The sequence below is a fragment of the Schistocerca gregaria genome, chromosome X (assembly GCF_023897955.1).
Source record: "Schistocerca gregaria isolate iqSchGreg1 chromosome X, iqSchGreg1.2, whole genome shotgun sequence".
NCBI classification, from domain to species: domain Eukaryota; kingdom Metazoa; phylum Arthropoda; class Insecta; order Orthoptera; family Acrididae; genus Schistocerca; species Schistocerca gregaria.
This window is the reverse complement of record NC_064931.1, coordinates 321,852,375-321,996,553: the sequence shown is the minus strand read 5'-3', so window position 1 is coordinate 321,996,553 and position 144,179 is coordinate 321,852,375. Positions and strand designations below refer to the sequence as shown.

General features: G+C 42.9%; 1 pseudogene; it reads right to left on the bottom strand.

Annotated features, from left to right (window-relative positions):
- Nucleotides 1–64,377: 64,377 nt before the first annotated feature.
- Nucleotides 64,378–64,495, bottom strand: LOC126300129 (5S ribosomal RNA; annotated as a pseudogene).
- Nucleotides 64,496–144,179: the final 79,684 nt, after the last annotated feature.

The window sequence follows — 144,179 nt, the reverse complement described above, 5'->3', positions numbered from 1 at the left end:
AGGGTTGATAGAAGAGATGGAGAAGATCCAATGGAGAGCAGCGCGCTTCGTTACAGGATCATTCAGTAATCGCAAAAGCGTTACGGAGATGATAGATAAACTCCAGTAGAAGACTCTGCAGGAGAGACGCTCAGTAGCTCGGTACGGGCTTTTGTTGAAGTTTCGAGAACATACCTTCGCCGAGGAGTCAAGCAGTATATTGCTCCCTCCTACGTATATCTCGCAAAGAGATCATGAGGATAAAATCACAGAAATTAGAGCCCACACAGAGGCATACCGACGATCTTTCTTTCCGCGAACAATACGAGACTGGAACAGAAGGGAGACCGATAAAGGTAGTCAAGGTACCATCGGCCACACACCGTCAGGTGGCTTGCGGAGTATGGACGTAGATGTAGATGTAGACAGACGTGCAGTGTACGAAAATGAGGGACCAGAATACAAAACTTAAAAGAAAAGTAAAAATTTAGTCCGGAAGGGAGAAGAAAACCGGAAAAAAGAAGCTGAAGCACAAGGTACAGCCGAAGGCTCAAGAAAAGGGGAAGGTGGAAAACCAGGTAAGCCAAAATTATGCAGGTGCAGAGCCAACATTTCATTTCAGTTACTGCATATTTAAAGACCTGCTACCTGATATTATAAAAAGCAAATCGTACATTACACAGTTTTGTATGTAACTGAAGATTGTTGCACATTATTAACAAAATTTGTTTTGAGAATAAAACAAGAGTAATAACAATGAGCTACATAGAAAATTAAACGAGATGTGGGAAATGGAATGTTAAAATATAAAGTACTGGTAACTTAGAAGGAAAAATAGATAGATAAGAAAAGGACGATTTGCAAATTTTCTCTTACTGTTAAAAGAATATATAATATAAAAATTTGGTTTATGTTGTTGCTAATCCAGGAGGAAGAGCCTCTAAAGAAACATCTAACCTGTCCCATTTGAAGTAGCACACAAAATTATATTTTCTTATATTACTAAATATAATATATCATGAGTGACTGTGTGTACTTTTTTCTGCTGTCTAAGAACTAGTACTACTAATTCCATCTTTCATGTGCTTATCTAGGACTTGCTCATTGCAATATTTCTTTTGATCTATCTATACGTAGTTCTACATGTTGTAAGTGTTCTGTTATGTTAGATGTTTGCATATATGATTCTCTATCCCTTAACCAGTGTCACAGACTGGAGAGAAACCTCACAACTTAAACTACGAGTCTTGTCCCCAGATATGGCGTATTCCTTAGAAGTAACGATTGTCTTGTTGCTTACATTAGCCATTTTCCATTACATTATTTAGTTATCAAATTTAAAGAGCAGTTTAGACACATAAACCAATCACGTGCTACGTTTACTTTCCTTCAAATGGTTCCAATGGCTCTGAGCACTATGGGACTTAACATCTGTGGTCATCAGTCCCCTAGAACTTAGAACTACTTAAACCTAACTAACCTAAGGACATCACACACATCCATGCCCGAGGCAGGATTCGAACCTGCGACCGTAGCAGTCGCGCGGCTCCGGACTGAGCGCCTAGAACCGCTAGACCACCTCGGCCGGCTTACTGTCCTTATAATTATCTTATTTATCTATTTTATCTGTCATGTTCCTTATTTAAATAGTCTGAGTCTGATGTTGTTGTTGCGTTTGTTTCATTCCCTGTGTCACCATCTACATCATTGTCTATGGATAGGTCTGAGTTTGTGTCCTCCAAAGAATTCTGTTGTCATATTTGGTGTGTGTCTGTTCAAAATCTACCGTATGGATTTTCTTGTGTATAGACATCAAACAGTGTTCATGAAACGTTACCAGCGATGTTGGTTAGAGCGCACCATTTGTCTGGGTCTCGTAACATTTCTTTGACGTCTTTATATACTGTTACAGGTCTTGTGATATGTGTGGGTGCTGCAATGTAATGACACGTGTTCAGGCGATCCATATGCCCCACATGTGCATGTACCACTCAGGTTAGGGCCCACGCGTTTCAGATGTACTGGCCGTGACCGATTAAAAAGTGAATCATGCGGCCGCTTGGATCCGCTCGCTTCAGTTTCAGGCGCTCTCGTGTATTGGAGAAGAAAGGGCCCAATTTACGGGCTTTGTCAGTCGTCTACTACTTCCGCCAGCATGTGTCAAGGCTCCAGCTGTTTAACTGATGCATGTCTTAAGTGTTCTCTCCCGTTACTTCTTGAACATTATCGTGTCTGCCCCTCTTTAGCCCGTATGCCGCTGCGCTGTGACGGCTAGTGATGTCAGTAGGGCAAGTCCCCAGTACCACACGCAAGGCTTATTTATACTGATTTGGCGCCAAAAGTAGCCAACATTGTGAGTAGTTCACACCTGTGTCCTCGCCTCAATGTTTTTATGTAGGTCACTAGACACAGGGTAGAGACAGGTGGTGCGCCCATGCTCTTGCTGCGTAGCGTCCTGTGGCTTCTAAGAGCAGTGTGATACGTGCGTAACGTCTTCAAAGATAGTTTGCGGTTTCTGGTATTTAAATTTGCACCTTGATGCATTACTTTTGTCGCTTTGCGAACTACCAGCCTGGTGTGCGCACTGAAAGTATGTCGTTCGTCACTATACATTCCTAAATAGTGTTTTCCTTGTTTCCTGTTTACGTTGATGTAATCCAGTTTAATATTAGCTTTGCGTTTCAGTGCCCCTTTGAGTAATAGATATACTGTTTTGTTTGCATCCATTTTGAGCGTGTTTTATCTACACCAGTTACTCATTCTTGTGAGAAGTCGTGTAGTTTTGTTTTCTAGATGGAATCGTGAGAGAGATGATACAAGAACTAATAAGTCATCTGTATAATCGACTAGCCCGTTTACACTGTCATCCGCATAAAAGTTGTTTAGGAGTGACTCGATAGAAATGTACCATAATGATGGTTGACAAATTGAGTCTTGCGGGCATTCTTTCGTTATTTTCCTACAATATTTTACTTGAATACTTTCCCTGAATACCTTCTCGTATCCTTCATTCCACTCTGCTGTCCTATTTTAGCACTAATCTAGCCAGTTGTTATACAGGGCAGTTGGTAGCTCATCTCTCTCTACCCAGAGAATAACACAGGACACCAAAAATTCTCAAAATCACCTGCGATGTTGATTAAAATTACAATTGCATATTCATCGTTTATTGAGTGTATTATTTCCAACCTGCTGTGGATCGCTTCATGTATTGATATTTTTGTCCTAAAACACTATTGGTGTGGAGTTAGGCCAAAGAGCTACCTGTCTCACTGTGGTCGATCACAAAGGAACCGGTCCTGTACATTAGCCAAAGGGTTTAGGAGGCGGATTGTCCTCTATGTTTTGTGGTCAGTTGGGTCCCTGTCCTGTGATTACTTAATAATGAGAACGTCGGCTGTGAGCCAAAGAACAGGTACATTTCCCTGTTATAAGGGTCGTTTAGTATATCTGGTAGAAACGGAATGATCCATGTGGAAGTATTTTTAAGACTTTCCGAAAATACCTCGTCTGGGCTGGGCACTTTTCTATTTTTTAGTCTAGCTATCGCTAGCGCTATCTCTTCACAGGCGAAAGGGATGGTAATACTGCCATTTTCGTAAATATTGTTCACCTGGTCACGTGTGTAAGTCCGTATGGTGTAGTTAGTCTTGAGTTTGTTCGCTATTGGGGGAGGAGCTTTCTCGAGCATAAACACTGCCGAGCGTCTCCAGACCTTTGTAGTCCTACCGCCTGCACGTTTTAATGTTGACAGGACTATTAGAGCCATAATTCTTTTCGCTTGTAATTCAAACAGTTTTCCAGATATGTTGTTCTATAGTTGTCTGTTAACTAAGTTTCCCTGTGGTTTTTGTCTCGTTTTATTTAGTTCTTTGGTGTATTTTTTTTCATACCACGTGAAGGTTTCAAATCTGAGTTCTCCTTGTTTTGTGTTGGGTACTTGTTGGTATCTTCTTTTGTCACGTTAGACATTCCGTAGTCTTGTCAACTTTGTAGATCATGGTGTTTATATTTCCGTCCAGCTTTCGCTCGTGGAATGGCTCCTGACTGCACCCTTAGGAGTAAGTTTGTTAAAACACGAATTCTGTAGTGTATGTTACCTTTGGTATCATATAGGGGAAAGTCTTCTACTATGTCTCTAATTTTCAGCAAATTTTTCCCCAAACATATGTGAGGTCTTGATGTATGCGTCCATTTACATGTTTGTGTGAATAATTATGGCATTGCGGTCACTGTGTGTTGCTTTGTTCAGTACTTCCCATTCATTTATGTGTGCTGGTTAGTTTTTGTTTGATGGTGGTATGTTAGCCTTTTCTTCCACTGTTTACTACAAACTCGTTGCACTCATTTATGATGTCGACTGTTATATGTCCTCTAGTATCTGTTGTATCAGCATACCAGAGCCCAGGGCAGCCGTTAACGTGTGTGGGTATAAATGGTCTTCTACCTATGGAAAATTGTGCAACTTCTCTTATTAGAATTGCACACGATTCAATGCCGTACGGGTACCGTGTGTAAATTCATGTGATTATCCATGGTGCGACCGTGAAATGTTTCAGATGTGGCTATGTGCTTCTATCAGAACTGAGTAATTTCATCACCCGAGTCAGCCTACATAGCTGAGTGGTCAGCGTGGCGGAATGCCATGTGAGGGGCTCGATTCCCAGTCGTGTCGAAGATTTCCTCGGTTCGGGGCTGGTTGTTGGGTTGTCTTCAGCATTATTTCATTCTCATCGACACGCAAGTCACAGAAGCGGCATCAACTAAAAACACTTGATCCCTGCATGTAGGGCTACTGGCCTAGTCAAACACATTATCATTTGTTATCGTCAAAGTCATGTTTGTTGCTACTGTTGAAGCGTTTGCGTATTTTGCACCTGTCATGTAATGTTTCGAAAGCCCTGAAATTTTTTCACCACGCATATATTGTTCCTGGAGACACAGTACATCCTCTTCTGCTTCGTCCAGAAGTCTACTAAGTTCGATGTCTACGAATGCACTCCTTATACAGTTTAATTGCATTATCTTCAGCATGGATATTTATTGTAAGTGAAACACTGTGGCGTAGTCCCCTTGGCGTTGAAGTAGATACGTCCATCTGCTCTAACGAAGACCGTGTATACTTTCTGTAAGTCCAAGCCCTGTTCCCTCCGTGTCAATGCTGCTCCCAAAGGATTACAGAGTTCACATTTGTCTATTGGGAGGTTCACATTTCCCCGGAGCATGTGGTTTGTGTGCTCAGTGGTCGGATACCATATTGTACGTTCGTTTGGATGATTGAGACGAGTAATAAATTGCAGTGCCGTTGGGAGTACATCTTTGTTTTCGAGCCTACTAATACGTAGGTTTTTCTCATGGTCATCCTAATGGAATACATTTTTCATATCACGTCTATGTTTCTGGTTTCAGTCTGGTGATTTGTCCCGATGGCTGTCGTTATTACTTACGAGTGGGCCTGTAGAATTTATAACTGTTTCTGGTATTTGCTTCTGATACTATGAGTCTGCTGTTAATACACGTAACTTAGATGGCTGCAGATTGTCCTTATTTGCAGTGTTTGGATTTTCATGTGTTTTATATGCCTGCATGGATCTCGTGTCCTTGTATGTGTTCGTGGCACCTACACTACTGTTGCCTGCCCTCCCTCTAACTGTTACTGTCGTTGTTTTAATCTTCGCTTCGTTTGTATTTCGCACACATGTTGTGGAGCTTCCGAATACTGGTAACTAAATGTGTTGACTTTGTGTAGATCCTCCATAATTAAAGAGCACTAGCCGTATGAAAGGTCCACTATTTGTTGTATCGTATTCTGGTTTTAATCTTGGTGTCTCTTCTATGGGCATGATAAGACTTGGTGATTTATTACTATTTTGTCAAGTGTTACTGTGAGTGAGAAGCCGATGTGTATCCAGGTAAATGTCTGTTTCATTTACTTCGGTGTTATGGTGGTGAATACTACAATTACCCCTTCGATGGTTCGGTTTGTCTACATGTGGGTTAATTATCAGCGCCTAGATGGAAGATTTCCGCTTCAAGCTCCTCCGTTCTGAGTGAAAGCCCAATTTGAAGATAGCACATTGATACTTGTAGAGTTTGATTTGGTGGTCTATGGCACCTTGCAAGAACCCCCAATCATACTAAACCACCAGAAAAATCTTAGTTTATCCGGTGAGTCCGTAGGTTGTGGTAAGATTACATGTTGACTATGCCACATATATAGCACCATTTATATCCATAGCAATCTATAAAAAGGGGAGGAAATCGGATGCACATAATTACCGGCCAATTTCACTGACATCGATTTGTTGTAGAATCATGGAACATATTTTGTGATCAGACATAATGACCTTTCTAGACTCTGAGAAGCTCATCTGCAGAAACCAGCACGGCTTTAGGAAACTGCGGTCATACGAGACACAGCTGCATCTCTTTGTGCATGACATAAAACAGTCTCTAGATATCGGCTCCCAGGTTGATGCAATATGTCTCGATTTTCGAAAGGCGTTCGACTCAGTTCCGCACTGTCGCTTGCTCCAAAAAGGGCGCGCTTACGGTCTATCCGATGACATATGCGCTTTGATAGAAAGTTTTCTATCAGACAGAGAGCAGTATGTCGCCCTGAATGGGGTGACTTCAACAGAAACAAACGTAACTTAAGGTGTATCCCAGGGCAGCGTAATAGGTCCGCTGCTTTTTACGATCTAGATAAAGATCTGGTTGATGGTATTGATAGCGGCATTAGACGGTTTGCCGATGATGCTGTAATCTACAGGAAGGTAGTATCACACGAAAGTTGCCAACAAATCAATGAGGATTTCCAGAAAAAAAATGAGTGTTGTAATGACTGGCAGTTATCTCTGAATATTATAACGAGGAGAAAATCCCCATTAATGTACGAGTACAAAATAAATGACCATTCTTTGGAAAATGTAACATCAGTCAAGTATCAGGGTGTGACTATTCGAAATGATCTCAAATGGAATGATCGGATTACACAAGTAACGGGTAAGGCGAAGTCTAAATTGCGGTTTATTGGTAGAATCGTGAAGCGATGCAGTCGTTCAACAAAGGAAAATGCTTACAATACGTTAGTTCGTCCAGCTGAAACAACCCCTCTGATAAATTATGAATTACTGTGATGATAAACCTCTACGTTATGTCATTTTCAAAGAACTGAGCAAAACTGAACGTACTCAGACAAAACTCTCTTTACGTATTCTGATCATCAATAAACTGACACACTATATATATATATATATATATATATATATATATATATATATATATATATATATATATATATATATATATAATGGAAAAAAGAACACATTGACACCGGTGTGTCAGACCCACCATACTTGCTCCCGACACTGCGAGAGGGCTGTACGAGCAATGATCACACGCACGGCACAGCGGACACACCAGGAACCGAGGTGTTGACCGTCGTCGAATGGCGCTAGCTGTGCAGCATTTGTGCACCGCCGCCGTCAGTGTCAGCCAGTTTGCCGTGGCATACGGAGCTCCATCGCAGTCTTTAACACTGGTAGCATGCCGCGACAGCGTGGACGTTAACCGTATGTGCAGTTGACGGACTTTGAGCGAGGGCGTATAGTGGGCACGCGGGAGGCCGGGTGGACGTACCGGCGAATTGCTCAACACGTGGGGTGTGAGGTCTCCACAGTACGTCGATGTTGTCGCCAGTGGTCGGCGGAAGGTGCACGTGCCCGTCGACCTGGAACTGGACCGCAGCGACCCACGGATGCACGCCAAGACCGTAGGATCCTACGCAGTGCCGTAGGGGACCGCACCGCCACTTCCCAGCAAATTAGGGACACTGTTGCTCCTGGGGTATCGGCGAGGACCATTCGCAAACGTCTCCATGAAGCTGGGCTACGGTCCCGTACACCGTTAGGCCGTCTTCCGCTCACGCCCCAACATCGTGCAGCCCGCCTCCAGTGGTGTCGCGACAGGCGTGAATGGAGGGACGAATGCAGACGTGTCGTCTTCAGCGATGAGAGTCGCTTCTGCCTTGGTGCCAATGATGGTCGTATGCGTGTTTGGCGCTGTGCAGGTGAGCGCCACAATCAGGACTGCATACGACCGAGGCACACAGGGTCAACACCCGGCATTATGGTGTGGGGAGCGATCTCCTACACTGGCCGTACACCTCTGGTGATCGTCGAGCGGACACTGAATAGTGCACGGTACATCCAAACTGTCATCGAACCCATCGTTCTACCATTCCTAGATCGGCAAGGGAACTTGCTGTTCCAACAGGACAATGCACGTCCACATGTATCCCGTGCCACCCAACGTGCTCTAGAAGGTGTAACTCAACTACCCTGGTCAGCAAGATGTCCGGATCTGTCCCCCATTCAGCAAGTTTGGGACTGGATGAAGCGTCGTCTCACGCGGTCTGCACGTCCAGGACGAACGCTGGTCCAGCTGAGGCCCCAGGTGGAAATGGCATGGCAAGCCGTTCCTCAGGACTACATCCAGCATCTCTACGATCGTCTCCATGGGAGAATAGCAGTCTGCATTGCTGCGAAAGGTGGATATACACTGTACTAGTGCCGACATTGTGCATGCTCTGTTGCCTGTGTCTATGTACCTGTGGTTCTGTCAGTGTGATCATGTGATGTATCTGACCCCAGGAATGTGTCAATAAAGTTTCCCCTTCCTGGGACAATGAATTCACGGTGTTCGTATTTCAATTTCCAGGAGTGTATATATATTTAGCGCAAAGCTACCCGACTTTCAAAAATCCCTATACCTTTCATGTTTTCACATACCTCACAAACATCTGCGTTACTCAAACTACTGCAATACAGCAAGCGCCAATACTACCAGCTAAATAAAAGATTCTAGCTACTGATGGCACTACCTACTGATAGGCATAGATAGCAAATGAAAGATTTTGATAGAGAACAAACAATGTATTTACCTTAATATTGTTCAAAAGTCATAATATATATATGAGTTCATGACATCCAGTGTTACAAATTTACTGTCTCTGATGGACACACGTCCAGATCATCCGCTCTCAAAATTCTGCATCTCTCTCCCCACCTCCACCACTGCTGGCGGCTCACCTCCAACTGCGCAACGCTACGCGCTGTTCACATCCAATTGCCCAACACTACAATAGCGAATTCCAACGACGCAAACCAGCCACAGACTGCACACAGCACAGTCAGTGATTTTCATACAGAGCGCTACGTGACGTTACCAACATAAAAACCTAAACAGTCTACTTACACAGTCTTAAAGTATTGTTCGTCTATATGGGACCCTTATCAGTTGGTCTGATTGAAGAGACTGAGAAGGTCCAAAAAAGAGCGGCAAGAGTCGTGACTCGTACATTTAGCCATCGTGAGATCGTTGCAAATCTCATAGAAAGTTTGAAGTCGGACATACTTGCACACAGACGACGCGCTAAACGGAAGGGGCTGCTACTAAATTCTGAAATACGACCTTCACCGATGATGTAGAGCAGGGGTCTCCAAACTACGGCCCGCGGGCCGAAACCGGCCCGTGAGGACCGGCAAACAGGACTACGTTAGTTGGCCGGATATTCCCGGTATCAGGCCCGCCAAATATTTGATGTGATACCTATACTGCCAAGTTTCCAGGCCTGTCGCGACCAATACACAGCGACAATGTCGAAGCTCTATCTTTACAAAGTGGAGGGTCATGGTTAAAGTTGTGGCTATCCACAATAAACGCCGGCCGCGCTGGTCTCGCGGTTCTAGGCACGCAGTCGTGAACCGTGCGACTGCTACGGTCGCAGGTTCGAATCCTGCCTCGGGCATGGATGTGTGTGATGTCCTTAGGTTAGTTAGGTTTAAGTAGTTCTAAGTTCTAGGGAACTAATGACCACAGCAGTTGAGTCACATAGTGCTCAGAGCCATTTGAACCATTTTTTTCCACAATAAACAGACTAGTTTGGCGAAAACATTTTAAGCAAAAAAAATTCTTTGCAGTTTATTCTACTCACGTGTCTGGTGCAAGTGTTTCAAATGGACGCCACTTCGGTGACTAGGCTTAGTAATCAATCATTATGAAAGATGCTTCTTCAGCGAGGTTTCACTTTCTTTTGATTACGTTGTAAAACACATAGCAAGTAAATCGTATAAAATATTTTTATTTAATGCAATTTAAAGTAAATACAATACCTGATGTACATAATGATATTGGATATTTTAGTTGTAACTGATGTATAAAAATAACTGTAATTAATTTATATCTTGAAACCTCACAGTGTTAGAGTATTCGCGTAAAGAAATTTAACATGTTAGTGATAATTAGTGACTTTTATGTAGCTGTAACTTTCCTTTCATAATTACCTCCAGTGTTGGATCAAGGTTACTGGCAGAGATAATCATCAGCGACTTTAAATGCTCATCACTAAATTTTGATCTGTAAATACTTTTTGCATGTTTCATTTTGGAGTAAAGGTACGTCCACCAAACAAAATTATGTAATTAAATAAAAATCGTACTTCGTTTCAGTGCTAGCTATTCCCACAACCTTAGATTTTTGCGATTTCATCTTTCCTTTAGGCTTACATTACGGTGATCATGGAGTGCTAGGGTGCTTTAATCCCACTAGGTAGATCTTGGCCCTTATGACTTCGTGGCGGAGTCAATGTGGCCCGCGGACTAAAAAGTTTGGAGACCCCTGACGTAGAGCATGTATTATTACCACCAACTTTCAAATCGAGCAATGATCACCATTCAAAGATAAGGGAAATTAGAGCTTGTACTGAGGTGTTCAGACAGACGTTCTTCCCACGCCCGATCCCGCGAGTGGAACAGATTTGGAGGGGGGGGGGGGTGAATATGACTTTGGCGCGAATCGTGCTCTCCGCCACACACCGCTTGGTGCCTAGCGGAGTATATATGTAGATATAAGGGACGTATAGTATAACTGGGCACCATTTACCACCAGAGTTTTGCGATAATTAAGGCAGTCCGTCCTTGAATTGACGTAGTGAGTGGCTGCGTAAGAATTCATCCTACTTGTTATATGGAGATGATCTCGTAGTTTTGTGCAAATAATGTCTGCATGCGATGCCATTATGGTTCGTTTATTTAAGAAACACAGGCAAATTAACTTGTTCACACGGATTGTAATCTAACTATTGACGAACGTCGGATCTACGATATTTCCGAACGGAGGCAAAAATTGCCCACCCGCCCCCTTGAGCGTTTGAGATAGAAAGTTAAAAATCGACATTTCAAGCATATGTTCATTTCGTTGCGCACGTATTTCTCAAAAATTTGATATATAAAACAAATACTGTATGTTAGATGAAATGTAAGAAATATTATTTGCTTTTAAATGTAACAATGTGAGTGCCACACCTTTTCACAAAGGAATGTCCTGTCGTATGTCACTGTATTTCGCTCTGTGAAATTCAAACGTATATATTTTGTAGTGGAAACCATCAAACCTATATTCAGGATAGTGGAAACTAAAATGTTTTGTGGTGCCTCTGCTGCTCCCAATCAGCCGGTTTGACATCCTACCCCCCTTAAAACTCACAATTAATACTCCTCATCTACATGGATACTCTGGAAATCACATTTATGTGCCTGGAAGAGGGTTCATGGAACCACCTTCACAGTTCTCTGTTATTCCAATCTAGAATAACGCGCTGAAAGAACGAGCACCTATATCTTTCCGTATGGGCTCTGATTTCCCTTATCTTATCGTGGTGATCGTTTCTTCATATGTAGGTCGGTGTCAACAAAATATTCTCGCATTCGGAGGAGAGAGCTGGTGATTGGAATTTCGTGAGAAGATTCCGTCGCAACGAAAAACGCCTTTCTTCTAATGATATCCAGCCCAAATCCTGTATCATTTCAGGGACACTCTCTCCCACATTTCGGGATAATACAATATGTGCTGCCCTTCTTTGAACTTTTTCGATGTTCTCCGTCAGTCCTATCCCACATCGCGCAGCAGTATTCAGAAAGAGGACGGACAAGCGTAGTGCAGGCAGTGTCCTTAGTAAATCTGTTATATTTTCTATGTGTCCTGCCAATAAAAGCATTCTATGGTTAGCCTACCCCACGGCCTTTTCTATATGTTCCTTCCAATTCAAGTTATTCGTGACTATAATTCCTACGTATTTAGTTGAATTTAAGGCTTTTAGATTACACTGATTTATCGCTTAACTGATGTTTAACGGATTCGTTTTAGCACTCATATGGATGACCTCCCACTTTTCGTTATTTAGGGTCAACTGCCAATTGTAGCACCATTCACATATCTTTTCTAAATCGTTTTGCAATTTTTTTTTAATCTTCTGATGCCTTTGTTTGTCGATAAACGACAGCGTCATCTGCAAACAAGCTAAGACGACTGCTCAAATTGTCTCCCAAATCGCTTATATGGATAAGGAACAGCAAATGGCCTATAACACTAACTTCGTGGTATTATTTGTGACCGGGAGAATAAAAACTCTTAAGAAAATCTGCACTCTTTATTGCCTATTTGCTACTAACTTTTTCCTTATTGTGACATAAAATTAAATGTAGGACACATAAAACCAATAAAGACAAGAGACAAGCAGGAAAGTACACATTTTTTCAATTCTTAGGGCCCAGCATTTTTTGCTCCAATCTGCTACAACTTTACACGGCCTTCTTTCCTTTCTGTAAATGAATCTATTACTTCATCACAGTTCGTCAGACGTTTTGCTACACGAAAAAATTGAAACGTCGTTGTCTAAAACTGAAAAATCTGTCAATACATTTAGTACCCAAGACTGGTGTGGTTTCTTGATTTGATTACCTCTATTTTCCCGCTGTCTGCTAGACAATTTTAATAGTCCTTTCTATTGCAGCAGTTGTAACACAGGCCAAATAAGCGAGACCGTTTTGGCGTAAACGGTCATTTTATGTACCTCTATTGCGTAAATAGACGACAGAGTGTAATTCACCGACGGCCAGTGTGGCCGAACGGTTCTAGGCGCTTCATTCTGGAACCGCGAGACCGCTAAGGTCACAGGTTCGAATCCTGCCTCGGGCATTGATGTGTGTGGTGTCCTTAGGTTAGTTAGGTTTAGGTAGTTCTAAGTTCTAGGGGACTGATGACCTCAGATGTTAAGTCCCATAGTGCTCAGAACCATCTTGTAATTCGCCTATTAGGCCTGCTACAAGCAAAAAGTTTCATATTAGGAAATAGTTTCACATATCATTCATATTTTCCAGTTTCTCAGGCATGAGAAGGAAAAGTAGTATTACAAAATATTTGTATTTATACACTCCTGGACATGGAAAAAAGAACACATTGACACCGGTGTGTCAGACCCACCATACTTGCTCCGGACACTGCGAGAGGGCTGCGCAAGCAATGATCACACGCACGGCACAGCGGACACACCAGGAACCGCGGTGTTGACAGTCGAATGGCGCTAGCTGCGCAGCATTTGATTTGTGCACCGCCGCCGTCAGTGTCAGCCAGTTTGCCGTGGCATACGGAGCTCCATCGCAGTCTTTAACACTGATAACATGCCACGACAGCGTGGACGTGAACCGTATGTGCAGTTGACGGACTTTGAGCGAGGGCGTACAGTGGGCATGCGGGAGGCCGGGTGGACGTACCGGCGAATTGCTCAACACGTGGGGCGTGAGGTCTCCACAGTACATCGATGTTGTCGCCAGTGGTCGGCGGAAGGTGCACGTGCCCGCCGACCTGGGACCGGACCGCAGCGACGCACGGATGCACGCCAAGACCGTAGGATCCTACGCAGTGCCGTAGGGGACCGCTCCGCCACTTCCCAGCAAATTAGGGACACTGTTGCTCCTGGGGCATCGGCGAGGACCAATCGCAACCGTCTCCATGAAGCTGGGCTACGGTCCCGCACACCGTTAGGCCGTCTTCCGCTCACGCCCCAACATCGTGCAGCCCGCCTCCAGTGGTGTCGCGACAGGCGTGAATGGAGGGACGAATGGAGACGTGTCGTCTTCAGCGATGAGAGTCGCTTCTGCCTTGGTGCTAATGATGGTAGTATGCGTGTTTGGCGCCGTGCAGGTGAGCGCCACAATCAGGACTGCATACGACCGAGGCACACAGGGCCTACACCCGGCATCTTGGTGTGGGGAGCGATCTCCTACACTGGCCGTACACCTCTGGTGATCGTCGAGGGGACACTGAATAGTGCACGGTACATCCAAACCGTCATCGAACCCATCGTTCTACCATTCCTAGACCGGCAAGGGAACTTGCTGTTCCAACACGACAATGCACGTCCGCATGTATACCGTGCCACCCAACGAGCTCTAGAAGGTGTAAGTCAACTACCCTGCCCAGCAAGATGTCCGGATCTGTCCCCCATTGAGCATGTTTGGGACTGGATGAAGCGTCGTCTCACGCGGTCTGCACGTCCAGCACGAACGCTGGTCCAACTGAGGCGCCAGGTGGAAATGGCATGGCAAGCCGTTCCACAGGACTACATCCAGCATCTCTACGATCGTCTCCATGGGAGAATAGCAGTCTGCATTGCTGCGAAAGTTGGATATACACTGTACTAGTGCCGACATTGTGCATGCTCTGTTGCCTGTGTCTATGTACCTGTGGTTCTGTCAGTGTGATCATGTGATGTATCTGACCCCAGGAATGTGTCAATAAAGTTTCCCCTTCCTGGGACAATGAATTCACGGTGTTCTTATTTCAATTTCCAGGAGTTATAAATTAGAAATCGTCATATTCTTCTATACATTTTGTGTGAGGTCACCGTTTCTTCTCCTCCGTCGTTCTAGCAAATAATCTTGCCATCACAAATTATGTTACCATTCCTGCCATTGTCCAAATTTATTCTCCGTATAATTTCAATAGCGCTGCCAGAATCACCGGTTCAGTTACCCCGTGTTAGTTCTCCTGTTAGGTGTTATTACGTGTTCGTACAACGCGTTCATCGCTTTCCGAGAATAGAACTTAAGCAACTGCTAACTGGGGACTGTACAACTGGTCTTCAGTAGTTTGTCGATGTGGTGAAAATTTTCTGTCTAAATTTCTTTTTCTTTGATACACCGAAAAGGTAATATGTAACATTTCTTACCTTTTATTCCTGTTAGTCGTTATTCCCAATCTGGCAGTTTGAGACTATGAATTTCTCTAATAATTATAGCAATGCTAATAATTCTCACACCTAATCAACCACATAAGCAAATAGTGATTAGCATCACTCATTCGGGTTGATTCGGCATAGTGCGTACAGCCCCGTCCCCTTTTGTCTAGGGAAAGTTTTTTATTTCTAGACGCGATAGAGATTCCCCTAGCAGACACATCATGTCAGTATGCACGCATTCAAACATCAATTTGTTAATCGTTCAGAAATCAAGTTAGAATGTGTTCAAAAATGGTCAAAAACCAGTAGGTATGCCTTTCAAAATCATATGTATAATCGAGAGACCAACGCGCACTGGATGCTAGGCGTTTTGCTAAACAAGGGTTTTTTTCCATCAAGAATATGAATTTGGGGTCCACTGAAATTGTTGCCCGGGGCAGATACCCCGGATTGCTCCCTCCTAGATCCAGGCCTGCTATTAACCTACTAGAGCGTGGTATACCGCATGACTGGGTCGAAAGGGATCCTATCGATGAATGCCGACTGTGGAGCACAGTCTGTAACTTGGGCGAACAGTCGATATAGTTCGTGTAAGGTCGTACATCTTGGATTATACCGAAGTTATTCATTTATCACTCATACACTGCTCCTAGTATCCGAGAGGGAAATGGCAACTTTTAATAGGAAATATTTATTAATAACAATTACTTAATTCACGCCTGAATAAATGTAGTTTCCCTAAGTATCTCTTTGCTGACTTCGCCAGACGGACAAGCGACCCTTTTTGCCAGTGTGCGAACCTACCGCTAACACCTAATTCCATATATACTGCAGCTATGATTCATTCACTTCACGTATGTGAAATAGCAAAATTGGAGATGAAGTAAAATGCACTCTTATTTGCGAATACGTGGTGCCTAACAATCTGGTGTACATACGTATGTGATTTGAAAGTATCACTGCTGAATTGCATCACACCAATGAAACAACGACAGTTTGCTTCTATCAAGGTCTGGGCTTGGTAGAAGTCCCGTGTGTTGCCTCCAGGTGACCGCACAACTTCAGGTTCTGGTCCTAGTCGATGGTGGCTTATTCTTATTCCTAGCTACAGTTTCTATTTAATAGTATTTCCCTAGCCCGCCAGGGAAGCCGTGTGGTGTAACGCATAGCTTTGTGGGTGGGAAGGCGAGCCGGTCCCTGGCACGAACCCGCCTGGCGGATTAGTGTCGAGGTCCTTTGTGCCAGCCACTCTGTGCATGGCTTTTAAGGCGGTTTCCCATCTGCCTCGGCGAATGCGGGCTGATTCCCCTCATTCCGCCCCAGTTACACCATGTCGGCGATTGCTGCGCAAACACATTCTCCACGTACGCGAAAGAACTTGTCCCCCTTCTAACAGCCGTGTACCGCAAGTCTCTAGAGTAAAGGAAGGTTCCAAATGATTAGAAAAGAGCACAGGTAGTCCCAGTCTTCAAGAAGGGTAGTAGAGCAGATGCGCAAAACTATAGACCTATATCTCTGACGTCGATCTGTTGTAGAATTTTAGAACATGTTCTTTGCTCGCGTATCATGACGTTTTTGGAAACCCAGAATCTACTCTGTAGGAATCAACATGGATTCCGGAAACAGACCCAACTCGCTTTATTTGTTCATGAGACGCAGAAAATATTAGATACAGGCTCCCAGGTAGATGCTATTTCCCTTGACTTCCGGAAGGCGTTCGATACAGTTCCGCACTGTCGCCTGACAAACAAAGTAAGAGCCTACGGAATATCAGACCAGCTGTATGGCTGGATTGAAGAGCTTTTAGCAAACAGAACACAGCATGTTGTTATTAATGGAGAGACGTCTACGGACGTTAAAGTATCGTCTGGCGTGCCACAGTGAAGTGTTATGCGACCATTGCTTTTCACAATATATATAAATGACCTAGTAGATAGTGTCGGAAGTTCCATGCGGCTTTTCGCGGATGATGCTGTAGTATACAGAGAAGATGCAACATTAGAAAACTGTAGCGAAAGGCAGGAAGATCTGCAGCGGATAGGCACTTGGTGCAGGGAGTGGCAACTAACCCTTAACGTAGACAAATGTAATGTATTGCAAATACATAGAAAGAAGGATTCTTTATTGTATGATTATATGATAGCGAAACAAACATTGGTAGCAGTTACTTCTTTAAAGTATTTGGGAGTGTGAGTGCGGAGAGATTTGAAGTGTAATGATAACAAAAAATTTATTGTTGGTAAGGCGGGTACCAGGTTGAGATTCATTGGGAGAGTCCTTAGAAAATGTAGTCCATCAACAAAGGAGGTGACATACAATACACTCGTTCGACCTATACTTGAATATTGCTCATCAGTGTGGGATCCGTACCAGATCGGGTTGACGGAGGAGATAGAGAAGACCCAAAGAAGCTTATTTGGTAACCGTGATAGCGTTACGGAGATGTTTAGGAAACTCAGTGGCAGACTCTGCAAGAAAGGCGCTCTGCAGCGCGGTGTAGCTTTCTCGCCAGCTTTCGAGAGGGTGCGTTTCTGGATGAGGGATCGAATATATTGCTTCCCCCTACTTATACCTCCCGTGGAGAGAGATTCGAGCGCGCATGGAGGCTTTCAGAGAGTCGTTCTTCCCGCCAACCATACGCAACTGGAACAGAAAAGGGAGGTAATGACAGTGGCACGTTAAGTGCCCTCCGCCACACGCCGTTGGATGGCTTGAGGAGTCTAAATGTAGATGTAGATGTAGATATATTACTCTACCACGCAAACATTGGGGTTACACTCGTCTGGCGTGATACTGTGTGACGTTCCCGGGGAGAGGGGGGGGCGGGGAGGGAGGAGGTGGAGTGGGGTCCACTGGGCGCCGAACCGCACAATAACCCTGAGTACGGTGTGGGGCGGCGGTAGGGTGAGTCGACTGCTGTAGCCTGTTATGTAGTTGTGTACCACTGCGGGCTACGGCGGGGACGAAGCCTCTCCGTCGTTTCTTGGTAGCCGGTTCCATACCATAAAGTGCAAGACAATGTACCTATGTTTGTGATGGGGGTTGTTGCACCGCCATTGTTACAGCAGAGCGGCTGGGCGAAGGCATCGGGCTTGCAAGCATCTGTCAGTACTACAAGTCGACACAGTAGCAGTTCGCGGCGCTGCAACTATTTGCAGCAATTACACTGCAGAGGCCGCAATCTCTGTTCATCGGATCGAACAGCTACCTTCGACAGCAGCAGCCGCCGTAGAACACGCTGCAGATTACTACAAGTCCAGGTGAGTTAGAAACGTTGCTGACACCTGGGTATACATGAGTGTTTGTGGTGGCTAAAGTGAGTTAGTGATATGGTATATAGAAACATTGTGATCTGTTTATTGTAATTGGACAGTAATTGTCATAGGAACTGAGATAAATCATTGTATATCGTAAAAGTTGTTTGTCATCATGTCAAATAATGAGCATACGACGAAACGTGTTCGCATTACGAAACAGCTGCAAGACACGCTCACAGTGTGTTTGAAAAGAAATGAATGATAATTTAATTATTAGTAGTACTAAGACGAATACTGGTTTGAAGGCAGTTTATGAAGGTTTAGCTATTAGTGATTAAGGAATAGAAACCATTCTTTGTGAAACCATATGCGATATTTATGGCATTAAATGAACCTGCTGGCAAGGAAATTAGTCAAATGCTAGTACAAGGTGTAATTGAATGATTGTACTTTCCACGCAACAATCCATTTCCTGTGGCGAAAGAATCGTGTGAAAATGCCAGATTTATTCTTGATGCCAGGACGCTTAACCAGCATACAGAAGTGGAAGGGACAGACCATTAAACATCGAAGATATGTTAGTCAGATTAAATAGGGTGAAATAAATTAACTGTATGGATTTGAACTGCAGCTACTGGCAATTCCAGCTTTACCCCACGTCTACGTCAGTTAGTGCGTTTCTTTTCGAAGGATGTTCATATCAATTTACTGTTTTACCATTCACTCTAATTGTTTTAATATTGGTCTTTATGCAGGCTCTGTATGAGTCTTTGGGTCCATTTTTATTGCAAAAACTTCTAGTATATGTGGACGACAAACTGATTATTGCGAGATCTTCGGCAGAGCACAGTGAAATCTTGGTGCATGAATAAGTTCTTGAAAAAATTAATACACTAAAACTAATTAAATCACTATTTGGAACCCGTGAAGTAAAATACTTACTTGATATTTTTAGAGGCATCGGTATAAAACTAGCCCCGAAAATGATTGAAGCAGCTACTAATTGTCCCATGTCTAAAAAGCAATTAATATCAATTATCGAAACGAGCAGTTTCTATAGACGCTACATATCCGGATTTGTTACAGGAAACCCAGACATATCAGTTATATTTATTAATACATATTCATAAATGGACGTTCGTTCTAAGAGAGAAGGAGTCTCTCGACACTGTTAAAAACGCATTATCACATGCTAAAGGCTTACACCACCCTTGAGTTAATGGAGTACTTAAGATTGCTTCTGATGCAGCTTACTTCGGGATTTCTTGCGAAATCCTTCACTGATTCCAAAAACAGCAGAAGCATTGCATTTGCAAGCAGAATCGTAAATAAACATTAACTGAATTATTCGGTAACTGAGAAGGAAAATGTAGCTATCATTTGGGGTTTTCCTCACTTCTGGTAGCTTCTAGTTGTAAATCGAACCATTATCTATACAGATCACAAAGCCATATCATTGTTAGTGAACAGCAAATTGCTGCAATGAAGGATGCAGCATTGGTTATTCTCTAGAGAATAGCCGGTGCAAACTGGAGAAGAAAATCCAATTTTTGGTGTTTCAGGAGGTTCTCTATTGAAGGACCGAAGTAGACAGCAATTGGTGGAAAATATGTTTCCACAGCATGTTACAGATAAACTGATTTCATTTATACACTTGGGATTTCGGCATTAAAAACGTATATCACACATAAATAAATATACCATCTTTGTAAAAGCTTCTGGAGATTACTAAAGAACAATATACGACAATGTATAACTAACCAGACTTAAAGCACTGCGAGAGTGTAAGGTTTTACCCAATTATCCCCAAAGGATTATGGGATCGCCGGCCGCGGTGGTCTCGCGGTTCTAGGCGCGCAGTCCGGAACCGTGCGACTGCTACGGTCGCAGGTTCGAATCCTGCCTCGGGCATGGATGTGTGTGATGTCCTTAGGTTAGTTAGGTTTAAGTAGTTCTAAGTTCTAGGGGACTAATGACGACAGCAGTTGAGTCCCATAGTGCTCTGAGCCATTTGAACCATTATTTTTGATTATGGGATCTATGTGCCACAGATTTTGTTTTGTCAATTACGAACAGGAATACATGACGTCAAATACATATTAGTCGTACTAGAACGTTGGATGGAAAGGTTACGCCCGCATATATTTAAAACAGCTACAGCACAGTGTGTGATCAAATGTTTTTAGAGCTGATTATTTCGTACACATCGAGTACCAGCTCGTTTGTTGTCAGTTGTTAGGGGAATATTTACGAGTTTTTTTTAGAAGAACAAGGCCTGAAACATCTAAGAATATATAAATATTTCCAAGGAGATCTCGGGGACAAGGTAATGGAACAACTTGGTCATTTGGGTGGAACTTATTGTACAAATAGACACAGTACCTGGGCACAGTGTGTTAAGGAGTTTGAAAATTAAATGTACGAATTGTCTCTTCGAAGCACAGGGTTGACACTCAGAAATCATAGGGAGTCAGATCCAGGGAGACCCATCAATCGACAACCCAGTGCACGAAAGAGTATACAGGCACATAATGAAGAATCGAATTTACCAAAGTTAAATATTCGTGAGTGGTTAATGATGTGGGCACAGGTAGATAGTTCAAAAGTTGAAAGAAAAATAATGAACTTTTACCCAAGGAATTACGTCCCTTTTGAGGTAGTCGATTTAGCTATCATAAGACGTTCGCACTAAAAGATCAAAGACCTGGAATTTATGAAGGTCTATATAACATTGAACACGTTCAAAGATGTATAGTTTTGCAGATAAAGAAGGCTTGGAAGGCGATACACCACACAACTTTTGTCAACATATCCTGTGGTAGGGCTATGCTCCAAGTATTAGTATGGTGATGTTAAATATATGGCAAGATATACCTCACAAAGTCTAAAACAGCGTAGCGCCAGTTAAAATTAAACAATGGCACGTAAGAAGATGACTAACTAGCGAACAGTTTCAAATGTATAAAGTCAACCAGACACAAATAGCGAGTAGTGATCAAGAGGATCAGATACAGAGATGCCAAAATGGTTTCAAGTATTTAATACAAGAAAAAAAAGGAAAACCGTTGTTGGACCTCTAAAACCTGTAAGGTTGAAAAATAACTTGCTCAGAGCGTTCAGAAATAGTGATACGTATTTGATAGAATTAAATAAGTCTCTATAGGATGTTAGGTACACGAGAAATAACTCAGATTGCTGCCCTAGTTCATCAATGGGAAATTAACGTGATATGATGATTTCAGTTCCAAGAAATTTACTCTAGAGACTTAATTAGTACACATTATGGATCGTGACAATAAAGAAATAACGTGATGACTTCAGGAAAATAGAATTTTAAATAAGAATATTGGGTTCATATCGTGACATTTATGAGTATTGTGCAGGCGTAGAGAAGGATTCTCTTCATATGTAAACTTTGTCCCTAAATAGGGGTTTTCTTTGTCTGTAGTACCTGTATTTTAGGCCAATTCAGACCATAACAAAAAATGCAGAGAGAAGTAGTTCTTACTTTAAAGGTAGATGAAGCGTGTTTTGTAATTATATTTACGAAAATAAATCGATATCTAACAATCTGACGATAATATACATAGAATCCACAAGAGTGAAACGAATTTAGACTTGAAATCGGAGGTAACCGAGAGCACAGTTTCGTCCAATAGAAACAAGGAACACGCGAACCATTGTTCGTCTTGGTTACGACATCCCGTGTTGCTAAAGTGTTGGTAAATAGACGAGCGTTGGCACTACTTCCGATAATAACAAAGGCGTGTTACGTATTAAAGAGTAAAAACGAAACAAAGTAATTGCTGTAAGTGATACAGTTTTCATTCATTTTACTTAAATAGAAGTACGTAGCAAAGAAATCCGTGTAGCTCATTGCAGAATAACGTGCGACAGTCACATTTCAGTAGGTATAGTTCGTTAACGGGTCATAGAAAGAATGAAAGCTATGTTGCTTGTGTTAGAAATGAGATCTCTCTTACGTCATTTAGTGATACCATAGAAAATTAAACGCCTACGTAAGAGTTCATAATGCCTCTATCATACGATCAAGTTAAATATGTTGAGAAAGTTGAAAGGAATGGGCTATGGATGTTAATTAGGAATAGAGGGGTGACGTAATCAGTACACAACATCAGTAATTACTTAATTACAATAAAATAAAGAGGTAAGATGTAGGACGTGGGTGAACCGTATTGGCGTCTTAGTACTTTACTGGTGTATTTTGTGTGATAGGCTACGGAAGTATATGCATACTATCAACTCATAGCCATGGAATATTTATCAGAACGTCTGTTGCAAATGTAAAGACTGAGTTCATATTGACGCAGGTGTTTTGGAATGAACTTAATGGAAGGGTATTATACAGTATCAAAATAAATTGCAACAAAAACCAACCACAGTCTAAGATGACGAGAAAAAAGAAAGAAACTAAGATACTCGTACACAAAGTCAATTATTTTTGCGGTTCACTGGTTCAAAAGATGGAGTTCTAACTCACTAGCACCGAACTTGTGACCCTTTAAATAAGAAAAGAATTGTATTGAACTGTGAGTGTAGAATCATTTCTTTAAAGTGTTAATAAACCCGTACATTGTTACGCTTGAAGGCGCCTATTATAGTGTGACAAAAGGGTTCATGAAGTCATCACCTGCCTGCCCAGAGACAACGATATACGGTTCGTCAAATTTACGACTATTGTAATTAATATTTCTCCTACCATGTAATGTATTAAGTAGGCATGTCATTCAGTTACAAACGATGTTTTTCTTCTGTTTCATGAGAGCCGCACAAATAAGTTGGCGGAGATGGCAGTCTTCGATCTCCCAGTAAGAAATTTCAGGCAATGGACATGTTCACTTGATAGCCGATGAACACATGGACAAAGAAAATAAGTCAGACTCTCACTGCAGTGATTTTTTAAAAACGAGAATGGAATAATGAGCTTTATATTTGCACTGTATAGAGCAGTCGGTATAACGAACTGGAAGTGTAAATATGAATTTTTGGTACTGTGTTCCATTAACAGCCACTATATTAGAATACGTTAAGATTTTACGTGGCATTTATTGACGTGTTTTTAAAACGTATCTGAAGGCATCGAACTGTTGGAAGTATGTGGAACTACGAATAACCTGAATTATCTGAAATGGTATAATTAACTACAAGTTTGAAAATTTCATTTAGATTTATGTTCAATTTACCCCAAGTGGGCAACCAATGTTCTCTCTGGTTTTATAAAATTACGCCCGAGGGAACTGACTTTTGGTGGAATAGTTTGTACTAATGAAAAATACTTAACCTTCAACTGCTCTTGCAAATTAATTTTGAACTGTTCAGTTCAATTGTACTATCAAGAGAATGGCCACATGTTGAGCCAGTTTTAAAATATTACGTGAAGGTAAAAAATTAGAACACAGACAGATAACACTATTCAGTTGCCCATCTATTATTGTAAATTATTGGGAGATCTTTTTACGCTAATATACTCGCAAACTGAGATGAAATTACTGCATAAAGAAATCAGCATTCAAATTATTGTCTACGACTAAACAGTGAAAGGAAGTGAGTAATTTTTCTGATTGTGCTCGAAGATAATCTGGGACTGATTCAAGACACGTAAAGACATTGATTTTTTACGAGAGCGTGGCATTTAAAGGTACGGGAATTAACAGTAATCTCGGGTAGCTGTGCCAGTGAGCATTAACAGCATAAACATAGTGGGCTGAATTGAATTGGAAAACTGCTTTATTCACACTGATGAGGCAAAACATTATAACCACCTGGTTAATAGCTTGTTTCCCCGTCTTTGGAACGAAATACATCAGTGATTCTGCGTTTCACGGATCCGTAGGTTTCTGGATGTAAACTATGTGATCCAAAGTATCCAGACACCTTCAAAAACATACGATATTTCAAATGAGGTATATTGTGCTGCCACCTACTGCCAGTTATTCTTTATCAGCGACCTCAGTAGTCATTAGACATCGTGAGAGAGCAGAACTTGTGTAATACGTCTGTACGCGAGATTTCCACACTCCTTAACATCCCTAGGTCCATTGTTTCCGATGTGACAGTGAAGTGGAAACGTGAAGCAACACGTACAGCACAAAAGCGTACAGGCCTACCTCGTCTGTTGACTGACAAACTGCCGACAGTTGAAGAGGGTCGTAATTTTTAATAGGAAGACATCTATCCAGACAATCACACAGGTATTCGAAACTGCATTAGGATCCTCTGCAAGTACTATGACAGTTACGTGGGAGGTGAGAAAATTGGCATTTCATGATCGAGCGCTTGCTCGTAAGCCACACATCGCGCCAGTAAATGCCAAACGACGCCTCGCTGGGAGTACGGGGCGTAAATATTGGACAATAGAACAGTGGAACATCGTTATATGGAGTGACGAATCAAGGTACACAATATGGCGATCCGATGGCTGGGTGTGGGTGTGGGATGGACGTCATCTTCCAGCGTCTGTAGTGCCAAAAGTAAAATTCGGAGGCGGTGGTGTTATGGTGTGGTCGTGTTTATCTCGGAGGAGCTTGCACCCCTTGTTGATTTGCGTGGCACTATGGTAGCACAGGCCTACATTGAGGTTTTAAGGACCTTCTTGCTTCCCACTGTTGAAGAGCAATTCGGGGATGGTGACTGCATCTTTCAACACGATCGTACATCAGTTCATAATGCACGGCCTGTGGCGAAGTGGTTACACGACAATAACATCCCTGTAATGGACTGGCCTGCACAAAGTCCTGACCTGAATCCTACAGGACACCTTGTGGACGTTTTGGAAGCCGACTTCACGCTAGGCGTTACCAACCGAAATCGATACCTCTCCTCAGTGCAGCACTCCGTGAAGAATGGTTTGCCATTCCCCAAGAAACCTACCAGCGCCTGATTGAACGTATGCCTGCGAGAGTGGAGGCTTACCTCTCATCAGTGCAGCACTCCGTGAAGAATGGGTTGCCATTCCTCAAGAAACCTACCAGCGCCTGATTGAACGTATGCCTGCGAGAGTGGAGGCTGTCATCAAGGCTAAGGGTGGGCCAACACCATATTAAGTTCCACCATTACCCATAGAGGGCGCAACGAATTTGTAAGTCATTTTCAGCAAGGTGTCCGGATATTTTTGGTCACGCAATGTATGTGGGAATAGATATCTTCACACATGTCAAGTAATTTGATAAATAATGGGCCCCCGATTTACTCGTGTTTTGATGGCACTCGATAGGGTCAGATGTGTGCTCCGTAGGATTTACATCAGACGAATCTGGAAGCCGAGACATTAACGTGAGTTCATTACAATGCTTTTCAAACCCCTGTAGCACGGTCCTAGCTCCGAGACACGGACAAGTGACGTCATCGTCAGGCATGAAGGGATGCAGGTGGTTTGCAGCTCCCAGCTTCTTTTCAGATACTACCACAGATCCAATGCCAGCGCAGGAGATTGTCTCCATAGCGTAATACGCCTCTCACCAGTCTGCGTCCGTTACACGCAACGCGTTTAGAGTCGCCGTTCACCTCGATGACGGAAATTGTGGAGAGAACCATGGACTTAATGTAGTAAAAATGTGGTTCACCCGAAGAGACGATGTGTTTCTACTGATCGACAGTCGAATCGCAATGTCCCGTGCAAACTGCAGTCGTAATTGACGACGTTGTTCGGTCGACATTTGAACAAGTAAGAGTAGTCAGCTGCTCAGGTCCATGTTCAACAATGTACGATGAGCGGTATGCAGCACAACACTTGTGTGTACACCACCGGCATTGTGCTCTTTCGGCAGAGATGCCACACATCACCATCTATCCTGTTTTACAGAGCAGACAAGCCTCCGAACCCCACGTTCTGTGAAGAGTCGTGGACGACTAATCATTTAGCGCCTAATGCTAGTTTGACTGTCCTTCTGCCTTTTTCCGTACATGCTCATACCAGTAGCACGTGAGCATTTGATCAGCTTCGCCGTTTGCAAAATACTCGTTCACAGGCTCTGCCCTTCGTCAAAGTCGCTTACCTCAATGGATTTTTCCATATTTTCTCTAGGGTGATTCCCCTTCCGTGTCTGCTCCGCTTACATACTTTTGTTACCGCGTCACGAGCCCGCACCGCCACCAGGCGGCATCGAACGTAACGGTGGGCAGTGGTCGTAATGTTTTAGCTCATCCGTGTATTTGGTCCCCATATACTTACTTCTTCCACGTGTAAAAGAACCTGATTACGTACATAAATATCTTCTGATGTAAGTGGCTTACGATATTCTTAGATTATGGAGCAATGTAATGAGAGGTAGTCACGCTGTATAAATGGGTGCTACTGATCTCACAACTTATTTGCCATTATTAGGAAGGTTGGACCGCTACACAATAAAACTGAAGCCGGCTTTCACATTAAAAAAAAAAAAAAAAGTAATGTGTGTGTGTGTGGCTAATGCTCCCGGTCAGATAGACCGGTCACCTAGTGCAAGTTTTTATAGTTGTCTCCACATCGGTGATTTGCCTGTTGATGAGAAAGAAACGTAGATCAAGAAACGACATCTAGCCTCGAAGCGGGAAATATCTCCAACCAGATCAGAAATCGAACCATAGCTTCTTACATGGCACTCGGTTGCGCTGACCTCTCAGGTATGGAGGCGGACCAATCTGGATGACTGTATATGTGGTAGTCGTCATCGATCAAAGATCGTTTTGAACTGTCCGTCTTTTTCTTCTAGATGCTGAACAGAGCAGATATAGGTGTTATGTAGTTTGATCCTACTTGAAAAATCACTAATGTATTAGATAGAACTGGTATTATCTCACTTTGGTTATACCAACATTTCTTTCCTAATAAATGGAACAAAAAAGGTGTATATTTGGCCGTTGAGACGGAGCTGGAGACGTTACGTTTGATAACTCTACGGTTATTTCCCTTCATCTCTCTGTCGTTAACTGTTTTATTGTTTAAATCGAACGATAATTTTGTAATGAAGTCCGATAACCTTGTTTGTAAAGTATTTTTAAATCTGTGTAGTAATGTTAGGTAACTTATCATAGAGCGCACTGACAGCAGACACTGTACTTTGGCCTGTACTATCTGGAATTTATAAAATTTGACAAAGGAAATAACTTCACAGAAAATATGGAAAGTAAAATCCTATATTTAGTGTTTCCTTTCGAAAATGATTTTAAATTGTATTATTATACTAAAAGCTAATCAAAACACGAAAGGAACGCTTCATCTGTTGCCGTGGGTTCCTCGACTTTGTTTTTGGCAACAGTTTTGATACTTCCTCCAGTGACCATTTTTGCCTCCTCACATTGCGAACGGCCCATGACGAGTGGACAGTTAGAAGTCACACAATGAGAGTGACAGATGTGAACATAGGGGGCATTCCGCAAACACACAGTTGGTAGGCTGACAGAGGCCTTCGACTCGTTTAAGAATGGACACACCGCGAAGAGCCTCTCACAAAACGCGAACCGTGCAGATAAGTGTCGACCCCTGCACGCACCAAGATAAAGAATAGACACAAAGGCGTTAAGAAAGTACACATGAAAGTTTGTGAAACACTTGGCTGGCAGCAGAGGTTTTCGCCTGTCTTGAAGAGCAAGGGACATATCAATAATTTGTGGACCTCTGCAGGCACGAGGACAGAGCATAAACACAAAGCGACAAGAATTCACACACAGAGGCATGTGAAATCACAGAAATGTGGGAGACATCATCCTGCTTTAATAAAATGGTTGCAGTAAAGCAAAAGGATTGCTTATAAATCACGAACGATTGCAGATCCATAGAAGAAGCACAAACATAAGACAGTACAGGTCTCACGCACATACAGCCTTAGCAGCTGGTTTCACAGCAACTAGGGAATGCGGAATATACATCGGAACAATGTGCGACAATCGCTGGAAACCACCTCGAAACATATGAGAAATACGCCAGTTCCGTGTCACCCACCAGACCATAAAGGTATAAAATCTCCACGCTGCACAGGGAGGCGTGGTTACGAAATGACGATCACTTATTGGGTGGTATTGGAAGTCTAGAGAGCCAGTGACAACATCGAGGAGACTGTGAGCCAAGGAGAGTAAGGAGAAGTACGGAAACGGTCGGCAAGAGAGAGCGATAGCAAGAGGATGTGGAGGCTCTGCCACACATGTCTTACTTAGTCTGCTGACCTTGATTTTTATCCTGACTCCCATACTAACGTTCGCCGTCATTTTCTGATTTATTCTTTTCTGTTCCATGTTCAATGTACAATTTATTAGGGTCCAGTGTTTAGGAATGAAGCACTCGACGGAGTATTACAGTATCCTTGCCGAACACCAGCCTTCCGACGCCATGATAACGCTGCTTCGACGACGAAACCCATGGAGATCGGTAAACGCGGATATCGTTCCGGGGCCTTAATGCAAAGCTGCGGGGCATCGGTGAGGGCTGCCGACTCGCGCCGCACAGCTCCGAGGCGACGCGCCTTACGACCCAGCGCCTGCCGCCGTCGTGTCTTACGACAAATGACTACAAAAAGTGGTGAACTGATTCATAACACCTCCTGCCCTGTAAAAGGCACTGCAAAATAAAGAAGTCGTGTTTTAAAATTTTGATTAATCTGTTCAATCTGTTTACCCATCCCTTAATCTCATAACCTTTTCTTGCTTGATTTGCCTTAATAATCGACGTCACTTAATTGTTGGCTGCCACGGCGGGTTGATTTCATTAGTAATCTGCATGTCATTTTGTGCCACAGATCACAGATGAGATTTTGGAGTTCACTACATTTGGCACCCATCGTTGGGCCATCTCATTGATAATTTGTGAGCTATGTGAGTCCACATAGTTTTGGACGATTATATATGAATACGTAATTTCTGTTATTGCGGAATGCCCGAAAGAAGCATCTCTATGGGCAATGATTTCATAATCTTCAGTCTGGAAGCAGAAGTACGTTCGAATTCTTGAGGGATTGTGAAAGTAGTGAGCATAAATAGATAGTCCGCGCAACTGCGGTAAACACTGTGTCTGGGGGACTCAGTTGTTAACACAACTGCCTAGTAAGCACAAGATCGCGGCTTAAAATCCGGTTCGGTCACACGTAGTTTACCTCGTCGCCGCTTCTGCCTAATTTCCCCGTGCTGTTGACATCAATAGGCCCTTCCCTTTCCCTTCTTCTCTGTCCCTTCATTACCAATGTGCATAATTTTGGAGGATTTAGAATAGTTTGGGGTCCAGCTTGCGACGATCTTATTGGTATTAAGACCACAGAGTTTTTACGTCTTCACTAAATTTTGGAGCCGAACGTGTGGCGATCTCTTTCGTAATTTGCGAGCTATGTCATACCATCGAGATCTGAATGATTCACTACATTTTCGGGGCCAACGTGAGGCTTCTATTTAATTTGGTTTTGACGTTTTCACTAATGTGAGAACATCTAAATGTTAAGACACGGATCAGGAAGAATTAACTTTCCCTACGTTTATTAGAACATCCTAACTTCTTTGTGTTTGTTGTCAGGCGCATAGATGATGTGCCTGTGTGTACCGAGTCTGTCGAAAATAAGCCATATGAAGTGAACAAAGCTGTATCTAAAGTATTTAGTCACTGTTATCACAGCATCCTCCGTGTTCTGTGAAGTACTTTCAGAACGTGTAGTTTGTTGTTGTGAGTATTCTGTTCCATGTTTCTCTTTTTCTGACTGTGGTTACCAGAGTTGTCATTAGCGTCGTTTTGTCTGCCTCAATTCGTTCTTTGGAGTACTTTTAGAAGAGGGCCACGTTCTTCTATGCATCTTAGGTCTGGGAAATAAAAAATATGACAGTTGGGTAGAGTTCGTGAGAGAGTGAAGAAAGCATCTGGGTGGAGAGCACAAATTCGGAGTCGTCTACAAACCGACAGGGCATTTGAGGAAAGTAGTGGGTGAATGAGGAAGCGGAAGGCAAATCTGTGGTTTATATACAGAGTCCACTAAATCGAATTACCACAATATTAGAAAAGCACATATCTCAGTTAACCGCTATGATAGAGGAATAAAACACAATTTGCAAGCTAAGACTTAGTAATTAAAAGATTGATGCACCAAATTATGAAGCTGACTAGAATTGTGGACCGAAACCAAAACGATACAGACGGAAGTCACCAATAGCGTGGAAGAGGTGAGACATGCATGTGAAACGAAGGTTCACAGCCTAGAAACGCGCGTGAACAAGAAGATGACTTACATCTCAGCACGCTGACGCTAGGTAAGGAAAACGTTCAACGAAACACGAACTAGAGTACCTGTCCTCGAGAAGTGTCTGAAGTACGAAAAGGTAATGTCGTTGGAACGTAGGTCGCACCCACGAATTTGCTAACTACTTTTCCGATGCACGGGGTGGGCATGCCAATTTCGGTCGAATGAACAGTATATACCAGAAGCCACACCTGAAGGATTAGGACACGTATCTACGTGCAGTGGGAATTGCGGACTGCAATGCTTTATCTCTTTGTTGCACGGCAGACACTCGACCAGGAGGGAGCTGCCTTGTATGACGTAACAATTTGTGAGAGTAGCAGTTACAAGGATATCTGCACCATATTTCTGGAAAGTTCTGGATACTTACAGCACAAGGAAGTGCGACGTTGAACATACGAGCTGGCACAGTAATGGGCAAAGGGGAGAAGATGGACACAGGCGTGAGCGGGATCGACACCCTGGTCCACACTAGGGAGAGCAAAGCAGAATCGAAGTGCTTCACCACGGTCGAGAGCGCGAGCGGGTAATAGAGGTTCACCACCACTGACCCCACAAGTGAATGATCAAAGACAATTAGATATCACAGTGGCCGGCCTGTGTGGCCGAGCGGTCCTAGGCGCTACAGTCTGGAACCGAGATACCGCTACGGTCGCAGGTTCGAATCCTGCCTCGGGCATGAATGTGTGTGACGTCTTTAGGTTAGTTAGGTTTAATTCGTTCTGAGTTCTAGAGGACTGATGACCACAGAAGTTAAGTCCCATAGTGCTCAGAGCCATTTGAACATTTCATTGACCTAAGGACTTCGTTTATCGGTACATACTAATGGCACTGTTAGTAATCAGTAGAATGTCCGATAGATGAGAATTAATACACTTTTATTGTAAACTACACCGCCTTAGTCATCTTGTATTGCAAGTATGAAATGTGTTACCACATTTTTTCATGGTTGATATTTACGTGTGTAGCATTGTGCCTCGACAGTAAGGCAGAGTACCATCAGCATTGTCGCGTGATTGATTCATAGCGACCACATTCACTCCTTTGCCCGACAGGGAAAACACATTTACGTATTTGTGTAGTACATCCAGACCTTCGGCTAGTGAATCTCGATCACTATTTGCGATAGATTCCATGACTGACATTTTTCCTCGTTTTACCATACCTTCATTGGTGGATAGTAATTTAGTACTTTCCAGTACAGTGGGCTTAGTACACAGACACGAAAATCATATTAACTCTTTACAAGAGTTTGAAAAAGATATGATCATTCTGCAAAAATAAACTAACGACATACAGCTCATGTAACACATGAAATCAAACATTTTCTAGTTATCATATCACTATCGAAAATAATTACTAATCACAATTATCATGTGGTTTTTAAAAATTACTGTGGGTCCTGAATCACCTATTATAGAGACATGAAATTACACCACGCAAAGATATGCACACAAACAATGATTTCCATACCATCGGTATTGTAACAAGATTTCATTCACAAATTATTACAAAATAATGTTGCAAAGATGCTCCCTTTTTCTTCCTCCTTGGAATTTTACTGTTGCATTGTCCTTTATTTTCGGTTTACCGTTCATACATAGCTTGTAGCAATAAATGGCCATAGAACATGAACAATGAAGACGTCACTTTTATTTACATTAAACGAAATTTATTTTAAATACATATAATGTAATAGCATAATGAATCCTTTAAAAGTCGCTGTTTCCACATAACATGCAAATTACCATTGCGATAGCACAATTCATACAGAAAAGCAAAAATGTTCAGGCCCGAATATTAAACAAAATTCTTCACTCACCAGTTCGGGGTGACCTAGAGTGTCAAGCTCAGTGGGGTGTTTACACAAATGGTTGCCTTTGATATATCGATAAAATACATACTCAGGTAAACAAAGATCAAATTAAGTAAGACATACATAAGGAACACAATTCATATCGAGCGTGGTGATAACGTCTCAGATGTACGTAAAATGAATGCAAAATAAACATGTGCACAAGACGTTCGACAATAAAAATAAACCATACACAATTATACTATTCGTCATGTAAATGTAAGTCACAAGTGAAATTACGATACATCTACATCTACATGACTACTCTGCAATTCACATTTAAGTGCTTGGCAGAGGGTTCATCGAACCACAATCATACTATCTCTCTACTATTCCACTCCCGAACAGCGAGCGGGAAAAACGAACATCTAAACCTTTCTGTTCGAGCTCTGATTTCTCTTATTTATTTTTATGATCATTCCTACCTATGTAGGTTGGGCTCAACAAAATATTTTCGCATTCGGAAGAGAAAGTTGGTGACTGAAATTTCGTAAAAAGGTCTCGCCGCGACGAAAAACGTCTTTGCTGTAATGACTTCCATCCCAACTCGTGTATCATATCTGCCACACTCTCTCCCCTATAAATTGATAATACAAAACGAGCTGCCCTTTTTTGCACCCTTTCGATGTCCTCCGTCAATCCCACCTGGTAAGGATCCCACACCGCACAGCAATATTCTAACAGAGGATGAACGAGTGTAGTGTAAGCTGTCTCTTTAGTGGACTTGTTGCATCTTCTAAGTGTCCTGCCAATGAAACGCAACCTTTGGCTCGCCTTCCCGACAGTATTATCTATGTGGTCCTTCCAACTGAAGTTGTTCGTAATTTTAACACCCAGGTACTTATTTGAATTGACAGCCTTGAGAATTGTACTATTTATCGAGTAATCGAATTCCAACGGATTTCTTTTGGAACTCATGTGGATCATCTCACACTTTTCGTTATTTAGCGTCAACTGCCACCTGACACACCATACAGCAATCTTTTCTAAAACGCTTTGCAACTGATACTGGTCTTCGGATGACCTTACTAGACGGTAAATTACAGCATCATCTACGAACAATCTAAGAGAACTGCTCAGATTGTCACCCAGGTCATTTATATACAGTAGATCAGGAACAGCAGAGGTCCCAGGACGCTTCCCTGGGGAACACCTGATATCACTTCAGTTTTACTCGATGATTTGCCGTCTATTACTACGAACTGCGACCTTCCTGACAGGAAATCACGAATCCAGTCGCACAACTGAGACGATACCCCATAGCTCCGCAGCTTGATTAGATGTCGCTTGTGAGGAACGGTGTCAAAAGCTTTCCGGAAATCTAGAAATACGGAATCAACTTGAGATCCCCTGTCGATAGCGGCCATTACTTCGTGCGAATAAAGAGTTAGTTGTGTTGCACAAGAGCGATGTTTTCTGAAGCCATGCTGATTACGTGTCAATAGATCGTTCCCTTCGAGGTGATTCATAATGTTTGAATACAGTATATGCTCCAAAACCCTACTGCAAACCGAAATCAATGATATAGGTCTGTAGTTAAATGGATTACTCCTACTACCCTTCTTGAACACTGGTGCGACCTGCGCAATTTTCCAATCTGTAGGTACAGATCTATCGGTGAGCGAGCGGTTGTATATGAGTGCTAAGTAGGGAGCTATAGTATCAGCGTAATCTGAGAGGAACCTAATCGGTATACAATCTGAACCGGAAGACTTGCCCGTATCAAGCGATTTGAGTTGCTTCGCAACCCCTAAGGTATCTACATCTAAGAAACTCATGCTAGCAGATGTTAGTGTTTCAAATTCTAGAATATTCCATTCGTCTTCCCTGGTGAAGGAATTTCGGAAAACTGCGTTCAATAACTCCGCTTTAGCGGCACAGTCGTGGATAACAGTACCATCGGCACTGCGCAGCGAAGGTATTGACTGCGTCTTGCCGCTTGTGTACTTTACATACGACCAGAATTTCTTCGGTTTTTCTACCAAATTTCGAGACGTACATAACGCAGAATGAGGACAACTGAAGCTAGGAATCCAATAAAGTTTATCAAAGAGTATCTGTCGCAAATGCCAATATGAGAAACATACAGTAAATTTAGAATGAAGATATGTGACACAAAATTTGACCTTAAAAATAATAATGTTATCAACGAGCTGTATAAAATGGATAAAAGGGGATGTCAGTTTGAACATTTAGCCACGCACAGTATTAAATAACGATGAAACACATTCTTGGACTGCCATGGTCAAACCCTGATAGGGTGGGATGGCTAACACATTAACGTTTTTACCAACTATGGGCTATATCTCTCCTCAGTGAGTTTGGTTCCCACCAAAATACATACGGTGGTGAGATTGATGCCTTATCTTCTACCACGAAAGTACATTCGTAATGTGTGCCGTAAGGAACACCTACCTCAGCCTCACACTTATTTAGTGGCTCACACAGTATCAGATGTGGGAGCCACGCAAACGGAACTAAAAAATATAGTGGGTTAATCTAAATTTTTATTCTTCAGCAGTCTTAGCCTACCCTTAACTCTTAATCTGCAACATCATCCTAATCCTCCTATTCATTAGTTTCATAGGGTGGGCTGTACTAGTCAACATTAAAAATTAGAAAAAATATGCGTATACCTAACTTTGCATGCTCAAATGATGTTAATCTACCCTTAACTCCTAGCATCCAAAATAATCATCACATACCTAAATGTACATTTCATGCGCTACTTTGCAAAGATAACATGTCTTGTTCGCCGACTGAAAGGTATTTGTGGTGTGTGTCTGCACGCTGTAACAGAAATTTCGATCAAGAATTGATGTTGATGCTGTTCTTATAGATATGATATGATAATATGATGAAACAATACGATGAAAAATGTACCTATTCTATCAAAATTAGAAGGGCGTGATGAAAACTAATGCCTTCGAAATTTTGTGAGAAAATACTTAAAGCTTTTTAACTGTGGCAAATTAAACTAACATTCTCCACATTTCTTCTTTAAGACTACATATTTACCTCTCACCATAGTCACCCTGGCAACGAACACGTCTCCCAATGAGAGACAAGTTTGTTGATACTCTCACTGTAGGATCTTTGACTTTGTAGATGGAGCCACATCCTCCTGGAGCCGCTTCATAACAAGCAAAGTGAAATCCTCTAAGGTGTTCTTTAAGTTTTAAAAAGAGATGAAATTGTGATGGGGCCAAGTCTGGAATGTATGGAGGATGATCGTTCATAGTGATCCCAAGGCGTCGGATTGTTGCACATATCACAGCGCACGTGTGTAATCTGCCAATGTCATGCAGAAGATGAGGTTGCTCCATGTGCGGGAGAACACTTCGAACTGGAAACTCGATTGTAGCAGCCTGTTTCTCACTCATCCACATATTTACGTTCCACACCACCATGTTACACTCTATAATTGAAAGGCCTCTAGCAACAGAGGGCTGCAAATATGTAAACACGCAGCATAATGATTTAGAATGTTAATAATGTTCGGATTATTTAAAAATCCTTAAAAGCTATCACATCACATATTCGAATCCATTACCTTTCAGCACTCTTTCGTGAGCTTACGCAACAAAACTTAACAGTGACATACATGGGAGTGGCAATGCGCTGTTGTAAGCTGCGTTGTGATCCCGTACGACGGGAAGTCTCATTCCATCTAATGCAGGCGGCTCCTCTCTGCCTTCCAAAGCGCGTTGCGTTGGTGCACTAAACCCATGCTCACACACATGGGATCATCATACCACTTCTCCATCTCCACATACAAAATAACCATATAAGCACAATAAATATGCAGTAATTACTACTACAGGAAATACATTCACAATATACGAACTGTTGTTAATTATTATCCACAATTGCATGTACGCCACTCTACTGAGACACCACTGCTCTCAGGCTGAGGATGTAAAATATCCCAACCTTGCACTCGTCGCCAAAACTGTATAAGTATTGGGTATTGTGTGCTGTATCCCCTGCTTCAGATTGAGACGTCATCAGTTTTTATCGCCACTTGGACGCGTGGAAACACCTGCGGTCCTCCGAAAATCGTCTCACTATTGGAATTTTTTCGACCGTGGACAGAAAAACATTATCTTTTACTGCTGGCGAGTGGGTGCATACTAATGGAAGTGGCCGCATACTATTCTTTCATGGAACATTGGACAAACTGCAATCTCTTTTGCATTTCCTGCACCACGTGAATTTCTCTGTGGCTGTGGGGAATTTATGTTAAACCTTTGTCATTTTCTCATTTTACCTATTGACACGGCAGTTAACTGTGATCTATCTCTGCACACTATTATGTTAGCTTTTAGAGCGTATCTTACGTATTCACATGGGCGATGAGGGGTGCCAAGAGAGCGTTCTCCTTAACGGTTTCTGGCCCTTTAAATCCTGAAAGCACAAGTACTAGAGTCTCTAGCCCATGAGCATCTGCATTATGTCCGTCACATTCCCCGTCCTCGGCTATGTGCACGAAATTATCATCACGACTTGCGGACGGGAAACGGACTTCATTTGAAACTCGTGCTCTCTCTAATAAATCACCTCTCAGCTCCCTTGGCCCATCTATGAAAATTTTCTTGTCCTCCTTACACGCTACAAAATCAATTATGTCATTAGTGCATAAGTGTATTCTGCACCTCATGCCATCAGATCTCTGAGCAAATTTACCACAGTTTTAGTTGTCCAGTTAATGATCACCGCTCTTCTAGAGAGAAATTCACTACCGATTATAAAATGTAGCAGCAACTCATGATAATTGTTTTATCCTGGAAGACACTTTCTTTCTCACTGAACGAAAACAAGACCTGTTTCTATACCTTCTTCCTTTTCGCCCTAGAAGTGCCAGTTAGTGAGATTCCTTTTACGGGTGTCTCAACTAATTTACTACCACTTTCCACAATTTTTGCGTAAAACAACTTCGGGAGTGTTCACTTAGACTCCAGATATGCTCTGGTCTTGATTCTTTTCAAGACTATTTCGGTGAGTTGACAGCGATTGTCCGCGTTTTCAGGCATCTCCGGGTCATTACCGCAATGGTCATTTTCGGCTTGTGCTTGCGAACGCCAGTAACAAACATTACGTATGTGAGATCCCTTCTTCACTGAGGCATCCCAACAGTAAAAACACATTTGTAAGTGTAAATAGATACATATATATTATGACGAAATTTTTTGTAAGAACGTACAAGAATGTTTAGGGAAATTCAGGAATACAGTAATACTACTCACTTAGAATTGAAATAAGTAGGGAATTCGGGGAATCAAAGAAGATATTAAATAAATAGGAAATTCGGGGAATTAAAGGCGAAACCGCTGCATGAAGTACGTCAAGAAATCGAAAGGGAAATGGTTGTCGGAAGGACTGACTCAGCATGTAGAAAAGTCCAGACAACCTTCCGTGAAATTAAAATCAAGAGTAGTAATATCAATAATGCAATGCAAATCCCTTTCTTAAATGCAGAAGAGAGAGAAGATAGGTGGAAAGAGTACGTTGAGGGCCTCTAGAAGGGGAAAGACTTGCCAGATGACGTAAAATAAAAGAAGAAACAGAAGTCAGCAGATAAGACATAGGGGATCCAGTACTGGATTCAGAATTTAAAATAGCCTTACGAAACTTAAAATCAATCAGGTATAAATGATAGGTAACATCAGAATTTTTAAAATCACGGGGGGGGGATTGGCAACAAAACGGCTATTACCGTTGGAGTGTAGAATGAATCAGACTGGTGATACGTTATGTGACTTTCGGAAAATCATCATCTACACAATTTCGACGATCGCAAGAGTTGAAAAGTGAGGGCCGAGCGGTTCTAGGCGCTACAGTCTGGAGCAGCGCAACCGCTACTGTCGCAGGTTCGAATCCTGCCTCGGGCATGGATGTGTGCGATGTCCTTAGGTTAGTTAGGTTTCAGTAGTTCTAAGTTGTGATGACCTCAGAAGTTAAGTCCCATAGTGCTCAGAGCCATTTTTTTAAAAGTGTGAGAGTTATCGCGTATTCTGCTTAACAGCTCAGAATCCAAGATGCTGACAAGAATAATATACAGAAGACTGGAAAACAAAACTGCTGACTTGTTTGATGACCATCAGTTCGCCTTTAGGAAAGTTTATGGTACCTTCGAAGCAGTTCTGACGTTGCGGTTGCAAACTAAAGCAAGACTAAAGGAAAATTAAGACACGTTATAGTATTTATGTATCTGGAAGAAGGGTTCGACAATGTTAAATGGTGCCAGATGCTCAAAATCGCGAGAAAAATGGAGGTAAATTTTGGGAAAAGACGGGAAATATATAGTACGTACAAGAGCCAAGAGGGAACAATAACAGTGAAAGACCAAGAACGAAGTGCTCAGATTAAAAAGGATGTAAGACGAGGAGGTATTCTTTGACCCCTACTGTTCAATCTATACATCGAAGAAACAATGACGGAAATGAAAGAAAAGTTCAAGAATGGAAATAAATCTCAGGTACAAGAATATCAGTGATAAGATTACCTGATAACGTTGCTATCGTCAATGAAAGTGAAGAAGAATTACAGGATCTGCTGAATGGAATGAACAGTCTGATGAGTGCAGAATGTGGACTGAGAGTAAATCAAAGAAAGACGAGGGTAATGAGGAGTAGGAGAAATAATAACAGGGAGAAACTTAACACCAGAATCGGAGTTCACGAAATAGACAAAGTTAAGGAATTCGGCTATGTAAGCAGCAAAATAATCCATGACGTACGGAGCAAGGAGGAGACAAAAAGAACACTAGCACTGGCGAAAACTGCGTTCGTGCCCAAGAGAAGTCTGCTACTATCGAAGAAAGACCTTAATTTGAGACAGAAATTTCTGAGAATGTAAGTTTGCAGCACAGCATTGTGTTGGTAGTGAAACACAGACATTGGGAATACCAGAAAAGAAGACAATGGAAGCATTTCCGATACGGAGCTACAAAAGACTGTTGAAAAGTACGTGAACTTATCAGGTAATCAATGAAGAGAATCTCGGGAGAATCGGCGATGAAAAAAATGTAAAGGAAACACTAACAACAAGAAGGGATAGGCTGGAAGTACATCTGTTATCTGTTAAGGCATCACAGACTAGCTTCCATGGTACTTGAGGGAGCTGTAGAGGTTAAAAACTAAGAGAGGGGCAGAGACTGGAATATGTTCAGCAAATAACTGAGGACGTAGGCTGCTAGTACTACACTGAGATAGAGAGGTTGGAACAGAAGAAGAATTCGTGATGTTCTGTATCAAACCAGTCAGAAGACTGAAGACTCAAAGAAAAAGATATGTACGAGGGGCGTTCAGTAAGCAATGCAGCACTCTTTTTTCTCAGCCAATTTTGGTTGAAAAACTGCGGAATGTTGTGGGACATCGCGGAATATTCTCGCTTCAGCCCCTATAGTTTCATGAAGTTCCGATAGATGGTGGCCCTATACGTAACCATAGCAATGGCGTCGGAAAGAGAAGCGCGTTCCCAGCAGAGAGCTGTCATGGAGATTCTATTGGTGGAAAACCAGAACACCACAGATATTCAGAGCCACTTGCAGAATGTCTACGGCTGGCTGTGAACAAAACCACAGAGAGTCGTTTGGCAAGGCGTCTATCATCGCAACAAGGCGCGCAAGTCTGTCCGTTCTCCTGCGTGCCGGGCGCCCACACACAGCTGTGAATCCCTCAATACTGGAAAATATGGATACTTTCATACGTGGCGATCGACACATCACAATATAACAATTTGTTCTACATCTACATCTACATTTACACACCTGAAGCCACCCAACGGTGTGTGGCGGAGGGCACTTTACGTGCCACTCTCATTACTTCCCTTTGCTGCTCCAGTAGTCTATGGTTCGCGGGAAGAACAACTGCCGGAAAGCCTCCGTGCGTGCTCGAATCTCTCTAATTTTACGTTCGTGATCTCCTCGCGAGGTATAATTAGGGGGAAGCCATATATTAGGTACTTCATCCAGAAACGCACCCTCTCGAAACCTGGACAGCAAGCTACACCACGATGCAGAGCGCCTCTCCAGCAGAGTCTGCCACTTGAGTTGGCTAAACATCTCCGTAACGCTATCACGCTTACCAAATAACCCTGTGACGAAACGCGCCGCCCTTCCCTGGATCTTCTCTATCTCCTCCGTCAACCCAACCTGGTACGGATCCACACTGATGAGCAATACTAAAGTATAGGTCGAACGAGTGTTTAGTAAGTCACCTCTTATGTTGATGGACTACATTTTCTAAGGACTCTCCCGGTTAATCTCAACCTGGCACCCTCCTTACCCACAATTAATTTTATATAGTCATTCCACTTCAAATCGTTCCGTACGCATACACCCAGATATTTTACAGAAGTAAGTGCTACCAGTGTTTTTTCTGCTATCATATAATCATACAATAAAGGATCCTTCTTTCTACACTCCTGGAGATGGAAAAAAGAACACATTAACACCGGTGTGTCAGACCCACCATACTCGCTCCGGACACTGCGAGAGGGCTGTACAAGCAATGATCACACGCACGGCACAGCGGACACACCAGGAACCGCGGTGTTGGCCGTCGAATGGCGCTAGCTGCGCAGAATTTGTGCACCGCCGCCGTCAGTGTCAGCCAGTTTGCCGTGGCATACGGAGCTCCATCGCAGTCTTTAACACTGGTAGCATGCCGCGATATCGTGGACGTGAACCGTATGTGCAGTTGACGGACTTTGAGCGAGGGCGTATAGTGGGCATGCGGGAGGCCGGGTGGACGTACCGCCGAATTGCTCAACACGTGGGGCGTGAGGTCTCCACAGTACATCGATGTTGTCGCCAGTGGTCGGCGGAAGGTGCACGTGCCCGTCGACCTGGGACCGGACCGCAGCGACGCTCGGATGCACGCCAAGACCGTAGGATCCTACGCAGAGCCGAAGGGGACCGCACCGCCACTTCCCAGCAAATTAGGGACACTGTTGCTCCTGGGGTATCGGCGAGGTCCATTCGCAACCGTCTCCATGAAGCTGGGCTACGGTCCCGCACACCGTTAGGCCGTCTTCCGCTCACGCCCCAACATCGCACAGCCCGCCTCCAGTGGTGTCGAGACAGGCGTGAATGGAGGGACGAATGGAGACGTGTCGTCTTCAGCGATGAGAGTCGCTTCTGCCTTGGTACCAATGATGGTCGTATGCGTGTTTGGCGCCGTGCAGGTGAGCGCCACAATCAGGACTGCATACGACCGAGGCACACAGGGCCAACACCCGGCATCATGGTGTGGGGAGCGATCTTCTACACTGGCCGTACACCTCTGGTTATCGTCGAGGGGACACTGAATAGTGCACGGTACATCCAAACCGTCATCGAACCCATCGTTCTACCATTCCTAGACCGGCAAGGGAACTTGCTGTTCCAACAGGACAATGCACGTCCGCATGTATCCCGTGCCACCCAACGTGCTCTAGAAGGTGTAAGTCAACTACCCTGGAAAGCAAGATCTCCGGATCTGTCCCCCATTGAGCATGTTTGGGACTGGATGAAGCGTCGTCTCACGCGGTCTGCACGTCCAGCACGAACGCTGGTCCAACTGTGGCGCCAGGTGGAAAAGGCATGGCAAGCCGTTCAACAGGACTACATCCAGCATCTCTACGATCGTCTCCATGGGAGAACAGCAGCCTGCATTGCTGCGAAAGGTAGATATACACTGTACTAGTGCCGACATTGTGCATGCTCTGTTGCCTGTGTCTATGTGCCTGTGGTTCTGTCAGTGTGATCATGTGATGTATCTGACCCCAGGAATGTGTCAATAAAGTTTCCCCTTCCTGGGACAATGAATTCACGGTGTTCTTATTTCAATTTCCAGGAGTGTATTTATTCGCAGTACATTACATTTGTCTATGTTAAGGGTCAGTTACCACTTCCTGCACCAAGTGTCTATCAGCTGCAGATCTTCCTGCATTTCGGTGCAATTTTTTTGTCAAAGATTGTCACAGATGACCACTTCGAACCCTAAGCAAAACCGCAGTCCATCGTATGGCGACATACGACCTCACCTTGGAAGAAAAAGTTCAAAGCAGCACCCTCAGCCGGAAAAGTCATGTTGAGGGTCGTCTGGGACTCTGAAGGAGCTATTATATTTCATGTTCACCCTCACAATGCAATGATTAACTCGAAAGTGTATTGTGCTGCTCTCAGGAAACTGAAACAACATCAGCATTTTCATTGCCACAAAAATGCAAACGAACTACTTCTTTTCCATGACAACTAAAGGCCTCACACAAGTATGAGCAACCAAGAGAAACTCTCAAAACTTCATTGGCCTGTTCTTCCTTATCCAACCTACAGCCCGGATCTTGTACTGTTGGACTTCCATCTGTTTGTTCTAATGAAGGATGCTCCCCATGGGAACCAGTACGTGGATGACGGGGTGCTTATTAATGCAGAAAGACGTTGGTTCCGGCGTCGCAGACTCTGGCAGATGGGCCTCCAAGCAAAATGGCATAAGACCGTTGAATTAAACGGAAATTATGTCGAAAAAATTGGGTTTTATAGCCAGAATATCGGGGAATCATATGGCGGATTGGGGTCATGAATAAAACCTATCTGCTTTCAGGAAAAAATCGGTTGCATCACTTACTGAACGACCCTCGTACTGACAAGATTCCACTCCAGAAAGCGTAATGTAGGTTTTGTATTATACAGTATTAGCATATGTGTACAACTGTTTCATGTATCTCTGTTTGGTGAACTGCATAACCATCGTGTCCTAAGCTTGGCACACTTGGAACAAACTACTGATCAGCTGAGCTTCTCATTCGAATTCACTCTTGTTTCCCAAGGTTCCGGGCATCCATCACCGAATGTTTCTTCCTGACTTGTTTCAGATTACTTCACCACAAGAGCAAAATCACATCCTCAGCCATGAGCCACCAGATCCTTATAAACCAACCAATGTGGATTATCAGAACATGACAAACAAAACGGTTGTTGTGCAACAAATGGTAACAACTTTTAATATATATGTAATAAACAAACTTCCTACTGTTCATATATGGAAGTGACAGTAGAACTGTAGAAAAAACTGTTATATTTCACTTTATATTCTATATTTAGAGCAAAAATTGTTCTCCTACAAACCGGTTTCAATCCTGATAACTGTGTAACAATGAGCTGTGTTTACGAAACGATAGTCACATGATGTTACAAAAATAACCGAATCTGTAAAAATTTGCCGGCCGGTGTGGCCAAGCAGTTCTAGGCACTTCAGTCTGGAACCGCGCCACCAACTACGGTCGCAGGATCGAGTCCTGCCTATGGCATGGGTGTGTGTAATGTCCTTAGCTTAGTTAGGTTTAGGTAGTTCTAAGTTCTAGGGGACTGATGACCTCAGATGTTAAGTCCCATAGTGCTCAGAGCCATTTGAACCATTCTGTCAAAATTTTATAGTAAAAGTGTTTCGCCAAGGTTACGTAATGCCAAAGTATCTTCATGAAACACTATTTAAATAAAATTACATGAAGTACAGCAACCTATTTGAATGGTTATGATGTACCGTCTGTTCCAACAGCTGTTGACAACAATTAAAAATAAACGTTTAAGTAAATTAAATGTTTTAACTGAGACATTGCAGTTTACACTAATTCTGAAATTCAAGGAAGCAATATAGCGTCATTTTATGTTTAATCCCCCTTACGCCGAACAAGATTGTGAATTCATAACTAATGTCGTATTTAACACACTCTTTGTGAACCACTCTGCATACCTTACGAAGTAATATGTACAAAATGTGATGTCTTACCATCTACACCAAGCGAGGAATGCTGAGATACAACAGAAACCAGCTTTACTGTAAATAGTGTGCCTGTGACAATCGTCGACACTCTGAGATTTTTTTGTAAACGTTCTTCTTCTCCTTCTGGACGCCGAAGAGAGTAGATTTAAGTGTTACACAGTTTGTCCTATTTGAAAAAATAGCCATTGACTGAGCTAAAACTGTTTTATTTCAGTCTGGGTAATACCAACAGATCTTTCCCGATAAACAGAAAACTAAAATATAATATTCGGCCGTTCAAACAGCTGGAGGCGGAACATTTGAAGACCCAAATTTCAGGTGGCTTTAGTGATTTATCATTAATTATTTTGTTGTCTAAGTTAGCCTTCATTATCTAACAAGTCCGATAACCTTATCTGCAAAGTATTTTTACACATATGTTATTTACCTTATGTGTCAGGTGTATTCAACCACACTGCCGACCTACAGTCCTCTTTGGCCCCTGCTACATGGAGCTGATAAAATTTAACATAGGAGAATAACTTAACAGGAAATTTTAAAATCAAAGCCCTATATTTAAATGATACCACTATTCTGTTATGCCGAGAATGTCAGGTCCATACAATTCTTAAAGTATTTCCTTTCGATAATTATTTTAAATTGCATGACTATATCAAAAGTAAATTAAGGAACGAAAGGAACGCTTTAATGCACCTCGTGCAGTGGCTTTCATTTTTAAACTTGTGTGCAGTTCTAGGTCTGCTGGTCGCTAAATTTCATGGCACGATAGTTCTTTATTGCAGAAGCGTAATGCCTCCGCTAATACTTCAAACTGCAGCACTGTCACCATCACCGAGAATTATCGGTGAACCCTGACATCAGTGTTGTTCTTTTATTTCAGGAATTCTATGAAGATCAGGTAACCAGGTAACAAAGTACGGTATCGTTCCTCTATTTTTGTTGTTTTTGTCTAACTGGATTGTTTTACTTCTTTACGCTGGTTCCATACGCTGGTTTTCTGGTGAGATATTGAATTTGCCTTTGGAGGAAATGCCTAGCTTCCTTTCGTAGAGTTTTGAAGGGCACAGCGAATAATTGCGTGACGCAGAAGATGGTTTTTGCATGTGACGTGAGGACGGTTAATAGATTTCGCCTTCTCCGTCAAATGACGCACTGATGTTACTGTGAGTGTTTCCGTCTATCAGGAACTGCCAAGAATGTCCCGCGGTACTTACAGACTGATTTAAGTATTCGTTAAATGCCAGTTTTGCCGGTACGGCACTGAGCCATCTCGACCATATTACTGTTAGGTAATGTGTATTCCTGGATGTTACTTCTTCAGTGCTTTAGCGGCCTAAGCGACTAGAAAATGTTGTTAACGTGAATTTATGCCACCCTCTCGGAACCTGATGCACGACACATCTTGCTCGGGAAACCACAGTGGGTGACGTATTGCCGTTCCGCAATAAGACTGTGTTAAATTTAAGGCTTTAGGGGCTAAAAGAGTTTAATGCAAATCTAGGTAATGAGACCGCCGGAATCAGAGTTTGCTTGAAACTTTCGCACTGAAACCATGTTTGATTTTCTTTGATTTAGGAGCAAGTGAATTAAAAATGAACATTAAGTCAAAGTAACTTCATATGAGAAGGTGTCACGGCTTCTTACTAACATTCATTGCTAAATTCTATTACTATAAAAAGTGGTGAAAGAATTATACTGTGCTGAAGCTGTATACAGTAGCCGTACTCCACTGATTGAATTTTCTAATGTTTTCAGAGGAATGCGAGATGTGAGGAGGTTTAACAACTGTGTCAGATAGTAGGTATAAAGGGGATCCTCTGACCTGAACGGGAGATTACCGGCCCCTGGGACCGACACGTGGAAGAAGCACAAAAGTAGGGCGACACGTGCCTTTGCACTCGGAGGACAGCGCGACGAACTAGAGATGTTGACGCGCGCCAGGGTCTGGGAAACCTTAGCTGCCCCCGGTGGCGACCCATTCACCAGGAGATGCTAAGCGTGACACCTTAAACATATTCAGTTTGAATGCACACGCTCAGCTCACGAAGAGAAAATGCATGTGTTTGATCTGACGTCGTAATTTACACAGTTTCTTTGTGTATTTGATAACCACAAGGAACGTTTACACACTCGCATTAAACTGAAAAAACGAGACTGGCGCCACAATTTATTAATGGAACCCACAACTCACTAAGTCAAGGACGCTAGATTTATTTAGAGTAATTCACTTAGTTCTAGTTCTAGGTTTGAGTCAAATTAGTAACTCAAAATTTTGTATTGTTATTGCTATAGGCAGAATGTCTTGATATGGGAGGCATTACTTTATAAATTCTGTTCAAAAACGGAGAAACTAAGCTAAATATTCTTGGAAGGATTTTATTACTGTAAGCACATGAAATCTTACCTAATGCCACACATTTTGTTTAATGTTTACAACTGCCAAGGCAACTGTATTTTATAGCAGGATGCACGGTAACGCAGTTCCAGGATTAATTTTATAATCATGCACATGGAAGAAAGGTTCCTACAATCGGTATTTTCATTTTTGGTTACCATTTCACAACTAAACCGCTGAACTGATATCGATTAAATATGGCATGGAGATGGCTTGTGACATGAGGAAGAACATAGGATACTATAGAGAGTGTGTAGTACAAGATACTTATTAATTTGAGAAATATTACGCGAGTTAGAGAAAAATATGTATACCGTTATAAAAATCGATTTACTTTTCGTGTACTGAACTTCATCACATTTGTGAAAATGTTTTTTCGCTGATATAATTTTATCAATACGATTCACCGTGATGAATGTGATGCTTGCACAGTCCACAACGTATATTATCTAAATTTCCGTGCTAATATTGTTAAATCCGAAATTAAATCAGTCTATTATGTTTTCACGAATAAGCCACTGAACTGGTTAAAATTAAATTCGTACAGAAATTTACTGAAGCCTTCGGAATAACCTGACTTCTTTTACAAAGTAAAAATAAAAATAAATCTCTCGTTAAGAGGGTGAAGCACGGAATGAAACATCTTCCATTTATATCAGTGACTATAAACGAATTTCAAAATCATTAAAAATGATGCTTAATGTGCACATAGCATAATGTATAGCTACTTTACCAAAACAATGCATGGATGTGTCCTCCTGCCATGCTTATCTCCCTGCACTGCTTAGCAGCGACACTGCGCTTGCTGACGCTCAGTACGTTTCGGTAGTGGTAGGGGCGAAGTGGGGAGGGGATGCACATCGGGTGCTATGCTTACCCAAAGGACAGACACTTGAGGACAGTTGATTTCATGGCACATATCATAATTTACCTACTTAGCAGCACTTACCATAGCAAAACTACTATTATATGATTCTTGCTGTGAGTAACTGTTAATAAATCATATACGAAATAGAGGTACAGTAACCACAGTCATGCCATCTTTTTTACTAAAAATCAGTCATCCAATACTGTGGCGTGTCTACCTACTTGCTCTACTCCAACAGTCTTTTTCAGTTTTTTTGAATTCGCGACCCCTTTCCAATTAAACACATTCTGGCGAACCAGCAGGAGGATAATAAAATTATATCACTGATTTCGACGGCAGCGTATTTCATTTTACTTTTGTTAATAGTATACTGATAGAGAAATTACGTGCACTGTGCAAGGCAGTCTCAGCACTCTGCGGCATGTATAAATATTTTCTTTGACGTGGTGGAAGTATGGGGTAAGGAGAGGTGCGCTGCCCTCGACGTCCGGTACAAGTGTCAGTGGCGGTAATAAAAAAGAATTTTAAAAAATAGACTTGATAAGGACATTTGTTTGAAGTATGGTTTCACTGTCATGAATAATAAACCTAAACGTTTAATTTCTGGCAAAGTATTGTCACATTAGGATATGCAACCATCAAAGCTTATGCCTCGCCTCAACATCTAAACTCCTGGAAATTGAAATAAGAACACCGTTAATTCATTGTCCCAGGAAGGGGAAACCTTATTGACACATTCCTGGGGTCAGATACATCACATGATCACACTGACAGAACCACAGGCACATAGACACAGGCAACAGAGCATGCACAATGTCGGCACTAGTACAGTGTACATCCACCTTTCGCAGCAATGCAGGCTGCTACTCTCCCATGGAGACGATCGTACAGATGCTGGATGTAGTCCTGTGGAACGGCTTGCCATGCCATTTCCACCTGGCGCCTCAGTTGGACCAGCGTTCGTGCTGGACGTGCAGACCGTGTAAGACGACGCTTCATCCAGTCCCAAACATGCTCAATGGGGGACAGATCCGGAGATCTTGCTGGCCAGGGTAGTTGACTTACACCTTCTAGAGCACGTTCGGTGGCACGGGATACATGCGGACGTGCATTGTCCTGTTGGAACAGCAAGTTCCCTTGCCGGTCTAGGAATGGTAGAACGATGGGTTCGATCACGGTTTGGATGTACCGTCCACTATTCAGTGTCCCCTCGACGATCACCAGAGGTGTACGGCCAGTGTAGCAGATCGCTCCCAACACCATGATGCCGGGTGTTGGCCCTGTGTGCCTCGGTCGTATGCAGTCCTGATTGTGGCGCTCACCTGCACGGCACCAAACACGCATACGACCATCATTGGCACCAAGGCAGAAGCGACTCTCAACTCTGAAGACGACACGTCTCCATTCGTCCCTCCATTCACGCCTGTCGCGACACCACTGGAGGCGGGCTGCACGATGTTGGGGCGTGAGCGGAAGACGGCCTAACGGTGTGCGGGACCGTAGCCCAGCTTCATGGAGACGGTTGCGAATGGTCCTCGCCGATACCCCAGGAGCAACAGTGTCCCTAATTAGCTGGGAAGTGGCGGTGCGGTCCCCTTCGGCACTGCGTAGGATCCTACGGTCTTGGCGTGCATCCGTGCGTCGCTGCGGTCCGGTCCCAGGTCGACGGGCACGTGCACCTTCCGCCGACCACTGCCGACAACATCGATGTACTGTGGAGACCTCACGCCCCACGTGTTGAGCAATTCGGCGCGACGTCCACCCGGCCTCCCGCATGCCCACTATACGCCCTCGCTCAGAGTCCGTCAACTGCACATACGGTTCACGTCCACGCTGTCGCAGCATGCTACCAGTGTTAAAGACTGCGATGGAGCTCCGTATGCCACGGCAAACTGGCTGACACTGACGGCGGCGGTGCACAAATACTGCGCAGCTACCGCCATTCGACGGCCAACACCGCGGTTCCTGGTGTGTCCGCTGTACCGTGCGTGTGATCATTGCTTGTACAGCCCTCTCGCAGTGTCCGGAGCAAGTATGGTGGGTCTGACACACCGGTGTCAATGTGTTCTTTTTTCCATTTCTAGGAGTGTACATCTACATCTCATGGATGCTCTGCAAATCACACTTAAATGCCTTGCAGAGGGTTCATCGAACCACCTTCACAATAATCCTCTATTATTCCAATCTCGAACAGCATGCTAAAAAAAACGAACACCTATGTCTCCCCGTGCGAGCTCCGATTGCCCTTATTTTATTATGATGACCGTTCCTGCCCAGGTAGGTCGGCGTCAACAAAATGTTTCCGCTTTCGGAGGAGAAAGTTAGTGATTGAAATAGATGAGAAGATACCACCGCAATTGGAAATGCCTTTGTTTTAAAAGTTCCCATCGCAAATCACGTATCATGTCAATGAAGGTCTCTCCCTTATTCCGTGAAAACACGACTTTGTGTCAATCCACCATTCTCTGTGAAGTGATTCATAATGTTCTAACAAATTACGTGTTCCAAAATCCTGCTGCATATCGACGTTAATGATATGTTGTTGTAATCTGGTGGATTACTCCTACGTTTCTTGAATATTGGTGTGACGTGTGCAACCTTTTAGTCGTTGAGTACGGATTTTTCGTCGAGCGAGCGGTTGTATATGATTGTTAAGGATGGAGCTATTGCATCAGAATATTCTGAAAGGATCCTAATTGGTATACAGTCATGACCAGAAGACTTGCTTGTATTAAGTGATTTAAGTTGCTTCTCTACTCCGAGGATATCTACTTCTAAGCTACTCATGTTGGCAGTTAATCTTGACTCTAATTCCGAAATATTTACTTAGTCTTCTTTGGTTAAGGAATTTCGAGAGGCTGTGTTTAGTAGCTCTGCTTTCGCAGCACTATCGTGGACAGCATTTCCATTGCTATCGCGCAAAGAAGGCATAGATTGTGTCTTCCTACCAGCAAATTTTACATACGACCATAATCTCCTTAGAATTTCTGCCAGGTTTCGACATAAAGTTTCGGTGTGAAAACTATTACAAGCATCTCTCATTGATTTTCACGCTAAATTTCTAGCTTCTGTAAAACATCGCCAATCATGGGGATTTTGAGTTCGTTTAAATTCATACTTTTTCTCTTTGTTTTTGCAACAGTGTTCTGACCCGTTTTGGGTACCAAGGGGGATGAGCTCCGTTGTTTGTTAATTTACTTGCTATATATCTCTCAGTTACCTCCATACTATTTCTTTGAATTCATGCCACATCTGGTCTACACTTACAATATCTACTCTTTATAAATATTACAATGAAGCTAATGAACCATTATATTTAATTCAAAGGAACTTAAAACCGTTAACCAGCTGCAAACGGCAATAGTTCAGCTAATAAAATGGTATATTTATTGCTTGAATAAAAATTAAATTACGTTATGGTTGTGTATTTATTTGTTTTTCGGGTTTTACAATATTTTTATGTGATTTGATACATCCAGAGTCAAAGAGAAAGCGTTATTAGTTAGCTGTCGACTCGGGTGCCGAATCCGCATTCAGATCCGGAGAATTTTGTTTTGCGCAGGGTATGATTGAAATTATGTTAGCCAAGCATGAGGAAATGTAGCTAGAAAGTATACTACTTTTTGATAATGCCATTGAGAGCAGAATATACGACATGGGCGGTGTCAAAAAATGTGTTCAAGTGTGTGTGAAATCTTATGGGACTTAACTGCTAAGGTCATCAGCTTAGACACTACTTAACCTAAATTATCCTAAGGATAAACACACACACCCATGTCCGAAGGAGACTCGAACCTCCGCCGGGACCAGCCGCACAGACCATGACTGCAGCGCCTTAGACCGCTCGGCTAATACCGCGCGGCGGGCGGTGTCACTCAAGAACGGTTAGTTCTAAAATTAAAGAGGAGCCCACATTTTTCTTTGCATTTTGATGAATCTACTGATGTATCAGAGTGTGCACGATTTATCGTATTTGTGCACTCTCAGTCAGATGAAAGTATCATGGAAGACATATTTTGCAAAGCGCTTCCTGCTAACACTACTAACGAGTGTTTGTACGACATGCTTTAGGAAAGCACTCGTAACAACGAGACTGGTTGGTGAAAATGTAACCCATCTGTAGCGTCGATGCTGAGGCTACAACTGCCAATCAAAGTATGCTCATTGTGAAATTAAAATCATTAATGCGAAATTTTTCATGGACACACTGGTTTCTGCATTACAAGCTGTGGCATCCGAAGTTTTACCTTCTCAGTTAAATGATGTGCTTAAAATTGTGATCAAAGTTGTTAACTCTATGAAAGCTAAAGCACTGCAAATTCAGCTCTTTTAGAATCATTTCTGAAGACATGGGATCGCTCCATTAAAATCTCTTTTAGGACATAGAGGTCAGATGGCCTTTCAGGAAAGGTAGTGACACGATTCCTGGAGTCAAGAGCTGCATATTAATCATCTTAAGAGAGTTTAAATCTGGATTATTTTTTCTTAGCCTGTTTGCCTATTAAATATAGCTTTTCTCGCTGATGCTTTTAAACACTTAAGTATTTTAAACAATAGCGCCCAATGTGGAGAAGGAAACATTATAACGACCAATGATAAAATCAAAATATTCCTCGAATAACTTCGTTTGTGAACAACATCTTTACAAAAATTATACCTGGATCTTTCCTTTGGGTTCAGAAGACTGGCGAAGAAACTGCCAGTAGACTCGTTGGTGGCAGCACGCACGAACGCAGGTTGGCGGGGCTGTGGCACCAAATCCCATGAGGAACAACCGATGGTTGGTAATGCCCAGTCGTCCCACTGCAAAATTGGAGTCGTAGTGTCGTGTTGGTGCTGCTAGACTACGGTCAATCGGTCTGCTTCAAAACACAGACATCCACTGACGGGAAAAAATCGCAACGCCAAGGCATTGTGCGATATAGATTAAAGCTGGTAGGTGTGTTTCTATATTGAAAGATGATGTCTGTTCATATTTCACGATAGTCGCATAAGAGTGGCGCTAGCTGCAGAACCATAAAGATAGAAATCGGCATTGCCTTAAATACGCACTGTAACAGTCGTGAACGTTAGTTACCTTTAACACTGGACGTGGTGATTTGATGTTAGTCAAGAATGCCTTTATGGCGACAAAGTCACCATTAACAAGACCTCACTGAGTTTGAACGAGGTCGTCTAATAGGACTACGAGAACCTGGATCTTCCCTCTGCGATGCTGCAGGAATGTAGCCACTTTACGTGATCGCTGATAGTGGCAGTCAAGGGGAGGTAAGGTCGCAAGAAGACTGGGTTCCAGACAGCCACGTGGCACTACGGAAAGGGAGGACCACAGTGTTCGGCGTATAGCTCTGGGAACGTACTACATGTACAGCAGAAATTTCAGCAGCACTTGATACCCCAAGAACACATCGTTTTGTCGCAAATCGATTGCCTCAAGGACAGCTACGAGACGAACGTCCTGTAATGTGCATTCCACTGACCCCAAACCACCACCGTGTGCATGTCAGGATGCGGCTGAGGTGGAAGTGGGGTCTAAAAACGAACAAGTGTTAATTTTTCGACTCCGGTCGGCAAACTGCCTACAATTTATTGAGAAAACATTTCTGATGACCTAATCGGAGTACATTATGTGAGTTTAGCGGCCCTAAGGCGCAAACAGATTGAGCCGGGGCTCGAAAAGTGCACGGAGGCAACCGGCCAATGCGTGTGATCTCGTCGGGGGCCTGTCAGTAAAAAAGGGCGATCCACACGCATCGTTCGCATAGCTCGGCGCGGTGGGCGCTCACACGTGATCTCCTGGACCTTTCTGATTGGCTGCTGTAGGAGCTCTGCCTAGGCAAGCGACGCTTCCCTAAGCGTCACCCCGTCAGCAGAATGGTTGTTTGCTCGTCGAGCACGTGAACAAGCCGTGGGATATCGGCTAATACTGGTAAAATCTGACGTGTCGCCAACCCATGGCCCGTGCACGGCTTTGTGAAGATCCATTGCCATCCACAGCTCACGCATTAAAAAAAAATTCCCTTTTCTTTTTTTGAAGATAAAGGACTCCCATACTCAATCTGTCAACACCTGTACATCCGTTTGCGACTTCAGTGGTGTCAAGCGAGAGTTCATGAGAGGACAGGGTGGAAGTCTGTTGAATTTTCTGATGACCCTGTGGTGGTTAGAAGAAGGCCAGTTGAGTGCCTGCCACCAACCTGCCCTCGTGCGAGATATACTGGACCTACACCTCGAGTTACGGTCGAGGGCGAGACTTTGTATGACAGCAGGAACACTCTCGTGATTATCGCAGGCACCTTGACTGCAAATTTGTACGTGAGTCTGGTTCTTAGAGCTGCTGCAGTGCCATTCATGGACAGCATTCCACGGGGTGTTTTCCAACACGACGACTCCCGCTCACATACCGCTGTTCTAATCAGCATGCAGTCGAGCACATACGGGACATCACTAGACGACAACACCAGCGGCATTCACAACCAACGTTAAGTGTCCCTGTGTTGTCCGGCCAAGTGCAACAGGCATGAACTCCATCCCACAAACTGACATCCGGCATGTGTACAACACAATGCATGCACGTTTGCATGCTGTCTTTCAAAGTTCAGGCGGTTACACCTGTTATTAGTATACCAGCATTTCACATTTACAATGGCTCATCTTGCGCTTACATTTGCCTGTGATCCTGCAATATTAATCACTTAAATGTGTTACCTAGACAAAAGTCTTACCGAAACTTCATTATTCTATTTTAATTATTTTAATTATAAGTTAATTATTTTTGTTGCTGTTATTTTTTTCCGTCAGTGTATTTATATCACGCCAAGGCGCGTTTGTTCACTGAAACCCGACATCTAGTCACGTTGCCAATAATGAGAGACTAGCCCTGGTGTGGTGTGGAGACACAGCCCCACCTGTTACCAGCCACTACCACTGTGCGGGACAGCTATCCTCTAAGCGCGGCTTGATTCGTCTTGTGATCCCCTTACAAGTAGGATATTCTGGCCAGTATGTCACCACACTTGTAGTCAAAAGCAATACTACACTACGGCTTTACTGCTACCCCTCATTTCTTTCTTCTGAAAGACTTATTATTTTTGCTAAAAGACTGGGTAGCGACACCACTCAGTCATGAGAGGTCATTTCATTATCTGATGGTGTACAGGGCTACTACTTTGAATAGAGGTCACAGGCTAAAAATGCAATTGTAATTAGGCCATGACACACACCATTCTTAGCGCACCACCCCCTGACCTACTCCATTAAACACGAATTACTGTGGTGATCGGAATGGAAAGGAAATGGGTCAGGAGAGGGATAGAAAGTAAATAATGCGAGGATTGTCGAGAAAGTAAGTTCCGATCGGTCGCTAAATGGAAACCACAGTGAAAATCAGAAATATTTTATTTGCAAGAGTTAGCCACACTTTCCGGATACTTCTCTACATGGTCGCCGCTCCGACTTAGACATTTGTCGGAGCGTTATACCAAATTTCGAACACCATCGTCATAGAAGGCAGCCGCCTGTGCTTTCCGATAATTCTCTACGCTGCTCTATAGTGTGGAGCCTGCGCCACACTGTTGTCTTCGTATCCAGCGTTCCATGTGAACAGAGATGATACTCAGGAAAAGCCAATTAGGGCTGTGTTGTGGGTGATCGAACACTTTGAACCGAAAAGGCTGCAGTAGCGTCTTCAGTGCCCCTGCAGAGTGCGCATGAGAATTGCCAAGAAGAAGGAAGTGTAGGGCAGTTGTGTTGGGTGGGCTGCGTTTACCAAGGGGAAGCCTCTCAGCGGGCCCTCCTACTTGGCGGGAGGCATCGTGGTTCTACTCACCTTTACTCACTCACAGTGCGCTCACCACTGAAAAGAGCGTCTGGATGCGATCGACGGTCATACTAGAGACACTACCCAACACACATGTGCAGAGCTTCGTCTTGTTTTCGCTGTGGTGTCCTTTTCGCGGGCAAGTGCTCTACCAAATGAGCTACCCAAGCACGACTCAGGCCCCGTTGTCACAGCTTTACTTCTGCCAGTATCTCGTCTCCTACCTTCCAAACTGTACAGAAGCTCTCCTGCGAACATCCATCAGGCTGTGGCTAAGCCATGTCTCCACAATATCCTTTCTTTCAGGAGTGCTAGTTCTTCAGGGTTCGCAGGAGAGCTTTTGGAAAGTTTGGAAAGTAGGAGACGAGATACTTGCAGAAGTAAATCTGTGAGAACGGGGCGTGAGTCGTGCTTGGGTAGCTCAGTTGGTAGAGCACTTACCCGCGAAAGGCAAAGGCCCTGAGTTCGAGTCTCGGTCCGGTACACACTTTTAATATGCCAGGAAGTTTCAAGTTTTATAGAGATTAGTGGTTTCCGACAGAACTGACACCAATTATTTCTACAACTTTATCGGCGAGAGGCTGTCTGATGAAAGCGTTTTGTCCTGGATGCACAACTAACGTCCGAACTCCTATGGGCATCAGAAATCAAAATGGCTCTGAGCACTACGGGACTTAACATCTGAGGTCATCAGTTCCCCAGAACTTAGAACTACTTAAACCTAACCAACCTAAGGACATCACACACATCCATGCCCGAGGCAGGATTCGAACCTGCGACCGTAGCAGCTGCGCGGTTAAAGACTGTAGCTCCCAGAACCGCTCGTCCACACCGGCCGGCCAGAAGTCTGCGAGTAGGGTGTTAGTGGGTGGTGGGGCTCGTTAATATGCGCCGAGCCGTAGGTTGCGAATTGGGGTCTAACGGAAAGTATGTCTGCATGGTCGCAATCTTTAAGGCCACTGTCTACAGATACAGCGCAAAGGCATGCAGCTCGATGAACGTGAATAAATCTGCAGCGGTGCCAATAGGACGCAGCCTCCCTGATGTCTATTTAGCACCCTTCCCACGTTTGCAGACCATCAGGTGCCTGGGCATAGTTTCTCTCCCAGTACATCCATTACGACAGCCGCTAATACTGTGTTCTTGCCGAGGTATAAAACAATCTGCTACTCCGTCTCCACTCTCTTCAGTGAGTCGCCACGTTGCTTCGAAACTGGTGGATGTTTCACAAGTCCTACCATCACCGCACACGATTGTACTTCGTGTGCAAGTGTCCTCCGGGTACCATCTGACGGCGGGAACAATCTTTAAGATCCGGCATGAAACGCTACCCACCGGCGACGTGAGGGACGACTTGGTCTACTCAACGTACAGCACAGGTCTGATGCTTTGTATATACGAACGATGCGGGAACAATAGATTCACAGTTTGGTGGACGCCCCTATGCCGTCCATTCTTCCACCAGTGTCGTCAGTTCAGATTCATACCTCCTTGTCACATGCTGCCACCTTTATTACGGCCTGTAGTTACGTGCATCCCGACAACTAGTTCTCATATGGTCAAATACATCTGTCTCAACCCACTACGTCGAGTGTCAAGCAACACTGTCGCACAGAAGTACCTGCTATCAGTAGGTAAAATGTACGGTGCCAAATCTAGCAAGTTTACCTTACCTCATATGTTTGAGCAACATGGTACTTGGTTACCAGTAACGAAACTGTGACACTACGGCAGTTACATGCAATTGGATTAGATGACACTCCGTTGTGTGCCGCCTACCAACCCCTCGATGGGGATATCCACCACCTCACCCGCCCATCAACCCTTGACGTCTGGGAGCTCAGCTTCAAGATGGTCACCTACTTTGTCCGAATTCCTCCTACCATGGTTGAACGTAACACATACATATTTCCTCACTATTTGGCTGCCATAACCAACTCTATACTCTGGATAAAACGTTGGACGCTCAACTACCTCTACGGCGACAAATCAGGCCTCAGCGGTTGGTGCAGGTTACAGAATGCCCACACCGACTTGGAACGATGACCCAATAACCGGACTCTGTTTGCCAACTACTTGCATAGAGTGTTCATGTGTCACTCGCGCAGCTGGGGCGTAATAGGAGGTGGGAACCTCCTCATGATCTCTCCTCCCGCTCTTCTCACTGCATCTGCATATTTTGTCCCCGCTTTCTGAGGGCGTCACAGAGGCGAGATCGTTTTACTCGTTGAACAAGGCAGCCTACGTCAGGTAGCACCATGACACTTTACCCTCTCCTCCACGTCACCCGAATTGGGTTTAAATATATAAAAGGAATTCTCTTCCACCCCACCTCAGCTGCCAAATGCCCTCTCCTCTTGTGTATCCGACTATGGAGAGGTCCGGGGGCATAGCGGCTATGCCTCAACTAAGACCCAGCCCTCCCACCTTCAGGCTCCGCCGATGGACGAATGTATAGACCCGATTGTTTCTCCTCTCCCTTTCCTTCCCTTATAATGTGCATTGTACTGTAAATACGTTTTTCTATTGTTCCTCTTTGGCTGTGCTACTGAAATTATATACAAATAAAAACTGAGAAGACTGAAAAAAAGAATAGAGAGAAAGAGAGAAGTGGAGCAGTCGGGTTCGAGTCCCGGTCTGGGAAATATTTTCAACTATCACCGTTGCATTTTCTCAATGCCCTGTGTGGCTGGAAGTCACAAGTCACAAATTCCTTTCTGTCCTTTTCCCATTCCGTGTCCTTTCCAATCGTTTCACCTCAATTATTCATGCATATGTCCCAGGTGCTTCACTGCGAGTGCTGTCTGTTCTATCGAGTATGTTCGACAGAACAGACATAACTCAAACCTATACTACTTAACTATCTCATATCGTGACGCATTTGTTTGCTTTAGCATTGAAATATGAAGAGTGTAAATGTTATGAAAATATTATCTTCAGGGAAAAAATATGAAGACGGAATTTCATAACCCTGCGGAATACTGTCTACATGTATCAAATTATGAAAAATAGTAGCATTGTGGCGAAATACCTCTGCTGACACCTGTCATCATCTGTCTGACAGTTCTATTATTCTCATTCAATGGAATACTTTTAACTCAGCCTCATACCGTTTCGTTGAAGAAAATGGAGTCATTACTGCTTTCATAGGCAAGGGTATCAATGCCTGGGTGTCAGTTCTCCGCAAATGATAAAGTGTCTTAGGTTTACTTCGATTGCGCACGGAAGGAGCGGTCTAGAGTGCAAGTATTCGTAAATGTGATAAGTAGTCTAGAACCCTGATGTGTGACCTAAAGCTCCACGCACAATGCGTTTTGTAATGATTGCACTGTATAAAAACTTTTCACGAGTAAGAAAATGATTTTTGTGTAGGGGCAACTCGTTTTGTAGCATTTCATAACTAGGCATTGCTATTGCATGAAGACCTGCAGAGGATCAGTGGTTGGTACAAGGACTGATGGTTTATACAAATTTAACGTAGTGCGCATAAATAGGCGACGAAATCCAGTGCAGTTCGATTGCATTATTAAGGAGTAATCACTAGAAATACGAGCAGTGGTAAAAAATATGGAAGTTATGATCCATAGCGACCTATATGTAAATGACCACGTAAGGCGGAATTTAGGGAAAAGCAGAAGCCAGGCGCAGAATCGTTTGAGGAATCAAATACAATTAAATTCATCCATGAAACAAGTGCCTTACAATGAACTTGCTCAGTGGTTTCTGAGTATTGCCCGTCAGTCTCACACACTTACCCGGTTACATTAATAAAAGTGGTAGACGAGATACATCAGAGGTCTAAGCAAACTCCACTGGTAGGCGCCACAAGAGAGGTGCTGTGCATCACGGAGAGGTTCACTATTCAAAATCTGAGACTATATTCCGGGAGAAGTTGGACAATCCTAGGAGTTTTGGTCTTATGCTAATTCAGTAAATACATCGAAGTCGTATTTCCGTGCACTCTGTGACCGTAATGGCATTAAAACGGATAATAACAGAGAAAAGGCAGATACTGTAAAATATTTTTTCCAAAACTGTTTAACAGATGAGGATCGTCGTGTACTTCATCCTTTACACCGGCGCACGAAGACAGATATCGAAATAAGTGGACCTTGAGATAGTAAATCAGCTGCAGCCGTTCGAGGAAAAGCCGCTGGACCTGATGGGATACTAGCTCTGATCTACACACGGAATGCTAAAGAACTTAGTCCTCTTCAGACACCAGTGTACTGTAGGTTCCCGGAGGAGCGAAGGACTCTTAACGATTGGGAGAAAGCGCTTCTTATTCCCGTTTTTAATAACGGGTCGTAGAAAAGACGCTTGCCTATAATGACATTTGCGGAGACCGAAAATCTCCTGTGTAGGAATCAGCATAGGATAAGAAATCAAAGACAGTGTGAACCACAGCTCACTCTGTTGTCCACGAGACTCAGAAAGAAATACATACAGGCCCACTGTCCGCGTTCTTTGACTTCCGTACAGCCGTCTAATGAACAAAATCCGATCGTACGAAATATCAGACGAACTGTGTTATTGGACTGAAGAGTTTCCTTAGTTTTCACAATGTACACTGCCGGGAAAAAATTAGTATACCCTTTCAGAGGTTTCCTATTCACTCAGGACTTATAGTTAAAACAATGCGTATAGAGAACATGAAATGATTACATTTACAGATCAATAGCACAAGCGGTGCCTATGATGAAATTAGTACGTGGTGTAGCCTTCACGGGGAGCATTGCAGGCGCTGACTCTGGTATCCAGTGAATCAAACAGATGGCAAATACTGTCCTCGGATACGTTATTCCACGTCTGCTTCCTCTGTTTACTTGGTTTTATAGGATACCTTGGTTGACGATTCACACGACTCACTTCTCGTCCCATCATATCCATACGTGCTCCACTGGAGACTAGCGTGGAGATCGTGCAGGCCAGGGTAGTTGCTGCACGTTTTGCACAGCAAGTTAAGTTTAACGGGCAGTGTGTGGGTGAGCATTATCCTGTTGAACCAATACATCACCATCCTGTTGCAAGAACGTCAGAATAACGGGACTAACAGCATTCTGCACGTACAGAGTGCTGGTTAGCGTCCCCTCTAGAAACACTACAGATGAACGAGAGTTGTCTGTTATCGCACTATAAGGCCTGGGGTGACGCCAATGCGTGTAAGACGAATGCACTTTCCGATCCAACACTCAACAGGTCTACGGCGGACGGGCAAACGACCATCACTTGCGTGCAGGCAGAATCTGCTATCATCGCTGAAGACCACGGCGCGCCATTCCACCTTCAAAGTGATCCACTGACGGCATCAGTCGACCCGTGCCGTCGATGCTGTAGCGTGAGTGAAAGGCGGGCGGGAGGCCTGGGTGCCAGTAGTCCCACTGGTAACTACCGGTTCGCAACACTTCGTGTTGACACGTCTGGGTTCACAAGCGCTCTTATGTGTGCTGTGGTAGCTGTACGATCTGCCACGGTTGTGCTTACAATACGAGAATCCTAGCTGGAGTCTGTGCTGCGTGTACGTCCAGAACCTCGTCTACGGGTGTAAGAATGTTCACGTGACCATTGATACCAGCATAGTTGCACAACTCACGTAGCACGTCCAACTTGTGGGGCAGTTCTCCGAAAGGACCATCCCGCCACTCGAAAGGTCGTGATTGGATCCCTTTCAAACTCGCTGATTTGGCTGTAAAAAGCATGAATGCGTCTCCGCAGCATGGCTGACTACTTACTTCACTTGTTTCCACCACACTACGCTGTGTGACTGTGAGTATTCGCTATTAGAAGGTAGACACAGGTGGCACTCTGGTAGCTATGCCACTACGCTATCTGTTGATGTATGCAGTGCATTTACTCTCCTCTAGGTGACATATGTAGTCATCGGATCGAAATGAAAGTCAGCTTCCCGGTGTACTAATTGTTTTCCGGCTGTGAATATAAAGGCCTAGTGACAGCGTCGCAATTCCCATGAAGTTTTCGTTAATGATGCTGTTGCATACTGAGAAGTCGTAACGCTGAAAGATGGTGGCGAAATGTAGGTGGACTTGTAGAGGATAGACGCTTCATTCTGGAAACAGCAAAATGATCCCAAACATAAACAAATTCTATCGTATACATTGACAGAAAGTCTCATTATTGCATGATTACACAATTACAGAGCTAACACTGGTAGCAGCTACTTCCATAAGATATCTATAAGTATGCGCACAAAGTGATTTGAAGTGAAATGATCACATAAAATTAATCGTGGGTAAGGCAGAGGCCACACAGATTTATTTGAAGAATGCTCTGGATGTGTATTCTACCAACGAAGACGATAACGTGCCAAACGCTCGTTTGACCATTACTTGAATATTGCTCTCCTGTTTAGGATCCATACCATCTAGAATTGATAGAGGAATTAGATCAGGTACGAATAAGAGCAGCACATTTCGTCCAGCTTCATTTCGTAAGGGCGGAAACTTCACACAAACTTTTAGGTAACTTCAGTGACAGACGCTGCAAGAGATGCCTTACGTACCATGAGGTGGTTTACTGTTACAGGTCTGAGAATGTACGTCCCTGGAAGAGCCAATCAATTAATTGTATCCACATATGTATTTCTTCTGGAAACGTCAAGAAGATAAAATCAGAGAGAATCTAGCCTTCATGCAGCCTCACCAGCAATCGTTCTTCGAAATGACTGTTTGCGACGGCAACAGGAAGAGTGAAAATAACTCAGGTACACAAAGTACCCTGCGCCACACATAGTGAGGTGCCTTGTGGAGTACAGATATCGATATAGGCGTAGATTTCCTCCTCTCAGATGCATCTCATGAAATGATCCGAATGAGGTAATATGGGGATATTTTGACGACCATGTTGTCATGTGCCACTCTCAAATGGAAGGGGACTGGAGTTAAATGACTGTGTTAGCAGAAGTTTCATCTTCGCAAGTAAATGAAAGTTTTGGATTTGTGCACAAAATGAATTTTTTCTACTATCGTTTGGCATTTTAGTTTTTAAATTCGGACTACATAACAGTGTGGCACACGCAGTATATTAAAAAAGAGAATACTCCTGTAGTACCCTCTTCGATTGAAGTGTGGCACGGTTGTAAAATAACATTTTTGGCGTGTGTTTCGACCGGTAGACACACCCTATATTAATGTCCGATTATAGGGTTTAGAAATTTCTGGTCATATACTGTATGAACAACGTGAATCATACAGCACACTATGAATAACTCAAAGGGGAGAAAGGTCACACATGAACATGTGCACTGGCTAAGCGGCTATCCCTAGCTGAAAACCGAAATCAAAAATTATGATACTTTTTACAGTTGAAAAATCTCTCTCTACATCGTTGCATAAAAAAGAGGAGAGCTAGATGCCCTGCGGCTAGTAGTTGTAGTTCCTAAGTTTGTACAGAAACTGCTGTGAACCGCAGTGTGTTTAAACGAAGTGTAAGCATAGCACCCGTCCTCTTTGTATGCACGCAGACAACAAAATGACTTGTGGAACAGCGTAGGGCGCTGTAGAATGGTCAGCCCATATGCTGCCTCAGAATGTGGGTACAACAGCTATAATACACTTACCTGCTCCTGGAGCACTTAACCTACTTATTCAGGTGCTCTGCCAGGAGCTGCCCACCTTGTGTGATGCGGAACTAACTCCACACTGGATCTCCAAGTCGGCCGTTTAAGATGGTGGCAGGTGTCTCCTGTAGGTGGCTGGAGACTACCTCACCCAAACAGTGTAGCACTTTCAAAGAATTGTTGGCTTAGGCTATTCTGATGGTGTTTGATCCTGTGTGGAGAGGATTGGCCAGTGGAATGGTAGGAGGTCAAGAGTGGCATTCTTTTTATAAATAAATGTTCCTGTCCCATTCTATCATACAACATGAATAAAGCGATAATTTCCTGAACATTATATAACTGGTATATATTATATGTGTCTTTGGATGACAGTCTTGAAAAGCAGGCTTCATAACGTTATATGGTGCAAGCACAAGCTCCTTAGAGCAGCTACGTTTTGTAAAAAGTTTCCGATTCATCAAAATGATGGAACAATGTTAACCTCTGTGGGCTGTCAGTTTTACTCCTTAAATGCACTATGCATATAAATTACATTACTGGCCGCTTTGGCCTTAGTCCGTTATCAGATGTATGATATTGATGATGATTGTCATGATGGTGTGTGTGTCACATTTAAAAATGTAAAAAATGTAATATTCTGATAGTGCCCTAATGCTAAAACTTGTCAGTTATGTAATTTATATGCATGGTGAATTAAATGAATGAAGCTGATAGCCGACAGTGGCTAAAATGTTTCCACCATCTACATGATACATTGAGGTTGTTGGTCCACACACGAAGAACACATTTCTGATTCATTTTTAACACTGCTAAATTTTATAATACACTAAAATATGTATTTTGGTGATTATTTTTAACTTAGAAACTGGCTTGCATTTAACCTACGTTTATACTTAGCACACATGGCTGGAGAAAGATTCTCACACAACCAGACCTTAGTATCTCACCTGCATTTTTTTTTCAGTTCCCGCTGTTTTTACGTTGGGCTATGTCCACTGTGATATCATGGTGTCTGACGTACCTCGGGTAAGGATGTTTGACATTAACATCACAGTGTGTCAGCTGTATTGAGTTTCAAAGAATGGTTCAAGTGGCTCTAATCACTATGGGACTTAACATCTGGGATCATCGGTCCCCTAGACTTAGACCTACTTAAACCGAACTAACCTAAGGCCATCACACACATCCATTCCCGAGGCAGGATTCGAACCTGCGACCATAGCAGCAGCGCCGTTCAGGACTGAAGCGCCGAGAACCGCTGGGTCACAGAGGCCTGCTACTGGGTCACAAATTACAGAAAATAAGATACGAGTATGTTGAAAAAGTCTAGCAGCCACATTAGGTCATAAATTATAGCGATAAAAGTAAGCAGCACTCCGTCTTCAGGCCACAAGTGGCCCACCGGCACCATCCGACCGCCGTGTCATCCTTACTGAGGATGCAGATAGGAGAGGCGTGTGGTCAGCACACCGCACTCCTGGTCGTTATGATGGTTTTCTTTGACTGGAGCCGCTACTATTCGGTCGAGTAGCTTCTCAGTTGGCATCACGAGGCTGAGTGCACCCCGAAAAATGGCAACCGCGCATGGCGGCCCGGATGTTCACCCATCCAAGTGCCGGCCACGCCCAACAGCGCTTAACTTTGGTGATCTGACGGGAACCGGTGTATCCACTGCGGCAAGGCCGTTGCCCTCCGATAAAAGTAAGGATGACCTAAATACAGAGGCACTCGTCTTGGGTAATAAACCGCAACAAGAGAGATAATAAATTATCTGATGAGAATCCTAGAAATCTGGCGACCATGCAGGCTAGAATAGTGTGTTTCAGTCAGCAGGAGAAAAGCTTGCCAATTATAAGTAAGGCAAAAGGCAATTTTCGTAGAAGGAAGAATAAGTGTTGGGGAAGAATGGAGGAGAGGGACAGATATCTGGCAACAATGCAGGCTTGGCCGTTTCTCCCACAGCTTCTTAACCAACAAATTGAGTTTCATTTTTAATGGTACAGAAACATATGCATTCGCTTCAAGTTACTTCACTGCCGTAGCAGACGGATGGAAATATAGATCTGTATAAGGGGCAGGAGCCTGCGGTGTGTCTGGACCTCTTTGACAAGAGGCAGTTAAACCCACCACATCATGGGTTACATGGAATGGGAGATAATGATGTAAAATCGCTAGATTCCATTATATTAAGTTTTCAGGTTCAAGAAAAATTTTTTTGATATTATGTGAATTATTTGTCCGTAGAGAATCAGGGTATTGCGCGATCCTATTATTAGATATGCTGAATAGGCATCATGTTAAAGATGACTTTGGGCAAAGCTTGGTGGAAATCGGGGGAACGTTGTTTCATTTGGGGGGGGGGGGGCGGGGGGGAATTTGTCAATAACTTACTCCTTCTAGTTTCATCTAACGTGAAAGATAACCAATTTAACCAGCGTGCAAAGACACTAAGGTTAAATACGCCTGATAAACTCCCACAAGGAAACGTGAAACTTCTTCGGTTCAATGTAGGAATGGAACTAATGGGTTATATAAAATGCAACCAGAATGGTGAATCGTGATTTAAATATAAAACAGACTCGATTACACCTACTAGACACCACTGTGGCAGTAGCGAGATTTTTACAAACACTCGACGACAATATAGAGGAAAGCCTCAGAGTAGGTAGCAGGATTACAGGAGGACTTATACCAAGTGGCACATGTGCTGTTAAACGATAAACTGCTGAAATCGGGGCAGTTTGTACCTGGCCTGTGCAAGGTGTAAGAGCAACTGCATGATACGCTTGAACTCAGTGCTACATCTGATAAGAGAACACTACCAATGTTCTGTCAGCTCTTGAAGGTAAAGATCGACATCGACTCTGCACTACTATGGGTGGTGGTTCGTTTTACGTTAGAAAGGATAACCTCCCACTAAAAAGGGTATAAATCGATCATTGCCGAGTAAAATGAATGGCTACGGAGAAGTTCTTATAGAACGAAGGCATTGTTACCCATGTCACTAGGAGTGAGAAACTGTGTGTGACAGCGGACAACTCCTACATTGTCAGCAGAAGCAAGTTACTATATGCCCGACCCAAGCGTTGCAGGCTTTCGCAGAAGCATGAGGGGTACAGTCATTCTTAGCAGAGACAAAAGCGGAAGGATGTCTGCGGGACATCTTGGCACCAAAACCCTATTTTCAGGTAGCGGGAATGTGCTGGATATAGGTTATGTACCAACAACCTGCAACGAGGAGCGTCGACTTAAAGGTGCCGAACGGCTGTACTTGCGAGGCAGCGGCGTTTTAATAAACAGCCTACTTGTGACATCTCAAGACCAACATTTCTTCTTTCAACCACCGTAACAGGAGAAACAATTGTATTAGAAAATAACCTTTTCTGTACTGGCCGTAGAAACCTTTAAATGTGTTCCCCATCCAAAACTTAACCCTCTTCAACAGAGTCTTACAACTTGATCTTTTTATCTCTCTGGACAAATTAAAAGCAACGCGGAAGTGGTGTATCAGTGCTCAACAAATTCATCAGCACATACAGCAATATTGTAACGATCACAACAACAGAGTTGTGGCAATAAGCATTTCAGTCTCAGGCCCTATGTTAGTTTTCACTCCATCTAAGACGGAGAACGGATCACCTTCTTGGAGTTTCTGTACACCAACTTCTGACCGAGTGAGCCACTATTAAAAACGAGTTCCTTATTAAGCATTTAGCCAAAGAATACTCTTAAAATTGAAGTGTTATAAGTAAAACAGAAATTACGTGTACACAGGAGTAATTATGTGAGTTGAATTTGCGAGTAATTGAAACTTCCTGGCAGATTAAAACTGTGTGCCGGACCGGGACTCCAAGCCGGGACATTTGCCTTTCGCGGGCAAGTGCTCTACCATCTGAGCTACCCAAGCACGACTCACGCCCCGTCCTCACAGCTTTACTTCCGCCAGTACCTCGTCTCCTACCTTCCAAACTTCACAGACTAATTTTTACATACACAGACACTCTGTGATCCGGTAGACCAGTTCTCTCACGTAGGGTGGCATGTTGCTCCACGGCTTCTGTCACTTGGTTGTCGTGAACTCGTGGCACCTTAAGCAGTAAAGTGTAACCACCGGCTAACGCAAGAAGGATTAGAAAAGGGAAGATAGCGGAAGCTAGCTGGAAGTAGTTCTGCTAGAAGTTACAAATGCACTCTGTCAGCACAACAGGCATCATTGCCGCAGGTGATAGTACTGCTGGCTTCGCAGAAGCACTGAAGCAAACTGTAACCGACAACGGACAGCTTGCTTGTTCTATGTGACGACGACACATGACTTGGCAAAATTGTAACTAGTTACGAGGGGTGGTGAACACCCGACGTCCATCTAAAACGGGTATCCTTCATTTACAACTAGACTCCACCTTTGCTAGTTGCGGAACCACAATCTGCACCTAGGCCTGGTGGTCTGATGCTACTGGCAGGCTAACTGTGTCACTTTAGTTGCATAGTTATGTGCTATCCAGGCCTATTTTGTACCTTCCGCCACCCCTGACTTGAAATATTACGTCACCAGGGATGTTGTCATTCTTTTGAGATACAGTGCAATCATGACACCATCTTCCTTATCTTCCTTTTCAGTGGGAATCTACGACCCCGCTCCATCTCATCTCCAGCAAATTATAGCGCAGTGTTAAATATCCAAGATGCCAGAAATAGTTAAATTGTGTTAACTGAAAATTGAGAACACTCTCCATCTACCTCTCCTTGTCCTAATCTTCAGAAAATCTCAGCGCAGTATTAAAAATCGAAACAGAACAATTATGCTTATACCCTCTCCTGTTTACAACCAATTAGAGCATAGTATTTGAATACAGCCCAGTTGTATAAAAGTGAAATACCCTCTTCACTCCTTATTCGCATGCAATCATAGCCCCTCTGAGTGGTCGCGGGGTTTGAGGCGCCATGGACGGATTCTGCGGCCCTTCCCGCCGGCGGTTCGACTCCTCTCTCGGGCGTGAGTGTGTGTGTCTAGGGAGCGATGACCTCAGCAATTTGGTCCCTTAGGAATTCTCACAAATTTGAACATTTTTTTGCAATCATAGAACAGTAGTAAAAATCCAAGATTTGGGAAATAGCTAATTGTGTTATTGGAATTTTGGAAATAGCTAATTGTATTTTTGGAAAATTGGAAACGCCTCCTCTTTGCAACCATACAGAGGGTAGTATTAAAATGATGCGAAAAAATGGTATCAGATTACATTATTTCTTACGTACACACCGACTCAAGCCTCTCCCCCCCTCCCCCCCCCCCCTCCCGCCTACCCCCGGCCATAATTCCAAGGAATCAAGATAAAACCCAAGATGATGGAAACAGCAATTTTAGCCCTTCTCTCTATTCTTTCCATCCAGTCAGACCATAGTATTAAAATATTATGCATAAAATGGTGTCAAATTACAGTAGTTTTGACGTAGAAATCAAGTCACGAACATTCTCAGCCTCGCTACCTCTCTTTTCCTCCACACAATAATATTCCAAAATGATGAAAACAGAGCAACTGTGTGCTTTACATCCCCTCTCTCTCTCCTCTTTCCAGCCTGTGAGTGCGTAGTATTAAGTTGATGCGACACATAAGCAGTAAAAAATTACGTTTCTGTTATTTTAATGACGAAGATATTCAGTACTTCCACGTAAGCCACTTACCCCCGATTTAATATTAAAGTGAATACATTATCAAAGTTAGCTGGCCGTTGTGGCAGTGCGGTTCTACACGCTTCAATCTGGAACTGCGTGACCGCTACGGTCGCAGGTTCGAATCCTGCCTCGGGCATGGATGTGTGTGATGACTTTAGGTTGGTTAGTTTTAAGTAGTTCTAAGTTCTAGGGGAATGATGGCCATCGATGTTAAGTCCCACAGTGCTCAGAGCCAGCCAGCCAAAGATGATCAAAGTTATGAATCATTTACCTACACATACATAACTGGGGCCTAAAATTATATAACTAAAAGATCAAAGATGTGCATTGCATACCTACACACCCATATGTCTGTATTTAATACCTCGAATGTTGTGAGCTGTACTAATCATTTCTCTCTCTGTCACTCTCCCAAACACACATACCGCTCAAAAGATTTAGATGGAGCTGAGCCATAGCCATGGAGTATTGCTGAAAAAATAAACGGTGATTTTAATGTATAGGTTCTTAGTCCCTTAACACGTCATATTTGGTATGGTCAATATTAATACGTGGGGAGGCGCCGGCGCCAGTTGGTTTCTCCGTTCGATTCACCCGGACAAACTGTTTTCCTCAGGCGTTGCTTATTTTTGCCTCGTTGGTCGGTGGTGGTACTGGTGGGCTGGCGGACAGTAGATATTCAAGCTTTCTACTTTTGCAATCGGGCCTACCCATGTTATCAATAGTTTCTACCTTTCCTCATGAGTGTCAGTATTGTATTGGAACTGCGACGTACTGGTGTAATAATACACTCCTGGAAATGGAAAAAAGAACACATTGACACTGGGGTGTCAGACCCACCATACTTGCTCCGGACACTGCGAGAGGGCTGTACAAGCAATGATCACACGCACGGCACAGCGGACACACCAGGAACCGCGGTGTTGGCCGTCGAATGGCGCTAGCTGCGCAGCATTTGTTCACCGCCGCCGTCAGTGTCAGCCAGTTTGCCGTGGCATACGGAGCTCCATCGCAGTCTGTAACACTGGTAGCATGCCGCGACAGCGTGGACGTGAACCGTATGTGCAGTTGACGGACTTTGAGCGAGGGCGTATAGTGGGCATGCGGGAGGCCGGGTGGACATCGCGCCGAATTGCTCAACACGTGGGGCGTGAGGTCTCCACAGTACATCGATGTTGTCGCCAGTGGTCGGCGGAAGGTGCACGTGCCCGTCGACCTGGGACCGGACCGCAGCGACGCACGGATGCACGCCAAGACTGTAGGATCCTACGCAGTGCCGAAGGGGACCGCACCGCCACTTCCCAGCAAATTAGGGACACTGTTGCTCCTGGGGTATCGGCGAGGACCATTCGCAACCGTCTTCATGAAGCTGGACTACGGTCCCGCACACCGTTAGGCCGTCTTCCGCTCACGCCCCAACATCGTGCAGCCCGCCTCCAGTGGTGTCGCGACAGGCGTGAATGGAGGGATGAATGGAGACGTGTCGTCTTCAGCGATGAGAGTCGCTTCTGCCTTGGTGCCAATGATGGTCGTATGCGTGTTTGGCGCCGTGCAGGTGAGCGCCACAATCAGGACTGCATACGACCGGGGCACACAGGGCCAACACCCGGCATCATGGTGTGGGGAGAGATCTCCGACACTGGCCGTACACCTCTGGTGATCGTCGATGGTACACTGATAGTGCACGGTACATCCAAAACGTCATCGAACCCATCGTTCTACCATTCCTAGACCGGCAAGGGAACTTGCTGTTTCAACAGGACAATGCACGTCCGCATATATCCCGTGTCACCCAACGTGCTCTGGAAGGTTTAAGTCAACTAACCTGGCCAGCAAGATCTCCGGATCTGTCCCCCATTGAGCATATTTGGGACTGGATGAAGAGTCGTCTCACGCGGTCTGCACGTCCAGCACGATCGCTGGTCCAAATGAGGTGCCAGGTGGAAATGGCATGGCAAGCCGTTCCACAGGACTACATCCAGCATCTGTACGATCGTCTCCATGGGAGAATAGCAGCCTGCATTGCTGCGAAAGGTGGATATACACTGTACTAGTGCCGACATTGTGCATGCTCTGTTGCCTGTGTCTATGTGCCTGTGGTTCTGTCAGTGTGATCATGTGATGTATCTGACCCCAGGAATGTGTCAATAAAGTTTCCCCTTCCTGGGACAATGAATTCACGGTGTTCTTATTTCAATTTCCAGGAGTGTATTATACTTTATATTATCGTCGCCCTTTTAAAACCAATCTGTTTGCTCTGGGCCAATTTTACACATTATGGAATTTTAAGTCTACAGTTAATGCTTTTAACTATTTTTAATTTGCCTTTCTCTTTATGTGATCCATCTTTTCAGAATTTTATCTTACCATATTCTGGGGCTGTTAACATTGTTTCTTTTGGCTTGGAGGGGGGAAGTTTGGGTTCAGAACTCGATGTCGGAGTCCAGAACAGGAATAGCCCAGCCACTCCTGTAGTGAATGTAACTGAGCAGTTTGCGCGGTTGCCGAACCCCTTGTTACTCCTAATAAAGGATATCAGGGAACTGTCTGTTGACACTGTATCACAAATTGAAGAGGTGCTATGGTTGTTAGTCCGTCTCCAAACCCATGCTGATGCCTTGCGGGTATCTCACCAGTATCTTTTGTCCCTTATGTATCCGATTACCAATGGCAGGTTAAGTGTAATTGTTTCCGAGGTTTTACGGGAACAGGGGTCTTTGGGGCAACTTCGTCAACGTTTGGTGAACGGGAAACTTTCGGTGCACATGCCGGTACTGTTGGAACAAGATTTTTATTGGCGTGTTTCGGGCCCTAATGAGCCATTGGTACAGAATTTTGATTGAGTGCTTATGGCCGTGTTAGCCTTGGATATGCAGATCTCTGAGAGGGACAATATTGAACATCTTATTGAGTGAATGTCTCCCCAGGATCGTTCACATTTCGCCTTTTTTAGTCGCCCAACATCATGGACTCAATTCCAAGAGCTTGTGGATTCCGCTGAGGCGCTTGCATTTGCTGACGGACTGCGCGGCATCGGGGGGCGAGACCACGGTTATGGTAGTGAGACCGGGAGGCAAGGTCGCGGGATTAATAAAAAGGGGCGCCGGTCTTTCCGGTGTGGGTCAGAGGAACATTTAATTAAGCAGTGTCCTATACAACGGGAGCCGTGTTCCAGCTCGTGACGCCAGGAAAGGAAGGGGCGTTCTCGCCGCAGAAATTGGCCTTTAAATTGTAATGCGATTCGCGCGGCTAGTCGGCTTTCCCTTCCTTGTGCTTGTATCCGTTTGGGGCAAGAACCCATTTGCTCTCTTTTGGATTCCGGGAGTTCTGTTTCTCTCGTTGACCAGCAAATGGTATTTCGAATATCTACACTTGTGTAGATTTTCGAAATACCATTTGCTGGTCAATGAGAGAAATAGAACTCCCGGAATCCAAAAGAGAGCAAATGGGTTCTTGCCCCAAACGGATACAAGCACAAGGGGTGGTTCTCGGTTCGGTTATGCTGGGGAACCTTCTATTTTAGATTCTCTCCTGACAATATATTTGAATTTTGCTCGTGTAATCACCAGTCTGGGGTTTATACTGTGTCTAGTGAAGGGAAGAGTGTTGATGTCAGTCATCTTAGTAACGGGCAAGCTGAGACTGTTAATAAAATCTTGGATCAGTATCCGGATGTGGTATCGGATAGGTTAGGGGTAATTTCGCGTATTCAGTACACCATCCATCTGACTGATACGATTCCTGTGCGCCATGCCCCCTACAGACTCCCTCCTCCTAAAATCAAAATACTGCGCGAGAAGATCGACTGCATGTTAGAAGAGGGGGTCATTAGGCAATCTTCGTCCCCGTATGTCTCCCCGGTGTTCCTCGTTCCTAAGAGGCAAGGGGAAGATTATCGGGCGGTCGTAGACTACCGCCTCTTGAATAAGAAGGTGGTTTTCGAATCTGTGCCTTTACCAGACCCGCATAATTGTGTTACATGGTTTTCTGGTGCGCGTTATTTCACCGTGCTTGACTTGTACCAGGCGTAGTATCAGATCCCCTTGGCGGAGGAGTCTAAGGCTGCTACGGCCTTCTGCACGGATTGGAATTTATATGAGTATAATCGTGCTCCCTTTGGTCTGGTCACATGAGCCGCCGTTTTGTCTCGTTTGTTAGATTATGTCTTGGATGACCTTAATTACTTATGTGTTTATAACTGTCTAGATGAGACCCACCTTCCACACCTTGATCAGGTTTTTACGAGGTTGCGTCGGGCCGGTCTTACTGTTAAGTCGAGTAAGATCGATGTGTCTCGCTCATGTATTTCCTTTTTGGGGCGTGTAGTATCGGCGGAATGGGTACCAAGGCTATTAGGCTGTTTCCTCCTCCCCGGGATAAAAGGGCTATTGCGAGGTTAATCGGTATGGCCAATGTTTTTCGTACGTTTGTTCCCAGGTTCGCTCAGTTTGCGGCAACTCTTAATGTCTTACGTAAGAAACATCAACCATTCGTACGGGGAGAAAAGCAGCAGCAGGCCTTTGAAGCTATTAAGACAACTATTGCCAATCCTCCTGTCTTGGCGGTACCAGATTTTAATGAGCAATTTATTGTGCAAACTGATTCTTCCCCTGCCGGGGTAACTGCTGTTCTTCTCCGAGAGCAAGGAGGGGAGAGACATCCTATTGCGTATGCTTTTCGTCGGCTTACTAAGGCTGAAAGCAATTACTCCATCTATGAATGTGGGACACTTGCTGTGTTATTTGCTCTCGACAAATTTAATTTCTACCTCGAGCATAAAGAATTTCTTCTTGAAACCGATAATCAAGCCCTGAGTTGGGTTTTAGATAGGCCTTGAAGGACCGGGCGCATAGAAAGACGGGCAGTGCGGATATCAGCCTTCTGTTTTCATGTTAAACATATCCGCGGGAATGAAAATGCTGTTGCGTACGCACTTAGCCGTATGTTTGCTGAAGAACTTCCTCAAGATGTAGATAGTATGAGCTCCGATCTGGTGGTTAACAATATCTTGTCCGAGATGCCACGTCTCGTTTGCGACCTGAAGACGAGGAAAAAGCAAGATCCTACATGGACTCCCATACGTCAGAAATTGGAATCAGGTCAAGTGGTTCCTGAGTTTAACCTTAGTGGAGGTCTTCTCTGTAAGGTGGGTGCTGAGCGCCAGTTAAAGGTCTGTGTCCCGGTTGATCTGGTGCCCATGATATTGAAATACTTTCATAATTATGCTGTGGATGGGAATCTTGGCATATACAAAACCTTCAATAGGGTTCGCGAAAAACTGTTTTAGCCGAACATGTATTGTCAAATCCGGTGTTTTGTGAATAATTGTGAAGAATGTAAGCTTACCAAACCTGATTCCGGACCACGGCGTGGGTTATTACAATTTCAGAGCGAAGCATATCCTTTAGATCGCTTGTTTATTGATTATATTGGTCCATTATCTCGCACCAAGACGGGAAATAGATATGTTTTGGTCGTTGTTGACGCATTTTCTCGTTTTTCGTTGTTGTTACCTACTCGTGGGGTGACTGCCGAGATTACCATTCAGCAGTTGTCTAGGGTCTTCTCTTGGTTTGGTCCTCCTAAGTCCCTGGTGAGTGATAATGCTCCGGCCTTCCTTTCTAGTAGTTTCAAGGGTTTCTGTTTCTACCAGGGAATCGAGCATATTACCACTACTTATTACCCTAAGGTTTCCTTCGCCAAACGGGTTAATAGAAATCTTAAGGCGGCTCTCAGTATTTATCATGCTAGGAGCCCAACACGTTGAGATACGGGTTATCCTTGGATCAATCAGGCATTTAACATGGCCCGGCATGAATCAACTGGGGTCCCTCCCGAGTCACTAATGTTCGCCTATCACATAAATTCTCCTTTGTCTAATTTGTGGAGTATTAATGATCTTCTCCCGACATCAACTACCCCGGCCACTCACGAGACGTAACATTAGGACAGCTCATCTGCGTCAAGCTGATAGATATAATCAAGAGAGGCGTCCCTATCAGGGCAAAATTGACGATATCGTCTTTATTAGGAATTTTGCTGCCCATCGTGGTCAGGACATCAAGGGGAAGTTAATGCCGCGTTACCGGGGGCCTTGTCGTATCATCAAGATACTGAACCAATCAATTTAGAGGTTAAAGAACTTTCCCCTGGTAAGAGTTTTCGTGCCCACAGAGGCCAAGTTAAGTGTGGGGCACGAGAGTGAGGGTTTTTGTTTCTTTTTGGGAGGCTATGTCCTCAATTGGGAGGCGGAGGTTGATACGTGGGGAGGCGCCGGCGCCAGTTGCTTTCTCCGTTCGATTCACCCGGATCAATTGTTTCCCTCTGGCGTTGCTTACCTTTGCCTCGTTGGCCAGTGGTGGTATTGGTGGGCTGGCGAGCAGACTGGGTTTTGGCTTCGGAACGGCCGGTAAGCGTCGCTGCTCAGAGGGTGAAACTTCTGTTTGCGTGGGTTTAGCTGGATTTGACCGGTGTATGCGGCTCGGAGTGCGGAAGCGGGCCTGTTATTGCAAGTTCTTGAGGCGTTACTGGGCAGTGGTCTTCTACTTAGGACGCTGAGCAATGTCTTATTCATTTTGGCTAGTGGAGTAGAACTATGTACCACGCAGCTGTCTACTGACGAAGTACACATTCAAGCTTTTTAGTTTTGCAATCGGGCCCATTCGTGTTATCACTAGCTCTACCTTTTCTTATGAGTGTCAGTATTGTATTGGAATTGCGACGTACTGGTGTAATAATATTATGCTTTGTATTATCGTTGCCCTCTTAAAACTAATCTGTTTGTGCTGGGGCAATTTTACATATTTTAAAATTTGAATTCTAGACTTAATGCTTTTCATTATTTTTAATTTGCCTTTGTCTTGATGTGATCTATCTTTTCAGTATTTTATCTTACTATATTCTGGGGCTGTTAACATTGTTTCTGCCGGCCGCGGTGGTCTAGCGGTTCTAGGCGCTCAGTCCGGAACCGCGCGACCGCTACGGTCGCAGGTTCGAATCCTGCCTCGGGCATGGATGTGTGTGATGTCCTTAGGTTGGTTAGGTTTAAGTAGTTCTAAGTTCTAGGGGACTGATGACCACAGATGTTAAGTCCCATAGTGCTCAGAGACATTTAACATTGTTTCTTTTGGCTGTGGCTGCGTGTTTGTGCTTTTCTGTTGCAGCACTGCAGCGGGCACCTAGTCCATGTCTAAATCGATGTGCGGAGTACGGTGCCTTGGCCGACCAATACCAGAGGGAACGGAGGTTCTATTGGCCGCGGGGGAAATGGCAATCAATACGGCGGCCACTGAGTTCTTCGGGTTGCAGTGAGTGGGGATCTTGCATTAAGTTAAGTTTCCTCTAAAATGGGACGCCAAGGCGTCGGTTCCGTTTGCTATACTGCTTATATATTTACCTTCAAAACCATAAAGGAAGGAGACTAGTGTTCTGAATTATACTTTACGTGCAGCGGGATTTGAACTTGAAATACTTCTTGGGTAGCGAAAATTGGAAATTATGTTGTGACGCTACAACGCAGTCCTTCCTATGAATTTTTTCGCTTATTTAACACATGAAACTGTTTGTATACGATGTATTGTTTAGTGTAAATATGTATTGTAAATACTATGTTTAAATTATGTAATATTTAACACTATCAAGTCAGGGCATAATTAGTTAACGTTGAAGTCAGAGAGATTGTTTTGTCGTGCCGCTCGGCGCGGGAGCGCGCCAGCGGGCAATAGTAGCAGTGACGCCGTGCTCGGAGTATGACGTACAGTAGAGTGTTGCTATTCCTAGCTGTGTTAAATCTAACGGCTAGTGTGTGGATCTAAGTACGACGGGAAAGTGATGGTCGGCATTTCTGGAAGTATGGCCAGGCAAGTTATTGTGGATTAATGGGCACAGTGCTGAAGAAAGAAGGGCTTACATGTGCAGCGCACTGTGGACCCAAGTCGCAACAGTTAAAGCCCACTACAACATTGTGTCGCCGCCGTGGACTTGTTTCTGCCGGCCGCGGTGGTCTAGCGGTTCTAGGCGACAACGAGGGAAGTAAGAGCTACGTAATTTTCGTAGGATAAAATTGTAGAAGGCTTGCCAGTGACTGTGCTTTACTCTGAAGTTGAACAATTAATAACAAGCCCTTTATAATCGAAGTGTTGCATTTACATTCCACCCGAGAATAAACTCAGGTAGGGTCCTTACGATCCTTATCTTATTGAACCGAGTGTCACGCCATTATCAAGAGAAAATATGTTGATTATCAAATTATTTGCATAGACGGTGAAGAGTAAATTTCAGACTGTTTTGAACGATTGGTTATCGTAGTTAATTGTAGCACTTATTATGCTTACGCCGACCGTAGTAACCTAATAATAGACTGAAGTAATAAATTTGATTATTAATATTTATTTTAATGCATATTCAGCTGCAGTTAGTTCATGGGTATTTCATGAAACTATAAAGCTTATTCCACCTCACAATCGCCCAATTAATGAATTATTATCATTCAAAACATTGTTAATCAATTATTGGCAATATATTTCATTGTCAGTAGATTAAATTGTGCAAAGTACGTAATTTTAAAGACAGAATGACAGTCCATTATTCAAAATCTCGATAGATAATTATCTGTGTTGTCAACATTGCACTTAGCTGACTAATAATTATCAATATACTTATTGAAAGTTAACCAATAATGTTTAAGTGTAGTTAGATTCTTATGACATTATTTTATATGACTACTGAGCCTGACAGAGCACTTACGTAAAAGTTTCCCTTCCACCTGCTGCACTACAAACAGGTAAACTTTATTTTTGACACAATTATTCACGTACATAACAGTACTGTCGCTCATCAGTTGAGCTGGCGACCGATTTTTTAATTGCTTTTACAACTTAATCATTTCTTTCGGCAAAATTTCCACTGGCAAAATTTATTTCCAAATGATTTCTATTATTTCATTTACCGATCGTTATTGAATGAAATTACTCATTCAATAACGATCAAATTATAACGTCTCCTGTTTTCCGCGGAATAATCATTATTTACTTCGGATTCGGATGCCTTATCCCAACATGGGTCAAAGTTCATAGTTGACGGTCATTGTTAACTTGTAATTTCGCAAATCCCGGGAGGCAGGGGGAGTTATAATGTGAATTGTCCTACTGCGCTTCCCCAGGTGACCTACTTAAAATAAACTTATTGCACGTTTATTATTCAAGTGCCCTTTGTTAAATGAAACTGATTTTATCTTTAATTATTGAAATGGTTACAGTTAGTATAGAAGTTATAAGAAGTTCTTGTTTGCAAGTAATTAAATGAGAAGGGTTTTGTGTAATGTATTTTTTTGAATTGTGTATCCTGTTCAAAAGAAACTTGTCACACCTTTATTACTCAAGTGCCCTTGTTAAATGAGACTGATTTTACCTTTTATTATTGATGCGCTTATAAGAAGTTCTTGTTTGCACCTAATTCAATTACAAAGATACTGTGTAATTCTTTTTCTGATCTGTGAATAAGAGACACTTGTACGAAATTTTTGGGTAAATACTGTGCCCTTTGGGATAAACTGTTGATCAGTAATAAATTAGTTGTATGTTGCAGTTCCTCTGTACTTATTATCTCACTTGTCACCGGTTTGCACGTAACCACCAAGGCAAATATAAAGCATGTAAGCAAGACAAGCACATACCTGTAAGATGTAACTACAAATTTTAGTAGTAACATCTTAAAGGCATGTTCTAGTTCTGTTTCCTGCTTTGGACTGACTTTACCATATATGGCGTGTTAATGGTCTAAGAACGTTTAGTATTGTACTCAATAAAGGCACAAAAGCAGAATCTAGATGCTACAGAAGAAAAATACAGAACTATACAGTCAAATGGCAGTTTATTCTTTATATATACATATGTGGTATCAACGTTCGATACCACACTTATCAGGGGTTGAGATATCGACCGCTGTCCGTAATACATATCGCTGGACCCGCGAGTCGCAAATAGGGCTGCTAGCGTCGCTTCGCGGCTTGTTATAAGTATCTAGAGAGCTCTGGTCCACTCTTGCTCGGGACGTCAACTAGGAAGGTATCACAGTCTTCAGCTGATAGGAAGCAACCTGTAACAAGGCGCTTACTCAAGTACGGCATAAGTAATGCCTCTCTAAATATCTGTTTGTAATTATATGTATGCAGCATAAGAAGAAGCCTGTAATACGAGTTAAGTACAATATGTATTATTTTTAGCAAAGACTACTAATTATTTCAGTCTTGGCAGGTACAGACTATGCAGCCAGCCCCTTACCGGCTTCACTGCCAAACCTGCAATATATGTTTCTATTTAGCATGGGCCACCTATCATCACAACAAATGACGACGAGAATAATAACAAATGGCGACGACAACATTTAAACTCTTCTCTCGGGAGAGTTAATTTGGAGTTGGAACGACTACTTGGGTCGGGTGCGGGATCACATACTCGTTTCGTTTCTCTTGATTCTCTCAGTAGCTGAGATTATACTAGACATGGCCTACACCTCAACAGGAAAGGGAAGGGTAAACTGCCTGGTCTAATAGCAGCAAATGTAAGGGGGGATGCATTGCCATGAGTGGTAATATACCAGTGGTCAGAGTTGTTGGAGCAGCACCTGTTTTAGGATAGGTAGGAAAGAACGAAGTCAAGTTCTGAAAGAGGTAAAGATTGAAACAAACCTTCAATTTGAGAAGTAAATCAAACTGATAATCCTGGCACATTGTCTCAGTGAACACAGCTGTGGTTAAAAATTTACAGCAATCAGCAAAAATTGTATTTCCATCCGATTTCATCTCAGTAAATGCGAAACGCCAACTATCTTTAATGCATCAAAGTATTCGAGGGATTAAAAGTGAAATTAATGAACTACTTATGTGCAGTGATGAATCAGAGTCATCGAACCCAGTTGATATAATCTGCCTCTCTAAACATCACGTGACCACTGGTATAGATATGTTAAACAATACAGAATTTTAAATTAGCCTCTTATTTCTGTAGACAAAATACGGAGAAAGGAGGAGTTGCCACATTTGTTAAAAACAATTTTAAATTTAACAATGTTGACATTAATAAATTTTGCTTAGAGCAGCACTTAAAAGCATGTTCCACAGAGATAGAATTTCATAATAGATCCTTTATAATAGTAGCAATATACAGAGCAGCTTCAGGAAATTTCAACCTGTCTACAAACGGTCTTGAAGATTTATTATCTCATCTAAAATTAAAAAAACAAAGAACTAGTGATTGCTGGTAGTTTTAATATAGATGTCCTGAAAACACTGTCAGTGAACAGTTACTGAAATCAGTTACATTGTCATTCAATTAATTAAACCTCTACTGTAAGTTTCACAGCTAGGTTATACAAATGTTCTAAGACTGCAATTGGTAACATCTTGATAGACAATGCCAGGCAACTAAGCCACATTACAAAACCAGTAGTAAATGGGCTATGTGACCATGACATGCAACACCTAACATTAAATTTTGAAAATTATCAGGGTAAAACATCTGTCAGAACTGAGTACAGAAGACCAATAAAACAGTCAAAAACTGAGAAATTTAGGAGATTACTCAAAGCAATTAATTGGATCCAAGTTTACAGCATCCAAGACACAAATGGAAAATACAAAACATTCATTAATAAAGCTAGCACCTAATTTAAAAGTTGTTTTCCTCTGAAGGTAACTAAAATTAAGCAGGAGTCTAATAAGAAACCATGTATCACACAAGAGATAAAGATATCATTTGAGACAAAAAGGAAACTCTGTCTGATATGTAGGGACACCTTTGATACTATCATTGTAGCTCATTACAAAAATTACTGCAAAATATTGAAGAAAGGTATCCAGAAATCGAAATACTTGCAATATGAGAGGAAGATCAATACATCCAGCAATAAAATAAAACAATATAGGATATAGTTAAGTCAGAGACAGGTAGGACCAGAGATGAGAAGGAACAAGTAGCTCTAAAAATAAATGACAGCCTGGTAACAAACGCATGTTGTGTTGTAAACCATTTAAACAAGTATTTTGTCTCTGTTACTGATAGCATGGGGTTGTCAGATTCAGTAAATAATGCAATGGAATATATGAGACCAGTGCACACAAGCAATCTCAGTAAAATGAAATAGACACCTACTTCACCCATAGAAATATAATCCATCATAAAGTCCTTGAAATCATAGCATACTAATGGTTATGATAACATATCAACAAAGTTAATAAAAGAGTGGTCATGTGAGCTTAGTCATATCTTAAGTTATTTGTGCAACCAATCAGTTATCACAGGAACATTCCTGGACTGGCTTACATATTCTGAAGTTATACCTCTCCACAAGAAAGGGGACAAAGAAATGATGTCAAATTACCGAACGATCTTTGAAAAGATTGTGTTCAAGCGTCTACTTAAGCACCTTAGTGATAATAACATACTGTCAAAGTCACATTTTGGGTTTATTAAGGGTTCTGATATTGAGAAAGCTATTTACACTTAGAGTGAAAATGTCCTTAATTCATTAGACAACAAATTAGAGGCAACTGGCATATTCTGTAACCTGTCAAAGGCTTAGACTATGCGAATCACAGCTTTCTTTTAAGTAAATTAAAATATTATGCGAACACTGGTAATGCTGCAAAGTGGTTTCAGTCATATCTTACTAATCGAAAACACAGTGTGTGATTACGAAACACTCGAGCAGTAGGCAATCACACATTATCTGACTGCGAAGAAATTACATGTGAGTTCCCCAAGTGTCCATACTAGGTCCACTACTTCTTCTTGTGTATATTAATGACCTGTCATCTGTTACATTACCAGATGCCAAGTTAGTCTTATTTGCACATGATACAAACATTGCAATAAATGATAAATTTAGAAAGGGTAGCAAATCAAATTTTTACTGATATTAATAAGTGGTTCATAACCAGTTCACTGTCATTAAACTTTGAAAAGTCCAACTACACTCCTGGAAATTGAAATAAGAACACCGTGAATTCATTGTCCCAGGAAGGGGAAACTTTATTGACACATTCCTGGGGTCAGATACATCACATGATCACATTGACAGAAGCACAGGCACAAAGACACAGGCAACAGAGCATGCACAATGTCGGCACTAGTACTGTGTATATCCAACTTTCGCAGCAATGCAGGCCGCTATTCTCCCATGGAGACGATCGTACAGATGCTGGATGTAGTCCTGTGGAACGGCTTGCCATGCCATTTCCACCTGGCGCCTCAGTTGGACCAGCGTTCGTGCTGGACGTGCAGACCGCGTGAGACGACGCTTCATCCAGTCCCAAACATGCTCAATGGGGGACAGATCCGGAGATCTTGCTGGCCAGGGTAGTTGACTTACACCTTCTAGAGCACGTTGGGTGGCACGGGATACATGCGGACGTGTATTGTCCTGTTGAAACAGCAAGTTCCCTTGCCGGTCTAGGAATGGTAGAACGATGGGTTCGATGAGGTTTTGGATGTACCGTGCACTATTCAGTGTCCCCTCGACGATCACCAGAGGTGTACGGCCAGTGTCGGAGATCTCTCCCCACACCATGATGCCGGGTGTTGGCCCTGTGTGCCCCGGTCGTATGCAGTCCTGATTGTGGCGCTCACCTGCACGGCGCCAAACACGCATACGACCATCATTGGCACCAAGGCAGATGCGACTCTCATCGCTGAAGACGACACGTCTCCACTCGTCCCTCCATTCACGCCTGTCGCGACACCACTGGAGGCGGGCTGCACGATGTTGGGGCGTGAGCGGAAGACGGCCTAACGGTGTGCGGGACCGTAGCCCAGCTTCATGGAGACGGTTGCGAATGGTCCTCGCCGATACCCCAGGAGCAACTGTGTCCATAATTTGCTGTGAAGTGACGGTGCGTTCCCCTACGGCACTGCGTAGGATCCTACGGTCTTGGCGTGCATCCGTGCGTCGTTGCGGTCCGGTCCCAGGTCGACGGGCACGTGCACCTTCCGCCGACCACTGGCGACAACATCGATGTACTGTGGAGACCTCACGCCCCACGTGTTGAGCAATTCGGCGGTACGTCCACCCGGCCTCCCGCATGCCCACTATACGCCCTCGCTCAAAGTCCGTCAACTGCACATACGGTTCACGTCCACGCTGTCGCGGCATGCTACCTGTGTTAAAGACTGCGATGGAGCTCCGTATGCCACGGCAAACTGGTTGACACTGACAGCGGCGGTGCACAAATGCTGCGCAGCTAGCGCCATTCGACGGCCAACACCGCGATTCTTGGTGTGCCCGCTGTGCCGTGCGTGTGATCATTGCTTGTACAGCCCTCTCGCAGTGTCCGGAGCAAGTATGGTGGGTATGACACACCGGTGTCAATGTTTTCTTTTTTGCATTTCCAGGAGTGTATATGCAGTTCAGAACTTCAAAGAGATTTCCTTCTAGTGTGTGTATAAAATGTGATGACATGGAAATAGGAGAAGTGGAGAGTGTAAAATTCTTGGGATTACAACTTGATAGTAAATTCAGATTGGGAGCGACATACTAACAAACAGCTAAGGCGCCTAAAGACGTCTGTGTTTGCAATGCGAGTGGTGACAGACATATGAGATATAAACATAAAAAAATTGGCATATTTTGCTTATTTTCACTCCATTATGTCATATGGTATCGTGTTTTGGGGTAACTCCGCAAACGGAGAAAAAATGTTTTAGTACAGAAGCGTATAACAACAGTAATGTGTAGTGTAAATCCAACATCATGTCGAAATCTATTCAAAGAATTGGGCATTCTGACCATAGATTCTCAGTATATTTATTCCTTAATGAAGTTTGTTGTAAATAATACATGTCTTTTCCCAACTAACTGCTTAGTACACAGAATCAATACTAGGAATAACAACTATATGCATAAAGATTTTAAATCACTTACTCTTGCCCAGTAAGGAGTCCAGCGTTCAGCAACGCATATTTTCAATAAGTTACGAGCAACCATTAAGAGTTTAGTTTCAAACAAGGCACAATTTAAACATAATTTAAAAGACTTTTTGGTGGACAACTCCTTCTATTCCGTCCATGAATTTGTCAATAAGTGCAGTAGACGATTTTAATGAAATTTATTATACTTTAATTTTTGACAATACTTGGTTGTAACAGTCAAGTAACTACCTACTGCGTGAATGATGGATGTATGGATTTAGAAAAGATTGCTGTATGGTGTGTCAGGTGGCAGTTGACGCTAAATAACGAAAAGTGTGAGATGATCCACATGAGTTCCAAAAGAAATCCGTTGGAATTCGATTACTCGATAAATAGTACAATTCTCAAGGCTGTCAATTCAACTAAGTACCTGGGTGTTAAAATTACGAACAACTTCAGTTGGAAGGACCACGTAGATAATATTGTCGGGAAGGAGAGCCAAAGGTTGCGTTTCATTGGCAGGACACTTACAAGATGCAACAAGTCCACTAAAGAGACAGCTTACACTACACTCGTTCGTCCTCTGTTAGAATATTGCTGCGCGGTGTGGGATCCTTACCAGGTGGGATTGACGGAGGACATCGAAAGGGTGCAAAAAAGGCAGCTTGTTTTGTATTATCACGTTATAGGGGAGAGAGTGTGGCAGATATGATACACAAGTTGGGATGGAAGTCATTAAAGCATAGACGTTTTTCGTCGCGGCGAGACGTTTTTACGAAATTTCAGTCACCAACTTTCTCTTCCGAATGTGAAAATATTTTGTTGAGCCCAACCTACATAGGTAGGAATGATCATCAAAATAAAATAAGAGAAATCAGAGCTCGAACAGAAAGGTTTAGGTGTTCGTTTTTCCCGCTCGCTGTTCGGGAGTGGAATAGTAGAGAGATAGTATGATTGTGGTTCGATGAACCCTCTGCCAAGCACTTAAATGTGAATTGCAGAGTAGTCATGTAGATGTAGATGGAAAGCAGATATAAGTCTTACGTCTGTAAATAGTGGAATTTTAAATCACATAGATATTTTGACTTTTCATAAGTGAGGATCATTGAAATGAATAATTTACTTTCATTTTTGACAGTACTTGATTGTAATAGTCAAGTAACTAGCTACTGTGTGAATGATGGATTTAATGAAAGCAGATGTAAGTATTAAACCTGTAAATATTACACGTTTAATTTAAATTTATGTACGGTACATAATTTTACTGTTTATTGACTGAGTATCATTAAAATTAATGAAACTCAACTTCTTCTAATTATATTTTTGTATTGTGTTTATGTGACATGTTCCACACCCAGGAGGATCGTCTCTTTTGTGGATCCATGGATTGAATAATTAATCTAATCTAATCTAATCTAGATGACGGTCCAGGTTTTTGGGAAAGCTGAGCAGTGACAGCAGACCTGATTCATCGATACATCGGAGAAGACGTTTATTTCATTTGTGTTCGCAATATTTCTAGACTATGTACCCGGCTGCGCCACCCATCCTATCCTGTCTTTATGAATAACGTGTGCAGGATATTTTTTTTACTCCCAATTGTGATTCTTTGATTTATTAGTGATGAAAAATCCGGAAGAACAAAATGTACTGGCAGAACTGTTACCATCGCAGAATCATCAGTCCAGCGCACTACTGCACGCCTTGGGACAGCTCGTCCAGGGACAGCAACAAGCTGTGCCACATGTACTTGCTCCACAGGAGCCGACCGTACAGCAGGCCACAGCACTGCCATTTCGTGCCTTCGACGCCAGTGTAGAGAAAAAAATGGCTCTGAGCACTATGGGACTTAACATCTGAGGTCATCAATCCCCTAGAACTTAGAACTACCTAAACCTAACTAACCTAAAGACATCACACACATCCATGCCCGAGGCAGGATTCGAACCTGCGATCGTAGCAGTCTCGGAGTACCGGACTGAAGCGCCTAGAACCGCTCGGCCACCGTGGCCGGCCCAGCGTAGAGAGCTGGCAAGAGTGACAGGCGTAGTTTTCACACCATCTGGTTGCATACAACGTTCAAGGTAAAACGAGGCTTCATGCGCTTTAATCTTGTATTAGCGTGGCCTCGTACTGCATTCCCCTCAAACTATTCGCGCGATGATCGCCAGAACAGCACACTTATGAAGAACTTGTTAAAGCATTGGCCGATTATTACAAGGAGAATATAAACATTGTGGCAAAAGGGTACGCAATTTTCTGCACAAAACGTGTCCCTCGGCAGAATTACTGTGAGTAGGTAGCAACCTTGCAAGTCCTCACTCGCTACTGTGAATTTTCATGTTCTTGAGGAATATCATATTCTGACATCATGGTACGGAATGCTATTGAGCAAAACGTGTCATACACGCATTAGAGACAACATTCTTAAATTATCCAACCACATTTTAGAACAAGTGTTGGATATTTTGGGCAGACAGGACACCTCGGATTTTGCTGCAAATTCTTTGGAATCGCCTCCCGCTGTCTGTCTGGTTAGCGAGCCAGCTGCGCGCGCATCACATTTACATGCCGCTGTGTCAGCTCGGCGCACGCCGGCCCAATTCACTTCCAGGAAATGGACACCTGTTAAAGCGCCGGCCGCAGCCGCCCGCGTGGCGATCGTGCCCACAGTGTCATTCAAAGCACTGCCACCAGAATTGCCCATCTCGCAAGGCCGTGTGTCATATTTGCAACAAAGCGGGACATGTCCTGGTAGTGTGCTTAGAAAGACAAAACTCTGAAAAACAGTATCACGTTTCCGGACAAAGTAGCTTCCGCCGGAACGGTTGCCACAATAAGACTTACTATCACAACGAGCTACATTCAATGGAAACAAATGTTGTAAATTGGCCTCCAGTACCAGTGGCTTTGTCCGATTGTGACAATTTTGCTTGTGATGCCAGTGCACGCCTACGAAATAAGTCCTGCCACACCCGATCTGCCCATCAACATTTGTCAGTGAACATTGCTTCTCAGAATAACATTTTTTGCCGACGCCAGAACAAAAATTTTGTCGTCTTACACATTCAGAATCAAACGACTCCTTTTCAGTTCGACATGGGAGCGTCTGTTTCACTAATGATTCCTAAAACTTACGAATTGCTGGGTTCACCTCCATTGCGTAACGCAAGTGTTACGTTAGCTACCTACAGCAGTCAAAGTATCCCTGTATTAGAACTGTGTAGTTTGTCAGGGACATACCGTCCAAACTCAGGTGGTTTCTATTCATGCACTGTTTTCACCATCATCTGTAAATATTTTTGGTCTTGCTTTATTTCATGTATTCTCCTTAACTGTGCGCGATGACGTACTAACCGTCACTAAAAGTGTTCCCACAGACAGTGTTACTGAACTACATCAACAGTTTGCTGACATTTTTTCGCCAGGTTTAGGTTGCGCGAACAATTTCAGGGGCATATTGAACTGAAGGACAATGCACAGCCTACATTTTTTCGCGCTCGCACATTGCCTCACGCGCTTCGAGACGAAGTTGCTAAAACATTGCATGAACTTGAGGATCAGGGGATGATTGAACCGGTGGCAGCATCACTTATGGGCATGGCCGTTGGTTATCTTAACGAAACCGTCAGGCAAATTGCGACTTTGTGTGGTTTTAAGGCCATTGTGAATCCTCAACTTGTTGTTAAAACATTTCCTTTGCCACGTCCAGAAGACTTGTCTGACAAATTGTATCCAGGCAAATATTTTTCTAAGTTAGATTTGCAAGATGCCTGTCTTCAGATTCATGTCGATGCAGAGTCCCAGAAGATTCTCGTCGTGAATACGCATTTAGATCTCTGCATCGGCAGTCCTTCAGCAGTCCTTACAGACTCTCTGTGCGTCGATTCCTTCTATGCGTAATTACCTAGATGACATCGTAGTTTCTGGTTCTATGCAGGAAGAACATTTGCAAAATTTGAGACCGTTGTTTGAAGTGCTCCGTGAAAATGGAGTTACACTCAATAAGGGCAAGTGCACATTTTTTTCAGAACAGTTATCCTTCTTGAGACATGTGATAAACTCTCAAGACACCCATCCAAGTCTGGATCATTTAAGAGCAATAGCAGAGCTACCAGCACCCAAGACCGCAAAATAATTGCAATCAGTTCTAGGATCACCTACCATAAGCCTTTGACGTCACTGTTTCACCCTTCAAAGCCCTTGCCTCCGCGTACGGATCAAAAATTTATTCGTTGGTCACTATTTTTGTCGCAGTATCGTTACGACATCTTCTATAGGCCTACGACCCAGCACGGTAACGCCGACGCGTTATCCCGATTGCCAAGTTATTGTCACCGACAATGGACCTCAATTTTTGTCTGCAGAGTTCGAAACCTTTCGTGAATCCAATGGTATTCAGCATTTAACTTCAGCACCGTTCTCTCCTCAATCGAACGGAGCCACTGAAAGATTCGATCGGACGTTTAAGTCGCAAATGTCTAAATTGCGCGACTCTCATTCTCACGAGGACAATCTTTTGTTGTTTTTAACTTCGTATCGATCTCAGCCCCTCAACGGTGCTTCGCCGGCTGAATTGTTGCACGGTCGTCCTTACCGAACTCTGATGAATTTGTTGCACCCTCCGCAACGCTTTTCTTTGCCACAAATTCTTGCCAGATGATACTGTCTATTTTCGTAGTTTCCACAGCAATCGCCGGTGGTTGAGAGGGTGCTTCTTCGCCATCTTTATCACGCTATGTTTGTCATATCAGGTCCATCTGCTGAGGTGCGCAGGCATCAGAATCAGATGTGCCTCTTTAGTCGTGGTGTCTCTGCCGGTTGCCCTATGTTTCCAGTGCCGTTGCCAACGGTACTGCCCCCTCCCCCCTCCCCCTCCCCGAGGACCTCTTCCTTACTCTCCTCGCACGTGGGTATCAGCCCCTGTAGCTTCGCCATTGCCAGCGACGACGCACCGACGCGAACGCCATGTCTTGCGCTGAGGTCGCCCGCAGTGCCAGCATCGCTGTGGCGACCTGGTGGCCATATGGACCAGGTGCCTTCAACTGTGATAGAGCATAGTAACGTTCCGGTTTCAACGTGGTCCACCGCCGTAGAACAGTCTGCACTTCCTGGTTTCCAGTTAATGTTGCCGGTCGGACGCCCCGCCCCTATGGAGGTCGACTCTTCGGCTCCTCCCATTGTTGTTGAAGCGCAGACACTTCATGTTGACGTGCACCCTGGAGCAGGGTTACAAGCGTTTCCTGTCTCCCCTCGGTCCGAATGGCACGGTGCTGGTGCGTCATGCCTCACCTGTAGTTAGGTTCCTCACCTCCTCAACTATGTCAGCATGGGATCCTCCACCTGCGGTCGTAAGCCATATTCAACTGCCGTTCGCAGATTTTCGGGGGAGGAATGTGGTATCATCATTCGATACCATACTTGTTAGGGGTTGCAGATATCGACCGCGGTCCGCAATACATATCGATGAACCGCGAGTCCCGACTAGTGCCGCTAACGCAGCTCCGCGGCTTATGAGAAGTATGTAGCGAGCTGTCGTCCACTTTTGCTCGGGACGTCAACTAGGAAAGTAGTATAGCCTTCATCTGATAGGAAGCAACTTCTAACAAGGCACTTATTCAACTATGGGATAAGTAATGCGTCTCTAGATATCTGTTTGTAAGTATATGCAGCATTTGAAGAAGCCTGTAACACAAATTAAGTACAATATATATTAGCTTTTACCAACGACTACTAATTATTTCAGTCGTTGCAGATACAAACTTTACAGCAAGGTCCTTACCAACTTTACTGCCTAACCTGCAATATATGTTTCTATTTAGCATTGGCCACCTATCACCAGAACAACTGACGACTAGAATCATAACACGTATACCCCAGCAGAGTGGAAATGGTGACCACCCAAAGGGAGGTTTGTGGCCACCAAGGGGCGAAATGTAACCAGCAGAGGGAGAATGGAGGACTGATAGCCACCCAAAGGGGGAATTAGTGCCACATAGGAAAGGAATGGTCAGTTGTCACCCTGCAAAATAACCATCTTTACCCTAACCCAACAGTGGGTGCACAGGTGTGTGTGTGTGTGTGTGTGTGTGTGTGTGTGTGTGTGTGTGTGTGTGTGTGTGTCTGTGTGTGTGTATGTGTATGTGTTTACAATATTTTTGACTCCTTCATTGGGTAGTCACCATTCCCCCTCTGGTGGTTACAGTTTCCTCCTTAGTGGCCACAAAGCTCCCTTTGGGTGGCGACCATTCCCACTCTGAGCGCTCACCATTCTGCTACTAGATGTCCACACTCCCTTCTTTGGATTGGCACTGCTCACCTACTTGGAGGTCACCGTTCTTCCTTTGGGTGACTACCTGTTCCCATTTGGGTGGTCAACATTCCTCTTTGTATGGCTACCATTCACCCTTGAGGTGGTCACCATACCCGCTTTGGATGTCACCATTCCCCCTTTGTAACCACCATTCCATGTGGCTACCTTTCTACTTTTGGATGGCCGGCATTCTCCCTATGTGGCAACCATTCCCCTGCTAGAAGATCACTATCCCCTAGGTTTCCATCAGTAACACCTAATGTCTGACACCTAATTCATAACTCATAATGCCTAATGTCTAACGGATAATGCCCAAAAGCTGACAGTTTATTCCTAACAGCTGGTGCGTAACGGCTAGTACCTAACGCTTAACACCTTATACTCAAAATTGTATGCACATACGTACATAGCTCGGGTATATTAAAAAAATGACTGAAGTGTAAAAGGTTTGCGTTATTGCATTCCATTCGAAAGGCATTATTCACCTCAAGTTACAAAAACATTCTTAACATAAAACACACAACACTCCATGATACTTTCAGTTGTTGCAAGAAATATCTCTAACGGCTGTGTTATTCTCCGTTAACAACGTAATTGTATGTCAGCTCTTTGCAGAGAATGAGTGGGAGGGCGTTTCCTAGAGAATTCCTGTCATATCCCACGGATCTGACTGCATATATATCCGCTTCAACCTCTCTTATCGTGATAACGCTAGAATCATTGCACAGTATAACTAAAATAATTCATGTACACTCTTCTTGCAAATAATCTCGTAGAAATATGTATTCGTGTCTTTGAATTCACAACATTTCAAATAAATTAGTACGACCTCTTCGGAGAAAAAATATGGGAGCACAAAATCTTTCTCTTCTCTTTTCGTTTTGCAAGGTATCACACATGAAACCGCAAGTTGTGATGGAACGAATATCTTCACCTGTAACGGATGCGCATATCGAGACCAAGGTGCTGTAGCATTTCTCAGAGAGAAGAGTTATTATTATTCGCTACACGTTAAATTCTCAGAACATAAAAAGAAATTAAAGATATTAGCTGCGAATTGGTGTTGATTCCTGTCAATGGGACAAGTTGAACATTTGCCCCGGACTCGAACTCAAATTCGGGTCTCCTGCTTACAAGGCAGAGGCGCAGACCACTACGCCATCCGCAACAGTGGTCACCACAACCGCACAGACTATCCTAGCACGCCTCCTGTTATATCCAAATTCTCTATTTATACACAAACTACTGATATAGTGGCCCTGCTCTTTAGCCTCTTTACTATCGGTATCTCGCCGATTTCCGTAAGAGTTCGAGCTTGGCGTTCATCTGCACTGAAGGGATCACTGGCCCTCATCGCCTTTATTATACATGTGGTGTCTGTTCTTTCCGACAATTTTGGAAACACAGTTACCACTTGTACGTCCGAAGCTGATAATGAAGGTAAAAGAAAATGACCCTCACAGCTCCCATATGGTCTGGTTCTTTGTGTGTAATTTCCGATCTAAAGTGCATCAACAGTTGTCAATGCCATCTAGTATTGTGGACGAAACGGTGATGTTTTTCACTCATTAAGGCCCTTCATTTATGTTACAATGTTATTGTCTGATTAAAGCAAGATTTGCACAGACAAAGGGTCTTATACTGAATAGTTAACATTATTGACTTCAGTGTAGAATTACTTGGATTCGATTCCAGGTGTCTCTTCAGACTTATTAGAGTTAGGGAGACCTGGAACGCGTTGTCAAAAAAGAGAAGAGTCTTGGAAATATCTACAAGCACTATTTCCATAGTAATGGGTGTCATTAAGTCTACTTAGTTTCACGGCAACTCGATTCCTGTAACGTTTTCCTTGGTAATTCGTGCAACTGCCTCGATACAGCTCTGAAGCTTCTGCAAGAATCACTTAATGACTTCTTTCGAGATGAAGAAATGCTATTAATATCAGCAATTTGTGGAAAAGAGATTTCCACACATTTTAATTTTACAATGTTGCTGCAACATGACAAAATCGTAAGCGATAGACAATTTTATATACTGAGGAGGAGCTTAAATCACTGATTAAAAAGTTTACGATGGCTCCTTGTGTCATAAAATTTCTGAAAACACTGCATCGTCTTTCTGAGGCGTGTACGCCGAGAGAGCCAACTTGTAGTCCAAGTCAGGCCCGTCTTATCTGTCTTAGGAGGCCCATAGAGGGTACTGGAGGCTCGAATCGGTGTCGCTCATAAGAGACAAGCACTTATGTCTTAAGTTATTATAGGCTTTAAAAGAGTGGAAACTTCGTTTGACGCAAAAGGGAAACAAGAAAAAAAAACAGACAGGAAATTTCACGATATTCACGATCTCACACAGCATCTCATCTCGTCTTATCTTAATGCTGTCATCTCTCGTTCTCTGGAACTTTTTGTGGGCGTTCGTTTGTGTACACAAATCTGTATTAATGACTTATAACTGGTTCATCGTGATTTTTACTGCAGTACACCTCCTTTGCTTCTAGAGGCTACAAAGAAGTTCAGTGTGATAACAAGCCCCTGAGCACAGTTGTGGGAAGAAGTCTCAGATCACCAATTTATTGTCCCTTAAAACTGGCCTCAGATTTCTTAGGTCTGCCTGTTTCCTCACGCTTGGTGGGAAACTGGCGTGTCCTCGAATACGATTGCGCAGTCTTTGATACAGGACCCGAGATAAGAAATTTCTGCTGACCCAGCAGTGAAGCGAGGATATAAAAGGAATTCAATGGAGTCATTTATGTCAAACTGATAGGGGATCAGTTATGATTTGAGAGAGCAGAGTTGGAAATTCGACAAAAAATTTGATGTTCTTCTGCTTATCTAGCCTGTCATTTTTTTTATCGTATCCATGAATCCATGTTTTTATCTGAGTTACTGTTACAGAATCGGCGGTTCTCCTAATTGAGCACACAAGAGATAATAACCCGATGTTGCGGGAAGAGATTCTTGCAGGTATTCGAAAGTATTCAGAGAGTATAAAATACTGACCTTCCAACTCTGAAGTCGTTTGTGTTTCATCTACAGTTCTATAAACATCTTTTGAGCTCTCAGAGTGAGAGCAGCTAGGGAAATTTCGGCAAGGATGAGTTGAATTTCTACACAAAAGCAGTTGGGAGTTGGAAATTCGAGATAAACAATTGTAAGTAACTTTCTTTCCATGCAGTCGAGTGACTTGCAAGACTGGGAAAAGATTCCGTGATGAACTATTATGAGACAAGGCGTGTCTCTGTCATACGAGTGCAGCAAGAGAAATATCATAGAGACATGTGACAGAGAGAAAAAAGAGAAACTTATTTTAAAAATACCGTATGCGAGAGATTGATAAAGAAGCTCTTCATTCGTTAGCAACCCAGTTCAGGATGTAACTGAAAGGAAAGTTAATGGCAGTGTGGAAAGACGGAAATTTATAGTGTAGTAGTAAGTCTTAAATTTTTTTGTGAGAATATTTTACCTTTCCATCCGTACGTACTTTTCTGAGGTATGATGATTGTTTACAAGTAAAATGTGGATCCGCGATAATACAGGGTCTGGCAAACCCTCCAGTCCACGCCACACAGTCCCTGCTACTCATTTATCCACCATAACTTTTATGGTGGGGAAGTAGCCCATGTGCAACGGTTTCCATTCCAGTAGCCATGAAGCATTGGTCAACTGAACAACGTGTCTCTGTTTACGTCACATTTTTTTGCAACTGGTCAGTCGATAGTGCAGACGCAGCGAAGATTTCACCGTCAGTTCGACGTTGATCGACACGGTGCTGTCCCACTTCGCCCAACAGTAATAAAGGGGTTCAACAACTTCAGAATGAGAGGAACGGTAAGACCGGGAACAGTTCTTAGAAGTGTTCGGACAGGTACAACAGCAGAAAACATGGAGAATGTTTGACACGGTGCTAGCACTTGGCGTTCAATGGTACGACATCCTCGCGCCTCATGCATTCCAGACAAGAAGGTTGGTCTCAGTTTGAGCTTTGACCTTCATTTTCATCCTTTTAAAATCATGTTGGTTCAACAGCTGAAGCAAAATGGCAATGTGCGGAGGAATTTGTTTGCAGAAAGGCTGCTTGAAATCCTGGAAAACGACAGTATTCTGTTATTGAGTGATGAGGCTCATTTTCAGTTATATAGTGCTGTGACCCAACAAAACTGCCGGTACTGGTCGGGACGTAATTCACGGGAACTCTACGAGAGGCCCTTACATAGTGACAAAATAACTGAGTGGTGTGGATTAGCCCGATATGGCATCATTGGTTCCTACGTTTTCCGGGCAAATCGATTCACTGTGAATGTCATTTCACATGTTACCTCACGATGTCGCGAGAAATTTTTATGCCAGAATTGATAAGATATCAGACAGATCTCGCCCATGTGTCAGGTCCACCCATAGTTTTACTAAAGGAACAGTTTTCAGGTTGCCTCATTTCTTTGCGTGGGGACTTAGAGAGTTTTCCTCGCTCTCCAGATCTTTCTCCGTGTGATTACTTCTTATGGGCTACCTGGAATCTGGGTTTCACATAGGAAAACTAAAGACTCCTGAATCTCTTTCGGGAAGTCATTACTCGAGAAACTCACCTTGCTATTCATGAAAGGTATGTGGACAATTTTCCCATTCCTCTGCAACAATGCATGGACAAGAACGGTCGCCACTCGGATATGTCATTTTTCGCACCTGAATTATAATGTATTCCTTCTGTGCTTTATGTTCATTAAACGGCATTCTACACTCCTGGAAATGGAAAAAAGAACACACTGACACCGGTGTGTCAGAACCACCATACTTGCTCCGGACACTGCGAGAGGGCTGTACAAGCAATGATCACACGCACGGCACAGCGGACACACCAGGAACCGCGGTGTTGGCCGTCGAATGGCGCTAGCTGCGCAGCATTTGTGCACCGCCGCCGTCAGTTCAGCCAGTTTGCCGTGGCATACGCAGCTCCATCGCAGTCTTTACCACTGGTAGCATGCAGCGACAGCGTGGACGTGAACCGTATGTGCAGTTGACGGACTTTGAGAGAGGGCATATAGTGGGCATGCGGGAGGCCGGGTGGACGTACCGCCGAATTGCTCAACACGTGGGGCGTGAGGTCTCCACAGTACATCGATGTTGTCGCCAGTGGTCGGCGGAAGGTGCACGTGCCCGTCGACCTGGGACCGGACCGCCGCGACGAACGGATGCACGCCAAGTTCGTAGGATCCTACGCAGTGCCGTAGGGGACCGCACGGCCACTTCCCAGCAAATTAGGGACACTGTTGCTCCTGGCGTATCGGCGAGGACCATTCGCAACCATCTCCATGAAGCTGGGCTACGGTCCCGCACACCGTTAGGCCGTCTTCCCCTCACGCCCCAACATCGTGCAGCCCGCCTCCAGTGGTGTCGCGACAGGCGTGAATGGAGGGACGAATGGAGACGTGTCATCTTCAGCGATGAGAGTCGCTTCTGCCTTGGTGCCAATGATGGTCGTATGCGTGTTTGGCGCCGTGCAGGTGAGCGCCACAATCAGGACTGCACACGACCGAGTCACACAGGGCCAACACCCGGCATCATGGTGTGGGGAGCGATCTCCTACACTGGCCGTACACCTCTGGTGATCGTCGAGGGGACACTGAATAGTGCACGGTACATCTAAACCGTCATCGAATCCATCGTTCTACCATTCCTAGACCGGAAAGGGAACTTGCTGTTCCAACAGGACAATGCACGTCCGCATGTATCCCGTGCCACCCAACGTGCTCTAGAAGGTGTAAGTCAACTACCCTGGCCAGCAAGATCTCCGGATCTGTCCCCCATTGAGCATGTTTGGGACTGGATGAAGCGTCGTCTCACGCGGTCTGCACGTGCACCACGAACGCTGGTCCAACTGAGGTGCCAGGTGGAAATGGCATGGCAAGCCGTTCCACAGGACTATATCCAGCATCTCTACGATCGTCTTCATGGGAGAATAGCAGCCTAAATTGCTGCGAAAGGTGGATATACACTGTACTAGTGCCGACATTGTGCATGCTCTTTTGCCTGGGTCTATGTGCCTGTGGTTCTGTCAGTGTGATCATGTGATGTATCTGACCCCAGGAATGTGTCAATAAAGTTTCCCCTTCCTGGGACAATGAATTCACGGTGTTCTTATTTCAATTTCCAGGAGTGTATTTGTAACCAATTTTGTATTTGTATTGATGCTCGCTATTAGCTCACGATTATTTGTTGATAAGAACTAGTGTGTTTTACAGAACTATTTACTATTCGCATGGGCTCATGAACTGACTGCTGGAAATAATTTTCAGAGAATGAGTTTAGCACAATTTCAGGTGATGTTTTATGCGTACCTCTGGATTTGAACATGTATTTTTGCCAACAGATCGCGGGTAAATTGAAGTCATCACCAACTACAACTGTATGAGTTGGCTACGTGTTCGAAATTATGATCAAGTTTGCGTTGAATCTTTCAGCAGTTGTATCATCTGAGTTTGGCGGTCTGTGAAAGGAGCCAGTTACTATTTTACTCCGGTTACCAAGTATGACCTCTGCCGATACTAACTAACAGGAACTATCTACTTCAATTTCGCTACAAGGTAAAGTACTACTAACAGCAACAAACAACCCATTATCAACTGTGTCTAGCCGTCTTTCTGAACACCGTTTGGCTCTGCGCAAAAATTTCGGCTGAACTTATCTTTGGCCTTAGACAGTTTTCAGTGCCTATAACGATTTCAGCATCAGTGCTTTCTATTAACTCTAGGAGATCTGGTACTTTCACAACACAGCTACGACAGTTTACAACTGTTATACAAATGGTTCCTGGATCTATGTTCATCCTGGTTTCGACCTGTAGCCTCCGAGACTGAAGCACTTTTCGTGTTACCTCAAGACCCTGTAAACTAAAAACCCTCCAGTCCACGCCACACAGTCCCTGCTACTCATTTATCCGCCTCCTGGATGCAGTTGACTCCTGACCTGTTCAGCGGAACTCGAAAATCAGCCACCCAGTGCCGCAAGTCAAGGAATTTGCAGCCTACACTGTCTCAGAACTGTCTGAGCCTCTCAATTAGGATCCTCGAATTGGCTCTGTACTAGAGGTCCGCAATCGGATCCATCGGCCATGCTGCAAATGGTGAGCTCTGCTTTCATCTTGCAAGCAAGGCTGGCAGCCTTTACCACTTCTCTTAGCCGCCCGAAAACACAGAGAATCTCTCAAAGCGACTCCACCCGGGATGCACACTGAGTACACATTGGCTTTCTTCCCCAACTTGTGAGCCATGTCCCTAAGGGGCCCCATGACGTGCCTAACACTGGAGCTCCCAGCTATTAATAATCCCACCCTCTGTGGTTGCCCGAGTCTTACAGGGCGAGAGGTTTCCTCTGAAACAGGACAAGCGAGTGCGTCTGTCTGAGGGACATTGTCAGCCACCGACAACACCTGAGAACTGTTTGTCGGACTAATCGGGGAGGCCTTACGTGCGGCCCCTTGTAGAGTCTTTCCCCGCCTGGCACACACCGAGGTGACCTCCCAATCGCGCACGGGTGAGGTTACCAACTTTTTGTCTCAAAACGCTTTTTAAAGAGATTCTCATGTATAAGTAGGACCCCAAACGAGGAAATATTGTATACGACGTTCACGGGGGAAAGTGACAAGTACTACTGGGGTTACATTTTTTGTTGAGTTTAATTAAAAATGTAAACTATACATGAAATGTGGTAGAAGAATTCATTAAAAACAATAAATATTATTTCAGAATTTTAAAATGTAAGGAAAGTAACTAGATTATAATAATATCAAAAGGTGTGCACAAAGCAGCCTTCCCCCTCCCCGTTGGTATTGCATGAGTCAAAGAATGGTAGCACCACCGCCCGTGTTATTCAGTTTTAGAAAATGTGGCATACACGAACGGATATGGAACCCAGCATATATTTTATGCTTCAGTTCAAGATCTTACAGAAACTTTGTTCGTTTTCAATACCCATGTGACCAATCAGAGATACAATTTTCTGGGCTGGAGGCATATATCGGCAGTTACATGGATCAGTCCATACTTAAAATATGGAGGGAGGAATTTCAGCTGGTCCGCTGGTACGGTTTCGCTGAAGGACATTTCCCAACACAGTTAGAGTGAATTTGACCAAAATGTAAATGAATCGGAAAGCTTTCTTAAAGATGTCCAACTTTTTCAGAAATGAAGGTGAGCACTGCGTTTAGTGTCACGCAGTGGCAAGTCCTATAAAGACACATGTTGTACCTTGACGCCATACCTCCATCCCAAACAACTAATGCACACTTTTGCCAGAAATTAATGATACTTTTCACATATTTAAAGTACGTGGCATTTGAGGACCTTGAACGTCGGGAAACTGCGTTAGAAGCTTTTCGCAACATCTGAAACTATTTAAGGTATTACAGCAATGGATGCAACTGTGGAAATTTCTAGCTTATAGTGTGAAACGTTTTCCACTAGAATTAGGTGATTAAAAATACTTAAAGGTACTTTCAAAATAATTTCAAATGAGGTTCTGACTGGAATCGGAATTGTCATGTACGGTTGTCCAGGACGGACTAGACAATCTTTTTTGTCTACTATAAAACGCAGAATGAATCAAGAAACTTAATGACATCACTCAGAGTGCAACTATAAAGGAGTTGACTGGGTTCAGATAATCGTGGGTATAAAATCAGCTCACATATTACATGCTTCAGTATGATGAAGTTAGCTCATAGGGACCTAGGAGAGATCATTGTATTGTCATTTGTGTCTGGCTTCACCGTACTTTCTTTATTAATGATTTTTACATTTATTGCTAGACATATTTGTAGGTAGTAGCTAGGAACTATGTGCAAGTGATACTGTTTATCGTCGTTTTAAAAACTGTTAAGACGACTGTGGAAGCTTTGTCATTTTCAGTGAAATTGTTAGATAATGTTTAAGAGACAATGAAAAACTAAGTGCTAATGTTTTAGCTATGAGGACGCTCACAAGAGTAATTGTGTAGCGCTGTTTGCAGACATGTTAATGGAAGAGCCCTAATTTTCATCAGTATACTTTGTAGAAACTAAGCTGTTATTAATCTGATTATTTGTTAAAGTACGAAGCATAATTTTTTTTAATTCTCCAGACTGTTTTAGCGACAAGAAACAAAACAGGAATCTAATGAAATTGACTCCTGTGTTATGCAACTTTGTTAATTGTGTACTTCATTAATTCCTATTGTTGCAAACTTCCTTGTTCGTCACATGGCTCTACACATTTTCACAGATTCTCTGTAGTGTTTGGGAATAAGTCAAGTAAAATGTCAATTTGCTAACCTTAATGTTATCAGCGCATTATAATAAAGTCTTAACCATGTATCTAACAAAGAGAAAATCAGCAAATAAAATAACACACACGTGAAAATTAGTGTTTTGCTTCTTACCTGTATGCCAGAAATCGAGAAAAACTATGTTTGAATTCTCTTAGTTCCAGCGTACTAAACTGCAAAATTTGCGTGAGTATATTGTAGCAAATTTGATGTGATTCGTGGATTTCGGTTATGTTTGTAGTTATTTTACAATCAGCCATGGAATTTTACTGTTACATGAGAGGCAGCCTTATCTTAAATTAATCGTAGGCTAAAATCCTAAAACAAACAATAGTCTAAGAATGAATATTACGTCAAGCAACGTTCGTCTTTCTTTCCGCTTGTGGCGGCAGTATCAATCCAGTGGTGAGACGGTATCACCAGTGAGTACCACGGCAGTTTTTGTGGCATTGTCGTGTTAAAAGGTGACAACATTTATGCAGTTCACCCAAAAATAAATGTAAATTAAACACTTCTGGTCTTTTCTTTAATAACTGGAGAAGCCAAGAATTCCACTCACCGTAGGTATTTTACAAATAATCGGCCTGCAAATTAATCACATCCTGTCGTCTTTATCAACTCTTGTCTCTCTCCTCTGTTCTTCGCCTGTTTAACTAACACGTTAACTAAGGTAGCATAAGTAACCCCTTGTTGATGAACGTATTACCCGCTATGGCTGTGGAATGACTGCATGGACTTCTTTGTTCTTAAATGCTCCCATACGTTGAAATGTGTATATGGTTAGTTTATACATTCTTTCATCGTACAGATTTAAATTTTCTTCTCAACGAGAGTGCTGTCACAACCCGAAAAATATGAATAGAATGCTCTACCTTTTGTATTTATGTAACCATAGGCCAAGTCGAAACAGAGAGTTCTTCTTTACAGTAGTGGGACAAGGAGAGGGTCACCCCAAAGTAGATCATCCCAAGAGCCGCCTTCACCCCCAAAGTAACTTACCCAAAATGGCGGCCGTGGCACAAGTACGTGACGTTACGTGAAGTCAGCTGGCGACGCGATTGACGTCATTCAAGATCGCGGGAAAATAGGATAGTTGGACTACCTCCACTAACCTAAGTCACATCGTCCTAGGAACTGGCCGAAAGTTTGAATTTTGGTGGGGTCATCGGCAAAAGTAAAACTGCGGCGTGCATGACGAGTTTACAACACCTCTGCGCTGCTCACTCTGCCCGATACTCGCCGTGTCGACAGCTGCCAACGACCGCGTCGCCGTATTACTACAGTACCATGGAAAGTTTTACAAACGAGGAATACGACGGCATTCACCTCACCTACGGGCTTGCAGATGAAAGAGCTGACGTTGCAAGGCAACTGTATCACGAGAGGTTTCCTAGCCGGCGCCTTCCGTCCGCAAAAACGTTTTACTCTGTGGGAGTATGGTGCATGTGTAGCACCTCCAGGATTTAGTGGTCGTGGCCGTCCGTAGGCGTACAGTGCGGATGACGAAGAAAAAGTGTTAGAAACTGTTGCGGAGGACCGAACAATAAGCACCAGGTCTCTCGCCACTGCGGTCGGATGCCACAATCTAGTGTTATGCGAGTACTCCATAGAAACCATTACCATCCCTCTCGCATGCAGAAGGCACAGGCATTATTGCCGGAAGACTACCAGAGAAGGCTGGACTTCTGTTACTTTATCCTACGGCGTCAGACCCAGGACCAGCATTTTTCACGAACAATACCGTTCACCGACGAAGCCTATTTCACGAAGGAGAGTATGGTGAATTCGCATAATTGGCACCCCCACTGAACAGTGGTACGAGGGTACCAACAACGATGCGGTGTCAATATCTGGTGTGGTATTATTGATCACCAGCTCACAGGGCCACATGTGCAACCACGAGGCTTACAGGAGAGCGTAATCTGCGTTTCCTGGTTGCTATATTAGCGGAATTGTTGGAAGACGTTAGTCTGGCTTCTCGTACGAACCTGTGGTACATGCATGTTGGTCCTGCCGCTCACTTCAGCGGCACAGTGCGAAGCCACCTGGACAATGCCTTCCCTTCGTCAGTGATCGGACGTGGATGCCCTGTAGCATGGTCAGCAAGATCGTCAGACCTGAATCCATTGGATTTCTTTTTGTGGGGCAATCCGAAATTTGTGATTTCTGAAGGAGAGGTTGTTGATGTCAACTCTCTTCATCGCAGAATACAACAGGACTGTGATATTACGCAAAGAGATACGGACATGTAGGATCGTGTTCAGCAATCCTTCCTGCAAAGGGTTCAACTTTGACACACACATGGAGGCCGTCATTTTGAGTAGTGGTTATAAACCGCCACTGCAGCTTCTGGTCATGTGTTTCTATGTTAGTTTTGATGTGTCCAGTTGTATTGTATTCGTTTGTATTAACTGCCACATACCTGTGTATTTGTATTTTGTATTCTGCATCTATGTACTCGTTTCTTAAAACTAAGTTTGGGACACAAAAACCAAATTATAAAACATGCATGTACAGTAGTGCAGCCCTCCTCACGTTCCTTTCCCTATGCCAACTAGCCACGATACTTAATACCGGCCGGCATAACCGGTACGAGAGAGATGTGAGCGTTGTCATTGCTCGCAGTGTCAGGCAGACCGTCGCTTGACGCCGCAAGCCCCGCCTTCTCGTGGGGGGACAGACTACCTACAACACTCGCGTGTTATGCCATATTGCCGATTTGTCCCCTTGGCCAACATCGGCGCACAGTAACACTCAAAAGTCCACTTCACATTTCCAGAGTTTTACCATTCAGTTGCTATGTCATTTATTGACATAGCAACATGCGGAAAACGAATTTATGTTTGTAGCTCAGTGTGTGACAATTTGCAAGGCATATTTTTCCTCGATTATGATCCGCCCTGTATTATCACAAACTACGAGAAGGAGCTACTATGCCCAATGAGGTACTGCTGTCACAACCCCACAACAGCTCGCGTTCACAGACTTCGTTTTTACGTTACGTAAGTACGTTCGAGTAGTGCTGGGCGATAGCCACCGTTCAGCGTTCGATTACTGTTTATTTAACATCAACTTTGCTTCCATAATCAGGCAAAACATTTCCGATCACAATAAATGTCCTATTTTTCATTAAAAGAGACAAATCCCAGTTTTATAAGCCAACATATATATAATTTTTCACGTTCGACTTAGAAACGTATCACCTATGCGATCACATTTACGTCTAAACCGATATTTCCACCCACGAATACAAATTTCCGTGGTTTAGCACATTTCAGTTCACGCCCTATAATTTACAAAGTCAAATAACGTATTTCTCATATCTAGACAACCGGAAAACGTCTCTTCCTCCTGGTAGATGCACACATCACAATCGACCTCTTCTCAACTAAATAAAGAAGTCAAATGTAAAGAAGTACTCGACTGCACAATTTACGTTATAAAGGAAGAATGATCCAGCGCAAACACAAATCCATATTCAATCATAGCAAACTCCCAGTTGATCACGAAAGCTAAGTGTTAATTCGCAATTCGATCGTCTAAACGACTACACGGTTAAGTTAAATATATTTCCGCATTGCAGCAGCCATCTCCATTAGGATGGCCTCTAACTGTTAGCGGGAAACTTGAATCATTCAAATCACAGGCCCTACATAGACAGACTAATCCTACCAAATTGAACACATATATATTTGATCGCTATACTTACAATTGAATGACATTTGACAATGAGCTAAGTATTCCAAATACACCCTGCTTGCAGCTCTGGAAATAGAAATATCTGTACTATTCTTATCACTTGATATACTATCCCCTTTGCTACCACAGTATTCCACGTCCAATCCAAGTCTTCCTTACCACTGGACATTGTCACCTCCTTTACGCCTCTCAGAACACAAACACATACTTTATAATCCAGATGCTCCCAATTTAGAAAATTATTCTGCTAAAGATTGTGTTATGAAACCGGTATTTTCAACTCCCTCAAGCCACCGTGACTAGATACTTATCCAATATTTGTAAAGCATTCACTCTCTACGCTGTCAGAGGTTCGGTGATATATCGACTGGGCTATAGGCGATGCCTGATTGAGAAGGATCGCAAATAGCGGATGATGTCGTAAGAAATGTACACTAGCTATCCAGATCTCTAGTGCTAGACTATCCGTCAGAAATGCAGTATGTGATTTTGAATCAAGTCCTCGCATTCAAGCATACACATGCGTTAGGATCCTATTGAGAAGTCCGTTATTGCAGCCCGTAATGAATCATATTTCTAGCACTCTCATATCTCGAAGCCATTCATCTTTCTTGAGCCGATCTGCTACAGTAAAATTCAAACCTCGTTTTATTTAGCCCCAATGCAACTGCGGACATTTCTCCGGCTCTACGAATCTGATCGTTCAGATTTAAATCGTAACTGAGTAGCAGTCACGAGAAAATTCATCTACTACGTTTTGCAACCCATGTAGAAACAGACTCAGCTGCGTTACTGCAACAGGACTGTGTTTTGACCATTCGATGGAAACCGGAATTGATAGAAGGTCTATGATTTTTTTTTCTACCGTACTGCGGTTCACCCACAAGCTGCATACAAGTACTACAGATCCGTGTTCATTCACATCTATCTTCGTTATTCTGTACCATCCAACAGAAAAATATTAACAACTATAAAAGCTCCTCTAAGTTCACCAGATAGACAACTCGATCAGATTTTCACCGTATCTCTCTCCTACCATATATCGAAAACAAAATACCGCATGTTTGCAGGCATCGAGCACATGTGTCGACCCCATTAAATATACACGCTTTGGTCAAATGCACATCTCAAAAAAATGTTGAAATGTGTGTGAAATCTTAAGGGACTAAATTGCAAAGGTCATCAGTCACTAAGCTTACACACTACTTAACCTAAATTATCCTAAGTTCAAACACACACACCCATGCCCGAGGGAGGACTCGAACCTCCACCGGGATCGGCCGCACAGTCCATGACTGCAGCACCTCAGACCGCTCGGCTAATCCTGCGCGGCTGCGCACCTTAGTTTAAAGTTTCATCACCTGTACCGTAGGACAATGATCATATCCCGAGGACTATGCTGTAAGTTACAAGAGACGTGCCCTGTGATCCTGTCTTGTTGTTTGAAACATAAATTTTTCTGCTCGAACACGCTTTGTACACTGTCAAACATTTGATTTATTTTTAACCACCACGACTTCGAGGTCTGTGTGAAGTTCTAAACTGACATTAACATAGGCTCTCGCTGACAACTAGACATAGCACGATGACATGATTGACGTCAGCTGATGACGCGAGTACAACTACGCAAGATCGTGGGAGAATGCTGCGCCTTCATGCCAAGACCCCCTTTGCGGTAAGATTGAATTTTGGAGGTGAGATAGGTCAGTTAAGACATCTCTAGCCATCGCACAGTGTAAATAAATTTCTTACTGCTGTTACTATAACAAATACTCGATGATTTTAAATGAAATTTACTTACAAGATAACAAAGATCGTATAGTTTCGCAGCGTTCGTGTGGGTTTCCTATCTGCAGTCTGAATCTGATTGCTATGCGTTCCATTTCAACTGAATCCTCATACTGCAGTCATGTATGCGATCACTGTTTCGGTTCTAGCATCCCCCAGTAGGTGTCGCCCCTCAGCAGAACTTTTTCTCCAACTCGAACAAATGTTGTCACTCAGTCGTTATGTGGTAACCAACAACGTGGCAGTGGACGGAAAAAACACCGCCGATTTACTGAAATAATAAGCATTACAACTAATTATATGAACAATTTTACCAATTCCAAATTAATTTTCACTCCAACCAATGATGTGGAGCATATTTCCCTATTTCAGTATCACAGCTAAACCACCCCTTCTCTACTTTGCAAATCTGAATAGAATACTGTGCAGTACGTCCATTCATTGTTAATTCTCGAACACATATATCATCAAAGTACTCGTATATTATGTAGCGCTCTACATATTTCTAACACCTGCAGCATATTGCTTAATTTACGATCTGTGTCTACTCTGATGGGAGTCAAAGAGCATTCGCATAGTCTTATGAAAAATTAGAGACCGAAAGACCCCCCTCATACTGTCATTGACCAACCCGCCCTGCGGAACTGGTACCAATTTACTCTGCAACCGATCAGAAGTAGTCAGCTACATTTCACGTCTCCTGAATGGATGAAGGTCGCTGGGTCCTTGCCCATCCAAATGTACAAGATTGCTCGAAATGCACCCATGTTGAGGAGGTTAGCACTCCTTATCGATGTATAGCAACAGATTTGAAAGTGTTGTGATCTAATAGCAGACCGTTAAGAAGAACAACTAGAAAATGGTTATCTTTTATGTGCGATGGGGTTTCAGACTGATGGAGTTCGAGGCATTTATACATAAATCAACCAAGTCATCAATTTTAAACCATTATTCCAGAGTCTACGATCAGTAGCTGGGAGGTATTGTTAAGAGGGAGAAAATAAACAAATGCACTCCTAAGGCTACAACGTTCCTCACTGAAAACGGGCGATAATGTTAGATCGCTTAAGTCTCCAACATATCACTCGTATGGAATGTAGCCCTGTTAATACTCAAATGTAAGAAATATATTTCAAGCGCATGGCATACATCCTTCTTCCCGCTTTCTCTAGAATAAACCATGTTATCGAACTGTAAAATGAAAAAAAAAACTGTTTTCTTAAAACATTTGTTCTCTGTGATACGAGCACAATATAGCTTTCCAGAGATGTACAGGGACCACTTTTCACATCTGATCACGGTTCAGAAATAATACTATGCGTGCTTCAACCCTGTATATAAAATGACCATTACTAACAGGAAAGCCTCTTACTAAAGAAACAGATAAACGCATAGCAGCAGGGCCCGACATACGAAAAATACAAGTCATTCTGCCAATAACTCTGTAAACAGCATATTTATCGGGCAAATGTATACACAGTTGGTTGCAGCGCTTCACAAGCACCTATCACTAACTTAGTTACGAAACTGAAGTCTCGATTTTACACCCAAGATGCGACAAGGAGGATGGAGTACATCACACAAATCATAGTTCGCTTAGAGGAGATGGAAGTCATCTGATGCAGGAGAAGTTTACAGTTACCGATCACAAGTAGACAGTGCTTTAAATTACATACAGTGCACACAGCTGTATGCAAGTTGAACGCTGGCTATGTCACGTGAGCGTAGATGCATTTAAGTTTAAAGACACATGGTTCTCTGTCTTCCTGAGAAGCGTGTATCACAGAGACCACATTAGACATACTGTGTAATGCTGCCTCAACGGACTAAAATTGAATGCCTCCCTCATTCATTTCGCTTCCATGTCGACGTTTTGTCGGATTCCTATTATTGCAGCATACTTAATCCTGTGTCCAAATTGTTCTGCACCAACCACAAGATACGCAAGTACTTGCTCAATTTCATGGCATTTATATTCCATCACTTCATACCTATTGCCCCATTACTTTTCGCAATTCTATCTATTTTATGGCAGTTCAGTCTATGCGATCGTGTAGTAACCTGTTGTTCTGTTTACCAAATTTGGTTTTAAATTTAGTACAGCTGCCAACAGCTAGCCCAAATGGCCAGATTTTTTTTTTTGGGGGGGGGGGGGGGGGGCTACTATAGCACAGTACTCCATTGTATCCTCTCACCCACACTTTGTAGAGCGTTTGCTATTTTTTCTGTGCGTCTATGTACATGCATGTGTAGCGGAAGGTCCCCAGGACGCGCAGTGGAGCCGAGTTACCGTTCGAGTGTGGACAGGCCGCATGTTATATCCAGACCGATGCTGGGGTGTGTGTCCACAATATGGTTTTTAAGGTGGATCCGCCTCCCAACATCTGTCCGGATATATACAGTGCGCGGCAGATCCACATTCGAACGCTAACTCGACTCTACTGAGGAGTATGGGTAGTATAGCAGTGATACTGAAATAAATTCAAAAAATACTTCAAATGGCTCGGAGCACTATGGGACTTAACTTCTAAGGTCATGAGTCCCCTAGAACTTGGAACTACTTAAAACTAACTATCCTAAGGACGTCACACACATCCATGCCCGAGGCAGAATTAGAACCTGCGACCGTAGCGGTCGCGCGGCTCCAGACTGTAGCGCCTAGAACCGCTCGGACACCGCGGCTAGCGATATTGATTCCCATAGGGTTCAAATGGCTCTGAGGACTATGGGACTTAACATCTCAGGTCATCAGCCCCATAGACGTAGAACTACTTAAACCTAACTAACCTAAGGACTTCACACACATCCATGCCCGAGGCAGGATTAAAACTGCGACAGTAGCTGAAATTGGGGAACATGCTCTCACATCATTGGTCGGAGTTGAAATTAATTCTTATAATCAGTTGTAATCCTTATTATTTCAGTAGATCGGGGGTTTCTTTCCATCCACTGCCACGTTGTTGGTTACCACATAATGATTGACAGACAACGCTTGTTCGAGTTGGAGAAAAAGTTTCGATGAGGGGTGACACCTTCTGGGGGATGCTAGCACATGCTACATGGCTGCAGTATGAGGAATCAGTTGAAACTGAGTCCATAGCAATCTGATTCGGACTGTAGTTTGGAAACGCGCATGAAAGGAGCAAAACTACTCCAATTTCTTTATCTTGTGAGTGAATACTGTTTAAAATCATCGAGGTTGTGCGCTGGTAATGGCAGTAAGAAATTTATTTACACTGTGCGAAGTCTAGAGTCTCAAGAAAGGTGAGTCGTTTCGAGTTATGAGAGTGCTAGAAATATGATTCATTAGGGGCTGTAATAAAGGACTTCTCAATAGGATCTGACGCAGGTATGTGCCTGAAAGCGAGGACTCGATTCAAAATCGGACACTGCATTCCTAGCGGTTAGTGTAGCACTACAGATCTGAAAAGCTAGTGTACATTTCTTACGACATCACCCACTGTTTGTCATCCTTCTCAATCAAGCATCACCTATAGCCCAGTCGACACATCATCGAAAATTTGACATAGCTTAGAGAGTGAATGCTTTACAAATACAGGTTAAATATCTAGCTGTTGTGGATTGAGGGGGTTGACAATATCAGTTTCATAACACGTTCCTTAACAGAAAATTTTTCTAAATTGGGAGCATCTTGTTTATAAAGTATGTGTTTGTGTTCTGTGATGTGTAAAGGAGATGACTGTGTCCATTGGTGGATTCGGAATACTTAACTCATTGTCAAATGTCATTCAGTTGTAAAAATGATTCAAATGTCTCTAAGATCTATGGGACTTAACATCGAAGTCCCTAGACTCAGAACTAGGTAAACCTAACTAACCTAAAGACATCACAAACATCCATGCCCTAGGCAGGATTCGAACCAGCAACAATAGCAGCCGCGTGGTTCCGGACTGAAGCGCCCAGAACCACTCGGCCACAGTGGCTGATCAAATATATATGTGTTCGATTTGGTAGGATGATTCTGTCTATGAAGGGCCTGTGATTTGAATGATTCAAGTTTCCTGTTAACAGTGGGAGGCAATCCGAAAGGAGAGGGCTGTAGCAATACGGGAATGTATTTTACTCTAATATGTAGTGTCTGTTCGATTGCTTTAGTGATCAGCTTAATTGATCAAACGGGGATTTGACAGGACTGAATATGGATGTGTGTTTGCACTGGGTCATTATTCCGTTATCAGGTAAGTAGTTTGGTCGAGTGATTCTTCACATTTGACTTCTTTATTTAATCGAGAGGAGGTCGATTGAGGTGTGGACATCTAGCAGGTGAAAGACACGTCTGCCTGTTGTCTAGATATGAGAAAGACGTTATTTTACTTTCTAAATTATAGGCCGTGATTTGAAATGTGATAAAGAACGGAAATTTGTATTCGTGAGTGGAAATATCGGTTTAGACGTAAATATGTTTACAGAGGTGATGAGTTTCTAAGTCGAACGTGAAATACTATATATATATTTTGGCTCATAAAACTGGACTTTGTCTATTACCATGTAAAATAGGACATTTATTGTGAACCGAAATGTTTTGATTTATTATAGGAGCGAAGCTGATGTTGATGATGATGATGATGATGATGATGAGTCCCATACTCCGTTTACCGAGCGTAGGGGAGCGACGCGGGAGACCCGCGCCGCCATACTAGGCAAGGTCCTAGTGGAGGTGGTTTGCCATTGCCTTCCTCCGACCGTAATGGGGATGATTGATGATGATGATGAAGACGACACAAACAGCCAGTCATCACGAGGCAGGTGAAAAATCCCTGACCCCGCCGGGAATCGAACCCGGGACCCCGTGCTCGGGAAGCGAGAACGCTACCGCGAGACCACGAGCTGCGGACAAGATGATGATGATGAGTCCCATACTCCGTTTACCGAGCGTAGGGGAGCGACGCGGGAGACCCGCGCCGCCATACTAGGCAAGGTCCTAGTGGAGGTGGTTTGCCATTGCCTTCCTCCGACCGTAATGGGGATGATTGATGATGATGATGAAGACGACACAAACACCCAGTCATCACGAGGCAGGTGAAAAATCCCTGACCCCGCCGGGAATCGAACCCGGGACCCCGTGCTCGGGAAGCGAGAACGCTACCGCGAGACCACGAGCTGCGGACAAGCTGATGTTAAATAAATAATAATCGAACGCTGAACGGTGGCTCCCGTCCAGCCCTGCTCGAGCGTACCACGTGACGTAAAAACAAAGTCTGTGAACGCGAGGTGTTGTGGGGCTGTGATAGCAGTGCTTTGTAGCCATTAGAGTCATTACAGTTTTAGAGGAACAGGATGCATTTGGGGGAAAAGCGGGGCTTTCACGTCGAGGCATTTCGGCGAGGCATTTCGGCGAGGCAAGAGTTGTGAGACTGTTAGCGTAGTAGCTCAGTCTCGTAGTTTGTGATTGTATATGGATGAGAAGGCAGTCTTTTAGCACGAGGATCGCCCACTGGCTTCGGTTAGGGTGATTTTTTAGTTGGCGTGTGTAGTGGACTCCGACGTCAAACAGGGATAGATGGTATATTCATGGAGCTAATAGATATTTTTAAACTCCTCTCTGTCGAACAGCAGTATCTAGAGAGTTAAACGTTTTTCCCCTAGCTTATATGTGTTGGGTAGAGTTTCAGAGTTTCTGTCACTGGTTTCGAGTGGTATAATTTTTTTCCCAAATATAATAACACTTGTTTTCAGTTTTTTGCATAGTATTGCGGTACTTGTGCAGTGCTATGCATTTACTGTAATTATAGCATGATAAGTGTGAGTTGTATAGTTAGTTTTTGCGATTTTAAGCAGTCCTTATACAGCTCTATGCCTATATTTCTTTAATTATGACAACCACTTCTTAATTAATTATGTAATTAGGATGGATGTCTGGGTCTGTCTCCCGTATATGGAGAGTTTTAATGTGTTAGGTGGTGCACATAGGCTTTCCATCCAGTCGAATCAGAGTTCGAGTGGTTGATAATTTGTGATATTTACTTGCAGTGAGTGTTTGTGCATTGAATTATTTTCGGGTGTTCAAGCGTTGTGAGCGTGTTTGCATGCATTACCTCAGTGATGTGCATGGTGTGTACTGGGTTATTTCGGTAATTTATGAAATGGGTTGTTTTAGGGAGAAGACAAGACAGCGAGTTCATCGGTCTCATCGGATTAGGGAAGGATTGAACTGTCGTCCTCCCGAATGCGAGTCCAGTGTGCTAGCTGCTGCGCGACCTCGTAATGTACAAGTTGTTTGCGTCTCTACACATCAGTATACTGTATTACTATTAAGGAGTAGTTTAGAGGTCTGTAAACTGTATATAGTGACTTTAAGCATGTTATGGTGCGTGCTATGAATCAGTGTAATATATAAATTAGGTGAAATGCGTAGCTTGTGTCAGCGTAATAAATTAGGTGAGATCCATAATTCTATGTATGTAGGAACTGTGATAGGATGACCTTGAAAAGCCGGCCGATGTGGCAGAGCGGTTTTAGGCGCTTCCGTCTGGAACCGCGCGACCACTACAGTCGCAGGTTCGAATCCTGCCTCGGGCATGGATATGTGTAATGTCCTTAGGTTAGTTAGGTTTAAGTAGTTCTAAGTTCTAGGGGACTGATGACCTCGGATGTTAAGTCCCATAGTGCTCAGAGCCATTTGAACCATTTAATCTTGGAAAGTCGTGGAAACTAGGTATTTGGAAGTGCAGCGAACACCTTTTCCTGCCTATATGAATGAGCAGCCTCTAGTGGGGCAACAACATACTAACCTCACTCAGCAAAATTCATGCACATTTTCCAAGAGATGGCAAACGCATCTGATGAAGGTAGGGGATCTAATTGTTTAAATAAAGACTTATCTCCACTGTATGTAATACAGCTATCGATATTTCAGTGTCTTTTGTTGATAACACAACACTAGTGCTGTAGGTAGATAATAAATTTAAACAAATTTGAACGAATTTAAGGACATTTATACGAATTTAAGCAAATCTATAGAACTTATATTCCATTTGACTTGAAACACGATACTAACTTCCATCAGATGTTAGAGCAAATTTTGTGAACAGAGTTGATGGTTGTAGTGGATCTAATTGTTTAAATAAGGACTTATCTCCAGTGCATGTATGCAGCTACTGATATCTGAAGGTACATGTTTAATAGTCTTTCAATGTTTGGAAATGTCTTCACGATGTTATTAAGCCCATCGAATGAAGGAGCTGTTAAGAACACGTGCGTGGTTCCTGTTTTAGGGACGTTCGGCGTATGATGGCACTGCCGGACTTCAGGTGACGCAGGCATATGAGGCTAGCGGGCGAGAGTGTCCTTACAGAAAGTGGGAATGTTTGTGTCAGGCAGAATTCAGCGGATGTGAAAGTAGGCTAGTTGGCTGTAGTTCGTATTAACAGCGCGCCACACACACATACAGCCAGACGACAACGCCACATACCACGAAGCGCTCTAGTAGCGGCGAACTAGGTCACTTGCCTCTTGCGCAAAGCATGACCGTACTCTTCATATGTACAAGCATTAATGAGTGTGTGTAATACAGCTATTGATATGTGGGCCTCTTGTGGTCGCAACACGAAACTAGTGATGTACGTAATACATTATTTTCGAACTGAGTAGAAATACCATACTAAACCGCCCCCCCCCCCCCCTTTCAGCGGTAGGAGTAAACTCTCAGAGTAAAATTGGAGAACATTTTCTAAGATAATGGTGACGACACTAGATGGTAGTACTGCGTACAATTCTTTAAAATAGAGACTTATAGAATGAGATTTTCACTCCGCAGTGGAGTGTGCGCTGATATCAAACTTCCTGGCAGATTAACGCAAAGTTCCCGAGTTCAAGTCTCGGTCCGCCACACAGTTGTAATCTGCCAGGAAGTTTCATAAAGATTTATGTCGAATGCATGTAATACAGCTATGGATATCTCAGCCTCTTGTGGTGGTAACAAAAAAATTTATAGGAATTATAATGGAATTGAATGTAAGCTCTTAGATCAGAAATTTCGTAATTCGAAGAAGATGGCAAACGCACTTGATGGTGGTACATTTTGTAATTGTTTAAATGAAGACTTATGTCCGGAGCTGAATGAGTGCTTGTAAAAAGATATTAAAAGCCTGAGTAAATTATATCTCACCCTGTTGTGGCGATAACACAAAACTAATGCTGTAGGCAGATAATAAATTTAAATAAACTTAAACAAATTTATAGACATTTAAGGAAATTTACAGAAATTTCTAAAAATATAAAAAAAATTCTGGAAATTACATTCGAATTGTAATGAGCAGCCTCTAGTGGGGGCGATACCATACCAACTCCCCTCAGTAAAATTTTCCAAGACAATGGCTAACACAATTGTTGGTGGTACGGCTTGTAACTGCTTAAGTAAAGGCTTATGTCCAGTTTCTAGGAAGAGGTGACTTAGGTTAGTGGAGGTAGCCCGAGTGCCATTCCTTCGCCGCTATTTTCTTAGGTTACTTGAGGTAGCCCAATTGACCTATCTCCCCACCAAAATTCAAACTTCCGACCAGTTACTAGGACATTGTGACTTAGGTTAGTGGAGGTAGTTCAACTGTCTTATCTTCCCGCCATATTGAATGACGTCAATCGCTTCATCAGCTGAGGTCACGTGACGTCACGTACTTGCGTCACGAACGCCATCTTGGATGATGGGACTGTGTGGTGTGCACAGCCGTTGGGGTGACCTACTTTGCGTTGACGCACTTCTTGTCCCACTATTCTTTACTATGTTCTTAACACATCAGAAGTGTCCGCTCAGTTCTCTGTTTCCAGGATCTGTGCTGTAGTATAGTCACTACACATCTAAATAATAATTGCGTATCTACAGAATTGAGACCTTAGCACTTAGAAATTACCAGTAAATTGTTTTCTTTCTCCCACTGATACTTATTTTCGCTTTGTATGCAGATAATTTTAGGTTTTTCAACTACCATCTGGCGATGTGTTAAAATGTGTTACCAAACATACTCTTCATCTTACTTGAGGAGCATATATCACACTTCATTAGATTTCTAGACTTCATTCATATTTTCTGTCATATGAATAGCTATTTTTAATCAGTGAATGAAGTGGGTACTACGAATCATTGTGGTGACCGGGCAGTTCTGTTATATATCTCGGAGAGAGATCGATACTGTATTGTAAACTACTGAGCTGATCCTCGATTTCCCCGGAGAAGGAGCGCAGCTCGTTCCCAGCATTGGCAATCTTATTTCATCTTCCGAAGGGTCGTCTGTAAGGCCGTTCGCCAGCAGATTGCAGCAAAAGTAAATTATCGTCTCGTGGACAAACGTAATACAATTTTAAGGAATTTGTCAATCGCAGGAAGGATGCCTCTGGAATTTATTTCATTATTGTACGTAATCTTTCTTTGCAACAAAGCAATGACATCGAACGTGTGTACAATACAAAGAAAAAGAATTCTGGTGTATTGCCATAAATGAAACAATGCAAGAAGCGTACGGCTATAATCTGAAATCTAAGGTACCAGTGTTCATAATAGACAGTCTCTCTTCTTTGAAAACTAGATAGACTGCCAATAGTACAGTACTTTACTCATTAATTGTAAACATAGTGATTACACGGTTCCAAACATCTCATCAGATAGTGATTTACGTAAAGTTTTTATTTTCAAATTTCCTCAGTCACAAAAATAGTGAACTACGGGGACCAATAGACAATGATGACAGTAGAGACAATTGCAGTTAGAATTAAACTAAGATGGAGCAGCTAATCGACGGTTATTTTCTCAAAGGTACTATACTAGCATATTCCACATGACATTTAGGAAAACGACGAGAATACTATTTTGGGATAAGGGGCTGGAATATGAAACCTGCTTCTGTTTCACTGTCTAATCTATGTAGTGGTTCATTATAAAGGCTATTACCATCAAAGAATCCTGCGAAAAATACCAGTGAGGTAGCCATCCTAAGCATTCCAGGAAATAAATATTTTTATTTTTATTTTAATAAACTGAATTTGCGTGAAATTGCAAACTATGTAGAGATTGTCGGAAGTGGTAACATGGTAACAAGGCGGAGAAGAAGAACTGACAGAAAAAAATCACTGCACCAAGAAGAATTTGTGCGACGGAAACGAAAGTTGACAGGCGTGTTTCTACAACTGAAATATAATGTCTCTTCTCATTACACTCTAGTCGAAAAACAGTACCGCTGGTAACGCCACTATGAGAATGCAAATTAGATTTGCGTTAAATACAATCTGTAGCGGCCGTGAGTGTTAGTTACTGTTGAGATTCGAGTGGTGAATTAATGTTAGTCAAGAATGACTTTAAAGTGACAACGATGCCATTAGCAGCACTTCACTGAGTTTGAACGAGGTCGTGTAATAGGGCTACGGGAAGCTGGATGTTCCGTCTGGGACATTGCAGAAAGACTTGGCAAGAATGTAGCCAATGAATATGATTTACGGTAGCGGTAATCACGAGAATGTACGGTCACGAGAAGGCCGGGCTGCGGATGGCCACGTGGCACTACCGAAAGGAAGACATCGTGTTTGGCAGTATGGCTTTGGTACATCGAACTGCATCTGCAGCAGCAATTTGATCAGTATCTGTCACGACAGTGACACAACAAATTGTTACACATCGGTCGCTTCCAGGACATCCCCGAACCACACTCTCAGTAGTGTATATTTCACAGACGGTGAACCACCACCATTTGCGACTTCAGTGGTCAGGCGAGAGCTCATTGAAGACGACGGTAGATAGCTGGCTCAAATGGCTCGGAGCACTATGGGCCTTAACACCTGAGGTCATCAGTCCCATAGAACTTAGAACTACTTAAACCTAAAGACATCACACACATCCATGCCCGAGGGAAGATTCGAACCTGCGACCGTAGCAGTCTCGCGGTGCCGGACTGAAGCTCCTAGAACCACTCGGCCACCGCGGCCGGCAGACTAGGGTAGAGGTCTGTTGTGTTTTCTGATGAAAGCTGGTTCTGCCATGGTACCAGCAATGGCTGTGTGTTGGTCAGAAGGAGGCCAGTGGTTATCCCACGCTGCCTGACTGTAAATTAGTACGTAAATCTGGTGATATGACCTGTTGTCCTGCCATTCATGAAAAGCCGTCCAGGAGGTTTTTTCCATCAGAAAACGCTCGTCCACATGCTGCCGTTGTAATCCAACATCCTCTACAGCGTCACTATCTTGCCTTGGCCTGCTCGATTACCATATCTGTCTCCAATCGAGATCATATGGATCATCATTGGCCGATAACTCTAGCGTCATCAACATGCAGCATTAACCGTCCCTGTATCTATCGAGCAAGTCCAACAGGCATGGAACTCCATCCCACAAACTGACATCCGGCACCTGTAACACACAGTATCCTAGCGGTTACACTGGTTATTAATGTACCAGAATTTCACAGTTACAATGATGGCTTATATCACGCGTACATTAGCCTGTGAACTTGCGATGTTAATCACTTGAGTATGTTACCGAGACCAATGTATTCTCGAAGTTTCATTGCTCTACATTAATTATATTTTGGTGCTTCGATTTTTTTCAGTCGGTATATATAAAAATATCCGTATCCTCCTTTCTGCTCTTTTCTTCATTGCTTCTTGTTGTACACTCAAGAGCAAATAACTAAAATTTTGCAACTCTGTTGGAGCTAGAGGGCTGCAGTTAGAACGGTGAGTAAGAATAGTTCGGCGTGTTAAGCAATTGGGGTGCAGCCGTAATGTACTGGATGTCGAGGTGACGGCGGAAAGTTTCTAACGCCATTGTTGTTTGCAGCTGAATGGAGAACCACAGTGTGATATATCACCAGCCAATATACGGCTGAGCCGCAACGACAAATCTTGGTCTTACGTAAAATCGGTAAGGCTTCCATCCAGTCACTCACTGATCAGTCTGGCCTGGCAACGGAAGACAGGAAAACGAAAGCTGAAATTTTAAATTTAGCATTTGAGAAATCTTTCGCGCAGGAGGATCGTACAAACACACCGCCGTTTCAGTCTCGTACAGATTCTAGTATGGAGGACATAGTGATACACATCCCTGGGGTTGTGAAGCAGCTGAATGAGTTGAAAGTAAATAAATCTCCAGGTCCTGATGGGTTTCCAATTCGGTTTTACAGAGAGTACTCTACTGCTTGGGCTCCTTACTTAGCTTGTATTTATCGCCAGTCTCTTGCCCAACGTAAAACCCCGAGCGGCTGGAAAAAAGCGCAGATGACACCTGTATATAAGAAGGGTAGAAGGACAGATCCTCAAACTTACAGACCAATATCCTTAACATCGGTTTGTTGCAGGATTCTCGAACACATTCTCAGTTCGAATATAATGAATTTCCTTGAGACAGAGAAGTTGCTGTCCATTCATCAGCACAGCTTTAGAAAGATGTCATCACCACGGTGAATAAGGAGCTGCACACTATGAGTTGTGTGTCTTTAGATAAATTTCTTACGATTATTGACTATAAGGAGTTGCGCTCCGATGCAAAAGAAACCCTAATGTCCTTATTTTTCAGTTAATAAGTAATTTTATAAATAAGTTAATTAAATAATTAGTAACTAAATTGAAGCGAATTTTATTTTAATTTTAATGAACTTGATATTTATGATGAACGATGCTTCAAGCGTAAGATAATGGGCTGAAGGTTTCATGTATAATGGTGGCACCAAATATCGTCGACGAAGACTAATGATTATAGGTGACATTAGGTTGCGAACCTGTGTGCTGTGAAACGATATTTCGAATCCTTCGCAGCTGAAAACACGAACAGAGGTCGTTGTAGCTCGCCGCAGTTATTAAGCAGAGGCGGAGGTTTTACACCTGCTGGGGAGTGACACGGCAAGCAGGCTTCGTCTAGTGGCAGGGCCGGCCGCTCTCAAGAGGAGGGGTTAGCAGGCCATTAAAGCCGAGCTAAAGAGCCACCGTCGGTGCTTCTTACCGTGACGCACCTGTCAAAGACACACCATTTGCGCGCCTTCCACGCTGTTCCCTGCACACAGATGCTCTGCGCTTATGCTGCTGTGAAAATATGCTCAGGCGCACTGCGGGAGTAATACTCCAGCTATTTTTACGTACCTCTTAGTCGCCTATTCTCATCTATAAAATGTACACGCAACGAAAATTAAAGTTAGAAAATAATTTTTTGTTCTAAAATCTTACGCTCCAATAATCACGATATCGATCCGGAACGAGAATATATAATAATGATGTCGAGCGTTCATTTAACAAAACAACAATATTTCTAAACTGTCTATGTCGAAAAATGTTGCTCATATTTTTTTGTCACACGATCAAGAAATTATCATAACATTCTGAATGCCGATTATTACCTCCCAAACTACAAGGAAATACAGGTCAACCATCTGGCTTCCTCGTGGTGGATCAGCTGTGCGTGAGGTAACAACTTCTGTAACGGGTGGATCGGAAGCTCTCGTGCCACAATGTACTTAGAACAAAGCGATAGCTTCTGAATATACATCTGTCGTATAATTAATGTATGTAAGACACCACTACACTTTAATCTTAAATCTCTGAACTGCGACTTCCAACTTCTTAGTTTTTCTCTCTTCCTCGGTATTGGTAAGTCTCAAAATGTAAAATTCATTACAAGCGTCTACGTGGTGAAATACCTAGCAGAGTTACTTTCAGAGAGTCTTTTAGTTCCAGTTAACTCAAAAGCTAAAGGTTCGTACCAAAACACCAGGAAGGCCTAAAGTAATATATATCTGGCCCTTGATACCAAAGTAATTCGTCCCTGCAGTCAGCGGTCGACGTGTCTGACTGATATGCAGAAGAACCAAGTCCCATTCCCGGTAGTATCACAGAATTTTGCTTGGTGGGGCATCGAACGAGATGCACTGAGCCTCTTGACACCCCTTCAAGAGTTTCTTGAATCAAAAGTAGCGGCTACAAGAACCTGAAAGCTGAGAACGGCCGAAACAGTGGTGTTGTGACCCTGTACCCCACCACATAGCATTCAAATTCCGCTACAATGCATGAGGATGATACATCACTCAATCAACATCGCGCAGTCTTCTGCAACTGATCGTGGAGTTATGTTTCTTTAAGCATTAATTTAAATCATTACAGTAGTCATGCTTCAGGAATCCTTAATGCTTCTCAATGCGTATGACTGAACAGAAATGCGATGAATGATAAATTAGAGATTACGCAGTTACGCCGTGAGCCTCGACAGGATTTAAAGACGTTCATTTAAGAAACACTATAGTACACGATTAAGTTATTCATGGCCATAAGGAATATGTTCAAAACTCGGGTTACAAGTAGGCACTACTAGGATGGTTTTGAAGGTCATCAGGGAGTCTATGGATGTGTGAGTAGCTGCTTCATTGTATAAATCTTTCATTTATTTGGATTTTAAACAGTCCAGATAATGCAGCAACGTGTGGCGGATAAGATAAGATGCAGACAACTACGGCGAGGCCAAGGCAAAAAAAATCTTCATTTATGTATCTCATAACAGTCATTTCCAGACGAGAACCTGTCTTCTCTGTGACTTTAGTTGGTAAGCCTACGAGTCATACACCGATTATGTTCAAATGTGTGTGATATCTTATGGGACTTAACTGCTAAGGTCATCAGTCCCTCAGCTTACACACTACTTAATCTAAATTATGCTAAGGAGAAACACACACACCCATTCCCGAGGGAGGACTCGAACCTCCACCGATTATAGTGTGGCTCACGTTTTGTTTGCTCTGACCAGTTCGGTTGAATGACTTTTCTTTTGTATGCTCATGCCATTTGAATTAAAGAAACACACGACAGAAACAATCGCAACACCCAGAAGGAGCTGAGTGACATACACAGAAGTTAGTTGGCGTGTTTCTAGATCTGAAAGATGATGTCTATTAAAATTTCACGCCAATTGCATAAGCTTTTAGGATGGACATCGGGTTTGCTTTAAATACAAGCTGTAACGGTCATGACCGTTACTTACGTTTGAGACTGGGCATTGTTAATGCTAGTCAAGTATGCCTTTAAGGCGACTTCGACACCATTATCGGTATTTCAGCAAGTTTAAAAGAGCTCGAGTAATAGGGCTATGAGAAGCTAGATGTTCCTTTTGCGATATTGTAGAAAGACTTGACATGAATGTAGCCACAACAGACAGCGTATTCACGAGAAGACCGGGCTCCGGAAGGCCACGTGGCTCTACAGAGAGGGTAGACAATTGTTTTACGAGTATGTCTCTGTTGGATCGTACTGCATTTGCAGGAGAAATTTGAGCTCCAGTTACCGCCACAGTGATACACGAACTCCGAATGGCATCCCGAGCGTCGCATTCCATCTGAAAATCATAAGTTTATATAGCTGTGGTATTTACGCGCCATGGCGACATACATTTTATTCGATATTTTCATACGGTGTAGTTAGGCCTACGCTCTTATACGTTATCAAGCCGTTAGTATCGATAGCAGTCCCCATCCCATAAAACGACAGATGGTCACGTAGCATGAGAAAGGAGACACGAACAGCAGTCTTGTCACACGGGAGCATACAGAGAACACGGTGACCCACGCTGCGAGGCATGGACGCAAATGCATAACTTTCCTTATTAATACCTACTGTTCCATGTATATATACGACTCTAACTAGACTGTCGACATTACCCACATTAACAGCTTCCTAAATAAGATTTCAGTGAGCTCAAACACGAAGCATGTCTTTTAATTATAATTTTGTTTAAGACTGTCAGTCAATGGACGATTAAACAGACAAATCAGAAGCGCGCCCTGGGCAGCCTGGCCTGAATCACTGAACCTAGCTCCTCAAGCAGTTTAGAACGAACTTTCAAGCAGCAGACTGAAACTTTGGACTAGTGCTGAGGCTGACACGTACACATTGAGAGGGCGTCTTTTATATTGTTCAAATTAAGTCATAGTGTTAATGAGCTTCGGAAAATGTTTAGTAGACAGTCTGGTACTATATTTGGACAGTCACCTAGCTTGTGCTATGAGTAGAATGTGTTTTCGTCTAAAAGTGATTTAGTGAGCTAATAGTGCTTCAGAAAACATTCATATGCGAATTTCCAATAGTGCTGCTTCGATCGGCCATTAAATTTGTGTGAAGACAGTTGTATATACTTGAAATGGTGCTCGATGTGTGATGACAAGGATCCGCGAAATAAAATTCACGTGTCACCGTTAGACTGGTTCGAAACACGCTTATTTTCATTGATTTTTCTGTTAAAAATGAGGTAACGTCCCATTATTTCGGGAGTTTCATTTGAAACAGCGTTGAGATTTTCCCACTTGCCATTCCATTGTTCTCATTCGAATGTGGGGGTATGTGGGGCCACGACTTTTCGATTATAAGAACACCAATTGGGATATCGAGACAATTTAAGTAGATGCGACGGAAACAACAATTTGCAAAAAAAAAGAAAATTAAAAATAACTTGCGCTGTTAGCATGTCCGACGGAGTAAAGTGTCACGACAGGAGTACGCCATTTCCCATCATAATTAAGTAAGTAGATATCAAGAGGTGAGATCAGCAGCAAAGCGACTTGAATGCAGGAAATCATTCACAACATGGAATAAAGATAGCGATAGATTACGCACAGGTCTACCGCCGGATATGGAGCGGCGCGTATTGCAACAAATGAAAGAGAGACCTGAAACAAATGTTCGAAGAATAATAACCACTAAGGGGAAAAATCACGCTCTTTCATGGTAATTTCAACCCTATCAGTTACTTTCCCTACGTCATGTATGGCGAGTGCAAGTTCTCAGGCTGCAAAACCAAAACGCCTGATCATAATTCTGCTAAACGATCATAAATCGTAGTGCTGAAATCCACATTTCAAATCTTATATTTCACTCTGTAAGTCAGTAAAGCGACGCATCACCAAGGAATTATGCAAATGGTACGAAAATCGGTAGATATAATCTATTGGTACATACAAACAAATGATTAAAATTGCAGAAAAATTGGATGACCCATTCAAGAGAAACAGCTTCATAAAATGAGCAACTCAGTACTGCATTGGCCCTTCTTCGGCCTTTATGCAAGCTGTTACTTGGCTTGCCATTGATTGACAGAGTTGAAGGATATCATGCCAAATTCTGTCCATTTGGCGCGTTGGATTTTCGAAATCCCGAGCTGTTTTGAAGCCCCTGCCCATATTGCTCCAAACATTCTCAACTGGGGAGAGGTACGGAGATCTTTGCTGGTCTCTGGGTCTCATTTCGAAGTAGAACTCATCACTGAAGACAATACCAGTCAATGTAAACCCAATCCGAAGACGGCATCATGTCTGTCATGGAATCACTTTCTTGGAATGAACGGGACAGGTTGTTACGCTCGATCACTATACAGGACTAACAAACACATGCTGTTTATCAGCAATTTCCGAGTGAAGAACCCTCATTACTAATGAAGAACGTGACCTTTGTAGAAAGACTAAGGATGTGGTTCACGGACGAGGTGGTGTCTTCTCATTTTCTACGTCTTAAATATTATTATCTACAAGAAATGTTTAAAGAACGTTGGAGTAGTCGAAGACCCTCAGTGATGAGGTGTTGCTTGATCTTAACGTGTTAGATTGCTGGATATTGGAACATTTAAAGACAATGGTGTGTTCTACATTCATCGACAATGTTCACATGTTACAGGAGACTTAGTACCTTACATGTGACCTGTCGCGTCCACACAAATTTGTGGATCCTTCTGAGAGAGGGCTGAAGGGTCTGTAACACTGAGTACAATCTACGTCGAGAACCTCCTGCCGTGTCTAAAAAGAGATGGCGGTCATGGGAATGAATGGCCAGTATCTCAACAAATCTTTGTCCTTGGCGCTTATTGATTTTACGACCGGTACTGACTCCTATTATCTTATAATACACATTTTTCAGGCATCATTTATAAAAAATATGTCTGTCGACGAACTATTTAACGTGATACAAAACATAAAAAAGGTAAGTACGTATTCTTCGAAATCCTAAATACGGATTCTGGCTGCAGTGCATGCACAAAAATGTAAAAGGCCACTGTGTTCCACTCATTCAAATCCGCTCTGTTAGGAATAGGCAAAGCCTTTTTATGTGTCAAAACTGCAGTAAGCTGTAGCGCAGCGAAACACGTTTATACTGATTCTTCTGAAAGAGCTCTCAGCTCTTTATAACTGCCTTTGATTCTGTAGAACTGGGACTGACAGTGACGTGCCCTGTCAGTAGTTGTTACGTTGCCTGTCCGACACCAAGGTACAATGAAGAACGCATAAAACAGACTTTCTGAAATGCGCAGGCAATATTGTTAAACGCATAAATTTTTGCGTACTTTTGTAAAGAACATGATAAAAAGGGAACTCCCTGAGGGGGAATACGGGAAACGCCGATTAACAACATAGTATTTCACTCAACGCCGTAGTGTCTTTTTAGGTAGAACTTAGACATCAAGGAAAAAATAAGAAGAACACTCTTCTGCTCTTTCGTGTCAGAACACTCAGATTTTCGCAAAGACACCCATTCACGTCTTAAATACGACCATCGAAGAATGGACACCTCTATACTATATGTCGCAGTACGTGTCTGGCTCATCGATGCTATCATTAGTTTGAAATTTTGACACTGCCTACTTGATCACTTTCCAAACCAAGTGTCGTTAGTTAAATTTCTTAAAAATTAAATACACGTTTTGTTAGAGATTACTGTTACATATAAAAGTTTTAAATGAAAAGGTAAAAGTTTTGGAATGTTAGAAAGTTACAGAAACAGTCCGCAGATGGAGGTACACACTAGTCACGGACTACTTATTTTACCAACACTGCACGAACAGAAAGGGAATGGCTCTAGAGAATAGTCAGAGACCTCTTGCGTAAAGAAGTATCGATATTATACTGTGTGATTACGAAAAAATATTTTCCAGATCGTGCGCCATAATGTCACAAATTGTACAAGGAGTATAGGTCATAAGATACCAGTAAGACTCAAATAAAATAGTTGTCTCACAGCCAGTCGAGCACAATGATTACAAAGGTACTATTCGAAAAGTCACCGTCAATGTTTTTCCTGATTTCTCACATGCTATCAATACAAAAGCTACAACCTGTCAGGACAGCTGAGCGCGTTAACACGCCGTTTCTAGAATCGAACCTTGCCCCAAATCGAAACCACCGCAAAGATTAAAGACGACATCTGGTGTGCCGTGCACCCGGAATCACGTTTAAGCGATTTCCCACATCCAGCTAGGTAAGTACCCTAGTGGTACCAACATCTTGCCTTTGATACACGTTGCACGAAATTTAGAAAACGTTCTCACACTTGAACAAGTTATTTAGTCTAGAAAGAAACAGATGAGCTACGCAGATCCTGTCCTGGGAAGAGTGGTTGCCGGCCACGGTGGCCGAGCGGTCCTAGGTACTTCCGTCCGGAAGTGCGCGACTGCCACGGTCGCAGGGTCGAGTCCTGCCTTTGGCATGGATGTGTATGATGTCCTTAGGTTAGTTAGGTTTAAGTAGTTTTAAGTTCTAGGGGACTGATAACCTCTGATGTTAAGTCCCATAGTGCTCAAAGCCATTTGAACCATTTGAAGAGTGGTTTCGTCAGGAAGCATAGCCGGCCACCAACTGTGACTAACATTGCCTGAACCCATATAGCATTATACTATATTCCAGTGGCTTTGTATTTACGGTGTACTCTGTCGTGACCTAGAGATAAGCACGCACGTCTTAAGAAAAGTCACTGCTGCGATCTACATCTGTATGAAATACAGGAAATGTATTTGCAATTGCAAATATGATCAGATACCAGGAGCACAATGCATTGGTGACAGTGAAATTTGTAGTGAATCGACACTCGAACCCGGATTTGCCGCTTTACTTAGCAGTCAACATAACCGCCTCGGCCATCCGACCACGCATACATAACCGACCCAAACTTCTGTTTCACCGTGTGTCTACGTCCTTTACTCCCACAGTTACTGTGATTTCCGCACAGGGGGAGACTTAGGATTATTGTCGCTGCCTTGTCTCGGTATGAAATACTATACAGCATTATCTGTGTTTTCAGAGTGTACTGTGCAGTGTCATTCAGGCATGCATGTATGAATGAAGGAACAGGCACTGCTGTGATCGACAACTGTATGAAATACAAGAAATGTGTATTGCGTGCATGCCTGAAAGACACTGCAGAGTACATCGTAAAAACCTAGACAGAGTAATACAGTATTCCATGCCAAGACATGGCCGCGACAATAATCTAAAGTTCTTCCCTGAGCAGGTATGACAGCAGTTGTGGGAGTACAAGACGTAGGCACACGGTCATGAATGGAATATTGGGTATGTCCTAGAGGCATGCTCAGATGGGCGAGGCGGTTCAGAGGACGCGTGAAGTGTTATACACACCTGGAAATTGAAATAAGAACACCGTGAATTCATTGTCCCAGGAAGGGGAAACTTTATTGACACATTCCTGGGGTCAGATACATCACATGATCACACTGACAGAACCACAGGCACATAGACACAGGCAACAGATCATGCACAATGTCGGCACTAGTACAGTGTATATCCACCTTTCGCAGCAATGCAGGCTGCTATTCTCCCATGGAGACGATCGTAGAGATGCTGGATGTAGTCCTGTGGAACGGCTTGCCATGCCATTTCCACCTAGCGCCTCAGTTGAACCAGCGTTCGTGCTGGACGTGCAGACCGCGTGAGACGACGCTTCATCCAGTCCCAAACATGCTCAATGGGGGACAGATCCGGAGATCTTGCTGGCCAGGGTAGTTGACTTACACCTTCTAGAGCACGTTGGATGGCACGGGATACATGCGGACGTGCATTGTCCTGTTGGAACAGCAAGTTCCCTTGCCGGTCTAGGAATGGTAGAACGATGGGTTCGATGACGGTTTGGATGTACCGTGCACTATTCAGTGTCCCCTCGACGATCACCAGAGGTTGTACGGCCAGTGTAAGAGATCGCTCCCCACACCATGATGCCGGGTGTTGGCCCTGTGTGCCTCGGTCGTATGCAGTCCTGATTGTGGCGCTCACCTGCACGGCGCCAAACACGCACACGACCATCATTGGCACCAAGGCAGAAGCGACTCTCATCGCTGAAGACGACAGGTCTCCATTCGTCCCTCCATTCACGCCTGTCGCGGCACCACTGGAGGCGGGCTGCACGATGTTGGAGCGTGAGCGGAAGACGGCCTAAGGGTGTGCGGGACCGTAGCCCAGCTTCATGGAGACGGTTGCGAATGGTCCTCGCCGATACCCCAGGAGCAACAGTGTCCCTAATTTGCTGGGAAGTGGCGGTGCGGTCCCCTACGGCACTGCGTAGGATCCTACGGTCTTGGCGTGCATCCGTGCGTCGCTTCGGTCCGGTCCCAGGACGACGTGCACGTGCACCTTCCGCCGACCACTGGCGACAAATCGATGTACTGTGGAGACCTCACGCCCCACGTGTTGAGCAATTCGGCGGTACGTCCACCCGGCCTCCCGCATGCCCACTATACGCCCTCGCTCAAAGTCCGTCAACTGCACATACGGTTCACGTCCACGCTGTCGCGGCATGCTACCAGTGTTAAAGACTGCGATGGAGCTCCGTATGCCACGGCAAACTGGCTGACACTAACGGCGGCGGTGCACAAATGCTGCGCAGCTAGCGCCATTCGACGGCCAACACCGCGGTTCCTGGTGTGTCCGCTGTGCCGTGCGTGTGATCATTGCTTGTACAGCCCTCTCGCAGTGTCCGGAGCAAGTATGGTGGGTCTGACACACCGGTGTCAATGTGTTCTTTTTTCCATTTCCAGGAGTGTAATTTCGAGTCTCTGTCTGTCACTAAATCTGTCACCAGTAAATCGTGCAGCTGGAGTCTGATGCTATTCGCAGTTGCAAATACATATACAAAAACATTTTTATATGCCAATAAGCTGTGTAAATTATATTTATTCCACCGGTTATGGTGGATTCAACCAACATCAAATGGAGGAATTGGAAAAATGGAAGAAACCGCACGTAACACACAGATGAGAACGAAAAATTAGAGTTGTACCTCTGAAACCAACAGTATACGCATTACTTCCGAAATTATAGCATATATTGATTTAAAAATGAATATTACTTATATATGACGCTTTCATGCACCAAATGTTTCATTGGAGAAACGTAAAATGTAACGTAACTAGAGCCTGACAGATTTTTAAAAAGCTTAGGTAAGTTACACGTGCACTCTTGACGGTTAACGAGGTCTTGACTGACATATCAGCCCTATTTACCTTCGGATCCTAATACTAGAGAGGAATAACATACTAGTAGACAAGATTAACTACAATATTGGCACCATGTGCTGCTGTGAACAAACAGCTTGCTATGACTTTAGTATAAAGAAAACAAAGACTAAACGAATGTCAACTTGCATAATATATCGAACATATACAAAGGACATATGAAAATAAGATCATGTAAGAGCAATAAAATAGTATAACAATGGCATTAATAAACAGCAGCTGTAGAAAATAATTACGATAATTGAGTTTATCATGCAGTTAGGTAGTGTAAGGCTTCCAAACTTTTATTACAATACCTAGTGCGTGAAAGAATTTTTGTCAAATTACTAATTATATGGGCAAACGAGCTTTTATACCAAATCACGAAAGAAAAACATTTATTTGCACCTTAAACATCGAGTGTTCAAAAATGGCGGGTTTAAGCTATTGTACATATAATATATATGACTCGGTTACATCAGGATTGAAGCGTCCACTTAAGAGGAGAAGAGAGCTGTACCACTGATTTTGAAGAACGACACCGGTACATGTCTGATAAGAGTGGTGCGGCTGCAGCATCAACGTCATAGAAACGAGCTGGTTGCAGCGAGTCGCTTTAACTAAGCCCCTTATGAATATCTACCTACAAAGGCTGTCACTCATACTGTGAAGTCAATCACTCGTGTTCACATCTCATACTTTCACAGCAATCTACCGTCCAAGAATTATTACAGGTACTCAACCATCACACAATTCCCGCTAGTGGTTTCGCATTTAGTCGCTCATGGCATCAACCGACCCACGCTTGCACATCGAACTTTCACTTAGCGCCACGAATTTCCATTCCCCCACCAAAAATTATTACAACAACGTAATAATTACGTGACAGTTTTCCTTCATTGTGCACTTTCACCAAAATGCAGCAGTGATAAACATCTGCTCACACATATAAGAAACTACTGACTTCCTGTTTGCGCCCTTTTCTTTTCATACCTACAAGTCGTAAATTCTTCTGAAACATTTAAGTCCATTGTGGATTATATTGCTTTCAATGTAAAGATAAGGTAAAGTTTGAATGCGACATGGAGGAGCATGAGGTCAGCACACTGCCCTCTCAGCCGTTCTGAACCGCTACTAATCGCTCGAATAACTCCAAGAACGAGGTGGCAGCTTACGGCGATACATGATTCCAGTTTCGAAATATAAGCCAATATGCTTTCACGGCAGTAATAGGACAAAGTATGTTCAAAGATATCCTATACTGCTGCCTAATTTTCCTCTCCCTTTACCATACTCAGTCCCACAGCCCCCTTACACCTCCCCATCCTTCTAGGCCAACCGGCCGCTGTGGCAGAGCGGTGCTAGGCTCTTCAGTCCGGAAACGCGCTGCTGCTACGGTAGAAAGTTCGAATACTGCCTCGGTCGTGGATGTGTGTGATGTTTTAAGGTTAGTTAGGTTTAAGTAGTTCTAAATCTAGGTGACTGATGAGCTCAGATGTTAAGTCCCATAATGCTTAGAGCCATTTCAACCATTTGAATTCCAGTATTATGTTAACATCCACGTCACAGACACTACCAGGACTGAACTTCTTAAAACAACTGCCCTACATATGCAGAGTATTGTATGACATTACATTAAAAATTAAAAGGAAACGTAAATTAGTGTGGTCTGTATGTTTCTGACATGTTTATGGATTTTTATCGTAACTATTGCAACATATGACACACTATGTCTGCCACAGTCAGACGTAGCGACCCCCATACAACTTCCCCTACCTATAGGTTTTATGCAACGTACAACTCCCTTAAAAACCATGCGTTAGATTCTTATATTCTCTCGCTCACTCCATACACACTATTTGTGCTACAGAAATAATGAACAGGACATTTTTAGAGAAAATTTTATGTAGTTCAATTTTTTACTGGGATAAGTCCTAGCTGGTATCCACAGTTTTCTAGTTATTCAAGAAAAATACGTTGGAAGATCACTTCTGTAGGTTTTTCTTCAATAATTCAGAAACTATGACCACTAACGTAAACGTATAACAACATTTAACTAGATTAAATGTCCTACAAAAAGGTATTGTTAATTTTTGCTATAGGACTAATAGTTTGCATGTAACAAGGGAGAGAATATGAAAATCTTGCTGTTGGTATTTGAAGGCGTTGTGGGTCCATAAAGCCCATAGGGAGGGGGAGCTGAATCACTCTTTATGTGTGTCATCATTATTATTATACTATAATTTATGATACAATATGCCTACCAGACGTTTGCTAAATTACTGTAATTTATGTCCCTCTACGATGTCAAAACCGAACAATGCTGCTCGAGGTGGATCCAACATGACACATCCGATGATCTGAAAGTGGTGGGATTTTTTAAAAAATCCACTTACCTTACGTTTAAAAACTAGAAAACTTAACATATGTTTAAAACTGTGTACCTGATCAGTGTAACCAGTACGGTTCTCAAATAACTCATACTGCTGTGTGTATATAGAATAATATAGGAACTGAGAGAGACATGTACTCGTATTTTATTCATTTGTTTAAACACTGCCACCAGCGCCGATACGTCTGCAGTAAACGCGTCGTGCTGTACTGCACAGAATGTTCCGCAGTTTTCCGCCCACCATGGAAGTAAACGAACTGCGGACAGGCTCCACCTACGCCTGTCTGCTTTCCACGAGTCAGAGCAGTGACTGCTCTCACGTGTGGAGCTTTATGGAGTGTGGGGAAGGATACTGGAAGGAGTGGGTGAAGTTCATAGTGTTGTTGACATATCACCTACAGCTATGGCAGCGTAACTCAACTCCAGGCAGCACTCCCATTCGCGTGTGCCATAGCCATCCACCAGAGAGAGGCCACGAACAGATACTTCGAAAACGATGCATAACGCTTAAGATAAATCATTCTAATTACAAGGTTTATTGAAGCTAACCACACCAGCTCAAGAAGCAAGGTAGCAACATTTTAGATGCTCAGTAATTTACTATAAATAGTAATAAAGTCTACCACGGGCGCATCACAAATGTTTTTCCAATCCATGTCCCAACCACCTCTTTTTACCATGCATTTCATCCATAAGACTTTTGAAGCATTCGCCACTCCTTCGTGTTTATCTCTTGCAATGCTATCAGTAGCACAGAAGTCCACCTCCTTCACAGGCGAAAATACTCGTAATTTCTAACAAATGACATCGATTATGCCTTAGTTTATTTAAAGCTACTTGATACCATTCAGTTCTTTAAATTACTCATGTTTGTTAATTTTTTCTTTCAAATAAAAGAAAAATGCCACAGTAACGATGCGATTTATAAGTGAAGAGAACTTTTTTGTTTATTCGTCTGGTTCCAGTGGACACTTTGCAGAATGCTGTTAGATTACAATCAATCAGTCAATTAATCAATTGAAAAATACACTCCTGGAAATGGAAAAAAGAACACATTGACACCGGTGTGTCAGACCCACCATACTTGCTCCGGACACTGCGAGAGGGCTGTACAAGCAATGATCACACGCACGGCACAGCGAACACACCAGGAACCGCGGTGTTGGCCGTCGAATGGCGCTAGCTGCGCAGCATTTGTGCACCGCCGCCGTCAGTGTCAGCCAGTTTGCCGTGGCATACGGAGCTCCATCGCAGTCTTTAACACTGGTAGCATGCCGCGACAGCGTGTACGTGAACCGTATGTGCAGTTGACGGACTTTGAGCGAGGGCGTATAGTGGGCATGCGGGAGGCCGGGTGGACGTACCGCCGAATTGCTCAACACGTGGGGTGTGAGGTCTCCACAGTACATCGAAATTTTCGCCAGTGGTCGGCGGAAGGTGCACGTGCCCGTCGATCTGGGACCGGACCGCAGCTACGCACGGATGCACGCCAAGACCATAGGATCCTACGCAGTGCCGTAGGGGACCGCACCGCCACTTCCCAGCAAATTAGGGACACTGTTGCTCCTGGGGTATCGGCGAGGACCATTCGCAACCGTCTCCATGAAGCTGGGCTACGGTCCCGCACACCCTTAGGCCGTCTTCCGCTCACGCTCCAACATCGTGCAGCCCGCCTCCAGTGGTGTCGCGACAGGCGTGAATGGAGGGACGAATGGAGACGTGTCGCCTTCAGCGATGAGGGTCGCGTCTGCCTTGGTGCCAATGATGTTCGTATGCGTTTTAGGCGCCGTGCATGTGAGCGCCACAATCAGGACTGCATACGACCGAGGCACACAGGGCCAACACCCGGCATCATGGTGTGGGTAGCGATCTCCTACACTGGCCGTACACCTCTGGTTATCGTCGAGGGGACACTGAATAGTGCACGGTACATCCAAACCGTCATCGAACCCATCGTTCTACCATTCCTAGACCGGCAACGGAACTTGCTGTTCCCACAGGACAATGCACGTCCGCATGTATCCCGTGCCACCCAACGTGCTCTAGAATGTGTAAGTCAACTACCCTGGCCAGCAAGATCTCCGGATCTGTCCCCCATTGAGCATGTTTGGGACTGGATGAAGCGTCGTCTCACGCGGGCTACACGTCCAGCACGAACGCTGGTCCAACTGAGGCGCCAGGTGGAAATGGCATGGCAAGCCGTTCCACAGGACTACATCCAGCATCTCTACGATCGTCTCCATGGGAGAATAGCAGCCTGCATTGCTGCGAAAGGTGGATATACACTGTACTAGTGCCGACATTGTGCATGCTCTGTTGCCTGTGTCTATGTGCCTGTGGTTCTGTCAGTGTGATCATGTGATGTATCTGACCCCAGGAATGTGTCAATAAAGTTTCCCCTTCCTGGGAAAATGAATTCACGGTATTCTTATTTCAATTTCCAGGAGTGTATATTCTTCCACTTGAGCGTTGGGGATGTGCGTGCATGTTCCCTATTTGCACATCCTTCATTCAACCATCACCTGTATTCCAGTCGCGAAAGGTGTGCGAAAAGCATGATTGTCAGAAAACTTCTGCATGAACTCTGATTTGCCGGCTTTTCTCATTTCGGTCATTTCGCAAGACATAAGTTGCCAGAGCGTAAAGTCACGTCTCTTTTCAACACAAATTTCAGCGTGATAGTCAATATCTTTCGTGTTGTGACTGCCATTGGAGTTTGTTTAAAATCTCTGTGACGATCGCAAGCAGACCACGCTGCAGTGGATTATCTGTATCTTTTCTATTTATGTAAGGGAGTGAGTACGATCAGCATTACAAAAATCGGCCTTCAAACTGTGTTACAAGCCACATCTTTCGTCGGTTGATCTCATTTCCTTAAGATACCTCTGAGTTGGAATACGCTTTTCCATATATTTTATTTTTGTGTAGCCATTCCTTTTTACGTTGCTTGAAGTTGGTTACTTTCAGGTATATTTCGTCAGTTACTGTTTACACTAAATTATCACCAGTAAGGTAATCGAACAGCACTGAATTTCTTGGATTACTTGTGTGCAGTGCCAGGTCGCACTCACAATAAGTTATACTCTTTCGTTATGGAAAGTGGTTGCGCAATATACTGCAGTTTATTGATAACACTCTCTTCCACTTTCACTTTTATTGCGTGTACGCATAAAACATTTTCACTATGTAAAGAACTAATTTCTGTAATAGGGGTTGGTTTAAGAATGCTTGACACTCAGGTTGTTTTTATTAAGACCTATGGACTAACATTCTTGGTGGGAATGGAACATAATTTGGTAATATCTGTATTTGATGATTAGGTGGAGAACAATGTACGGGATGAGGAGAAAAAAATGTTTCTCGAGCTTTGAAGAGCTTTTGTCTTTCATACGTCTTTGTTGGAGTCTGATTTAGCAATTTAATCATAGTATACAGGAAGAAAATTGAAAATGTAGGCAAAAAGAAAATATCGTATAATTTTTTGTTCTTTATTTTGTGGAAGTTATACTTTTACACTAGTTAAATTTTGTGTATTCCTATCGCCCCAGTAGGCGGATTGAAGAACACTGTTAAATAAGGGAAAGCAGTTGTTTTGTATACTATTTGATGACTTACATCACATAGCAGAATTTGGCACACACTACAGCAAAGCAAATTGTAAATACTGATTGCTACCATTCAGTACATTTAGACAATCATCCACAGGATCAAACTAGTATGTGGGCTCTTTATAAATCAATGACAAGGTTACCGATAAATTAGTGCACTCTCGAGCACGTTATTTCACATATAAATTTCTTATATATCTCTCGCTCTATAGCTGGAGCTTGTCTACATTGAACAGTCTATTCCAGCTGTCTTTTCCCTGTCCCTAATAACTTTGTCCTTTGCTTCGTTATCTCATTCCACACAACTTTTTTGTTTCTTATTAGGTACTCACACATTTACATTTCGTAAAAAATCCCAGAAAAACCTTGTGTTTCATTCAGATCCATAAGGTAATAATAATCGCTGATACGAAGTTGCTGCAATATCCGAAGGAGATGCTAAATCAGCGTATCCACTTTGTAGTTGACCACGTAAAATAGCTACAGGGCTTTTATGTGCCCTTTAAGTAGTTTCCATTTCTATCTTGCCGGTTTATTCGCAGTACTTCTCTACCTGTGATACTGTAATTCCGTTGTAGACGAAATGGTAATTTCATCCTGATGCTATGTCACAAGGATATGAATTTCGGGAACTTATTACATAGATAATTACTAAAGGAAACACAAATTTCCTTCTTTTTCACTAAAGATCGTCCTTTCTATAACTGCTCCTGACAGTTAACTTGATCACAGATTGTAACCACCATAATGTTTCCACAACACGGTTCAGCAATGGATGGAAGTAGATTTAAATTTTTCTTGCAAAGGAGCATGTCATTTTGTGGTTGTTTTATGAGACAATTGACAGTATCTGATTTATCCAAGAGTTAGTTTTACCATGGGTATATTATTTGTCCAAGATGGCTGCCGACTGAGGTCACAGGTATTTTCTTCGTCCACTAAAGGAACTTATTTAAGAGGAAATCGTGTAAAATTTAGATTTTCTTTGTTTTTTATGCTTGCTTCAGTGTCCATTCTTGTCATACAATGAATATTAGCGTCCCAGCGGAGAGTGTTCTTGAAAAAACTTGTTCTTTAGCTGATGTCCCGATAATCGATAGATAACCCGAAATTTTGCGTGACATAAACACAAAAAATTCTATTCAAGTTTACTTCATAGTGCAAAATTTGGCTTAAAAAAGACAGATATTAGTTTCATCAGTGTCTATTGTCGCAATAAATCGTATTTAACTAACACATTTTGCAGTGGTTACTATTTTGATGGACGCGATGTACGCCAAAATTTTCCGAGTTATAAACGTTTGAAAATCTGACCAGACACGCCTCATAACGTAAATTCTCTAAAAGCAAAGTAAGTACAAATTCATTCTTCTGTCATTTTATCTCTAAATCAGTACAAAAACAACAACAACCACCACACATAAGACCTTTATGTCGTTGTTTGTTTACACACATCCAATCTCGCGTCCTTGACAAATTTAAAACATTCTTTAAACTTAATTATTCATCGAAACAGACCATGAGTGAGAAATGTGGGAGCTGTTATAGGGTAGTGAGTAGAGGGATTTGTTGCCAAGCTCGTAGGAAATATTTTCAGTACGGGGGATACCTTGGAGAGAATGATGGGAGAACAGAAGAAGCTCTCTCCTGGAACTGCAGAGTATGTAGTAAGAACATTCTGATTGGGAACAGGAAAGGAAAATCTGTGCCCTCAGGCACAGTTGGAGGAAGCAACGAATGAACTCATAAGGATCAAGTGAGATAGCGGGAGAATGGTGGTTGGGAACTGGCAGTTGGTAGGAGGATAGCAAGAAAGAGAACGCGATCTGACAGTTTTATCATTAACAATAAAACAGGTATCTACCACTGCCAGAGTTAAGTGGGGAAGAGCATCAGGTAGAACGAGTAGCAGAAAATGTGCAGCACACTTCAACCGAGGCCAAGAAGCCTAGGAATGCACGAAGTGTGAGGAAGAAGAAAGTGCTGCTACTAGGTAGTAGCCATGGGCGAGGTGTAGGCCCTCAGTTACAGGAAAGTTTCGGGGCAGCGTAACAGGCCACCAGTATCTACAAGTCAAATGCAGGGATAACTCATTTGATAAAGGACCTAGGGTTTTTATGTAAGAATTTTACAAAAGAGGACCATTTAGTAATAGTGGGCGGGGTGGGAAACAGTTTGGACAGGGATGGGGCAAACGACATAGCTGGTGACCTGGAAAAGATAGCTTCCCTGACTCATGGCACCAACGTACACTTTGCTGCGCTGTTCCGGCGTCATGGTAGAACACACCTTGATGGAGCTGTGAGGCGAATCAATGTTGGGTTAGGGATGCCTCTGAGGACAGCCTACTTTGCTCATGTTTCTCTGGTGCCCGTCGTTATTATCAACAGATGGGGTTTCATTAGGCATGACCTACACCGAGACAGGACTGGGAACGGTAGACTGGTATAGCTGATTCATGAAAGTATTGGAGGTGGATCTCGGAGGGCCACACTTGGTCAAATACCTATTGTCATAGGTGGGAAAAGTGGGTGTTCTTTACGATAAATCCAGACAATAGGTTCCCCTGTCTAAAGAGTATCTCTAGCAGATACTGAAACAATCACTCACAAGACATATTTTAACACTTTAAATGTCACACTTACCAGATGTCACAAAGAAAAACAAACCATTGGAAAGAGTAACATGGGGCATTTCGCAGATGTAACAATCCTCCATCAAAACATGCAATCAATAAATAATAAACTAGAATTATTACAAGTTGATCTCCAATCTTTGAAATGCACAGTAGTTTGTAATTCTGAGCACTGGTGTAGAGACACAGATATCCAACATGTAGCATCATCTTTGTATGAAAGGGCAAACTCTTGCAGCAGAACTAATTCAAGGGGTGGAGGATCATGCATTTATATCAGAAAAGGAACACAGTTCAAATCAAGACATGACCTCAATACAGAAAGTGAAGACAAACACTATATCAGCTGCTGAATTAATAGGGCTTAATATCACGAAGAAATTAAACGTTTTGTGTGTGTATAGATCTCCCAGTGGTAGCGTGGACACTTTTTTCAGTAAATTAGCAGAAATTCTAGATAAAGTCTCAACTACAAAGGTCAACATAATTGTGTGTGGGGATATTAACATCAACAATAATATCATAAATGAAATTAGCAGCACCTTCCTAAGCGTCCTTCAAAATTTTGGATTGTTCCTATTGGTCAATAGCGCAACAAGGGAAACTACAATTACTACATCAGTAATTAACCATGTGGCCACCAATATGTACAGGGAAAAATGTGATGTAGCTGTAAAAGATCTCAGACTATCAGACCATCTCTGTCAAATAACACCAGTAAAATCAGGCATCGAATCATTCCCCCTAATCTACAAGCCTACAAACGAAATCCATCAGAAATCAAAATAAAAGATTTTTCAAAAGAACTAGCTAACAAAGCTGGGATGAAGTGTATAAGGACACCAGTGTCAATATGAAATTCTCTACATTCTCCACATTATTTAAAATGAACTTTGAAAAGATATTTCCAAAAGTATGCATGTCTGTATCAACATATCACAAAAACACAAGGATAAAAGCAGGTACTAAGAAGTCCTTAGTTTATGAAAAAGATTCACAGAGATTCAGAATTCTTAAATTTCTATCATATATACAAAAAGATCTATAGGAATATGCTGATTGCTACAAAAAAAGTCATTTAATGAAAAAAATATATATAACGCAGAGGATAAAAGCAAAGCAGTCTGGGATGTTATAAAAAAGCAAACGGGAGAGGTCAACAAACGCAGAATAACATACAGCTAACGGAGGGGGATAAGGTAATAAATGATCCAAAACACTTAGCAAACTACGTAAGCGAGCATTTTTCAAGTATTGCAAAGAAGTTACAGCAAAAATTCCCAAAACAGATATAACACCTGTAAATAATGTTGCACTAATTACAATGTTACTTCCAACCACAAAAAAATGGTAAATAAAACTGTTCAAAAACTAAAAAACAAAAAGTCTATAGGCTTAGATGAAATACCAATGTGTGTACTGTAACAATGCACAGGGATTGTACAAGATATAATAAATGAATCCTTCACATCAGGGACATTTCCAGAGCACTTAAAACAGACAAGAGTTGAACGTTGGCTTAAGAAAGGTAATGCAGAATACATAGAAAATAGCTGGCCCTCTTCCGTGCTGTCAGCATTCTCAAAAATAGTAGGAGCAATTATAAAAGACAGATTAATTAATTACCTGAGTAAATATAATCTTTTAAGCGAATCACAGTTTGGTTTCCGAAGTGGCAAAAATATGCAGTCAGCCATAGTACAATTTACAAAAGTTCTGCATGATGCTCTTGATGAAGATGAGTGTGTCAAAGGCATATTTTAGGATCTTTCTAAGCCGTTTGATGCAATCGACCACAAGATTAAATTAAAAATAATTAGAAGTATTAGGAATAAGAGGGGTAGCTAATGACTGGTTTCGATTACACCTAGCAGATAGGGTACTAAGACTAGAGATAGCACATGCTTCAAATAGATCTAAACATTTGGTAAAATATCTATCAGAACCCAAATACATGGCTATAGGGGTTCTGCAAGGTAGCATAGTAAGACCAATATTATTCCTGATATACACGAACGACTTTTCCAGTTGTATCACACATGGTGAAAAAATTCTCTTTCCTGTTGACAGCAATATTGAGTCACTGAGAAACCAAGAGAACGTCTTGGCGAGGAAGCAAATGAAACTCTCAAGCAAGTTATGATTGAGCAATAAGCAATAAAGTGGCATTGAAGACAACGAAAACTAATGCCATGAATTTCAGTTTGAAGAGAAAATATGAGAATGTTAATTGTAGGAGGCACCGCTATAGACTATGCAACAAATGCAGAATTTCAAGAAATTAATATTGATTTACAGTTGAAGTGGTGTGAACACGTAAAGGTACTCCCAAACAGAATGGCCTCAGCATGTTATGCCCTTAGAATCCTATCATCAGTGTACAACATGCAGTGTCTTTTAGTTACATATTACTCATTAGTTCTTAGCTATGGCATTCTTTTTTGGGGAACAAACGCAAAAAATATGAACACAATTTTACAACTCCATAAAAAACCATAAGAATAATAACCAAAAATACTAGTTGTAAAGATCTGTTCAAAACACTGGGGATTGTTACTGCTCCATGAGAATACATTTACCAGTCAGTTTTAAACATCAAATATAATACTGGTAATTACTGCACAAACAGCTCTGTCCATGACCGTGCAACAAGAGATAGATTCAACTTACACTTACAAAGAAACAATAATTGTCAAACTCAAAACAGCATTTTCTACCAAGGAATAAAACTGTACAATAAATTACCAAACGAGGTTAAAGAAATTGCAAAAGTATACTTACTTAAAAAGGCAGCTAAAACGTACCTGTTATACAATACATTTTATGCCTTGAAGAGTTTATTAGATAAAACAGAGTAGGGGATTGATAAGAAAATGTTATATCAATAATAATAATTATTATAACACACCCAACATTCTACACAACACTTTTCACTTTGTTTTTCCCCCTTCTTTTTTCCCTTCTAGAAATACATATCCCCAAGCTATGTATAGCACTATACTAACACCTCTTCCTCTTTCTGAGCTCAACATCTCACTCATTAAGGAGGAATGCTGACTCAGTTTTTCAGGATAGCAAATGGGAAGTTGTGGTAAAGACAATGGCCCAAAGATGACAAGTGTGTGTATGTGTGTGTGTCTGTGTGTATAGTGATTGAAGTGTTATGAAACAATGTGTGTATAGTGTGTGCAGTGATTGATAGTTAGATATAAGTGAACAGTGTGGCATTACATTACTTAATAAGTTATTTGTGAAAACGGTATTGCATACCAGGAGTAAATCTAAGGATTGTCTCTAACTAGAGGTCTGTAAATGTATGTATATATGACTTAGCTTATTTTAAGTTGGACTAAACATGTAAATACTTTGATATGTCCTATATCCTAGTAGAAAGAGATCTACGGATGAATAAAGCTACTACTACTTCTAGTGACAGTTAGTGACCCACGTGTAATCTGTTAATGTTATATAACGATTAAGTTATAACTGTAGTGCTAGGTATACGTTTTACATGCGATATCTTACAGTTTTTGATATATAACATAGGCAGTTTTTGTTTGTAGATGAAGGACTGAAGTTTTTTCATTCATAATCAGATGTCTACATCTATATTGGCACATAGTGCTACTCTATATACCTACCATAACACGTACTTACCGACGCAGCTCCAAACTACAGTCACTCTCCATCGCTATTTGCAGTGTATTCAGATATCTTGGATTGCCCCGCTCTACACAGACTTTGTTGTACACTATGTTTAATGTAATTCTGTAAGCCTTGCTTGCACATCTGCAGTGGTCTACGCTTTTTCCAGTAGAGTTCACTTTCTTCCGCTGTAGCATTTGTTTTCTACATATACTCCAATCTTCGTTTCTTGATTTTCTTCTGTTCAAGTTCTAGTTAACTGATTTTATACCCTTAACACATTAAATTAACTCAGATGGCTAGCTTCTATAATAAAGAATGGTTGTAAGTATGTTTGACACAGCACATCTCTTCCTTAAGACTTCTGGAATAATACTGTTTGCGAGTATCAGTCCTAATTTGGTAATGTGTATATTTGATGCTATTGTGGGGAATAATGTCATGGATTACGTTAATATGTTTCCGAACATTTACATTATACTCAAGTTGGATTTGAAAATATGTGTGGTGTCAATCTACATGTAGTTGACAGGTAAATAATTAAAACTGTCCAGAGGACACACATTTCTTCACAAAAGCTGGAAGCTCTTGAGGGGATGCTCCACCACAACCACACCTTCCTTGATTTCATCATATAATTTCTTGAAATCGACGCTGATTATTTCAAATCCATTAAGAGCGCTACCGGCCTCACTACGAAACCAAAAGCTGATGTTCTTGGTAACAATGTACATTTCGGATATTTAGCATTCAGATTTCAATAGGTTGCCGTGAACTGTTGTTTAAAGTAACATATTCTTCATTGGAGTCGTGGGAGTTCACCATTTTCTTCATGTCACATCGAGAAGATCACAATCTATCATTTTCGAACAGTTTGTTAATGTCTCGCAAAATCTAGTGCGCATAAACGTAGGTGGAAGGTATACACCAGCCTTGAAACACAAAGATGTAACAAAAATATCTTATTAAGTTTGAAACACACAGACTTAACAAAACTATTTTTTATCATGCCTGAGGTGAACAGACGGTTTTAACTGAACCTCTAGTCAGAAAATGCTAGCCTAATATGAAAAGTTTCTGAATTAATATAAATAATAATTCTAATTCTTAATTAAAGTTACGTAACATGAAGTGGGTGCATTATTTTTTATAGGACACACAGTATTGGGAGACTTTGTTACAAAACAAGTCAAACTTAGGAGACAAACTTTGATTTTCACAATCATTTGTTTTTCCCAGTACTTTGTGTCTGTGTCTTGGGCCATTATTATTCACAGCGTCTCCGTTGTTACGGTATAAATGTTTCGTATGGTAAATGAGTAAGAAATTTTCTCTTTACAATACAGTCCGCTGACGTCTCGAGTCATTACTGGATCGGCTCTTTCTCACATGCTGCTACTTGATTCGAATGGTGAACCATTCTCACATCACGAAGCACTTGTTAACAAATGATAATGAACTGTGTAGTACAGGACTAAATGTCTTAAGAGCAGTACTCCAGTAGTAGAGTATAAAATTGTGCTTTTTCACGCAGTGAATAACATTGAGTATGGTGTACATTCTGGAAATACTCACGATGCATACACACACAGACAAAATAATGCAAGAGGGCTAAACGTTTACAACTGGATAATTCAATTCCTTGAACTTTTTCCCATCTGTACATGAATCTTGAATGTTTAGAGCATATGTGAAATTTTGACTGTGGAAAGTGATCAATATTCAGTCTTTTCAATGTAGCAAAAAGTGCAAATGGTTATCACCTTTGTTATATGGTCATGGAGGAAGATTTTGTAGGAATGTGTAAGTAAGAAGCTGTATTTAACAGATCTTAAGTCAGCACACTCATCTACAGTGTACTAATAAACACTGTAATGCACCACATCTTCACCACAATTCTTGTGTTTTAGTGCGCATCACGGGTGACTTAGGCAGTTAGCACTCCATGTTTACAGAATTTTTTCTCATTTGACGATGGGGGAGAGGAAGAAAAAGCGATCTTGCAAGAGCTTTCTAGGTAACCTCGCTGTGTGGGGTATTCTGAATCACTGCCTATTCCTACAGAAACCCAGCTGCATCTAGTAGGGTATGAAATAAGAACATAAATATTGCAGTACTAAATATTTTTACTATTGCGTAACCATTTACGAAAATTATTGAAAAAATCGGTATTCCAATGGGGAAGGCTACATATCTACATTTACTACAAGTACTAATGGGAGGTGGTCACACCTCGTTGTTCTTTCAGAAAAAAGATAGAGTCGAGAATGTTAATGCATTAAGGGACATGCAAAAAATAATTTAAACCTCAAGTAGTATTTGGATCTGTATTTCTTAAAAGAAAGCGTAGTTATATTGTATCAACATGTTGGATTGGACTTGTGCATCTGAATATTCCACTGGTTTTAAGAAAAAGAAGCAGTGTAGCAAATGATCTAATACATGTTCCCATTAAAGAAGTTAGTTGTGAAAATTTAGTCAATGTGGTAAGCTGGAAATGGGACAGATCAAGGTCGAAAAGACGGAAATTAGTGTATTTTGTTGAAAAACTGCCACAAAGGAAATACAGAAACTGCTACTTGAACAATAACAGGTCACTGATGATGTGCAAGCAAGGCTTACAAAATTATTTAAACATTAAATGTGGAAAAATTTGTATATGTAAAGGGGAAACATAATATTTCTTTTTAACGTATGTGCTAATGGAAATGGTCACATGCTGGCGTATGTGCAGAAGAATAATATGTCCAGAGATATTTACTACATTACAGGATACGAGAAAAAATAAGCCCGTCAACTTTAATTTCCCATTTTGATTAGCTCCACACTCGAGCACATGTACAAAGTACGCCAAGGACCAATAACATAGTCTTGTACCCTTCCATTGCGTTTTACTATTGTTGCCCATACCTATTCCTTCACCATTGCTTCAGCTAACACAGTGACAAGTTGTACTGTCATACGTCCAGGTGAGCAGCAGTACAATAAAATAAACGTCATCTTAGTGTACAAAGTACACCACATGACCTTTCGAGCTGTAATATTTCGTTCACCTTTATTTCGTCACCTTCTACGTACCTACAGCAAAATACACTGAGGGGCCAAAACATTATGACCACTTGCTTAACAGATCGTTTGTCTGTCTTTGGAACGAAGAACATCACTGATTCTGTGTATCAGCGATCCATTAGTCTGTTAGTGGGTTTATGGAGTCATGTGTCATTAGCTATCTACGCAAAAGGTCATGTAATTCGCGTTAAAAGCGGGCCGCTGATTTGCCTACGCGGTAATGACTCCAGATAGCGAACCAGATGGGTTCGATATGATTTACATTAGGCTCATTTGGTCCCCAAGATATCAACTTCAGTTTACTATAATGTGACCCAAACTAGTGTAGCACGGTTCTGGCTCCCAGATATGGGCAGTTATACTGCTGAAAGATGACATTGCTGTCTGGAAAGTCATCGAGCAGGGACGTCTGTGGAGACGACCATCGACCTAGTGCAGTAAAAATGTGATTCACCCGATATGTTTCTGTTGATCGACGGCTGAATCCCGATGTTCCCGTGTCCACTGAAATAGTAAGTGACGATGTCGTTGGTCAACTTGTGAACACGAAGGAGTGATCTGCTGCGGAAATCGGTGTTCAACAATGTTCGATGAGCGGTGTGCTCGGAAGCTCTCGTGCCAGCACCAGCACTATGCTCTTTTGGTAGAGAGGCCACAGATCACCATCCATCTTACTTTACAGAGCAGACAAGCCTCCGAAGCTCACGTTCTGTGAAGTTTCCTGGATGTACAGCGCCTAGTGCTCGTTTCAATGTCCGTCTACTTCTTTCCATAGATGCCGACGACAGTAGTGTTTGAACATTCGACCAGCGTTACCGTTTTAGAAATACTTGTTCCCAGACTTTTCGTAATAATAATCTGCGCTTTATCGAAATCTTTTATCTAAGTCGATCGGCCCACTTGCTGTCCATATCTTCGCCATGTTAATGGGCGTCCGTTTCTTCTCCGCCTACATACATGTCTTACCAGGCCACATGCCCACAATGCCCCCAGGCGGAATCCAACTTCGCTGTGGTCGTTGGTCATAAAGTTTCTGGTCCGTATAACAAAAGGTTCTGGTCACCCTGTCCAGGAAGAGATCAAAGCTGACCAACAGCGAGCTTGATTGGGTACCCAATGAAGTTCCAAGATTAAACATTGTACCAGACAATTAAATTAATGGCAACTGTAGGGAAGATAAGGAATTTATCACACAAAGTGACCACAATTCAGACTCTGAACAAGAATACCATTCAGGTGATTATCAGAAATAGCTACTCTCCACTGGTGATATTCTTATTGGACGGGATAAAACATGCGAATGGAATAAATTAAGTCCTAATTTTACCTCATAAACAAAAAAAGGTGGGTTACTCCAGCCACTCTGACCATATCAGGTTTCTTTCAAATTTGATACATTCAGTGATCAAGATAAGGGGTGGAAAACTACCAGTCCGCAGAGGCATATTACAACTATTGTTACAGGTCTGAGGAATCAGGAAATTGTGTGACATTTTCATCCATCTGCCTCAACGTATGATTGTTATAATTCTGGTTCGCATGCACATACAGCAACAAAAATTATGTCACTGAAAGTACAACGAATAGAGCTTTACTCTGGTAGCCAGTATGGTAAGTTTCAATGATATTTCTTCAAGACATTTGACCGTGAAGTTCTCGAAACACCTAGCGTCAATTTTTTTTTTTAGAAAAATCTTTATTGTTCCAGTTACTACTACAAGCATAGTTAATTTCAAGATGGTACACCTAAAGTGTCATGACCATAAGTTTATTTTATCAACATCGGTACACTATCAAAATGCAGAAGGTAACACAAGTTAATAAGAAATGCAATTCATAACTAATGTTGCACCAAAATATGGTTTATACTGTTGTAGTGGTTATATGAACCATTTACAGTGTAGCTACAAGGAAAAGTGATTGCATCTTGTTTCACAAGTCTCCAATTAAATTCTTAATGTGCATCTGATCGGTTGTAGGCAGAGATTATGTCCTTACAGTTGGTGTCACAGGATCCGGTCTTCTGATACCACAAATACCTATTATGGCCGGAAATACAAATGATGGAGACGGTCCATGTGGATGCAGGAAGCTGGCCAGTACTTCTTGTGTTTCTTCTTAAGTT